General features: G+C 47.2%; 2 protein-coding genes across 2 annotated transcripts; one reads left to right on the plus strand and one right to left on the minus strand.

Annotated features, from left to right (window-relative positions):
- Positions 1–15,690: 15,690 nt before the first annotated feature.
- LOC137815469 (uncharacterized) lies at positions 15,691–76,500 on the plus strand. The gene is made up of 2 exons (XM_068618587.1): positions 15,691–16,340; positions 75,945–76,500. The coding sequence occupies exons 1-2, from the start codon at positions 15,693–15,695 to the stop codon at positions 76,389–76,391; spliced, it is 1,095 nt and encodes a 364-aa protein (XP_068474688.1). The 5' UTR covers positions 15,691–15,692; the 3' UTR covers positions 76,392–76,500.
- Positions 76,501–80,668: 4,168 nt separating this feature from the next.
- On the minus strand, positions 80,669–81,673 carry LOC137815652 (uncharacterized). Its single transcript, XM_068618765.1, has one exon. The coding sequence runs from the start codon at positions 81,671–81,673 to the stop codon at positions 80,669–80,671; it is 1,005 nt and encodes a 334-aa protein (XP_068474866.1).
- Positions 81,674–144,179: the final 62,506 nt, after the last annotated feature.

The following is a 144,179-nucleotide window of genomic DNA, read 5'->3' on the forward strand; positions in this document are numbered from 1 at the left end:
GTGGTTTTCTTCGAAGGTTTGCGGTGTTCTTGAGTTTTCTTGCGCAGTTTCGCGCCGTTTTCTCCGGTTGATCGCTGATTCGATCGTGGTTGAAGTGTTGTTCGCTGCATTCCTGCGATTCGCTGAAGTTAATGAGAAAAATGAGAAGCAATCGTTCCAGTCCCGTGGCGCCTGTCGCTGCTGAAGGCGACGCCGCCATGACCATGGCGCAGATGGCAGAGATGATGCGCTCGTTGCAGGCAACTGTGGAAGCCTCGCGCGTAGAGCAGGCGAGAATACATGAGGACCTGGTCGCCTCTCGCGCCAGAAACGAGGAGCTTAGCAAAGTGACTGAGGAGCTGCGTCGAGCTCTTCAGGAGCAACAAGGACGTTCTTCTGTTGAAGAGGTGGCGCCGTCGACGCCACCTCGTGTTTTCCCAATGCCTTTCGTTCAGGCGATTACCGACACGCCAATTCCCACGAGCGTGGTTCCGGTTAAGGCTGTCTTTACCGGCGTGGAGGATCCAGAGGCTCATCTGACCACGTTCCATACGCAGATGATGCTGTCGGGAGGGTCAGACGCCGTCTACTACAAGATGTTCGTGAGTACGCTCCAGGGAACGGCGATGGAGTGGTTTGTGAGCCTGCCTAACGGCCACATAACCAATTTTCAACAGTTCTCGAAGATCTTTGTCGAGCAGTACATCGTGAATAAGGCACCGCCCAGGGTGTCTTATGATCTGTTTGATATAAGGCAGTACCAGGGAGAGTCCCTCAGAGACTACCTGAATCGCTTTGGGGCGCAGATGGTCAGATCGCCGGCCAGGGATGAAGAGATGCTGGTCTATGCATTCAAGAAGGGCGTGCAGCCAGGACCATTCTACGAAGCCTTGATCAGGGCTCACCCCGCGACATTTGCTGAAGTCAGGCGACTTGCGGTGGCTCACATCGCCGACGAGAGTGAACTCGCCGAGAAAAGAGGCAGCGTGGCTCCCGCCAGGCCACGCGCCCAGACCATGATCCAGCCGCAGAGGGTGCTGGAAACGGCGGCGGCGGCCAGGAAAGACCAAAGGACTCGCCATCCTTACGATAGGAGAAACAAAGGAAGAAGCCAAGCACGCCAGCAACCAGCACGCCGGGAATACAATCGCCCGCCTAAGCACAAATTTGTCATGGGACTAGCGGACCTGATCGCCATTCCTAACATATCTGCTAGGTTGAAGGCGCCTGAGAAGGTGGGCGACAAGGTGCTGGGGTCAAAGCCGGACGCCTGGTGTGAGTTCCACTAGTGTTTTGGCCACACTTTGGACTCGTGTTTGTCTTTAGGATACCAGCTCGACGATCTGGTTAAGAGCGGGTTCCTAAATGACTATCTGCTGGACAGGAGGACGGGGGGAGCGTCGAGTTCCCAGCCAGCAGGTGGAGAAGCCCAGCAACACGAGATGCCTATCCACGGGGAGATCCACACCGTAGCAGGGGGCTTCTCAGGTGGTGGATGCACCGCATCGCAGAGGAAGAAGTACGCGCGATTAGTGATGACAGTGGATATGTTTGAAGATCACTCGCCGGAAGTGGACATTACGTTCACCAAGCAGGATCTTCGGGACGTTGTGCCTCATGACAACGATCCCATAGTTATTTCGTTGGTTACGGCGGGCAGGAAGGTCCACAGAGTTCTGGTGGACCAAGGAAGCTCGGCAGACGTGATGTTCTGGCCGACTTTCACGCAGCTGGAGTTGCCCCTTGACCAGCTAAGGCCCTATGGAGGGTGTCTATATGGGTTCGCTGGCGACCAGGTGGAGGTCAGGGGGTACATTGAGCTGAGAACCACGTTTACAGATGAGGCTGGGTCGAGGACGGAGAAAATCAAGTACCTCATCGCAAACGCCCCTTCAGCGTATAACATCCTGTTGGGAAGGCCCACGCTTAACAGGATAGGCGCCATTCCGTCGACTCGGCACATGAAAGTAAAGTTGCCGTCCATGGAAGGGGTGGTGATCACGATCAAGTCTTATCAGAAAGAAGCGAAAAGGTGCTATGAGAATAGCCTGAAAAACAAAAGATCAGTGAGTTATGTAACAACCACCCCACCTCCCGGTGTGAAGCCCAGATCGACGGTAACAGAGGAGGCCGCCGGAAGAGATGTAGAGATGGTGGACGCTGGGCTAGGGGAGAGGAATGCTGACCTGGAGGAGGAAGAGGCGCGGAATCGCCCTGAGGAAGCAAGGGAGCAGGGAATCGCCAGGGCGGTGATCGCCAGAGAATCCAGGCCTAAACCTGTCGAGCAGTGGCTCGAAAAGGAGATCGGAGGAAAAATCTTCAAGCTGGGAAGATCTCTGGAGGTCGAGCTCCAGGACCAGATCGCCAAGGTGATTGAGCGGCATCTGGACGCGTTTGCATGGTCCGCTTCGGACATGCCCGGGATTGATCCCGATTTCTTGTGCCATCATCTGGCGATGGACAATTTGGTGAGACCGGTGCGACAAAGGAGAAGAAAGTTCAACGAGGAGAGGAGGCAGGCGATCAGGGACAAAACACAGAAACTCCTCGCTGCAGGCCACATCAGGGAAGTCCAGTACCCTGAATGGTTGGCAAATGTCGTGCTGGTGAAGAAGAGTAACGGGAAATGGCGCATGTGCGTCGATTTCACCGACCTGAACAAAGCTTGCCCAAAGGATTCGTATCCTTTACCAAGCATTGATGCCCTGGTTGATAGTGCTGCAGGGTGCAAGTTGCTGTGTTTCCTGGATGCCTTCTCAGGCTATAATCAGATCAAGATGCATCCCATGGATGAAGAGAAGACAGCCTTCATGACGGAGAGATCGTGCTATTGCTATAAGGTGATGCCGTTTGGGCTGAAGAACGCGGGGGCCACGTACCAGAGGCTGATGGATCGAGTACTTGCACCAATGCTGGGAAGGAACGTGCAAGCCTACGTCGATGACATGGTCGTGACCTCGCAGGAAAAAAGCAAGCACGTTGCAGACTTGGAAGAATTGTTCACGACGATCGCCAAGTTCAAGTTAAAGCTCAATCCGGAGAAATGCATTTTCGGCGTGGAGGCTGGAAAGTTTTTGGGTTTCCTCTTGACTGACAGAGAAATAGAAGTCAACCCAGACAAGTGTGCCGCCATCTTGGCGATGAGGAGCCCAGCTACGGTGAAAGAAGTCCAGCAGCTAACAGGTCGGATGGCAGCCCTATCTCGCTTCGTGTCAGCTAGCGGAGAAAAGGGGCATCCCTATTTTCAATGTCTGCGGCGCAATAATAAGTTTGTTTGGACGAAAGAGTGTGAGGAAGCTTTCGTCAAACTGAAGGAGTATCTGGCGAGCCCGCCGGTTTTGTGCAAACCGCTGGTGGGAATCCCTCTCAGGTTGTATTTTGCTGTAACTGAGAGGGCGGTGAGTGCGGTACTCGCCCAGGATCAGGATCAGGCTCAGAAGCCTATTTATTTTGTGAGCAAAGTGTTGCAGGGCCCAGAAACGAGATATCAGGCCCTGGAGAAGGCTGCGTTGGCTGTGGTGTTTTCGGCGAGGAGGTTGCGCCACTACTTCCATAGTTTCACAATACTGGTGATGACTGACCTGCCCATCCAGAAGGTCTTGAAGAAACCCGACGTTGCAGGAAGGATGGTGAAGTGGGCAGTGGAGTTGTCAGAGTTCGATATCAAATATGAGCCTCGAGGCCCGATCAAGGGGCAAATCTTTGCAGATTTCGTGGTCGAGCTCTCATCAGAGGCGACGCGGGTTGAAGGAGACGATTTCTGTTGGGTACTTTCAGTGGATGGATCGTCGAACCAGCAGGGCAGCGGTGCTGGAGTCATATTGGAAGGACCCAACGGCGTGCTGATCGAACAATCTCTGAGGTTTGCCTTCAAGGCCAGTAACAATCAAGCAGAGTATGAGGCGCTGATCGCCGGAATTTTGCTAGCCAAGGAGATGGGAGCTAGGGTGCTGATGGCTAAGAGTGACTCGCTGCTAGTCACGGGGCAAGTAACAGGCGAGTTCCAGGCTAAAGATCCACAAATGGCAGCTTACTTGGCGTATGTGCAGGAATTGAAGAGTTCCTTTGCCTCCTTTGAAGTAGTACATGTGCCCAGGGAGCAGAATGCCCAAGCTGACTTGCTTGCTAAGCTCGCCAGCTCAGGCAAGGGGGGTAGGCAGAGGACGGTGATTCAAGAAACTCTGAAGACGCCAAGGGCATTTGTAGCAGATCACCTGGTCCTTCAGATAAGCAAGTCGACGGAGAGAGCAGCGAGAAGCCATAAGTCCTTGACGCAAGAAACTCTGAGATCGCCGAGAGTTAGAGCATGTCGAGGGGAGAAGGTGAATGTGATGCAGGTCTGCGCCTCCCATGAGCCAGACACTTGGATAACACAGTACAAGCGGTGCTTGGCAGATGGCCTCCTCCCACTGGATCCGACAGAGGCCAGGAAGGTAAAGAAAAATTCCAGCAAGTACACGTTGATTGATGGCGATCTGTACAGGTTTGGGTTCACTCACCCGCTCCTGGAATGCATACACGGCGAGAAGTGCACGAGAATCATGGCAGAGCTCCACGAAGGTATATGTGGAAGCCACGTCGGGGGTCGAGCTCTGGCCGCAAGGACTCTCCGTGCAGGTTACTACTGGCCATCAATGAGAGAAGATTGCAAGAAGTATGCCCAGTGTTGCAAACAATGCCAACAGCACGCCGATTGGCACAAGGCACCTCCCGAGGAGCTGAAGTCGATCTATAGCCCTTGGCCGTTTCACACTTGGGGAATCGACATCCTGGGACCTTTCCCGCTGGCGATCAGGCAGATGAAGTACTTGGTGGTGGCGATTGAGTATTTCACCAAGTGGATTGAAGCAGAACCAGTGGCCCAGATCACCGCACACAAGATCGAAGGTTTTGTATGGAAGAACATCGTGTGCCGGTTTGGAGTGCCTAAACGCCTGGTGTCAGATAATGGGACGCAGTTTGCAAGCCACCTGTTGAAGAAGCTTTGCGAAGGGGTGGGAATTCAACAAGTGTTTGCATCCGTCGAGCACCCTCAGACAAATGGCCAGGTGGAGTCAGCTAATCGGGTGTTGTTGAGAGGTTTGAAGAGAAGGCTTGAGAAAGCCAAGGGAAGTTGGGCTGAGGAGGTGCCCCGTATAGTCTGGGCGTACCACACCACCGAGCAGTCAGGAACCCATGAGACCCCGTTCAGCTTGGCCTATGGGTGTGATGCCATGATTCCGGTGGAGATCCAGGAGAGCTCGCCGAGATTCCAGAACTTCGTAGAGGAAGACTCGAATGAAGAGAGAAGGCTGAACCTGGATCTACTGGATGAGGTCAGGGAAGAGGCGAGGTTGAAGGCTGAAGCTGTGAAGAGAAGGGTTGAACGAAGATACAACTCGAAGGTGATGCCAAGCCAGTTTAGAGAAGGCGATCTGGTGATGAGGAAGGCCCACCAGTACGAGATGGAGAATAAACTGTCACCCAAGTGGACTGGACCGTTCAGAATAACCGAGACACTCGGGAGCGGAGCCTACCGCTTAGAGACGCTGGAAGGAGGGGCGATTCCTCGCACCTGGAACGCTACACACCTGAAGTTGTACTATAGTTAAGAGCTTTGTAAGTAAAGACAAACACAAATGTCATATTACAATGTCTCTGATGAAACAGTTTCAAGGGGGCACTCTTTTTTCCCTAAGGAGGGTTTTTAATGAGGCCACCCAATAAAAGAAGAGTTTTCGAAGTATAAGGCGTTTTCAGATTGCATGTTTGCTATTTTCCAAAAGTTTTGAAGAAAGACCTTGTCACTTGTAAGTGATTTAAGGCGAGAAAAGATATATCGCATGCTTTCAGTTAAAGTTTTTAAGTCCTCATCGTTTTTCGGCGATTGAAGGCATCAGTTAAAGTTTTTTAAGTTCTCATCGTTTTTCGGCGATTGGAGGCATCAGTTAAAGATTTAAAGTCCTCATCGTCTTTCGGCGATCGGAGGCACCAGGTGAAAGACCTCAACGCCCTCGCGCGTTTTGAGGCAAGTTAAAGACCTCCTCGCCGTCAGGCGAGTGCAGGCGAGAAAGAGAAAAAGTCCTCCGTGTTTCTGGGGGCGAGAAGATGTAACCCCTGGGGCAATGTGGAGGCAAGTTAAAGACCTCCTCGCCGTCGGGCGAGTGCAGGCGAGAAAGAGAAAAAGTCCTCCGTGTTTCTGGGGGCAAGAAGATGTAACCCCTGGGGCAATGTGGAGGCAAGTTAAAGACCTCCTCGCCGTCGAGCGAGTGCAGGCAAGAAAGAGAAAAGGTCCTCAGTGCATCCAGGGGGGAGGAGATGTACACCCTGGGCAAGTTGAGGCACCAGTTAAAGTCCTTCTCGCCGTTGAGCGAGTTCAGGCAAGTTAAAGTCCTTCTCGCCGTTGAGCGAGTTCAGGCGAGTTAAAGACCTACTCGCCGATGAGCGAGTTCAGGCAAGTTAAAGACCTTCTCACCGTTGAGCGAGTTCAGGCAAGTTAAAGTCCTTCTCGCCGTTGAGCGAGTTCAGGCGAGTTAAAGACCTTCTCGCTTACATGCGAGCTTAGGCAAGATAAAATCCTTCTCGTCTCGAACGAGTTCAGGTATGGCGCAGAGGGTGGAAGAAGTTTGGAAGGTGGCTAAGGTAGGTTCAGAGAGAACGCCTAGTCAGCCGGTCTTTGTTCTGAAGTCCAGGAGGGTAAAGAGAGATCCCAAAAGGCGTCTCTGCCCCCATGCAAAGAAACAGTTGCCAAAGCATGAGGCTAGGGAAAGCTGATATCACCAAGAGTCCTTGGCGATCAGGAGGAGTTCAAACAGCGCCGAGAAGGTTAAAAGACCTGTTTGATGAAGCAGGTCGGGTGGAGCGTGTTTAAGCCAGCAACTGAGTCACAGTTCGTTGCTTGAAGGGTATTCTTACGATAAGGTTAGTTGCCTTAAGAGTACAAGTTGGTTAAGGCGATTATTGCTTAAGTTTGAAGTGGTTCGAAGCAGTTAAGTCAAAGGTCGTGTTTGCAAGATCGTTAAGTTAAATCCGACAAAGTTAAACATGCAAAGAAGGTTAAAGCGCTTAAAGAAGGCAGGAGAGTGAATACCCAAACTTTTTCATTGAGATAAGTATTTGTTAAAGGCACACATACACGAGTTTTTACAGAATAATACAAGGGAAATCATAAAAAGTAGCAGATGAAGTGGAGTTGATTAGTCTTCAGCAGGAACGACTTTTCCTTCTACTACTTCGTTGTTCAGTGACACCAGGCTGAGATCCAGGTCGGGGAATAGGCAAGCGAATTGTTCCCGCGCAGCTTCGAATCCAGCAGCCAGAATCTGAGCAGAATTTAGCTTGAGTTCTTCAATTTGCCCCTGAAGTTCCTCAATCCGCTTCTTGAGGTCTTCAGTTTGCTCTTTCAGCTCTTTATTCTGCTGTTCCAACTCTTCAACCTGTTTTTTAAGTTGTTCGTTGGTCTCTTGAGCCTGGAGAAGGTCTTCAGTAACCTTCTTGGATTCCGATTGTGCTTGGGCCAACTCAGCAGCCACCTTTCCCTTCTCTTTGTTGGCCTCGACGAGATCAGCCATGGCGTCGTCCCTCGCCTTTTCTACTTGCCCAAGTAGTTTCTCTCGGTCGATCGACCTTTGCTCCAGTTTTTGCACCTTAGCGGCGTTAGCTTTCATGAGAGCCTCCAGGTCGACCGCCTTGGCACGAAGAGGCACAATTTTGCTTTCCAGCTCGACCTTCTCTTGGGCAAGTTGGTGAACTTTGCGGCGAAGGTCAGTAGCCTCCTTGCGCGCCAGCCTGAGCTCGGTATTCATGGCATCCTCCACTCGGGAGTGTTCGACTTCTGCGAGCGTCAGGCTGAAGGACAACTTCTCCACCTCGATCCTCATGGTGCTGTTTTCGGTTTTGAGGTTGAAGAGGTCGTCCTGGAGCCTCCTGGTTGAACCCTCCACAGCCCTGGTTATGATCGCAGGGATGTCCTCTGCTATGGTTTTCAGCTTGGCAGTCAGAGGCTCCCACATCCTTGTGACCTCAAGGGGAAGGTTTGCGGCTTGCAGAGGCACCAGAGGCGCTGTGGGGGCTTGTTGTGGGTTCTCGTCGCCACCTTCCTTAGCAGGTTCTTCAGTAGTTGCTTCTTGGCGTGGCGACGGAATCGGGGATTCGGTGATCAGAATCGGAGAGGTATGAGCAACCTCATCCCCGATTGGAGCATTTTCTGCAGCTGAAGCGTTTGAAGGGGGGCCCCCTCCAGCTGACACATACGGCGTAGAGGCGCTTGGGGGGTCCTCCAGGAAATTTGGCTCTTGGGCCTCAGCTGCAGGTGGCGTAGTGGCCAGTGGAACCGCTTGGACTGGTGAGGAAGGAGCCTGTGGTGTTGGCGATGATGGGGGAGGAGCAGGCGTCGATGGTGGTGTTGAGGATGGAAGAGGGGGTGGAGCAGGTGGTGAAGAAGGCGCCACCCTCTTCCTCTTCGTAACGAGGCCATCCTCGGTGACCTCGTCATCCTCTTCTTCCTCCTCATGGATGACTTGAGGGGCTTTCCTTTTAAGTCTCTTAAGGACCAATTTCTTGCGTTGGGCGGGTTCCTTGGGTGGTGATCGCCCTTGGACAATGGCGGCCTCCACCACCGAGTTGGGCACCGTTTGGGAACCGGTCGCCAACCCGTGGTTTCGGGCGAGCGCCTTTAGTTCGGCGAGCATGTTCCTGGGCAACATGTTGTCTGCATGGGACGAAAATGCATGGGTTAACTCAAGGAAAACAAATAAGTGCATAAGGTAATAAAACAGCAAAGCAGATGATATATGCAGGAAAGGTAAAACCAAAGTCTTGCGCGTAACGCACAAGACGCCCAGAAACAGCTAAACAAGAAGCGATATCAAGACAAGATTTTAACGTCCTAACCTATTCGAATTTCTAGCTGATCTTCGTAGAATTCGAAGCATATCAAGGTGGTGGTAAGGAATGTTATATTGGCGTCCGCCACCTTCTTCCAGAAGAGACAGAGGTCTCTATCCAATGCTCCCATGCTGTCAGGACTTCTGGGCCTCCTGAAGCAGCTCTTGGATTCCTTCTTCCCCTTGTCCACCCAGTACAAGGGGAAGCCATCGAGGAGGGAGGCGTCCTTGTCGTTCGCACGTATTTGGACGAACTTCCCCTTCCAGTCTTTGTACGATTGCTGGAAGATGGTAAAGATGGACCTCCCAGCAATCGCGTTCAAGCTGACCCACAGGCGCTCTCCTGGGTGCTTGGCTTCGAAAAGGAACAAAAACACGTCCACCGACGCGGGCAACCCCAGGTGGGCGCACATTACTTGAAAGGCTCGAACAAACGCCCAGCTGTTGGGGTGAAGCTGGGCGACAGCAATGTTGAGCTCGGTCAGAAGTTCCCTCTCGAATCGAGTGAAGGGGAACCTGAGCTTGACCTTCTTGAACAAAGTCGTATAGACAAAGCAGAAGGGCCCGTCGGCGCTTACTTTGTCATCAGCACACACGGGCAGATCGGCGGGGCAAGGCAACACCATCATCTTCTCGTCGTGCTCCTTGTGAAACGATTGATAGATCTCGTCCCCCTTGGTTAGCCGCAGAACTGCTCCCGCAGTATTCACGGAGGATGTCTCCCTCAGAAGGGTCGAGTTGGCCCAGGGATACAAAGTTTTGAAGTCGGGCAGGGGAACGGGGGCTCCTCCAGCGTTAGGTGGAGTCGCCTGGGCCAGGACAGGTTGGGAAGACACAGGCCTCTCAGCCTGCGAAGATGAAGCGCCACGAACTTGTGTTGAGTCGTGTGCTTGTGAAGGAAGGTTTCATGCTGAAGGAGGAGGGTTCGGGGTAATCTTTGTGCGAGTCATGATAGCAGCTGCAAAGGAAGAAGAAAGGAAAAATTATCAGAGGGTTACAGAGGCTGACTCGATCGTAGAAGGAAGGTGAAAAACGAACGAATGTAGGTTCGTTGCGACGATTGACAAAGCCCTAAGTTACGCAGAAGGAGAAATGGAAAAACAACCCACAGCGTATGCACCAAGCAGTTACAGGATGATGCAAATCGGTGAAAATGCAAGGAAAACCAGCAGATGAAGGAAAGTAGTTACCTTTCGATGATCAGGAAGACGAAGCAGGAAGATGGTGATCTAGAGTGTTGGAGAGCGTTGAGAGTTTTCGCAGAAGGAAGTTAGAGCGTTGCAAGCACGAAGAAAGTGATGGAACAGTGGAGCGAAATGGGTTTAAGGGTTTTTCGAAATGGTTTTAGGAAGCGCAAACGGCAACTGAAGAGAGCCGTTGATGAAGCCACGTGTCGAGCGATGAGTGAGGGGTTTGGTGGAGCGTCAGAGCAGCAGAAGGTACAACCGCTTGGAATTCCGCGTCAGTGCCACATAGATCGGTGTTAACGAAGGCTCTTTCAGTCTTTTCGCTAGACAAGTCTTCGCTTAAGACTGGGGGGCTTGTGTACCGCCCTGGTGGTCGGGTGTGATGACGTGGCATCCTCCTACAGTATAGGCGTGTTGACAAGGCGCCAGGTTGGCAGAAGGGAAGGAAGTCGGGGGGCTCGTGTAGTCGCCAGTTGTTATATTGGCGTGTTCCGATTTCCAGCTTACCAGAATCGGCGATCGCCAGGTTAAAGATGAAGTCGCCAGATGTAGATTCAGGCGACCTAGTCATTGGAGATCGCCAGAGCGAGCACATCGCCGAAGATGAAGGAGAAGCAGATTATGAAGGCGGCCGGCGAGACCACAGGGAAGGTGTATGAAGGCCCCTAACTCGCCAGTTCCAGTAGAGATCGCACTCCCAAGTTAGCTATGCACTGGGCAGTACCATGCATAAGTAACTTAGCCAAAATGAGAGTAGGAGCAGCGCCAAGTCAGGGAGCCTCCAGATGGTGGCACGTGTACAGTTGGATGCGAGCCACGTGTCCAACTCTGTAACTGCCAGGAGAGAGAAAGCTACCAGGTATATAAGAGTTCTTAACAAACTTTATGAGGTACGCACGTTCAGTTCATACACTTTACGCTTGCGAGTTAGAGCTGACTGTGAGAGAGGATTTGCACGGTTCTTGTTCTCTTAGTATTTGGTGATACCGTCACTGACTTGAGCGTTGGAGTGCGATCGGCCGCAGCGGCGCCGCTCTGTTTCTTTGCAGGTTCTTGAGGTAGATCCCGAAGAGGAACGGAGGTGAGAAGCGGTGCGCACGTCGATCCTTTGACGAGGCAGTTTCCAGCGTTCCGGTCAACAGGCAGGATCAATTAGCATAGGAACTTTATTTGTAATTTTTCTTAGAATTAATTTTGGCACCTAAAACACCAACCTAGGTAAACTTAGAGTTTCTAAAAAAACCTCTAAATTTACCAAGGCCGGTCTAGAAAGCCCATGGAGGGGGTGAGCATACAAACTAGACACACCCCTCCCCATGTGCTCATTTAGGCTCCACTTTTGGGAGGCAATTCATCTGAATTTCCCTCCACTTTCTTTTGAATTTCCCTCTAAACACTATAAATTAAGGTGCTTGGCTCTCATTTTGTAAGATTAATTTGAGTAATGAAATGCTGCCAAAATGTGCCATTCTTACTCCCTTGCCTAAAATCTCTTTAGATTTACGTCTCTAATCTTCAAACCTTTCACCTACAAAGAGAGTTGGTCGAACCTCTCTCACTCTCCTACTCTTCATGCACCTCCAAGGCTACCACAACTGTTAGGAGAGCCTTGTTCCACCAACAATCCATTGAAGCTTCCGCAAACCACCACAAAAACCGCAAGGAGAAGAGCTCAATGCCATCACGAAGACTCTGAAGCAAGTGAAAGCAGAGTGCGATATAAAGGTGCGCGATCTGGAGTGGAGGATCGACATTTTGGAAGTGCAGAAGAGCGAAGAGCGGAGCAAGAGAGTTCGCATGGAGGGGGAGATGAGAGAAAAGGTTGGCGAGAAAGAGAAACAGATTGAAACGCTAAAGTAGAGAAAAGGTTCGTGTAGTTGTCGTTTTTTTAGCATGAGTATTCCTTGCACAAGAACTACAACTACCAGATTCTAAAAATGACTTAGCTACACAGGATGCAGTTCTTCATGAAATCACAGGCGTTTGATGCAAATTATCCGATGGGGAGTGATGCTCATGTGGTGGTTGAGGAAAGTGTCATAAAGGATTACCAGAGTATGCTTCAGAGATACTGTCAGGTCTGAAAAACCAATACTTTTTGGAAGCACAACCTCATTATAACCTTTGAACATACTTCAAGATTCATGTTTCTAATATGTTTTTGATATGAAGATGAAATGAAAATCATATGTGATTTGTTATGATTCAGTAAAAATAGAGAGAAACACTTACCTGTGAGCATATGACAAGAAATTTCTTGATGAATTGTCATTTATTTGTTTTGATTTTATCCTAGAAGTTTATTGTATTTATTATTTTCTATATTTGAATTAGGAAGATCATAAGTTTCTAATTTAATTTGTTGTTTAGTGAATTAAGTTGTTTTGATGTTTAAATTCAAATATGTTCATTTACTTTGCTTGAGGTCAAACGAGACTCTAAGTTGGTGAAACTTGATAAGTGCCAAAATTCAGTAATATTTCATATAAAAATATAGGCACTTATGGGTATTAATTTATAAAATAAGCATCAAATGACTCCTAATTTATGAATTTATACCTTTTTATATATTTTGTGATTTTAATTTAAATAAGAACAATTTATTTCCAAATTTGTGTTAATTTCAGTGTTCTAGGGAAGAATGGAGATAATTGGGCAAAAGGAGAATATACAAAGCTAAAAAGGGAAAGTTGGAATGCACCAGCATCACCAAAGCTGCCCCAAACTCGCAAAAAGCCAAGACGCCACCAGTGAATCTCGCTTAAGCGAGATTGCTCCAATAACGTTGGGCCTTTTTACATGAAACTCGCCCAAGCGATAAGTTACTTAAGCCCAAGCAAATTAGGTTAAATATGAGGCTTGAGGCATAACCCCAGACGTGTAAGATTGAGAGGATAACACCATTGAGTGAATTGTAATCCAATTGGGAGAATATGAGGTGTCAGAAACCTTAGAGGAGGCAACTGTCAAGGAGAAACAACCGGAATCTTCTTTTCTTGCTCTCCCTATTTGTAACAACCATCATGTGTTGCTAATTCAACCCTTTGAGATTTCGATTAATCTGTTCAAACTCTTTGGCAAGTTAAAAGAAAATTGACACAAAAATTTTGTACTGCTGTTTTGGTTTTATTCATCTATTCTAGTTCCATTCACTAGGATTCCATTTTGTGTGCTATCTTTTTCTTGTGAACTTTAATTTCTTGATTGTCAATTTCTTGATTGTCAATTTCTTGAACAGTCTTTAATGTCATGTCAAATACCAATTCCATTTGAAGTAGTCCTTAATTTTAAATTTGAGTTTTGTTGCTTTGAAATTGTTTAACCTCTTTTGGTGGAAGTAACCTATTGTGCTTTGGCGAGTTGTGGAGTTGAAAATTTTTGGTATAAGCTACATTACTAAAGAGTTAAAAACAGAATATCTAAAGTTGAATATCGTAAGGAGGCAAAGCAAAGGACAACAACAAACTCACACAAAAATATACACAAATACCAAAAGGAGCTACAAGTGAAGGAATGCATAGAATAGGCCTTTAATTATTTTGTGCATAAAAATTTGTTGACCTAATTTTCTTTGTATTTCTTTGATTTGTAATATGCAAGACTTTGATTAATTATTGGATTAAATTAGTCTTATTCGATGAGTGTGTCTTCAAGGTTCATTGTGCCACGAATCCTCACCTTAGGAAACGCCTAGTTTTAAAGCTTTCTAGCAATTTCTTTCAAGTGTTTTATTTCTTTGCATTGTTTTTCTTGCATAAAAAATTGTTTTCATCTTTGATTGTATTCTAAGTAAATTTCTTAGAGAAAGGTTTGTGAAAGTGTTGTGGGATAGTATCTAGCAAGGAAATGCTTGGTACTTAAGAGATCCTAGTGATCCACCTCCCTTTTCTGGGAAATAACCTACTTCACTTCACCTATCTTTCTCTTTCGTAATTATTTTATCACATAAATCTAAACATGACTAATCATTCTTCAAGTCATAGTGAAAGTGATCGAAAATCCAAAAAATCTCTTTTGAAACAATTGGCTAGAGATTTTCAATCACTATCACTTAGACAATTGCAACATGAGGCTCAAAGTTTGGAAGATAGAAAAGAAAGAGATTCCCATCTTGCAATATTGGAAGAAGAGTTGAAAATTGTTAGAGAAAAAGATGAATACATAAGAAAATTAAAAGAATCTTCACATGCATCTAGTTCTAGGTCGAGTGACTCACATGCTGAGGGGAGTCTTGGAGTTAATTAATATTATCAACCTCCACCTAGAAGAACTAAAAGAGAGCCACAAAGAGACTAGAGTAGACTTACCTCATTTTTATGGAAAGGAAAATATTGAAACTTACCTAGATTGGGAAATGAAAGTAGCCCTAGCCACTTTCAAGATGGGGAGAGGAAGGTACCCCTAGCCACTTTAAGCTTTCAAGGAAATTCTATGTATTGGTGGACAACCCTAGAGAGAGATAGGCGCCTCCACAACCCTTCCATTGAATATTGGAATGACCTTAAGGGAGCCTTGAGATACCAACATATTCCCTCATAGTACAATAGGGAGTTAATGGACAAGCTGCAAAGACTCAAACAAAAGAACATGAGTGTAGAGGAGTATAGGCAAAAGATGGAGCTTTACGTGAAGAGAGCCTCTACTAGGGTGGAAAAACCCACCACCATAGCAAGGTTCTTAGTGGTCTCAATCTTGAGATAAGAGATAAAGTAGAACTATTGCCATACATGGACTTGAATGACTTGATCCAATTTTACATAAAAGTTGAACAACAAATTTTGAAAAAGGGTCAAGTCGCAAGGAGAGTTCTTACTCTAGCTCTTATCCAAAGAAGGTATATAAGAAGGAAAGGGAGGATAGTGTCTCATAAAATAAAACGAAAGAAACTTCCAAAAGTTTAGGAAAATATGTGTCTACCTCACAACCCCGCAGTAGAGACATCCAATGCATTAAGTGTCTTGGAAGAGGTCACATAGCATCCCAATGCCCAAATAGGAGAACCATGATCATAAGAGGATGAGATGAGTATGGCAGCCAAGATGATGAGTGATGAGAATCAAATAAAGGAGGCTTTTATTAATGGAGGAAGAGGACATCCACCTTCACATTTGAAGTTCTTCCTTCTAGTCTTCTCAAAATTAAAAGAAGACATAAAATAAAGATGAGGCCCAAGCCCAAAGCCCAAGCCCAAGCCCAAGAAGGCCAAAGCCCAAAGAGCCCAAGTCCATCCCATGAGGGGCAAGGCCAAGCTTTGAAATACTCTTGTATAGTTTTAGGAGGTGTGGTTATTAAATAAAGGAGTGTGAAAATGTAAAATAAAGTCACATTACCCATGTGACTTAGGAGAGTGGTGTAGATGTAGTTTTTGGGAGGTGCCATAGTAGAAAAAGGTCACACCTCCCATGTGACTTGTTTTTGGTGGGAATTTCAAATGAGTTTATTTGAAATTTCCCACCTATTTTTCAGCACCTTAGGCTATAAATAGAGGTGGACTAAGGTTGACCATTATTTTCATGTGTATAGGGTCCAAGATGACGATAAACATAGGATAGTTTCTTCATCCTTTTTGGGCTATGCCAAAGAATGGTGGCATAAAATTGTAATGGACATTATATATCGCAAGAAACCTCCCGTGGTTTCTTGGAATGCTTTGAAAGTGTGTATGCGCGCGAGGTTTGTTCCTCCTTCTAGGAAGGAACACTTGTTGAAGTTCCAAAGGCTTCCTCAAGGACATAGGATGGTAGAAGAATACATTAAAGATTTTGAAACAACTTTGACTAAAATGAATATGCATGCTAATGAAGAGTCAAAGCTAAAATGGTTTGTAAGTGGTTTGAGAAGAGATATTAGAGAAATTGTAGAATTAAATGAGTACTCTTCTTTAAAGAAAGTGTTTCGCCAAGCCATCAAGGTAGAATCCTATCTTTTGAAAACAACTTTCAAAAATACTCATGATTATAATTTCTACAACTCTTCTAGGAAGGATGCCAACAAAATGTCTACTCAAAATTGTCCTTCCAATTTTTCCAAACAAACCATGTTTCCAAAGAAAGTTTCTACTACAAATCCTTCTAATCCTAAGTCACCTACCCAACCTTCAAATATCAAATGTTTTAAATGTTTAGGTTTTGGGCACATAGCTCTTCATTGTCCACAAAAGCAAATCTTAATGATAAAAAAGGTAAAACAAGACCTACCTCACCCACCTACCACAAGTAAAAAAGAAAAAGACAAAGAAGGCCAAGTTGACATGGATCTAATCCTTTCACCTCCAAGGTGTTTTCCTTCCTTATCTTTTTCCTTACCCAAGGTTCCTGTTTCGTCCGGTTGACCGGGACGTCTTCGTGCGCGACCTCAACCGTCAGCTAAGGACTCCTTCCCACTGATTGCCTGTGAATTCCTGCAAAAAAGAGGACAAAGAGGCGCCCTAGCGGCCGTTTGCACTCCGACGCTCAAGTCAGCCAGCAAGAAACACCAAAAAACTGTCCACCCACGTATCTGAGCACCGCGTGTGGCACTCTGAAGGTGGTAAAAGAACTGTGTATCTGTGTGTGTGTTGTCTCATTTTGACAAAAATATTCTCCAGTCACTTGTACGTAACCTTAACGCACGGGCAAGCAACCAAAGAGTTTCTCGTAAGTTTGCCAAAGGTTCCAACCCTTTTTCCGACATTCTCCGCGCTATTTAAACTGCCCAGCATTTAAAGCGCCTTAAAGCGCTTTTACTCCCTAACGTAACGCACTCTTTAAAGCGCTTAATTACGAAACGTAACGCATTTAAGACGTTTGAAACGCTTGGGAGCTCTAATAGTACCAGAATGCCCGAAAGGGAAACTGTATTGAATATCTTTAATTACCTGGCACCTGACTAGAAGGTGTTTCCATTCTGGCATGGCTGTCGTACACGTGGAGGGCCTCACGACGCCATGACCCCATCTGGGGCGTTTCTGCCCATCCGGGGACGTTTATACGTGTGGGTCCTCCTGCCTGGGAGTGCTACTGCGCTAGGGGTGGCTTTTTGGGTGCCAACTCATGCCCCCAAGTATCTAGCCACTTACTCTGAGAGCGTATCTGCCTTCCTCTCGCACCCTGCACCCGGTTATCCTGGGCGTGACCTTCCTCTTGGGTCGTATCTGTCCCGAAGGCGTCTCTGGGGCGGCAGGGGTACTTCACGAGTCAGGCTGCCCTTCACTGGTACTATCACTATGGCCTTGAAGCCACCTTTTCCTTCTCTTTATCACTTTCCCGAGATATCGGGACCTGAGGCTTTCCCACGACATCGCCCCCTCCATGGTCTTTCCTACCCATGGGTATCGGGGAACCACACCGTGGTTGCCTTGCTTTTACACTGTTTGATCTGGCGACGCCTCCACCCAGGCGACGCCTGGCCTTGGCGACGCCTTGTCTCTATCTTGGCGACGCTTCCTCTTGTCTTCTCTACACCTGGGCGACACCTTGAGTTGACTTTGACTTTCCAGTCGTTGACTTTGACTTAGTCAACGCCCTGATACGGGACGGTACACAAGCCCCCCAGTCTTAAGCCGAAGACTTGTCTTCAGCGCAAAGACTAAAGCCTTGCCCCGTCCATCCACGTGCCTTCCTGACGACGTGTCATTCTCTGCTGACTCAGCAAATTTTCGAATTACTGACGCGACATTTTCTGAACCACAGGGGTATTCTTAATGACCGATTGGACATTCCCTGAAATGGGGATGATTACACCTTTTGGGCTACCCTTGATCGCGCGCCACGTGGCCCATCGCGTGGCCCTCCTTTAGAGACCTTTGCGCTTCCCCTGGGCAATCGACTCTCTGACGCGTGGCCCGATCCTGCGGCCCTTAGTTAGCGCTTCTTGAATCGCGAAATGTAACGTTTAAGTTGCTCCAAACCCCGCGCTCACCCTACTGTTACATTCATTCACTCTGCTACTTTGCCCTGTTCATCGCCCCCAAAACCTCTTCTCTCTGTAATTGCAATTCTTCCCTTCCTGTGCTCTCCTACCGCCTCCATTTCAACAGCAAAGGTATGGTTTCGAGCACTCTCAACTCTTCACTGTTGTCGCATTATAGGAAACTGCCTGGGACTGTTGTTATTCTCGTATTTCTCTGGACATTGTTTGTATGCTTCGTTGTTCCTTTCGCTTCCCTTCGTTCTCTTGCGGGTAGGGCGCTCCTAGGGTTCTTCCATTTTCCCCTTTTCTTCTCTCCAAACCCCTTTTCTCTGAACCCTTTCTTTCTCTTTTGATCTTCAGCATTGGCGTTGATGGCAAAGACCAAGACCACCGCGCCTCCCCCGCTCCCTAAGTCAGAGCTTTTCTGGGATCGCCGGGCGCATCATCCTTACGCTCTTCCAGAATTCGTTCAAAGGCTGGAAGGGGAAATTTTTCAAGGTACGCGCGACCAAGCGCGATCCTACCATTCTAGAGGGCGAACTTGCGAAATTTTCCCCTGTACTGGACAGACAAACCCATAACTATGAAGCCCTTGGCTCTGGACGAACTTGCCCCGCCTGACCGAGATATATGCAAAGCCTTGGCGGGACTGGGGATAGTCTTCGATACCGCCAAGCTCATCGCAAATGAATTCAATGCCCATGGGCTTTCTACATACTTCGGTATCTGCTCTTGGCGATTTATGATGCATTAGTTGTTATGGTTATCTGCATTACCATCTTTCCCTGTACAATGTTACTTGCATTTCGCATCTCTTCCTGTATTGTGAATCCACATAACTGCTCTAGTGCTAATCCTTGTTGTTTGGCCTGTCTTGACGTAGGATCGGTGATGGGCGCTTCCAAAAGAATAATGTTGGCGAAAGCACTGAAGGAGGCTCGTGCCGCCAAGGCAGGCGTCTCCTCCAGCCCTGTTGCCAATCCGATTCTCCCACCGGCTCCGACACCGCCGCCTCCAGTCACTGCTGAAGCTGCTTCTAGCCCATCTCCGACGCCTCCACCTGGCTCTGACTTGCTTCCAACCCCCAACTCTCCTTCGCCTATCGCCGCTGTTCTCCTGGCTGCGGCCTCGTCACCGGCTCCACCCCCCCTTGACAAATGGAAAAGGGTTTTGGAGATTCTGTCACACGATGAGGGATCGGAGGGTGTGGCGCCCTTCAGAAGGAGAAAATCCGCGCGGGTGTGGCGCCCTTCAGAAGGAGAGACGTCGCCACAGGGAGGGAACCCCTTTATGGACAACCCTCCAAGTGCAACCTCACTCCCTCCTATGATTCTCCAAGAGGAAAGGGGCGAAGGTGCTAAATCTGCGCCGCCTCTGCCGCCGCCAGAAACCACCGCTTCCCCGGCTCCCAACGCTGCCGCCCCCGACTTCATTGCCATTCCCCCTCCAATCATGCATCTGATGAGGGGTTTCAGTGGCGGGACTATGCCAGAAGGTACCGACAGGAGGGAAGGTATGCCTTTCTATTTGGGGGCTTTCTTGGCGGTGGCTCTCGAATGGCGCTCCCAAGCCAGAAACGCTGTCTTGCAAACTCAAACTCTCCAGGCCTTGGAAACGAAGGCAACTACCCTGGAGGAGGAGATGAGGATCCTGGGACGCCAGAACGAGGCTTATTGTTCCTCCCTGAAACAAGCACAAGAGTCTAGGGCAGAAACTGAGAGGAAACTGGCAGAGGCCTTGGAGCTCCAGGCTGACTTCTACGCTCGTGAAGTTGCTCTCCAAGTACAGGTGGCGGGTCTTCAGGAAGTGGTCAAAGCGGATGCAGAAACTCACAAAGACCTGAAGGACCGTTGCTGTGAACAGGATGCCAAGGTGGAACGGATGGAGGAGGAAATGGCCACGCAGGCCAAAGCTATGGACCTTCTCCGAGTTGACTACGACAAACTGCAGGTCGAGGTTAGCCGGCTTCGTGTGGAGAAAGAGGCTCTGGAGAAGCAGGTGGCCTCTAGAGATGCCGCCATTGAGGAACTGGAGAAGGAGAAAAAGTCCCTTATCCAGGAGATGGCGGGCACCTTCGAGGAGGGGTTCCAAGAGGCCCTGTCCCAGGCGTTCTGCGAGAATCCTGGCGTCAACCTTTCGAACTGCGACCCCACACACCACGTAGTCGACGGGAAGGTCGTGCCCATGGATTTGAACGACTGAACTGCTGCCCCTCATCCGCCACCTTCCTCTTCAAGCTTAACTCTTCATTCTTTACCTTCGCCTTTTGATTTTATCTGCCAAAACTTGTAATTCTTTGAACTATCCGCACTCTTGTTACTGACTTAGGACATTCGCATGGTTGTCTTCATTTCTTTTTCACATACGATTCTGCCTATGCGATCTCGTTCTCATCTTTCCCTTCATACGCTTGATCTCGTTCTCATCTTTCCCTTCACACGCTTCAATTATTTTATCCGTGTTCTGCCCGTTTCTCACACTTCGTTGGGCGGTTTGGTATGATTGGGTAAGGTCGCCCGCCAACCCTTACGCCCATGGAGAGGCTCACTAAGTGGCGCCGTATCGTCCACGGGACGTCTCTGATACCGAAAGGCTCTTTCTTTGATCTTTTAACTCTCGGCGCCCACGCCTAAGGAGAGGCCTGCTAAAGCAGCACCGTATCGTCCCCGGGTGTCTAAAACGCTGAGTGCTGTGGGGTTTTTGTTCCCTCCATGGTCTTTCCTGCCCATAGGTATCGGGGAAACCCTGCCAGTGACTCGCTGGCGCTCGGCGGTTTCGCCTCCCTCCACAGTCTTTCCTACCTGTGGGTATCGGGGAGGCGACGCCTGTGACTAACTTTGCTTTTCTTTGCTTTCGTCTCCCTCCACAGCCTTTCCTACCTGTGGGTATCAGGGAGGCGACGCCTGTGACTAACTTTGCTTTTCTTTGGTTTCGTCTCCCTCCACAGTCTTTCCTACCTGTGGGTATCGGGGAGGCGACGCCTGTCGGTATTTGGGTTGGCGACGCCCGCGACATCTCGTCTGTCGTCGCCCTTTACGTCCTTCCTGGCAACGCCTCGGGCGTTACCTTTACTTCGTCATTGACCTTAATCCTTGCCTTGGTCAACACCTGATAACAGCGAAGAGCCCAAGGTTTTGCCTGTGCCATCCACGTGGCGCTCCTTGTATTGCTGATGGGACCTTCTGTCATTCGACTTGATCCACGTGGCGCTGCTTACATGGTTGGTGGGGTATCTAGTCATTTCATTTTCTGACTCCTGCTGTACCCCTGGCTCATTTTCGACGGCGGATCGTACCATTGGATATTCTGTTGACGGGACATTTTCTGATTTAAACCAGAGATGCCAGCGTCATCCTTTCATCTTCTGCCACGTGTATCAATCGTGCGGTGCATCCATTCACGTCGTTTGGCGCTCTAACCGCTTTATTTAACTCTTCAAGCTCTGGAACTATCTTCATCGTTTTCTCACTTCTCATAACCTACTTGCGTTCTTTCTTCTTGCACCCTTTCTTCTCTGTCGAAGGGCTGTTCTAACCTTCGCTCCCTCGCTCAACCCTTGCACTTCTAGCCATTCTGATCGTGCTAAAGAATGTCTTCTCACGATGCTTCCCCCAGGGTTCGTCCCAAAGACTTGTACCCTTGGGCCTCGAGCGAACTTCTTGATGAGTGTTCGTGCTTGCTCTCCACCAGGGCCGTACGAGAACACAAAGGGGAGTTGTGTTCTTACGACCACCGGGCCTTCGCGAGGAGGCACGATGACGACATCGCTGTGCTCCCTTGCACTTTGGGGGAGCCAGTGTGTGGAGACGAACGGGCCAACAACGGGGTCCCTTTCTTTTACTTTTACCAGGTGGTGTTCAAGACCATCGGGGTGCGCTTACCCTTCTCCTGGTTCGAGAAGGAACTGCTGACGGAGATCAACGTGGCTCCCGCCCAGTTATACCCCAACAGCTGGGCCTTTGTCAAGGCCTTCGATGTCCTCTTTGGGTTTCTGGGTTGTGCACCCTCGGTTGACCTCTTTCTTCACTTTTTTGAGGTGAAGAGACAGAGACACAACCTCTGGGTAACTCTCAGCAATGTACCCGGAAGAGTTCTCTTCACGCCCTTCCAAAGCTCGTTCACGGGGTGGAAAGGCCGGTTCTTCAAGATCTGCTGTACTGATCTTGTTCCCAACGCCCTCGATGGGTTTCCACTATACTGGGTGAGAGAGGAAAAGGTCCTCAAAGCCAAACCCCTCAAGAATCTGGCTCCAAGTGATCAAATAGCTTGCCGGATTCTTGCTGAGGCGGGAGGCTTTGACTCTGCTACGGTGATCAGCTTGGAGTTCAACGCTAAGACTCTTGAGAAGTACATATGTGAGAACCACCGCCTTGGGCAACTTCGGCCTTTGTTACTTTCTAACTGTGCCTGTCTTCCTTCACGGTGTCGCTAATACATCTATTCCTTTTGTGCAGGTTCGAAAATAGGCCAAGAAAAGAGGACACGACTTACTCGAGCGCTGCGGGCTGGGAAAGGGGCTTCGCCTTCCTCCAGTGATGACTCTGATGAGCGCTGAGAAGTGGCTTGTTTGTGTTTTTGCATTTTGTACCGAACATTGCTTGTAACAACAACTTTTCAATATCATAATTTTTTACAACGCCACTTTACTTTGCATATGCTTCATATACCGCGCGACTTCCTTTCGTCTCGTTCTGCCAACGATGCATGCTTTTCCTTGGGCGGCGCCTTCTTTCTGGGTGACGCCAAGACCTAGGCGACGCCTTCTTCCTTGGCGACACCATGGCCTAGGCGGCGCATCACATTACTTCTAACAAGGAAAAATAAAGGCTGAAAACCAAGGCACTTCTTTTTCTCAACTGGTTTTTCCATTTATTAGGGTGACCTCATTAAAAAACCCCCGAAAGGGAAAAAGAGCGTCCCCTTCAACTAAATTGTTACATGCTGCTTACATAGGTCAACTGAAATAAAATTTTAAGTTGGCTGCATTCCAACTGCGCGGGATAGGGCCTCCATCTAAAGTCTCCAGGTTGTACGAACCGTTGCCCTTAGCCTCAGTAACTCTGAAGGGCCCGGTCCACTTGGGAGACAGCTTATTCTCCAACTTGTACGGGTGAGCTTTCCTCATCACTAGGTCGCCCACCTGAAACTGTCGCGGCTTTACTTTAGAGTTATATTGCCGCTCCACTCTTCTCTTCATCGCTTCAGCTTTTATTCTAGCTTCTTCCCTGGCCTCTTCTAGTAGATCTAGGTTTACCTGTCTCTCCTCGTTAGACTCCTCCACCACAAAGTTTTGAAAACGCGGTGAGCTTTCGTGTATTTCTACTGGAATCATCGCGTCCGACCCGTACACCAAACTGAACGGCGTCTCCATAGTAGAGGATTGGGGCGTGGTGTGGTATGCCCACACAATCCTTGGCACCTCTTTCGCCCACGCCCCTTTGGCCTTCTCTAATCTTCTTTTTAACCCCCTCAGCAGAACTCTGTTTGCTGACTCTACTTGTCCATTGGTCTGGGGTGTTCGACCGACGCGAACACTTGCTTGATTCCCACTTCAGCGCACAGATTTCTCAACTGCTGACTGGCGAACTGGGTCCCGTTGTCAGATATCAGGCGCCTGGGTACGCCAAAGCGACACACGATGTTTCTCCACACAAAATGCTGTACCTTATGCGCAGTGATTTGTGCCACGGGTTCTGCCTCTATCCACTTAGTGAAGTATTCGATGGCGACTATCAGATACTTCATCTGCCTGATTGCTAGTGGGAAAGGGCCCAGGATGTCAATTCCCCATGTGTGGAAAGGCCACGGGCTGTATATGGACCACAACTCTTCTGGCGGCGCCTTGTGCCAGTCAGCGTGCTTTTGGCATTGCTTACACCGCTGGGCGTGTCGTGCGCAATCCTCTTTCACTATTGGCCAGAAGAAACCTGCGCGTATTACCTTGGAGGCTAAGGACCTTCCTCCTACATGGCTTCCGCAGATGCCTTCGTGTAGCTCCGCCATTATCCTGGTGCACTCATCGCCACTGACGCATGTTAGGATAGGGTGAGCGAAACCGTGTCTGAACAGCACCCCATCCACCAAGGTATATCTTGCGACGTTCCTTTTCATTTTCTTACCCTCTTCAGGGTCCACTGGAAGGGCCCCATCCGCCAGGTATCGTTTATAGGGCGTCATCCAGGTGTCTCCCGTGGACAGGACACAAACCTGCATCTGCTCTTCCTCAGACGCACCCGCGTATATACTGATGCGGGGCGCCCTCTGCGTATCTTGGGTTAATGAGGAATGACTCCTCGGCCTTCCCCTTGATGCATAAATCTGGAGGACATCCACCCTGTTGTCTTCCACGAATCGACGCGGAGCTTTGAGGGTCTCCTGGATCACTGTCCTCTGTCTACCCCCCTTGCCTGAGCTGGCCAGCTTTGCGAGCAGGTCAGCTCTGGCATTCTGCTCTCTCGGGACGTGTATCAACTCAAGAGCGTTGAACGCCCCTCTCAACAACTGGACGTATTTTAGATACGCCGCCATCTGGGGGTCCTTCGCCTGGAACTCACCCGACACCTGCCCCGTAATCAACTGGGAGTCGCTCTTCACTAGGAGATTCTGTGCGCCCATCTCCTTGGCCAAGAGCATTCCTGCAATCAGGGCTTCATATTCTGCTTGGTTGTTACTTGCCTTGAAGGCAAAACGCAAGGCCTGCTCGATCAGTATGCCGTCGGGTCCTTCCAGCACTATTCCCACACCACTCCCTTGTTGGTTTGAGGAGCCATCAACCGAGAGCAGCCACTGTGAACTCGCTTCCACCTCTTGCTCACCTCCGGGCGAAAGTTCTGCTACAAAATCCGCATACACCTGCCCTTTGATGGATCCTCTAGGCTCGTACTGTATGTCGAATTCTGACAGTTCCACTGCCCAGCGTACCATTCTTCCTGCCACATCGCGCTTCTGCAGCACCTTCTGTATAGGGAGGTTGGTCATTACCACCACCGTAAAACTGTGGAAGTAATGACGGAGCCTCCTAGCCGAGAACACTACCGCCAGCGCCGCCTTCTCCAGTGCTTGGTACCTTGTCTCAGCTCCCTGTAAGGCCTTGCTTACAAAGTAGATGGGCTTCTGACTCTGGTCCTGCTCTTGGATCAATACAGAACTGATGGCCCTATCTGTTACAGTAAAATACAACCGGAGGGGCACGCCCGTTACCGGTTTGCAGAGAACTGGAGGCGTCGCCAGGTAATCCTTCAGCTTAACGAAAGCCGCTTCGCATTCCTCAGTCCATGCAAAGCGACTGTTTCTCTTGAGGCACTGGAAGTACGGGTGCCCCTTTTCTCCTCCGGCGGAAACAAACCTCGAGAGCGCCGCCATCCGCCCTGTCAACTGTTGAACCTCCTTTACCGATGTCGGACTCCGCATGGCGATAATAGCCGCACATTTGTCGGGGTTCGCCTCTATCCCCCTCTCGGTGAGCAGGAAACCCAAGAATTTACCGGCCTCTACTCCGAAAACACACTTCTCGGGGTTCAACTTGAGGCGGTATTTGGATATTGTGTTGAACAACTCCTCCAAGTCTGCCATGTGTTGCACCCTGTTCTGCGACGCCACCACCATGTCGTCTACATAGGCGTATACGTTCCTCCCAAGCATTGGCGCCAGGACCTTGTCCATTAACCTCTGGTACGTGGCGCCCGCGTTTTTGAGCCTGAAAGGCATCACCTTATAGCAATAACTGCATGTTTCAGTCATGAACGCAGTCTTGCTCTCGTCTCTGGGGTGCATCTTGATTTGGTTATACCCTGAGAAGGCGTCCAGGAAGCTTAACACTTTGCTGCCAGACGCGCTGTCCACTAGGGCGTCGATGTTGGGCAACGGATAGGAATCCTTTGGGCACGCCTTGTTCAGGTCCGTGAAGTCAACGCACATTCTCCACTTTCCGTTCGCCTTTTTCACCAAGACGACGTTGGCGAGCCACTCAGGGTACTGAATCTCCCTAATGTGGCCAGCACTCAGCAGCTTCTGCGTTTCGTCTTTCACCACCTGTTGTCGCTCCTCATTGAACTTCCTCCTTCTCTGACGCACGGGGCGGACCGTGGCGTCCATGCTGAGGTGGTGACACAGGAAATCGGGGTCGATGCCCGGCATATCCGAGGCGGACCATGCGAAGGCATCCAGGTGGCGCAAAATCACTTCTGCCACCCCTTCCTGTTCTTCTGGACTTAGCGAGCTTCCTAACTTGAAAGCTTTGCCGCCAATCTCCCTTTCTAGGGTGTTAGCTGCAGGTTGCTCCCTATTATCATCTTCGGCGGGCGCCGCTTCTTCTACGGGCGCAACTTCTTCGGGGGGCACCGCCTCTTCCACGGGCGCCTCCTCCATTGGCACATCTGCTTCGGGCATCGCCCTTTCTGCTATGGCCTCTTCAAGCGTCAGCCCAGCGGGCGTCGCCTCAATCATCGTTGCGTCCGCGCTCGGCGGACGTTCGTACACCATGAAAACGCCTCTCTTCGTCTTCAGGCTGTTTTCGTAGCATTTCCTCGCCTCCTCCTGGTCTGATCTGATGACTATCACCCGGCCACTGAGGTCCGGTAGCTTCATCTTCATGTGACGGGTGGAGGATATTGCACTCAGGCGGTTTAACGCCGGTCTGCCCAGCAAAATATTGTAGGTAGAATTGGCGTTCACGACGAGGTACCGAATGCTCTCTGTTCGGGAAGCCTCTCCGTCTGTGAACGTAGTCCTCAACTCCAGGTACCCCCGGACCTCTATCTGGTTATCCCCAAACCCATACAAACATCCCGTATAGGGACTCAGCAGATCGGGGGACAACCGCAACTTATTAAAGGTCGACAGAAACATGACGTCTGCCGAGCTTCCCTGATCAACAAGCACTCTGTGGACCTTCCTTCCAGCCGTGACGACCGAGATGACAACGGGATCGTTGTCATGGGGCACTACATCTCGGAGGTCTCTTCTTGTGAACACAATATCTGACTCCCAGGGCTCCCCCGAGAGCCTCTCTTCGATTAAATTCACCCCCCTCGCGTATTTCTTCCGCTGGGAGGCGGTGGGTCCTCCGCCGAAAAAACCTCCAGCAATGGTGTGGACCTCGCCAAGCACAGGCATCTCGTGTGCTGGCTCATCTGCCGGCGGCGACAGGGTGGCGGTCGTGGTGGACTCTGCGACATAATCTTTCAAAAACCCAGTCCTCACCAGCTCATCTAGCTGGCAGCCCAACGACAGGCAATTATCAATTTGGTGCCCGAAAGCCTCGTGAAATTCGCACCAAAAGTCTTTGCGGGGCCCTAACACCTTATCGGTCTTCGCCGGTCGCCTCAGCCTCTTGGCTATGTTGGGTACGGCGATCAAATCCTTCAACTCAACTACGAAGTTGTACCTCGCCGGTCTTGCTCTGGCGGGGCCCCGAGGCTGGGGCTTTCTGGCCTCGTAGGGGCGTCTAGCCTCTGGCTTCTTTCTCCCCGTCGTTGTCTCATTGACTCTGACGGGTTGAACTCGCGTTGGTCCCCTCGGGCGTGAGGGCACGGCGCTGGTGCGCTTCACACATACCTCCCCTTCCGAAGCAATATGCTCTACCGCCCTACGCCGTAATTCAGCGAAAGTCCTAGGGCGATTGCGGATAATAGATTCTCCAAAGGGGCCGGGGCATACGCCTTTCACAAATGCGTACACGATCATAGGCTCCTCTGTTGTACCAACCTTCACGACCTGGGCCCCGAAGCGATTGATATACTCCTTCAGGGTCTCCCCCTGATACTGCTTCACGTCAAACAGGTCGTAAGAGACCGGCGGCGGGGCCTTGTTGGCCAAATACTGTTCTCTGAATAACCGCGACAACTGGCGGAATGATGTGATATGGCCCTCGGGGAGGCTAATGAACCAGTCCATAGCCATCCCGGTCAGGGTGCTCATGAAGAGCTTGCACTTGGCAGCATCAGAACCGCCTATCAGGACCATCTGCGTGTGAAATGCAGCGAGGTGCGTCTCTGGGTCCTCCATCCCAGTGAAGATTACCTTGGGTCCCGCGAACGTGTTCGGGATCGCTGCGCCTAGGATCTCCTGCGAGAAAGGAGTGGAAAACTCCCTCGGCGGGGAATAGTTCTCCGTCTCGTCCTGCCCAGGCCGCCTCCGATCGTTTCTCAGGCCCTGGCGCAACTCCTCATTCACACGGTGGAGCTCTTCGTTGCGCTCATGCGAGGCATCAAGATCTGCCTCCATGCGCTCCTGCTCCATCTTCGAATCCGCCATGTCCTGCTGCAGCCCCCTCATTATTTCCAGGACCTGCTGCATGGATAGGTCTGCTGGGGCTGCGCGCGCTGCTCTTCGTCTGGTGGGGGCCATTGTCACTCCAACCTCCTTCAACGTTACTGTAGCTTGGTAACTTCTCCTCGAACTTGTGATGGGACTGATGTTTTATATCGAGCCCCACGGTGGGCGCCAAATGTTCCGTCCGGTTGACCGGGACGTCTTCGTGCGCGACCTCAACCGTCAGCTAAGGACTCCTTCCCACTGATTGCCTGTGAATTCCTGCAAAAAAGAGGACAAAGAGGCGCCCTAGCGGCCGTTTGCACTCCGACGCTCAAGTCAGCCAGCAAGAAACACCAAAAAATTGTCCACCCACGTATCTGAGCACCGCGTGTGGCACTCTGAAGGTGGTAAAAGAACTGTGAATCTGTGTGTGTGTTGTCTCATTTTGACAAAAATATTCTCCAGTCACTTGTACGTAACCTTAACGCACGGGCAAGCAACCAAAGAGTTTCTCGTAAGTTTGCCAAAGGTTCCAACCCTTTTTCCGACATTCTCCGCGCTATTTGAACTGCCCAGCATTTAAAGCGCCTTAAAGCGCTTTTACTCCCTAACGTAACGCACTCTTTAAAGCGCTTAATTACGAAACGTAACGCATTTAACACGTTTGAAACGCTTGGGAGCTCTAATAGTACCAGAATGCCCGAAAGGGAAACTGTATTGAATATCTTTAATTACCTGGCACCTGACTAGAAGGTGTTTCCATTCTGGCATGGCTGTCGTACACGTGGAGGGCCTCACGACGCCATGACCCCATCTGGGGGCGTTTCTGCCCATCCGGGGACGTTTCTACGTGTGGGTCCTCCTGCCTGGGAGTGCTACTGCGCTAGGGGTGGCTTTTTGGGTGCCAACTCATGCCGCCAAGTATCTAGCCACTTACTCTGAGAGCGTATCTGCCTTCCTCTCGCACCCTGCACCCGGTTATCCTGAGCGTGACCTTCCTCTTGGGTCGTATCTGTCCCGAAGGCGTCTCTGGGGCGGCAGGGGTACTTCACGAGTCAGGCTGCCCTTCACTGGTACTATCACTATGGCCTTGAAGCCACCTTTTCCTTCTCTTTATCACTTTCCCGAGATATCGGGACCTGAGGCTTTCCCACGACATCGCCCCCTCCATGGTCTTTCCTACCCATGGGTATCGGGGAACCACACCGTGGTTGCCTTGCTTTTACACTGTTTGATCTGGCGACGCCCCGGTTGGGCGACGCCTCCACCCAGGCGACGCCTGGCCTTGGCGACGCCTTGTCTTTATCTTGGCGACGCTTCCTCTTGGCGTCTCTACACCTGGGCGACACCTTGAGTTGACTTTGACTTTCCAGTCGTTGACTTTGACTTGGTCAACGCCCTGATACGGGACGGCACAGTTCCTATTTCACCACCATCTTGGTTAAAAACTGTTAGGGATAATTTGTTCATACCTCCTAATGGTTGTCACCATTTAAGAGGTCTTTTTCCAAAACATCACATCATTCCTAAACAAATTTTTCCAACTTGGTCGATTTATAGAACCTCCTTTTCTGAAATCCCATTATTTACAAATGCTAAGTCATGTTTACATTTTTCTTCCACTTTTAATTGTAAAACTAAACTGACTTTGTTATATGCAGGGATTCAGAATTCGTGGACGAATTCTCTCCAACTCGAGGAGTATGATGAGAATCAAATAAAGGAGGCTTTTATTAATGGAGGAAGAGGACATCCACCCTCACATTTGAAGTTCTTCCTTCTAGTCTTCTCAAAATTAAAAGAAGACATAAAATAAAGATGAGGCCCAAGCCCAAAGCCCAAGCCCAAGCCCAAGAAGGCCAAAGCCCAAAGAGCCCAAGTCCATCCCATGAGGGGCAAGGCCAAGCTTTGAAATACTCTTGTATAGTTTTAGGAGGTGTGGTTATTAAATAAAGGAGTGTGAAAATGTAAAATAAAGTCACATTACCCATGTGACTTAGGAGAGTGGTGTAGATGTAGTTTTTGGGAGGTGTCATAGTAGAAAAAGGTCACACCTCCCATGTGACTTGTTTTTGGTGGGAATTTCAAATGAGTTTATTTGAAATTTCCCACCTATTTTTCAGCACCTTAGGCTATAAATAGAGGTGCTTCCTTTGTAAAATTCAGATTGGAATTAATCTAAGAAAACTCTACTCAAATTTTAAGTGAACTTTGGAGAGCTTTGAGCCTTCTTCTCTAGTCTTATCTTGATGGATCATTGGAGTCCTCAAGTGGCGACATCACTCTCATCTAGGAGCATTCCACACTTCTAGTGGCGAGATCATCCAACATTCTTCCATCTTCATGAGCACTCTCTTCTCCTTCCTTTCTTCTCTTTCTATTGTTTTTGTTAGCTTGTGTTCTTGAGTTTTGGTTTGGTGTTCTTACTGTTTTTTTTATGAGTTTTGGTTCGGCAGTTTTATATTTCAGTCCATTCATCTTGTTCCTTTGCTTTTCTTACTCTTTTGTTCGGTTCAATTTGACTAAAATTGGTTCATCCAAATGAGTTTGGGATTTGGTACTAGTTTTTGGTGACTTCTTGTCTTAGAACAATGATCCAACTCTAAGAAAAGTGCCTCTATAATGTCCAACTCAAGGTGATGTGATTCCAATAGCCACATAGAACAAGATTCTTGACATTTTTAGGAATCACCTTGAGCTGGAAAATATAGAGGCACTTTTCTTAGAGTTGGATCATTGTTCTAAGACAAGAACTCACCAATAACTAGTACCAAATCCCAAACTCATTTGGATGAACCAAATATTGTCAAATTGAATCAACAAAGAGATTAAAACTGGAATTGACCGAACAGAATTGAACAAATGATCAAATGAACCGAACCAAAACAGAAATTAAAAACAGAAACAGAACATAGTGCTTGAAAAAATAGAAAAACCGAAACTGAAAAATTCAAGAACACAAAGCAACATGAACAATTGAAGAAGAAGAAAGGAAGGAGAAGAGAATGCTCATGAAGATGGAAGGAGGATGGATGATCTCGCCACTAGAAGTGTGGAATGCTCCTAGATGAGAGTGATGCCGCCACTTGAGGACTCCATTGATCCATCAAGATAAGACTAGAGAAGAAGGCTCCAAAAGCTCTCCAAAGGTTACTAAAAATTTGAGTAGAGTTTTCTTAGATTAATTCCAATCTGAAAAATACAAAGAGAGCACCTCTATTTATAGCCTAAGGTGCTGAAATATAAGCTACACAAATTCAAAAAAACTCCCTCCCAAAAAGCTTCTAGAATTTGCGCCTAAAACAAAGCATGAGGAAGGTGTGACCTCTTCCTTCACTTTGGCACCTCCTTTTCTACTCCTACACCTATCTACTAACACACCCCCCCTAAGACTCCTAACTAAAGACTAAAAGATGCTAAAACAAAAGAGGTTTCTAATGTTTCCCTCTAAGCACCTTCAACTAAAGAAATTACAAAAAGAGAAAATAAATGTCCTCTAGCTCCCAAAGCTTTGAACATGCTTCTTGTAATCCTTTGAGGTGGACTTTGACCTCCATGGGCGTCTTCTATTTGTGCCTCCACCTCCTCTTGATCTTGTTGATTGGCCTCCATGTCCTCTTGGGCTTGATCTCCATCATACTCCCCGAGTTGGAGAGAATTCGACCACGAATTCTGGAGACCTACAGAAAAAGGAGTTAGATCGTTGACATTAAAAGTATGACTACCTAAGAATGTATCAGGCATATCTAACTCATAAGCATTGTCATTAATCCTCTTGAGGACTTGGAAAGGTCCATCCCCTCGAGGCATTAGTTTGGACTTCCTTTGAGTAGGAAAACGATCCTTCCTCAAGTGAAGCCAAACCCAATCGCCCTCATCAAACAACAATGCTTTTCTCCTTTTATTGGCAAGTTCAGCATACTTGCCAACCTTCTTCTCAATTCTCTTCTTGATGTCTTTATGCAAAGTTTTCACAAAAGAAGCCTTTTCATCCCCATCTTTGCACAAGACATCTCCAAGAAGGGGAATAGGAAGAAGATCAAGAGGTGTTAGGGGATTAAACCCATAGACCACCTCAAAAGGAGAATGGGAGGTGGTAGAATTTACTACTCGGTTATATGCAAACTCAACATGGGGTAGTAAATTCTCCCACACTCTAGGATTCCCCGAAATAAAGCATCTCAATAGTTGTCCCAAAGTTCTATTCACCACCTCGGTTTGACCATCAGTTTGTGGGTGACAAGTGGTAGAAAATAAAAGCTTAGTTCCAAGCTTGCCCCACAAGGTCTTCCAAAAGTGACTCAAGAACTTAGGATCTCTATCGGACACTATACACCTAGGAATCCCATGCAAGCGAACCACTTCTTGAAAGAAGAGGTTTGCAATGTGGCATGCATCATCCACTTTGTGGCAAGGAATAAAGTGAGCCATCTTTGAAAAACGATCCACTACCACAAAAATGGAGTCCTTTCCCTTTGATGTCTTGGGTAAGCCTAAGATGAAATCCATAGATATATCTACCCAAGGCATTGAAGGGATAGGAAGAGGAGTATAAAGACCATGGGGATGCATTTTAGACTTAGCTTTGCGGCAAGCTATGCATTTATCACACAAACTATGAACATGTTTATGCATATGTGGCCAAAAGAAATGTTCATGCAACACATCCAAAGTTTTAGCAACCCCAAAATGTCCCATTAAACCCCCCTCATGAGCTTCTCTAACAAGAGATAATCTAATAGAGCTTTGGGGAACACAAAGACGTTTTCCTTTAAAAAGAAAGCCATCTTGAATAAAAAAATCTTTGTGTCCTCCTTTAAGACACTCTTGATAGATGGGAGAAAAATCAAGGTCATCATGATAAAGTTCCTTAATGTGATCAAAACCAAGATATTGAGAGGTTAAAAGATTTAGCAAGGTGTATCTTCTAGAAAGAGCATCCGCCACAATATTTATTTTGCCTTGCTTGTGTTTGATCACATAAGGAAATTGCTCAATGAATTCCACCCACTTAGCATGCCTCTTGTTAAGTTTGTTTTGGCTTTTCAAATATTTAAGAGATTCATGATCACTATGTATCACAAACTCTTTGGGAAAAAGATAGTGTTGCCAAGTAAACAAAGCCCTAACAAGTGCATATAATTCCTTATCATAGGTGGAATAGTTGAGATGACTTCCCTTCAATTTCTCACTAAAATAGGCTATGGGGTGGCCCTCTTGAAGGAGAACAACCCCAATACCTATGCTTGAAGCATCACACTCAATCTCAAATGTCTTAGTGAAATTAGGAAGGGCCAAGATGGGAGCATTAGTCAATTTTTCTTTCAAAGTATCAAAAGCATTTTGTTGTGCTTCTCCCCAATGAAAGACCACATCCTTTTTCACTATGTCATTGAGTGGTGCGGCAATGGTACCAAAGTTTGGGACAAATCTTCTATAGAAAGAAGCAAGCCCATGAAAACTTCGGACCTCATTCAAAGATTTCGGTGTAGGCCAATTTTGAATGGCCACCACCTTTGTTTTGTCCACATGGACCCCTTTACAACTCACAACAAACCCTAGGAATTCTATATGATTAAGAGCAAACATACATTTAGCAAGGTTAGCATACAAATGTTCCTTCCTAAGGGTTTCTAAAAGTTTCCTAACATGCAACCTATGGTCATTCAAAGATAAGCTATAAATGAGAATGTCATCAAAGTAAACCACAACAAATTTACCAATGAAAGGTCTAAGAACATGATGCATGAGGCGCATGAAGGTACTTGGTGCATTAGTTAAACCAAAAGGCATAACTAACAACTCATATAAACCAAAGTTGGTCTTAAAAGTCGTCTTCCATTCATCACCCGGTTTGATACGGATTTGATTGTAGCCGCTTTTAAGATCAATCTTTGAAAAGATTTTAGAACCATGTAATTCATCCAACAAATCATCTAGTCTAGGTATGGGATGCCTATACTTAATGGTTATGTTATTTATGGCCCTACAATCCGAACACATTTGCCATGTGCCATCCTTTTTTGGCACTAAGATGATAGGCATAGCACAAGGACTCATGCTATCTTGCACCCACCCTTTCTCAATCAAAGCCTCAACTTGTTGGCGAATTTCCTTGGTTTCACTTGGATTGGTCCTATATGCTGGACGATTTGGTAAAGAAGAGCCCGGTATCAAATCAATTTGGTGCTCAATCCCTCTCAAAGGTGGAAGTCCATTTGGAGGATCTTGAAACATATCTTTGAACTCTTCTACCAAATTTTCCAAGCAATGAGGACTATCAACAAGTGATTCTACTCTAAGAGTTCTAGGGATGGCTAAGAAAAGAGGATGATGAGCCACTATTTCCCTTTCAATGTCACGTCTAGACACAAGGAGTGTAGGCTTAGAACTCTTATCTTTTTTATCTTTTTTATCTTTTTCACTCTCCCTCTTTTTCTTCATGATAACTTGGTCCTCATGGACTTCTCTTGGAGAGAGATATTTTAAAGTAACCTTATGACCATGGAATTCAAAAGATAGTTTGTTGGTAAAGCCATCATGTAAAACTTTTCTATCAAATTGCCAAGGCCTTCCCAAAAGAACATGAGTGGCTTCCATGGGCACAACATCACATAATACCTCATCTTTGTATTTTCCAATGGAGAAATGGATGAGGACTTGTTTATTAACAATTATTTCTCCTACTTCACTAAGCCATTGTAACTTGTAGGGCTTTGTATGAGAGATAGTAGGCAATCCAAGCTTATCTACTACTCTTGTACTAGCCACATTTGCACAACTACCCCCATCCACTATCAAGGAACAAATGTTGTTTTGAATAAGACATCTTGTATGGAAAATATTTTCCCTTTGACTTTCATCAAAAGGTTGTGAAACTTGTCCAAGAAGTCTTCTCACAACTAACAAGTCCCCTTCAAGTGGACATTCGCTCTCTTCCTCACTAGATGCATGAGAATGCAATGAATGCTTTGGAGAATCCGAATCATGCTCACTAACTACAATGCCCTCATGCATGTACATACTTCGTTTGGAAGGACAATTTGCAGCAATATGACCATAACCCATACATTTAAAGCATTTAGTGTTAGATGTTCTAGTGGGAGACTTAGGTCTAGAAGTAGATGGCTTAGATTCCTTGGGTTTGAGAGAAGAATCTTTGGAAGAATGTTTAGAAAAAGAAGTTTTGTTTCTCCAAGACTTGGAGTAGTATCCATCATTGGAAGCATTTTTAAAAGAGTTTTTCTTAGCAAGTTGGGCTTCCACCTTCATTGCAAGATGAACTAAAGAGCCCAATGATGAATACTCTTGTAACTCAACAATGTCTTGAATATCCTTCCTAAGACCACTCACAAACCTAGCAACCATGGCTTCTTCACTTTCTTCTAATTCAATTTTAAGCACAAGCGTCTCAAGCTCCTTATAATATTCATCCACATTTAGCGTGCCTTGTTGAAACCGTTGGAGTCTCAACATGAGGTCTTTCCTAAAATGTGGGGGCACAAACCTAGCGCGCATATGATCCTTTAAAGAGTTCCAAGAGTCCACGGGAGGACCCTTGTGATAGATAATGTCCTTTACAATTCCATGCCACCATTTCATGGCATAATCACTAAACTCTAGGGTGGCTAGCTTGAGCTTATGCTCATCTTGGATCTCATGGATCTCAAAAATTTGTTCACACTTAGCCTCCCAATCTAAATACACATTTGGATCACTAGAACCATTAAAACAAGGTAGCTTGACCGAAGGAAGCTTGGACTTTGCATCATGGTAGAAGCCATTGCCGTAGTGAATTCTTTCCCCTTGGTGATGATGTCTTTGTCCATGGACTTGGGGTGGAGGTCTCCTTCTCCTATGCTCATCTTCACGGCCAACATCATTTGAAGAAGCTCTTGAAGATGGTCTATGAGAATGATATCCATCATGGATAGAAGGAGATGGTCTAGTTTGTTGGACCTCCATCTTTTGCATTTTCTCCTCCAAGCGTCTAATTGTTCTTTAAGCTTCATGTAATTCACCAAGAATTGAAGCTTTGGAAGGAGAATTCTGCTTGTAGGATGCATCACTTGAAAAGCCAGCCATATGTAATTAAAAACAGCAAACACACAAAAACAGCAAACAAGTTAAAAATTAGCAAAAACAGTGAGCTTTTGGCAATGAAACTGCCGAAGTGAACTAAGGCTGAAAAAGATATCACTCTCAAAGAAATAATGTTCTTGCACCAATCTGATCTTGAAGCCTTGGAATCCTCAAATGAAATATGTCAAAGCAAGCACACCAATCTTAAGAGCAAACCACCACAAAACCAAAGAAACAATAAAGACAAACAAGAAAAGGTATAAGCAAGGAAAGGTAATTGCAAAAGGAATACTATATGTAAGACAAACTCAAAGAGTAAGAATGAAAGACAATCAAGAAAATAAAGAACTCAATGAGAAAAGTAGGCACACAAAAGAATACCTAAGGAAAAGCACTAGAGTAGATGAAGAAAACAAAAATATTAGCTACTGGAAATTTTTTTTTTTTTATGCAAACTGTGCTTGATATTCACTGATTTAACTGGAACGTTGTAGAGCGAACTGGATTATGAAATTTATACCACAGAAACTTCAAGATGTTAACTCAATAATGGCACTGGAATCAATTAAAAACAGTAAGCCAATTGAGAGAAATAAAATTTTTAAAATCGCTGCCAGATTACCGTATTTTTTTCGGCAGGAATGTACACTTTTTTTATTTTATTTATCATTTTTTGTGTACTTCATATTTTTGAATGATTCTTTTTTCTATTCTTTTCTAACACTTTGAATATTTCAAATCCAGAATTTCAGAATTTTACAGTACGTAAATCAATTGCAATAAGGAAAAACAGTAAGCACTTTTTTCAGAAACAGAGGAATCCTAATAGGAATAAAAAACAGGATGATGAACTAGCAAAGACATAATAGAAAATGATGTATTGGAACTTGTATAGGTCTAGAATACAAGTATTGATCCTGCCTGTTGACCGGAGCGCTGGAGAATGCCTCGTCAAAGGATCGACGTGCGCACCGCTTATCACCTTCGTTCCTCCCCTGGATCTACTTCAAGAACTTGCAAAGAAACGACACGGCGCCGCTGCGGCCGATCGCACTCCGACGCTCAAGTCAGTGACGGTATCACCAAAACCTGATAGAACTAGAACCGTGCAAATTCTCTCTCACAAACAGCTCTGTCACTCGCAAGCGTAAAGTGTATGAACTGAACGTGCGTACCTCAGAAAATCTGTTAAGAACTCTTATATACCTGGTGGTTTTCTCTCTCCTGGCAGTTACAGACTTGGACACGTGGCTCGCATCCAACTGTACACGTGCCATCATCTGGAGGCTCCCTGACTTGGCGCTGCTTCTACTCTCATTTTGGCTAAGTTACCTATGCATGGTACTGCCCAGTGCATAGCTAACTTAGGAGTGCGATCTATACTGGAACTGGCGAGCTAGGGCCTTCATACACCTTCCTTGTGGTCTCGCCGGCCGCCTTCATAATCTGCTTCTCCTTCATCTTCGGCGATGTGCTGGTTCTGGCGATCTCCGACTGCTTGGTCGCCTGGGTCTACATCTGGCGACTTCATCTTCAACCTGGCGATCGCCCATTCTGGTAAGCTGGAAATTGGAACACGCCAGCTTAACGACTGGCGACTACGCGTGCCCTCCGACTTCCTTCCCTTCTTGCCAACCTGGCGCCTTGTCAACACGCCTTCACTGTAGCAGGATGCCACGTCATCATACCCGACCATCAGGGCGGTACACAAGCCCCCCAGTCTTAAGCGAAGACTTGTCTAGCGAAAAGACTGAAAGAGCCTTCGTTAACACCGATCTACGTGGCACTGACGCAGAATTCCAAGCGATAGTACTTTCTGCTGCTCTGACGCTCCACCAACCCCTTCACTCATCGTTCGACACGTGGCTTTCATCAACGGCTATCTTCATCTGTCGTTAGCGCTTCCCAAAACCATTTCGAAAACCCTTAAACCCATTACGTTCCACTGTTTCATCACTTTCCTTCGCACTTGCAAACGCTCTAACTTCCCTCTGCGAAAACTCTCAACGCTCTTCAACGCTCCAGATCACCATCTTCCTCCATCGTCTTCCTGATCATCGAAAGGTAATTACTTTCCTTCGTCTGCTGGGTTTCCTTGCATTTTCACCGATTTGCATCATCCTGTAACTGCCTGGTGCATACGCTGTGGGTTGTTTTTCCATTTCTCCTTCTGCGTAACTTAGGGCTTTGTCGATCGTCGCAACGAACTCACATTCGTTCGTCTTTCACCTTCCTTCTATGATCGAGTCAGCCTTCGTAACCCTCCTGATCATTTTTCCTCTCTTCTTCCTTTGCAGCTGCCATCATGACTCGCACCAAGATTACCCCGAACCCCCCTCCATCAGCACGAAACCCTCCTTCACAAGCACACGACTCAACGCAAGTTCGTGGCGCTTCTTCCTCGCAGGCTGAGAGGCCTGCATCTTCCCAAACTGCTCTGGCCCAGGCGACTCCACCTAACGCTCGAGGAGCCCCCGTCCCTCTGCCAGACTTCAAAACATTATATCCTTGGGCCACCCCAACCCTTCTGAAGGAGACCTCGTCGGTGAACACTGCGGGAGCAGTTTTGCGGTTGACAAAGGGGGACGAGGACTATCAATCGTTTCACAAGGAGCACGACGAGAGGATGATGGTGCTGCCTTGCCCCGCCGCTCTGCCAGTGTGTGCTGACGACAAAGTGAGCGCCGACGGGCCCTTCTGTTTCGTTTACACAACTTTCTTCAAGAAGGTCAAGCTCAGGTTTCCCCTCACCCGATTCGAGAGGGAACTTTTGACCGAGCTCAATATTGCTGCCGCCCAGCTTCACCCCAACAGCTGGGCATTTGTTCGAGCCTTTCAAATAACATGCGACCACCTGGGGTTGCCCGCGTCGGTGGACGTGTTTTTGTTTCTTTCTGAGGCCAAGCACCCAGGAGACCGCCTATGGGTCAGCCTGAACGCAATTGCTGGGAGATCCATTTTTACCATCTTCCAGCAATCGTACAAGGACTGGAAGGGGAAGTTCATCCAAGTACGCGCAAACGATAAAGACACCTCCCTTCTTGATGGCTTCCCCTTGTACTGGGTGGACAAGGGGAAAAAGGAGTCCAAGAGCTGCTTCAGGAGGCCCAGAAGTCCTGATAGCATGGGAGCTTTGGACAGAGACCTCTGTCTATTCTGGAAGAGGGTGTCGGATGCCAACATAACATTCCTGACCCCCACCTTGATCTCCTTCGAATTCTTTGAGGACCAGCTAGAATTCCAAATAGGTTAGGACATCCAAACTGTTGCTTTGATACTGCTTCTGATATTGCTTCTGGGCGTCTTGTGCGATACGCACAAGACTTTGGTTTTACCTTTTCTGCATGTACTACCTGTTTTGCTGTTTTATTACCTCATACACTTGTTGTTTTCTTCTCTGAGCTAACTCATGCATTTTCGTTTCATGCAGACAATATGTTGGGTAAAAACATGCTCGCCGACTTAAAGGCGCTCGCCCGAAACCACGGGTTGGCGACCGGTTCCCAAACGGTGCCCAACTCGGAGGTCGAGAAGGCCATTGTTCATGGGCGATCACCGCCCAAGGAACCCACCCAGCGCAAGAAACTGGTCCTTAAGAGGCCTAAGCGAAAAGCCCCCCAAGTCATCCAAGAGGAGGAGGAAGAGGACGACGAGGTCACTGAGGATGACCTCGTTACAAAGAGGAAAAGGGTGGCACCACCTTCACCACCTGCCCCACCCCCTCTTCCAGCTTCAACACCACCATCAACACCTGCTCCTCCTCCCTCATCGCCAACACCACAAGCCCCTTCACCACCAGTCCAGGCGACTCCACTGGCCACTGCGCCACCAGCAGCTGAGGCTCAAGAGCCAAATTTTCTGGAGGACCCCCCAAGTGCCTCTACGCCACACATCTCAGCTGGAGGGGGCCCCCCTTCAAACACTTCAGCTGCAGAAAATGTTCCAATCGGGGATGAGGTTGCTCACACCTCTCCAATCCTGATCACCGAATCCCCGATTGCGTCGCCACGCCAGGAAGCAAACACTGAAAATCCTGCTAAGGAAGGTGGCGGCGAGAACCCTCAACAAGCCCCCCTGGCGCCTCTCCAAGCAGCGAACCTTTCCCTCGAAGTCACAAGGATGTGGGAACCTCTGACTGCCAAACTCAAAACCATAGCAGAGGATATCCCATCGATCATAACGAGGGCTGTGGAGAGCTCCACCAGGAGGCTTCAAGACGATCTTTACCACCTCAAGACTGAAAACAGAACTATGAAGGTCGAGGTGGAGAAGATGTCATTCAGCCTGACGCTCGCAGAACTTGATCACACCCGAGTGGAGGATGCCCTCAATACCGAGCTCAGGCTGGCGCGCAAGGAAGCTGCTGACCTTCGCCGCAAAGTCCATGATCTTGCCCAAGAGAAAGTTGAGCTAGAAAGCAAAATCGTGCCTCTGCGCACCAAGGCGAGCGACCTCGAGGCTCACATTCAAGCTGACGCCGCCAGGGTGCAAAAACTGGAGCAGAGGTCGATTGACCGCGAAAAGCTACTTGGGCAAGTAGAAAAAGCGAGGGACGACGCCATGGCTGATCTCGCCGAGGCAAACAAGGAGAAAGGGAAGATGGCTGCTGAGTTGGCCCAAGCTCAAACAGAATCCAAGAAGGTTGCTGACGACCTTCTTCATGCTCAAGAGACCAACGAACAACTCCGAAAACAGGTTGAAGAGCAGGAGCAGCAGAACAAAGAGCTCAAGAAACAGGTTGAAGAACTTCAAGGGCAATTTGAAGAACTTAAACTAAACTCCGCTCAGATTCTGACTGCTGGATTCGAAGCCGCTCGGGAGCAATTCGCATGCCTATTCCCCGATCTCGACCTCAGCATGGTGTCGTTGAACAACGAAGTAGTAGATGGAAAGGTCGTTCCTGCTGAAGACTAATCCACTCCACCTCATCTGCTACTTCATAATTTCCCTCGTATTACTCTGTAAAAACTCTTGCATATGTGTTTTGAACAAATGCTTATTTTAATCACAAAACTTGGATATTTTCTCCCCTGACTCCTTTTAAGCGCTTTAGCCTTCTTTGCATGTTTAACCTTGTCGGATTTAACTTAGTGATTTTGCAAACGCGACTTTTGACGTAACCGCCTCGAGCCAATTCAAACTTAAGCAAAAATCACTTTAAACAACTTGTACTCTTAAGGCAACTAACCTCATTACAAGAATACCCTTCAAGCCACGAACTGTAACTTAATCATTGGCTCGAACAACGTCCCACTCGACCTGCTTTATCAAACAAGTCTTTCAACCTTCTCGCCGTCGTTTGAACTTTTCCCGATCGCCAAGACCCCTTGGTGACATCAGCTTTTTCTAGCCTCATGCTTTGGCAATCGTTTCTTTATCTGGGGTAGAAACGCCCTTTGGGAACTTCCTTTGCCCTCCTGAACTTCAGAGCAAAAGACCGGGTGACTAGGCGTTCTCTTCGAACCTACCTTAGCCACCTTTCAAGCTTCTTCCACCCTCTTCGCCATACCTGAACTCGTTCGAGACGAGAAGGATTTTATCTTGCCTATGCTCGCACGTAAGCGAGAAGGTCTTTTAACTCGCCTGAACTCGCTCATCAGCGAGAAGGACTTTTACTCGCCTGAACTCGCTCATCGGCGAGAAGGACTTTAAATGGCCTTAACTCGCTCGACGGCGAGAAGGACTTTGTCTGGTGCCTCAACTTGCCCAGGGTGTACATCTCCTCCCCCCTGGATGCACTGAGGACCTTTTCTTTCTCTCGCCTGCACCCGCTCGACGGCGAGGAGGTCTTTAACTGGCCTTAGCTCGCACAACGGCGATAAGGACTTTATATGGTGCCTCAACTTGCCCAGGGCGTACATCTCCTCCCCCCTGGATGCACTGAGGACCTTTCTCTTTCTCGCCTGCGCTCGCTCAACGGCGAGGAGGTCTTTTAACTTGCCTCGACATTGCCCCAGGAGTTACATCTTCTCGCTCCCAGAAACACGGAGGACGTTTTCTCTTTCTCGCCTGCACTCGCTCAACGGCGAGGAGGTCTTTTACTTGCCTCAGGACGCGCGAGAGCGTTGAGGTCTTTCATCTGGTGCCTCCGATCGCCGAAGGACGATGAGGACTTTGAAAACTTAACTGGTGCCTCCAATCGCCGAAAAACGATGAGGACTTAGAACTTAACTGGTGCCTCCAATCGCCGAAAAACGATGAGGACTTAAAACTTTTTTAGAAAGCACGCGATATATCTTTTCTTGCCTTAAATCATGTACAAATGACAAGGTCTTTCTCCAAAACTTTTGAAAATATCACACATGCAATCTGAAAACACCTTATACTTCGAAAACTCTTCTTTATTGGGTGGCCTCATTAAAAACCCTCCTTAGGGAAAAAAGAGTGCCCCCTTGAAACTGTTTTAACAGAGACATTGTAATATAACATTTGTGTTTGTCTTTACTTACAAAGCTCTTAACTATAGTACAACTTCAGGTGTGTGGCGTTCCAGGTACGAGGGATCACCCCTCCTTCCAGCGTTTCTAAGCGGTAGGCCCCGTTCCCGAGCGCCTCGGTTATTCTGAACGGTCCAGTCCACTTGGGTGACAATTTATTCTCCATCTCGTACTGGTGAGCCTTCCTCATCACTAGATCGGCCTCTCTAAACTGCCTTGGCATCACCTTAGAGTTGTATCTTCGCTCGATCCTCCTCTTCACCGCCTCAGCCTTCAGCCTCGCCTCCTCCCTGACCTCATCCAGCAGATCCAGGTTCAGCCTTCTCTCTTCATTCGAGTCTTCCTCTACGAAGTTCTGGAATCTCGGCGAGCTCTCCTGGATCTCCACTGGAATCATGGCGTCACACCCATAGACCAAGCTAAACGGGGTCTCATGGGTTCCTGACTGCTCGGTGGTGTGGTACGCCCAGACTATACGGGGCACCTCCTCAGCCCAACTTCCCTTGGCTTTCTCAAGCCTTCTCTTCAAACCTCTCAACAACACCCGATTAGCTGATTCCACCTGGCCATTCGTCTGAGGGTGCTCGACGGATGCAAACACTTGTTGAATTCCAACCCCTTCACAAAGCTTCTTCAACAGGTGGCTCGCAAACTGAGTCCCATTATCCGACACCAGGCGCTTAGGCACTCCAAACCGGCACACGATGTTCTTCCATACAAAACCTTCGATCTTGTGTGCGGTGATCTGGGCCACTGGTTCTGCTTCGATCCACTTGGTGAAATACTCAATCGCCACCACCAAGTACTTCATCTGCCTGATCGCCAGTGGGAAAGGTCCCAGGATGTCGATTCCCCAAGTATGAAACGGCCAAGGGCTATAGATCGACTTCAACTCCTCGGGAGGTGCCTTGTGCCAATCGGCGTGCTGCTGGCATTGTTTGCAGCGCTGGGCATACTTCTTGCAATCTTCTCTCATAGATGGCCAATAGTAGCCTGCACGGAGAGTCCTCGCGGCCAGAGCTCGACCCCCGACGTGACTTCCACATATTCCTTCGTGGAGCTCTGCCATAATTCTCGTGCACTTCTCGCCGTGTATGCATTTCAGGAGCGGGTGAGTGAACCCAAACCTGTACAGATCGCCATCAATCAACGTGTATTTGCTAGAATTTTTCTTTACCTTCCTAGCTTCTGTTGGATCCAGCGGGAGGAGGCCATCTGCCAAACACCGCTTATATTGCGTTATCCAAGTGTCTGGCTCATGGGTGGCGCAGACCTGCATCACGTCCACCTTCTCTCCTCGACATGCTCTAACTCTCGGCGATCTCAGAGTTTCTTTCGTCAAGGACTTATGGCTTCTCGCTGCTCTCTCCGTCGACCTGCTTATCTGAAGGACCAGGTGATCCGCTACAAATGCTCTTGGCGTCTTTAGAGTTTCTTGAATCACCGTCCTCTGCCTACCCCCCTTGCCTGAGCTGGCGAGCTTAGCAAGCAAGTCAGCTCGGGCATTCTGCTCTCGGGGCACATGTATTACTTCAAAAGAGGCAAAGGAACTCTTCAATTCCTGCACATATGCCAAGTAAGCCGCCATTTGTGGATCTTTAGCCTGGAACTCGCCTGTTACTTGCCCTGTGACTAGCAGCGAGTCACTCTTAGCCATCAGCACCCTAGCCCCCATTTCCTTGGCCAACAGAATCCCGGCGATCAGCGCCTCATACTCTGCTTGATTGTTGCTGGCCTTGAAGGCAAACCTCAAAGACTGTTCAATCAGCACGCCGTTGGGTCCTTCCAAAATGACTCCAGCACCGCTGCCCTGCTGGTTCGACGATCCATCCACCGAAAGCACCCAACGAAAACCATCTCCTTCAACCCGCGTCGCCTCTGATGAGAGCTCGACCACAAAATCTGCAAAGATTTGCCCCTTGATCGGGCCTCGGGGCTCATATTTAATGTCAAATTCTGACAACTCCACTGCCCACTTCACCATTCTTCCCGCAACGTCAGGTTTCTTCAAGACCTTCTGGATGGGCAGGTTAGTCATCACCAGTATTGTGAAGCTGTGGAAGTAGTGGCGCAACCTCCTCGCCGAAAACACCACAGCCAGCGCAGCCTTCTCCAGGGCCTGATATCTCGTTTCTGGGCCCTGCAACACCTTGCTCACAAAATAAATAGGCTTCTGAGCCTGATCCTGATCCTGGGCGAGCACCGCACTCACCGCCCTCTCAGTCACAGCGAAATACAACCTGAGAGGGATTCCCGCCAGCGGTTTGCACAGAACCGGCGGGCTCGCCAGATACTCCTTCAGCTTGACGAAAGCTTCCTCGCACTCTTTCGTCCAAGCGAACTTGTTATTGCGCCGCAGACATTGAAAATAGGGATGCCCCTTTTCTCCGCTAGCTGACACGAAGCGAGATAGGGCTGCCATCCGACCTGTTAGCTGCTGGACTTCTTTCACCGTAGCCGGGCTTCTCATCGCCAAGATGGCGGCACACTTGTCCGGGTTAGCTTCTATTCCTCTTTCAGTCAAGAGAAAACCCAAAAATTTTCCAGCCTCCACGCCGAAAATGCATTTCTCCGGGTTGAGCTTCAACTTGAACTTGGCGATCGTCGTGAACAACTCTTCCAAGTCTACAACGTGCTTTCCTTTCTCCTGCGAGGTCACGACCATGTCATCGACGTAGGCTTGCACGTTCCTTCCCAGCATTGGTGCAAGTACTCGATCCATCAACCTCTGGTACGTGGCCCCCGCGTTCTTCAGCCCAAACGGCATCACCTTATAGCAGTAGCACGACCTCTCCGTCATGAAGGTTGTTTTCTCTTCGTCCATGGGATGCATCTTGATCTGATTATAGCTCGAGAAGGCATCCAGGAAACTCAGCAGCTTGCACCCTGCAGCACTATCAACCAGGGCATCAATGCTTGGTAAAGGATACGAATCCTTTGGGCAAGCTTTATTCAGATCGGTGAAATCGACGCACATGCGCCATTTCCCGTTGCTCTTCTTCACCAGTACGACATTCGCCAACCATTCAGGGTACTGGACTTCCCTGATGTGGCCTGCAGCGAGGAGTTTCTGGGTTTCGTCCCTGATTGCCTGCCTCCTCTCCTCGTTGAATTTCCTTCTCCTTTGTCGCACTGGTCTCACCATGTTGTCCATCGCCAGATGATAGCACAGAAAGTTGGGATCAATCCCGGGCATGTCCGAGGCGGACCATGCAAACGCGTCCAGATGCCGCTCAATCACCTTGGCGATCTGGTCCTGGAGATCGACTTCTAGAGATCTTCCCAGCTTGAAGATTTTCCCTCCGATCTCCTTTTCGAGCCACTGCTCGACAGGTTTGGGCCTGGATTCTCTGGCGATCACCGCCCTGGCAATTCCCTGTTCCCTTGCTTCCTCAGGGCGATTCCGTGCCTCTTCTTCCTCCAGGCCAGCATTCCTCTCCCCAGCTCGACATCCACCATCTCTACATCCCTTCCGGCGGCCTCCTCTGTTACCGGCGGTTTGGGCTTCACACCAGGAGGCGGGGTGGTTGTTACATAGCTCACTGATCTTTTATTTTTCAGGCTATTCTCATAGCACCTTTTCGCTTCTTTCTGATCAGACTTTATCGTGATCACCACCCCTTCCATTGACGGCAACTTCACCTTCATGTGCCGAGTCGACGGAATGGCACCTATCCTGTTAAGAGTGGGCCTTCCCAACAGGATGTTATACGCTGAGGGGGCGTTTACGATGAGGTACTTGATTTTCTCCGTCCTAGACCCAGCCTCATCTGTAAACGTGGTTCTCAGCTCAATGTACCCCCTGACCTCCACCTGGTCGCCAGCGAACCCATACAAGCATCCTCCATAGGGCCTTAGCTGGTCAAGGGGCAATTCCAGCTGCGTGAAAGTCGGCCAGAACATTACGTCTGCCGAGCTTCCTTGGTCCACCAGAACTCTGTGGACCTTCCTTCCCGCCGTGATCAACGAAATAACAATGGGATCGTTGTCATGAGGCACAACGTCCCGAAGATCCTGCTTTGTGAACGTGATGTCCACTTCCGGCGAGTGATCTTCAAACATGTCCACTGCCATCACCGATCGCGCGTACTTTTTCCTCTGCGATGCGGTGCATCCACCACCTGAGAAACCCCCTGCAATGGTGTGGATCTCCCCATGGATAGGCATCTCGTGTTGCTGGGCTTCTCCACCTGCTGGCTGGGAACTCGATGCTCCCCCCGTCCTTCTATCCAGTAGATAGTCATTTAGGAACCCGCTCTTAACCAGATCGTCGAGCTGGTATCCTAAAGACAAACACGAGTCCAGGTTGTGGCCAAAACTCTGGTGGAACTCGCACCAGGCGTCCGGTTTTGACCCCAGCACCTTGTCGCCCACCTTCTCGGGCGCCTTCAACCTAGCAGATATGTTAGGGATAGCGATCAGGTCCGCTAGTCCCATGACGAATTTGTGCTTAGGCGGGCGATTGTATTCCCGGCGTGCTGGTGGTTGGCGTGCTGGTTGTTGGCGCGCTTGGCTTCTTTCCTTATTTCTCCTATCGTAAGGATAGCGAGTCCTTTGGTCTTTTCTGGCCGCCGCCGCCGTTTCCAGCACCCTCTGCGGTTGGATCCACGCTGCCTCTCTTCTCGGCGACTTCGCTCTCGTTGGCGATGTGGGCCACCGCAAGCCGCCTAACTTCAGCAAACGTCGCTGGATGAGCCCTGATCAAGGCCTCGCAGAATGGCCCTGGCTGCACGCCCTTCTTGAAGGCATAGACCAGCATCTCTTCATCCTTGGCTGGCGATCTGACCATCTGCGCTCCGAAGCGATTGAGGTAGTCTCTGAGGGACTCCCCATGGTACTGCCTTATATCAAACAGATCATAGGACACCCTGGGCGGTGCCTTATTCACAATGTACTGCTCGACAAAGATTTTCGAGAATTGTTGAAAATTGGTTATGTGGCCATTAGGCAGGCTCACAAACCACTCCATCGCCGTTCCCTGGAGCGTGCTCACGAACATCTTGCAGTAGACGGCGTCTGACCCTCCCGACAGCATCATCTGCGTGTGGAACGTGGTCAGATGAGCCTCTGGATCCTCCACGCCGGTAAAAACAGCTTTAACCGGAACCACGCTCGTGGGAATTGGCGTGTCGGTAATCGCCTGAACAAAAGGCATTGGGAAAACACGAGGTGGCGTCGACGGCGCCACCTCTTCAGCGGAAGAACGTCCCTGCTGCTCCTGAAGAGCTCGACGCAGCTCCTCAGTTACCTTGCTGAGCTCCTCGTTCCTGGCGCGAGAGGCGACCAGGTCCTCATGTATCCTTGCCTGCTCTACGCGCGAGGCTTCCACGGTTGCCTGCAACGAGCGCATCATTTCTGCCATCTGCGCCATGGTCATGGCGGCGTCGCCTTCAGCAGCGACAGGCGCCACGGGACTGGAACGATTGCTTCTCATTTTTCTCATTAACTTCAGCGAACCACAGGAATACAGCAAACAACACTTCAACCACAATCGGACCAGCGATCAATCGGAGAAAACTCAAGAAACTGCGCATGAACTCAAGAACACTGCAAACCTTCGCAGAAAACCACAAAAGAACTCGAACTTCCACCAAACAGATTGCGCGCAAGCAACAAAAGACCTCACTCCACCGATTGAAAGCCAAACAAACGATACAAAGCGCAAACTCACCGAACGAAACTCAAAGAAACCGCGAACGACGGTTGCACCAGCACACAACTGCGCAGAAAACCTCGAAAACTTCCACGAACTCACGCTGTGGATGGGAGCAAGTTTTACACGGCCCTACGGTGGGCGCCTGATGATCCTGCCTGTTGACCGGAGCGCTGGAGAATGCCTCGTCAAAGGATCGACGTGCGCACCGCTTATCACCTTCGTTCCTCCCCTGGATCTACTTCAAGAACCTGCAAAGAAACGACACGGCGCCGCTGCGGCCGATCGCACTCCGACGCTCAAGTCAGTGACGGTATCACCAAAAACTGATAGAACTAGAACCGTGCAAATTCTCTCTCACAAACAGCTCTGTCACTCGCAAGCGTAAAGTGTATGAACTGAACGTGCGTACCTCAGAAAATCTGTTAAGAACTCTTATATACCTGGTGGTTTTCTCTCTCCTGGCAGTTACAGACTTGGACACGTGGCTCGCATCCAACTGTACACGTGCCATCATCTGGAGGCTCCCTGACTTGGCGCTGCTTCTACTCTCATTTTGGCTAAGTTACCTATGCATGGTACTGCCCAGTGCATAGCTAACTTAGGAGTGCGATCTATACTGGAACTGGCGAGCTAGGGCCTTCATACACCTTCCCTGTGGTCTCGCCGGCCGCCTTCATAATCTGCTTCTCCTTCATCTTCGGCGATGTGCTTGTTCTGGCGATCTCCGACTGCTTGGTCGCTTGGGTCTACATCTGGCGACTTCATCTTCAACCTGGCGATCGCCCATTCTGGTAAGCTGGAAATCGGAACACGCCAGCTTAACGACTGGCGACTACGCGTGCCCTCCGACTTCCTTCCCTTCTTGCCAACCTGGCGCCTTGTCAACACGCCTTCACTGTAGCAGGATGCCACGTCATCATACCCGACCATCAGGCGGTACAAGTATGAACTCAATTCTAAAAAGAAAATGCACAAAGGATCAACATCAATTCAGAAAATTATATGACACCAAAGCAAGAAACAATCAAAACAATAAAAGTACTACTAGAAGTAATGACATATATGGAATAACATGACTAAGACAAAACTTGACATGATTCAAAAATTAAAAGACATATCACAAATTGTAACAAGTGAAAGGAAGCTTAAGGTAAACTCTAGGAAGGATAATGCCATTCCAAAAGAGCAACCATACTCATAAGAATTATGAGTGCCATAAACCTTTCCACAAACACTTGGTGTAAAAGAAAAACAATAAGAATACTCAAGTAAAATTCTAAAACAGAAACTTAAATTGCAAGAAATTAAAAAGAGCTTTGAAATAAAGTGCACACAACTCAACAATTAAACAAGAATGAACCTAAGACTCATGATACCACATGATGTGATTCCAATAGCCACATAGAACAAGATTCTTGACATTCTTAGGAATCACCTTGAGCTGGAAAATATAGACGCACTTTTCTTAGAGTTGGATTATTGTTCTAAGACAAGAACTCACCAATAACTAGTACCAAATCCCAAACTCATTTGGATGAACCAAATATTGTCAAATTGAATCAACAAAGAGATTAAAACTGGAATTGACCGAACAGAATTGAACAAATGATCAAATGAACCGAACCAAAACAGAAATTAAAAGCAGAAACAGAACATAGTGCTGGAAAAAATAGAAAAACCGAAACTGAAAAATTCAAGAACACAAAGCAACATGAACAATTGAAGAAGAAGAAAGGAAGGAGAAGAGAATGCTCATGAAGATGGAAGGAGGATGGATGATCTCGCCACTAGAAGTGTGGAATGCTCCTAGATGAGAGTGATGCCGCCACTTGAGGACTCCATTGATCCATCAAGATAAGACTAGAGAAGAAGGCTCCAAAAGCTCTCCAAAGGTCGCTCAAAATTTGAGTAGAGTTTTCTTAGATTAATTCCAATCTGAAAAATACAAAGAGAGCACCTCTATTTATAGCCTAAGGTGCTGAAATATAAGCTACACAAATTCAAAAAAACTCCCTCCCAAAAAGCTTCTAGAATTTGCGCCTAAAACAAAGCATGAGGAAGGTGTGACCTCTTCCTTCACTCTGGCACCTCCTTTTCTACTCCTACACCTATCTACTAACACACCCCCCCTAAGACTCCTAACTAAAGACTAAAAGATGCTAAAACAAAAGAGGTTTCTAATGTTTCCCTCTAAGCACCTTCAACTAAAGAAATTACAAAAAGAGAAAATAAATGTCCTCTAGCTCCCAAAGCTTTGAACATGCTTCTTGTAATCCTTTGAGGTGGACTTTGACCTCCATGGGCGTCTTCTATTTGTGCCTCCACCTCCTCTTGATCTTGTTGATTGGCCTCCATGTCCTCTTGGGCTTGATCTCCATCACAAGGTGATTCCTAAGAAGGTCAAGAACCTTTCTCTATATGGCTATTGGAATCACATCAATGAGTCTAGTGTGAGAGAAGAAAAAGAAAAGGTGAGAGGGCATATCCTTATGAGGGGGAATTAATGATGATTAGAAGAACCCTCAACAATCAACCTAGTCTGAACCATGAAACACAAAGAGATAACAACTTTCATACATGATGTAAACTTTTAAAACATTTGTTCTCTCATTTTGGATAATGGATTTAACCAACCAACTTGTAATATACTACTTTTGAGTAGAATAATGCAAGTGATACAATAACTTGGATGTACCGTAGGACTCACGTCCATGCCTTCCAATGTGAGTAAACCGGCTCCTCCGTAAATCGACTTATGATGCCAACACTTAATGAAAGATCTGGCATTATGCATGTGAGATAATGAAGGCTTCCTACCAAAGTTCGATATCTACTCGCATGGACACGTTCTCCTCCATCAAACTTAGAGAGTTTTGCACCTGGTTCCATTGGTATTGATACTGGGCTACAATTTGCCATCTTGTACTTCTTTAAAATCTCTTTTGCATATGTCTCTTGTGATACAAAAATACCCGTCTCTTTTTGTCTAACCTCTAAACCAAGGAAAAACTTTATCAATCCCAAATCAGTCATCTCAAATTCTCTTGTCATTGTGCCCTTAAAATCTTCTATCACATCATCATTGTTGCCCACTGTACCGTACGGTCCTTGGGCATTGACCACTAGAAAGTACTGCAAGGCAGGAAGGAGTTTCTTTAAGGTCCACGGCCTCGGGCGTTGACCGGCCTCGGGCGTCGCCCAGGCTCAGCATAATAAAGGGGCCCGAGAAGTTTAAGTATGGCCGTCCAGGGAGGTGTCCCCTCCTGATACCCACGGGTAGGGATACCCGTGGAGGAGGCGGCACAGTAGGGGCGTGGAGGCCTCGGGCCTCGGCACCCCAAACCGTAATAACAGATAAAGAAAGGTGGTTTTCAAGCCACACCCCTAGTACCAGAAGGGAGAGACCTAACTCACGAGGGATCCGTGCATGAGGTGTAGGGACGCGGTAGTACGCACCACCGCTGGAAAGCCACTGGGACAGACACGACCCATGAGAGGGTCATGTCCCAGAAGGTGATCTGCATGCATGGCACGTGAGGAAGGCAAGGAACTCCAAGGGTGGATGACTTAGAGAATGGGCGAATGAGTTAGCACCCATGCAGTCACCCCCGCACGAGTTGCACTTTGACAAGGCAACCTTACACACTGAGAAAGCCCTAAGACTGGGAACAGTGTTGCTAAGGAGCGCCCACAGAATGCGCAAGTCTCGGGCTGAGACGTGGACAGAAACACCGAAAAGGTATATAAGGTTTTACGATAAACAGAATAAGGTAGGTTTTACACATTCTAAGACATTTGAGCAGAAGCTAGCATTTTCAGTTACGATTCAGTTACGCATTTCTCTGAACATTGACCTTACAGTGTTCTGCGACGAGAAGTGTTTGGTGTTTCCTGTCCAATAGCTGACTTGACCGTCGGAGTGCAAACGGCCGCGTGGGCGCCATTTGTCTCTATGTTTCAGGTGTTCACGGCAGAGGAAGGAGAGCATTGGAACAGAAGCGAAAGGGGTTCTTGAAGCGCAGTTCGTAGAGACGCACGAAGGTGTTTGAGTCAATCAGCGGGAACATTAGGCGCCCACCGTGGGGCTCGATCTAAAACATCTATCCCACCGCAGGAAGTTGAAGATTCAGTTAGAGTAGTGGAAATTCGTCAAAGTGTTTCAAGATTCATGAAAGGTTCGTTAAGAATCCTCAAGGTTTGCTCAGATTCACCAAAGAAAGTTCAAGATTCATCAAGAAAGTTCGAGATTCACCGAAGAAAGTTCCAAGATTCGATAAAAAAATTTAAGATTCACCAAGAAACATCCAAGAATGAGGAATACTAGGAAGAGTTCTACGACGCATTTGGGAGGTGAGAGTTTGACCTTACAACAGGTCATGGAAATGATGTAGGGCCTCCAGGAGGCGATGGCGGCATCGAAGGCGGAGCAAGAGCGTATTCAGCTGAACCTTGCGGCGTCGCAAGCAAGAAATGAGGAGTTGCACCGCACCAATGAAGAATTGTGTTGCATGTTACGAAACCAACCTGGGAGTCGCGAAACAGAGGAGCAAGAGTGCACAACGCCTCCCAGGGAGTTTCCTATGCCTTTCTCATAGGCAATCATGGATGTTGCGATCCCTGCTACGTTCTTGGGCCCGAAAGCCACGTTCCCCGGGATGGAGGATCCGGAGACGCACCTCACAGCATTCCATACTCAAATGATGCTGATTGGCGGTTCTGACGCCGTCAGACGTAAGTTGTTCATGAGTACATTGGTGGGAACGACGATGGAGTGGTTCATCAGCCTTCCAGATGGCCACGTGACTTCATTCGCGTAGCTGTCGAAGTTTTTCATGCAGCAGTACATAGCGAATCGTGCTCCCCCACCAAACTCCTATGATCTCTTCGACGTAAGGCAGTATCATGGGGAAACGTTGAAAGAGTTTGTTAATCACTTTGGGGCACAAGTGGTGAGGGTCAACACCACGGATGAGTCGATGATAGTCCATGCGTTCAGGAAGGGAATATGTCCTTGACCTTTCAGCGAGTCACTCATCAGAATTCGCCCCAACACTTTCGCTGAGATCAGGCGTCGTGCGATGGCACACATTGCAGCGGAAGGTGAAGTAAACGAGAAGCGCGTGAGCGTAGTTCCCGCGCGTCCACGAGTGCCGTCACACACAACCCATGAGGGTGAACGAGGCCGTAACGGGGAAGAGGGGTCAAGGAGGAAAGCGGCCCTACGAGCCAAAGAAGCCCCAGGTTAAGGGGCGTTCAGGGGAGAACAAGCCGGTGAGGCACAACTTTGTAGTGGAGTTGATAGACCTGATCGTTATGCCTAACATAGCGAACAGGTTGAAGATGTCGGTGAAGACTGATAAGGTGTTGGGACCGCACAAGGAAACATGGTGCTAGTTCCACCAAGGGTTTGGTCATCTGATAAACAGCTGCTTGGCGTTGGGGCATCAGCTAGATGAGCTTGTGAAGAGCGGTTTCCTGAATGACTGCCTGGCGGGGTCATCAGGGGCCGAGGGCTTGACGACATCAGCAGAGGACCAAGTCCACAAGATGCCCATCCACGGGGAAATCCACACATCTCAGGTGGATTCTCGGGTGGAGGGTGCATTGCCCCTCAGTGCAAGAGGTACGCATGTTCGGTAATGTCAGTAGCGTAGCAAGTGGTGGACGACTCGCTCGATGTCGATCTCACGTTCACAAAGGCTAATCTTCGCGACGTTGTTCCACATGATAACGACCCCGTGGTGATTTCGGTTGTAACCGCGGGGAGGAAAGTACACTGAGTGTTGCTAGACCAAGGCAGCTCAACAGATGTGATGTTCTGGCCTACGTTTAACAAGTTGCAGTTGTCTCCTGATCAGCTTAGGCTATACACGGGGTGTTTGTATGGTGTTGTGGGAGATCAAGTGAAGGTGCCTGGTTATTTGGAGCCGAGGACGACTTTTAAAGATGGCACTGCATCTCGCATAGAAAACATAAGATACCTAGTGGTAAACGCCCACTCGGCGTACAATATCTTGTTGGGAAGGTCGACCCTGAATTGGCTGAGGGGGGTGTCGTCTACACGCCATATAAAGTTGAAGCTGCCCGATCATAGTGGGAAGGTGATCCTGATCAAATCCGATCAGCAAGAGGCCAAGAAGTACTATGAGAATAGCCTCAAAACGAAGAGGGGCGTGTTCATGATGGTGGAGCGCCCACCCATGGAGGAGGCACCCATGGAGGAACCATCCATGGTGGAGGACCGTGTAGGCGTATCACGCGCAGAGAACGCTTGGGAGAGGCGACCTGAGCCAGCTGAGAACGTTGTGGAGAGGCAGATTGGTGGTAAGACGTTCAAGTTGGGTAAATCGTTGGCCAAGAGGAACAAAACCAGATGGCAGAGGTGATATCGCGTCATCTAGACGCCTTCGCATGGTCCGCCTCGGACATGCCAGGCATTGACCCAAATTTTCTATGCCACCGCCTCACCATGGACCCCAAAGTCCGACCCGTGCACCAGAGAAGAAGAAAGTTTAACGAAGAAAGGCGGCTGGTCGTACAAGAAGAGACGAGGAAGCTGTTGAAGGTCGGCCACATCAGGGAGATTCAATACCCTGAGTGGTTGGCCAATGTGGTCTTGGTGAAGAAGGTCAATGGGAAATGGAGGATGTGAATAGACTTCATTGACCTCAACAAGGCGTGCCCAAAGGATTCGTACCCTTTGCCAAGCATCGATGCGTTGGTAGACAACGTCTCGGGCTGCAAGATGCTTAGAAATACAAGCTTGAAACTCTGGAGGGAGGCGCCATCCCTCGTACTTGGAACACAACAAATCTTAAGCTTTATTTTAGTTAAAAACAAAGCATTGTATACAGTTTAAAGGGACACTCTTTTTCCCTCTCGAGGGTTTTTTTAATGAGGTCACCCAATAAAGTTACATTTCGAGCATATGTGCCCTCAAGTTTTCTTTACAATGCAGGGAGAAGCGCTCATACGTTGGTGTTTAGACACCTTGGGCGGGGTGGTAGCTTTCTTTAGGACGCCTCCCCAAGCGTGGGCACCGAACGAGGATAACATGGTTTAGTAAGAAACAAACCCGTGGCCTTGATGTTTAGACACCTCGAAAAGAAGTGGCAGGGGACGCCTCCTTCAAGCGTGGGCATCAAGTGCGAAAGGTAAGTTCAAATCAGTGATGAACTTGACGCCTTGGTGTTTGTACACCCCAAGCAGGAGTGGCGGTATCCTTCAGGACACCCCCTCCTAGGCCGTGAGCACCACGTGCCCTGGTCATCTTGGTGTTTAGACACCTCGAGAGAGAGCGGCGGGGGGTGCCTCCTTGGAGCGTGGGCACCAAGTGCGCTGATCGCCTTGATGTTTAGACACACCGGGGACGAGCGACACTGCTTTTGGCACAACTCTCCACGGGCGTGGGCATCAAGCGCGTATAGTAAGGTCTGATCGGTGGTGAACTGGTTGCTCTGGTGTTTAGACACCCCGAGGGAGGGTAGAGGCGCCCTCTGGGCCACCTCCTCCCCCGGCGTGGGCACCAAGTACACCGGTCGACTTGGTGTTTAGACACCTCGAGGAGGGTGGCAGCTCCCTATGGGACGCCTCCTCCCCGGGCGTGGGCACCAAGCCTATCGATTGACCTGGTGTTTAGAAGTTATGCATTTCTCTGAACATTGACCTTACGGTGTTTTGCGACGAGAAGTGTTTGGTGTTTCCTGTCCAATAGCTGACTTGATCGTCGGAGTGCAAACAGCCGCGAGGGCGCCATTTGTCTCTCTGTTTTAGGTGTTCACGGCGGAGGAAGGAGAGCATTGGAACAGAAGCGAAAGGGGTTCTTGAAGTGCAATTCGTAGAGACACACGAAGGTGTTCGAGTCAACCGGCGGGAACACCCACATAAAGAGCAACACATATCATGTTACCTCTACTATTCTTTGGTCATAAAGAGCATGCTCGTAAGGAAAATGCTTGAACCCGTTCTCCTTGAATTATGTATCGATACGAGTATTGCATGCCCGTGTTGCTTGCTACAACCCGTAAAGTGCCTTCTTCAATTTTAGCACCTTCTTCTCTTCTCTGATTTTCATGTTCCTTGATGGTTGTTCGGTGTAGACTTATTCTTCAACCACACCATTCAAGAATGCCATTTAAATTCAGTCGCTTGGGATATAAGCAATCCAATTATAATGGGAGCAAGCACCTCATCGTAATCAATTCCCTCGTTTTGTTTGTATCCCTTCAAAACAAATCGTGCCTTGTACCTCTATATCTCGCCTTTAGCATTCCTTTTTTCTTAAATACCCACTTCACACCAATGGGTTGACTTCCCTCTAGCAATTCCGTTAGCTCACGTGTGTTGCGCGGTCAATCGATTTAATCTCCTCATCCATGGTAGTTTGCCACTTCTTGATATGATTCCAATAGCAAGATATAGATGATTCTTTGACATTTTATGGAATCAACTTGAGTTGGAGATTGAATAAGTACTTTTATAGAAATGGATCAATGTTCTATGTTTCAAGAACTCACCAAAACTTGCGCCAAACACCAAAAAGCTCACATGGAAAACCCATTTCTTGCCAATTGAACCGATTAAATGAGGTAAGAAAGCAAATGAACCGTTTAAATTGCTTAGAAATTGAAATGCACCGAACAAAACATGAACTAAAGCTAAAGCACCAAATGAAATTGCAAGAAAAGAACCTAAGACATGTTTAGGAGTTCATATGAGCGCGAAAATGGAAGGAGAAGATGGAGAAGAAAGAAGACTTATGCGGTTGAAGTTCTTGGTTGATGAACACGCCACTTGAAGTGTGAATGCTCCAAGATAAGTGTGAATTGCTGCCACTTGAGGGAAACAAGGCTCTCAAGATGAGACTAGGAAGAGGAGAAGGCAAGTTCTCACTACACTCAATCACCAATTTGGGAGAGTTTTGATACTACAAATTCCAATTCTGAATTATGAAGGACCCAAGCCCTCCTTTTATAGGAGCAAGGGCCGATCATTAGATTTACAAAGCTTGTATCCTAAGCTACTCAAGAGTCTCCTAAGCTAACGCCTCTCCTAAGCTAACGCCTAAGCTTCTAGAATTTTCTAAGCTAAAGCCTAAAGATGCTTTAACAAAAGAGGTGTCTAATGTTTCCCTCTAAGCACCTTCCTAAAGACTATCTATTTAAACATTCTACTTTTTATACAAGAGACACTATAAAAAGAGAAAACAATCTACCACTACTTCCTAATTCCTTAAACTTGCTCCTTGTAAGCCTTTGAGGTAAGGTAGTGTCTCCTTGAGCTTCTTCAACTTCGGCCTCTACCTCCTTTTGTACTTGATCTTCGACCTCTATTTCCTTCTGAGCTTGATCTCCATCATACTCCCCGAGTTGGAGAGAATTCGACCACGAATTCTAGAGACCTACAAAAAAAGGAGTTAGATCACTTATATTAAATGTATGACTACCAAGGTATGTATCAGGCATATCTAACTCATAAGCATTGTCATTAATCCTCTTTAGGACTTGAAAAGGTCCATCACCACGAGGCATTAGTTTGGACTTCCTTTGAGTAGGAAAACGATATTTGCTCAAGTAAAGCCAAATCCAATCACCTTCATCAAATAACAATGTTTTTCTCCTTTTATTGGCAAGTTCAGCCTACTTGCCAACCTTCTTCTCAATTCTCAACTTGATGTCTTTATGCAAATTTTTCATAAAAGAAGCCTTTTCATCCCCATCTTTGCATAAGACATCATCAAGTATGGGAATAGGAAGAAGATCAAGAGGTGTTAAGGGATTAAACCCATAGACAACCTCAAAAGGAGAATGTGAGGTAGTAGAATTTACTACACGATTATAAGCAAATTCAACATGGGGTAGTAAATTCTCCCACACTCTAGGATTCCCAAAAATAAAGCATCGCAACATTTGTCCCAAAGTTCTATTTACCCCTTCGGTTTGACCATCGGTTTGTGGGTGACAAGTGATAGAAAATAAAATTTTAGTACCAAGCTTACCCCACAAGGTCTTCCAAAAGTGACTAAAGAACTTGGAATCCCTATCGGACACAATAGTTCTAGGAATACCATGCAAAAGAACCACTTCTTGAAAGAAGAGGTTTGCAATATGACATGCATCATCCACTTTGTGGCAAGGAATAAAGTGGAGCCATCTTTGAAAAACGATCCACTACCACAAAAATGGAATCCTTTCCCTTTGATGTCTTGGGTAATCCTAAGATGAAATCCATAGAAATGTCAACCCAAGGCATTGAAGGGATAGGAAGAGGAGTATATAAACCATGGGGATGCAATCTAGATTTAGCTTTACGGCAAGCTATGCATTTTTCACACAAACTATGAACATGTTTATCCATATGAGGCCAAAAGAAATGTTCATGCAACACATCCAAAGTTTTTGCAACCCCAAAGTGACCCATTAAGCCTCCCTCATGTGCTTCTCTAACAAGAGATAATCTAATGGAGCATTGAGGAGCACAAAAACGTTTTCCTTTAAAAAGAAAGCCATCTTGAATAAAAAAATCTTTGTGTCCTCCTTTGATACACTCTTGATAGATAAGAGAAAAATCAAAGTCATCATGATAAAGATCCTTAATGTGATCAAAGCCAAGAAATTGAGAACCCAAAAGATTTAGCAAGGCATAGCGTCTAGAAAGTGCATCCGCGACAACATTATTTTTGCCTTGCTTATGCTTGATCACATAAGGAAATTGCTCAAGGAATTTCACCCACTTAACATGCCTCTTGTTAAGTTTGTTTTGGCTTTTCAAATATTTAAGAGATTCATGATCACTATGAATCACAAACTCTTTAGGAAAAAGATAATGTTGCCAAGTAAATAAAGCTCTAACAAGTGCATACAATTCCTTTTCATAAGTGGAATAGTTGAGATGACTTGCTTTCAATTTCTCACTAAAATAAGCTATGGGGTGGCCCTCTTGAAGGAGAACAACCCCAATGCCTATACTTGAAGCATCACACTCAATCTCAAATGTTTTAGCGAAATTAGGAAGGGCTAAGATGGGAGCATTAGTCAATTTTTCTTTCAAAACATCAAAAGCATTTTGTTGTGTTTCTCCCCATTTAAAAACCACATCCTTTTTCACTATATCATTGAGAGGTGCAGCTATGGTACCGAAGTTGGGTACAAATCTTCTATAAAAAGAAGCAAGACCATGAAAACTTTGGACCTCATTCACATTTGTAGGCATAGGCCAATTTTGAATGGCCACAACCTTAGCTTGATCCACATGGACCCCTTTTGATGCGAATCAAATAAAGAAGGCTTTTAATAATGAAGGACAAGATCATTCGCCCTCACATTTAAAGTTCTTCTTATTATTCTTTGCAAAAGATGAGGCCCAAAGCCCAAGCCCAAGCCCAAGAAGGCCAAAGCCCAAAAAGCCCAAGTTCATCTCATGAAGGGCAAGGCCAAGTATTAAATAATAAAGAATATTGTTGAAGGTGCTTAGAGGGAAACATTAGAAACCTCTATTGTTAAAGCATCTTTTAGTCTTTAGTTAGGAGTTTTAGGGGGGGTGTATTAGTAGATAGGTGTAGGTGTAGTTTTTGGGAGGTGTCATAGTAGAAAAAGGTCACACCTCCCATGTGACTTGTTTTTGGTGGGAATTTCAAATGAGTTTATTTGAAATTTCCCACCTATTTTTCAGCACCTTAGGCTATAAATAGAGGTGCTTCCTTTGTAAAATTCAGATTGGAATTAATCTAAGAAAACTCTACTCAAATTTTGAGTGACCTTTGGAGAGCTTTTGGAGCCTTCTTCTCTAGTCTTATCTTGATGGATCAATGGAGTCCTCAAGTGGCGGCATCACTCTCATCTAGGAGCTTTCCACACTTCTAGTGGCGAGATCATCCATCCTCCTTCCATCTTCATGAGCATTCTCTTCTCCTTCCTTTCTTCTTCTTCAATTGTTCATGTTGCTTTGTGTTCTTGAGTTTTCCAGTTTCGGTTTTTCTATTTTCCAGCACTATGTTCTGTTTTGTTTTTAATTCTGTTCGGTTCTTATGTTTAGTTGTTTAATTTTGTTCGGTCATTCCAGCTTTCATTCTCTTTGTTGATTCAATTTGACAATATTTGGTTCATCCAAATGAGTTTGGGATTTGATACTAGTTTTTGGTGAGTTCTTGTCTTAGAACAATGATCCAACTCTGAGAAAAGTGCCTCTATATTTTCCAGCTCAAGGTGATTCCTAAGAATGTCAAGAATCTTGTTCTATGTGGCTAGTGGAATCACATCATGTGGTATCATGGGTCTTAGGTTCATTCTTGTTTAATTTTTGAGTTGTGTAGAACTTTATTTCAAGAGCTCTTTTAATTTCTTGCAATTTAAGTTTCTGTTTTAGAATTTTATTTGAGTATTCTTGCTGTTTTTCTTTTACACCAAGTGTTTGTGAAAAGGTTTATGGCACTCATAATTCTTATGAGTATGGTTGCTCTTTTGGAATGGCATTATCCTTCCTAGAGTTTACCTTAAGCTTCCTTTCACTTGTTACAATTTGTGATGTGTCTTTTAATTTTTGAATCATGTCAAGTTTTGTCTTAGTCATGTTATTCCATATATGTCATTACTTCTAGTAGTACTTTTATTGTTTTGATTGTTTCTTGCTTTGGTGTCATATAATTTTCTGAATTGATGTTGATCCTTTGTGCATTTTCTTTTTAGATTTGAGTTCATACTTGTATTCTAGACCTATACAAGTTCCAATACATCATTTTCTATTATGTCTTTGCTAGTTTATCATCCTGTTTTTTTATTCCTATTAGGATTCCTCTGTTTCTGAAAAAAGTGCTTACTGTTTTTCCTTATTGCAACTTATTTACGTACTGTAAAATTCTGAAATTCTGGATTTGAGATATTCAAAGTGTTAGAAAAGAATAGAAAAAAGAATCATTCAAAAATACGAAGTACACAAAAAATGATAAATAAAATAAAAAAAAGTGTACATTCCTGCCAAAAAAAAATACGGTAATCTGGCAGCGATTTTAAAAAATTTATTTCTCTCAATTGGCTTACTGTTTTTAATTGATTCCAGTGCCATTTTTGAGTTAACATCTTGAAGTTTCTGTGGTATAAATTTCATAATCCAGTTCTGTACCACCTTGGTGGTCGGGTATGATGACGTGGCACCCTGCTACAGTATAGGCGTGTTGACAAGGCGCCAGGTTGGCAGTTAGGAAGGAAGTCGGGAGGCACGTGTAGTCGCCGATTGTTAAGTTGGCGTGTTCCGATCTCCAGCTTATCAGAATAGGCGATCGCCAGGCTGAGGATGAAGTCGCCAGATGCAGACTCAGGCGACCAAGCAGTCGGAGATCGCCAGAACCAGCACATCGCCGAAGATGAAGGAGAAGCAGATTATGAAGGCGGCCGGCGAGACCACAGGGAAGGTGTATGAAGGCCCTAACTCGCCAGTTTCAGTAAAGATTGCACTCTTAAGTTTGCTATGCACTGGGCAGTACCATGCATACGTAACTTAGTCAAAATGAGAGTAGAAGCAGCGCTAAGTCAGGGAGCCTCCAGATGATGGCACGTGTGCAGTTGGATACGAGCCACGTGTCCAAATCTGTAACTACCAGGAGAGAGAAAATCACCAGGTATATAAGAGCTCTTAACGGACTTTCTGAGGTACGCACGTTCAGTTCATACACTTTACGCTTGCGAGAGACAGAGCTGTTGTGAGAGAGAGTTTTTGCACGGTTCTAGCTCTTAGTATTTGGTGATACCGTCACTGACTTGAGCGTCGGAGTGCGATCGGCCGCAGCGGCGCCGTGTCGTTTCTTTGCAGGTTCTTGAAGTAGATCCAGAGGAGGAACGAAGGTGATAAGCGGTGCGCACGTCGATCCTTTGACGAGGCATTCTCCAGCGCTCCGGTCAACAGGCAGGATCATCAGGCGCCCACCGTGGGGCCGTGTAAAACGTGCTCCCATCCACAGCGTGAGCTCGTGGAAGTTTTCGAGGTTTTCTGCGCGGTTGTGTGCTGGTGCAACCGTCGGGTGCAGTTTCTTTGAGTTTCGTTCGGTGAGTTCGTGTTTTGTACCGTTTGTTTGGCTTTCAATCGGTGGAGTGAGGTCTTTTGTTGCTTTCGCGGAATCTGTCTGGTGGAAGTTCGAGTTCTTTTGTGGTTTTCTGCGAAGGTTTGCGGCGTTCTTGGGTTCTTGCGCAGTTTCTTGAGTTTTCTCCGATTGATCGCTGTTTCGATCGTGTGAAAGTGTTGTTTGCTGTATTCTTGTGGTTCGCCGAAGTTAATGAGAAAGATGAGAAGCAATCGTTCCAGTCTCGTGGCTCCTGTCGCTGCTGAAGGCGACGCCGCCATGACCATGGCGCAGATGGCAGAAATGATGCGCTCGTTGCAGGCGACTGTGGAAGCCTCGCGCGTGGAGCAGGCAAGGATACATGAGGACCTGGTCGCCTCTCACGCCAGGAATGAGGAGCTCAGCAAGGTAGCTGAGGAGCTGCGTCGAGCTCTTCAGGAGCAGCAGGGACGTTCTTCTGCTGAAGAGGTGGCACCGTCGACGCCACCTCGTGTGTTCCCAATGCCTTTCGTTCAGGCGATTACCGACACGCCAATTCGCACGAGCGTGGTTCCGGTTAAAGCTGTTTTTACCGGCGTGGAGGATCCAGAGGCTCATCTGACCACGTTCCACACACAGATGATGCTGTCGGGAGGGTCGGACGCCGTGTACTGTAAGATGTTTGTGAGCACGCTCCAGGGAACGGCGATGGAGTGGTTTGTGAGCCTGCCTAATGGCCACATAACTAATTTTCAACAATTCTCGAAAATCTTTGTCGAGCAGTATATTGTGAATAAGGCACCACCCAGGGTGTCCTATGATCTGTTTGATATAAGGCAGTACCATGGGGAGTCCCTCAGAGACTACCTCAATCGTTTCGGAGCGCAGATGGTCAGATCGCCAGCCAAGGATGAAGAAATGTTGGTTTATGCCTTCAAGAAGGGCGTGCAGCCAGGGCCATTCTGTGAGGCCTTGATCAGGGCTCATCCAGCGACGTTTGCTGAATTCAGGCGACTTGCGGTGGCCCACATCGCCGACGAGAGTGAAGTCGCCGAGAAGAGAGGCAGCGTGGCTCCCGCTAGGCCACGCGCCCAGACCAGGATCCAGCCACAGAGGGTGCTGGAAACGGCCGCAGCGGCCAGAAAAGACCAAAGGACTCGTTATCCTTACGATAGGAGAAATAAGGGAAGAAGCCAAGCGCGCCAACCGCCAGCACGCCAACAACCAGCACGCCGAGAGTACAATCGCCCGCCTAAGCACAAATTCGTCATGGGACTAGCGGACCTGATCGCTATCCCTAACATATCTGCTAGGTTGAAGGCGCCCGAGAAGGTGGGCGACAAGGCGCTGGGGTCAAAGCCGGACGTTTGGTGCGAGTTCCACTAGTGCTTTGGCCACAACCTGGACTCGTGTTTATCTTTAGGATACCAGCTCGACGATCTGGTTAAGAGCGGGTTCCTAAACGACTATCTTCTAGACAGGAGGACTGGAGGAGCGTCGAGTTCCCAGCCAGCAGCTGGAGAAGCCCAACAACACGAGATGCCTATCCATGGGGAAATCCACACCATTGCAGGGGGTTTCTCAGGTGGTGGATGCACCGCATCGCAGAGGAAGAAGTATGCGCGATCGGTGATGTCAGTAGACATGTTTGAAGATCACTCGCCGGAAGTGGACATTACGTTCACCAAGCAGGATCTTCGGGACGTTGTGCCTCATGACAACGATCCCATTGTTATTTCGTTGATCACGGCGGGGAGGAAGGTCCACAGAGTTCTGGTGGACCAAGGAAGCTCGGCAGACGTGATGTTCTGGCCGACTTTCACGCAGCTGGAACTGCCCCTTGACCAGCTAAGGCCCTATGGAGGATGCCTGTATGGGTTCGCTGGCGACCAGGTGGAGGTCAGGGGGTACATTGAGCTCAGAACCACGTTTACAGATGAGGCTGGGTCGAGGACGGAGAAAATCAAGTACCTCATCATAAACGCCCCCTCAGCGTATAATATCCTGTTGGGAAGGCCCACTCTTAACAGGATAGGCGCCATTCCATCGACTAGGCACATGAAGGTGAAGCTGCCGTCAATGGAAGGGGTGGTGATCACGATAAAGTCCGATCAGAAAGAAGCGAAAAGGTGCTATGAGAATAGCCTGAAAAATAAAAGATCAGTGAGCTATGTTACAACCACCCCACCTCCCGGTGTGAAGCCCAGACCGCCGGTAACAGAGGAGGCCGCCGGAAGGGATGTAGAGATGGTGGACGCAGAGCTGGGAGAGAGGAATGCTGGCCCGGAGGAGGAAGAGGCGCGAAATCGCCCCGAGGAAGAGAGAGAACTGGGAATCGCCAAGGCGGTTATCGCCAGAGAATCCAGGCCCAAACCCGTCGAGCAGTGGCTCGAAAAGGAGATCGGAGGGAAAATCTTCAAGCTGGGAAGATCTCTGGAAGTCGATCTTCAAGACCAGATCGCCAAGGTGATTGAGCGGCATCTGGACGCGTTCGCATGGTCCGCCTCGGACATGCCCGGGATTGATCCCGACTTTCTGTGCCATCATCTGGCGATGGACAACATGGTGAGGCCAGTGCGACAAAGGAGAAGGAAATTCAACGAGGAGAGGAGGCAGGCGATCAGGGACGAGACCCAGAAACTCCTCGCTGCAGGCCACATCAGGGAAGTCCAGTACCCCGAATGGTTGGCGAATGTCGTGCTGGTGAAGAAGAGCAACGGGAAATGGCGCATGTGCGTTGATTTCACCGATCTGAATAAAGCTTGCCCAAAGGATTCATATCCTTTAACAAGCATTGACGCCCTGGTTGATAGCGCTGCAGGGTGCAAGCTGCTGAGCTTTCTGGATGCCTTCTCGGGCTATAATCAGATCAAGATGCATCCCATGGATGAAGAGAAAACAGCCTTCATGACGGAGAGGTCGTGCTACTGCTATAAGGTGATGCCGTTTGGGCTGAAGAACGCGGGGGCCACGTACCAGCGGTTGATGGATCGAGTACTTGCACCGATGCTGGGAAGGAACGTGCAAGCTTACGTCGATGACATGGTCGTGACCTCGCAGGAGAAAAGCAAGCACGTCGCAGACTTGGAAGAATTGTTCACGACAATCGCCAAGTTCAAGTTGAAGCTCAACCCGGAGAAATACATTTTCGGCGTGGAGGCTGGAAAATTTTTGGGCTTTCTATTGACCGAAAGAGGAATAGAAGCTAACCCGGACAAGTGTGCCGCCATCTTGGCGATGAGAAGCCCGGCTACGGTCAAAGAAGTCCAGCAGCTAACAGGTCGGATGGCGGCCCTATCTCGCTTCGTGTCAGCTAGCGGAGAGAAGGGGCATCCCTATTTTCAATGTCTGCGGCGCAATAACAAGTTCGCTTGGACGAAAGAATGCGAGGAAGCTTTCGTCAAGCTGAAGGAATACCTGGTGAGCCCGCCGGTTCTGTGCAAACCACTGGCGGGAATCCCTCTCAGGTTGTACTTCGCTGTGACTGAGAGGGCGGTGAGTGCGGTGCTCGCCCAGGATCAAGATCAGGCTCAGAAGCCTACTTATTTTGTGAGCAAGGTGCTGCAGGGCCCAGAAACGAGATATCAGGCCCTGGAAAAGGCTGCGCTGGCTGTGGTGTTTTCGGCGAGGAGGCTGCGCCACTACTTCCACAGCTTCACAATACTCGTGATGACTGACCTGCCCATCCAGAAGGTCTTGAAGAAACCTGACGTTGCGGGAAGAATGGTGAAGTGGACAGTGGAGTTGTCAGAATTTGACATTAAATATGAACCCCGAGGCCCGATCAAGGGGCAAATCTTTGCGGATTTTGTAGTCGAGCTCTCATCAGAGGCGACGCGGGTTGAAGGAGATGACTTCCGTTGGGTACTCTCGGTGGATGGATCGTCGAACCAGCAGGGTAGCGGTGCTGGAGTCATATTAGAAGGACCCAACGGCGTGCTGATCGAACAATCGTTGAGATTTGCCTTCAAAGCCAGCAACAATCAAGCAGAGTATGAGGCGCTGATCGCCGGGATTTTGCTGGCCAAGGAGATGGGAGCTAGGGTGCTAATGGCTAAGAGTGACTCGCTGCTAGTCACAGGGCAAGTAACGGGCGAGTTCCAGGCTAAAGATCCACAAATGGCGGCTTACTTGGCGTATGTGCAGGAATTGAAGAGTTCCTTTGCCTCTTTTGAAGTGGTACATGTGCACCGAGAACAGAATGCCCGAGCTGACTTGCTTGCTAAGCTCGCCAGCTCAGGCAAGGGGGGTAGGCAGAGGACGGTGATTCAAGAAACTCTGAAGACGCCGAGGGCGTTTGTAGCAGATCACCTGGTCCTTCAGATAAGCAAGTCGACGGAGAGAGCAGCGAGAAGCCATAAGTCTTTGACGCAGGAAACTCTGAGATCGCCGAGAATCAGAGCATGCCGAGGGGAGAAGGTGGATGTGATGCAGGTCTGCGCCACCCATGAGCCAGACACTTGGATAACGCAATACAAGCGGTGCTTGGCGGATGGTCTCCTCCCGCTGGATCCAACAGAAGCCAGGAAGGTAAAGAAAAATTCTAGCAAATACGCGTTGATTGATGGCGATTTGTACAGGTTTGGGTTCACTCACCCACTCCTGGAATGTATACACGGCGAGAAGTGCACGAGAATTATGGCAGAGCTCCACGAAGGAATATGTGGAAGTCACGTCGAGGGTCGAGCTCTGGCCGCGAGGACTCTCCGTGCAGGCTACTATTGGCCATCCATGAGAGAAGATTGCAAGAGGTATGCTCAGTGCTGTAAACAATGCCAGCAGCACGCCGATTGGCACAAGGCACCTCCCGAGGAGTTGAAGTCGATCTATAGCCCTTGGCCGTTTCATACTTGGGGAATCGACATCCTGGGACCTTTCCCACTGGCGATCAGGCAAATGAAGTACTTGGTGGTGGCGATTGAGTATTTCACTAAGTGGATCGAAGCAGAACCAGTGGCCCAGATCACCGCGCACAAGATCGAAGGGTTTGTGTGGAAGAACATTGTGTGCCGGTTTGGAGTGCCTAAGCGCCTGGTGTCAGATAATGGGACGCAGTTTGCAAGCCACCTGTTGAAGAAGCTTTGTGAAGGGGTTGGAATTCAGCAAGTGTTTGCATCCGTCGAGCACCCTCAGACGAATGGCCAGGTGGAGTCAGCTAATCGGGTGTTGTTGAGAGGTTTGAAGAGAAGGCTTGAGAAAGCCAAGGGAAGTTGGGCTGAGGAGGTGCCCCGTATAGTCTGGGCGTACCACACCACCGAGCAGTCAGGAACCCATGAGACCCCGTTTAGCTTGGTCTATGGGTGCGACGCCATGATTCCGGTGGAGATCCAGGAGAGCTCGCCGAGATTCCAGAACTTCGTAGAGGAAGACTCGAATGAAGAGAGCAGGCTGAACCTGGATCTGCTAGATGAGGTCAGGGAGGAGGCGAGGCTGAAGGCTGAGGCGGTGAAGAGAAGGGTCGAGCGAAGGTACAACTCAAAGGTGATGCCAAGGCAGTTTAGAGAAGGCGATCTGGTGATGAGGAAGGCCCACCAGTACGAGATGGAGAATAAACTGTCACCCAAGTGGACTGGACCGTTCAGAATAACCGAGGCGCTCGGGAACGGGGCCTACCGCTTAGAGACGCTGGAAGGAGGAGCGATCCCTCGTACCTGGAACGCCACACATCTGAAGTTGTACTATAGTTGAGAGCTTTGTAAGTAAAGACAAACACAAATGTTATATTACAATGTCTCTGTTAAAACAGTTTCAAGGGGGCACTCTTTTTTCCCTAAGGAGGGTTTTTAACGAGGCCACCCAATAAAAGAAGAGTTTTCGAAGTATAAGGTGTTTCCAGATTGCATATGTGCTATTTTCGAAAGTTTCGAAGAAAGACCTTGTCATTCGTACATGACTTAAGGCAAGAAAAGATATATCGCGTGCTTTCTAAAAAGTTTAAAGTCCTCATCGTCTTTCGGCGATTGGAGGCACCAGTTAAGTTCTAAAGTCCTCATCGTCTTTCGGCGATCGGAGGCACCAGATGAAAGACCTCAACGCCCTCGCGCGTTTTGAGGCAAGATGAAGTCCTCCTCGCCGTTGAGCGAGCGCAGGCGAGAAAGAGGAAAAGTCCTCCGTGTTTCTGGGAGCGAGAAGATGTAACTCCTGGGGCAATGTCGAGGCAAGTTAAAAGACCTCCTCGCCGTTGAGCGAGCGCAGGCGAGAAAGAGGAAAAGTCCTCCGTGTTTCTGGGAGCGAGAAGATGTAACTCCTGGGGCAATGTCGAGGCAAGTTAAAAGACCTCCTCGCCGTTGAGCGAGCGCAGGCGAGAAAGAGAAAGGTCCTCAGTGCATCCAGGGGGGAGGAGATGTACGCCCTGGGCAAGTTGAGGCACCATATAAAGTCCTTATCGCCGTTGTGCGAACTAAGGCCCATTAAAGACCTCCTCGCCGTTGAGCGAGTGCAGGCGAGAGAAAGAAAAGGTCCTCAGTGCATCCAGGGGGGGGGAGATGTACACCCTGGGCAAGTTGAGGCACCAGACAAAGTCCTTCTCGCCATTGAGCGAGTTAAGGCCATTTAAAGTCCTTCTCGCCGATGAGCAAGTTCAGGCGAGTGAAAGTCCTTCTCGCCGATGAGCGAGTTCAGGCGAGTTAAAAGACCTTCTCGCTTACGTGCGAGCATAGGCAAGGTAAAATACTTCTCGTCTCGAACGAGTTCAGGTATAGCGAAGAGGATGGAAGAAACTTGAAAGGTGGCTAAGGTAGGTTCGAGGAGAACGCCTAGCCAGCCGGTCTTTTGCTTTGAAGTCCAGGAAGGCAAGGGGAGATTCCAAAGGGCGTTTCTACCCTAGATAAAGAAACGATTGCCAAAGCAGGAAGCTAGAAAAAGCTGATGTCACCAAGGGGTCTTGGCGATCGGGAAAAGTTCAAACGACGGCGAGAAGGTTGAAAGACTTGTCTGATAAAGCAGGTCGAGTGGAACGTCGTTCGAGCCAATGATTAAGTTACAGTTCGTTGCTTGAAGGGTATTTCTGTAACGAGGTTAGTTGCCTTAAGGGTACAAGTTGCTTAAGGTGATTTTTGCTTAAGTTTGAATTGGCTCGAGGCGGTTACGTCAAAGGTCGCGTTTGCAAAATCGCTAAGTTAAATCCGACAAAGGTAAGCATACAAAGAAGGCTAAAGCGCTTAAAAGAAGTCAAGTGAGAGAATATCCGAGTTCAGCGATTGAAATAAATAACTGTTCAAAACACATATGCAAAAGTTTTTACAAGGCAAGTACAAGTGAATTTATAAAGAAGCAGATGGGGTGGAGTTGGTTGAGTCTTCGGCAGGAACGACCTTTCCATCCACTACTTCGTTGTTTAACGACACCATGCTAAGGTCGAGATCAGGGAATAGGCATGCGAATTGCTCCCGAGCGGCTTCGAATCCAGCAGTCAGAATCTGAGCAGAATTTAGCTTAAGTTCTTCAAACTGCCCTTGAAGTCCTTCAACCTGCTCCTTGAGCTCCTTGTTCTGCTGCCCCTGCTCTTCAACCTGTTTTTGGAGTTGTTTGTTGGTCTCTTGAGCATGAAGGAGGTCGTCAGTAACCTTCTTGGATTCTGTTTGAGCTTGGGCCAACTCGGCAGCCATCTTCCCTTTCTCCTTGTTTGCCTCGGCGAGATCAGCCATGGCGTCGTCCCTCGCTTTTTCAACTTGCCCAAGTAGCTTCTCGCGGTCAATCGACCTCTGTTCCAGCTTTTGCACCCTGGCGGCGTCAGCTTGAATGTGAGCCTCCAGGTCGCTCGCCTTGGTGCGCAGAGGCACGATCTTGCTTTCTAGTTCAACTTTCTCTTGGACAAGTTCGTGGACTTTGCGGCGAAGGTCGGCAGCTTCCTTGCGCGCCAGCCTAAGCTCGGTACTTAGGGCATCCTCTACTCGGGAGTGTTCCATTTCCGCGAGCGTTAGGCTGAATGACACCTTCTCCACCTCAACCTTCATAGTGCTATGTTCAGTCTTGAGGTGGTAGAGGTCGTCTTGAAGCCTCCTGGTGGAGCTCTCCACAGCCCTTGTTATGATTGATGGGATATCCTCTGCTATGGTTTTGAGTTTGGCAGTCAGAGGTTCCCACATCCTTGTAACTTCAAGGGAAAGGTTTGAAGCGTGGAGAGGCTCCAGGGGGGCTTGTTGAGGGTTCTCGCCGCCACCTTCCTTAGCAGGATTTTCAATGTTTGCTTCCTGGCGTGGCGACGCAACCGGGGATTCGGTAATTAGAATTGGAGAGGTGTGAGCAACCTCATCCCCGGTTGGAACGTTCTCTGCAGCGGAAGCGTTTGAAGGGGGGCCCCCTCCAGCTGAGATGTGAGGCGTAGAGGCACTTGGGGGGTCCTCCAGAAAGTTTGGCTCTTGAGCCTCAGCTGCTGGTGGCGCAGTGGCCAGCGGAGTTGCTTGGACTGGTGGTGAAGGGGCTGGTGGTGTTGGCGATGAGGGAGGAGGAGCAGGTGTTGATGGTGGTGTTGAAGCTGGAAGAGGGGGTGGGGCAGGTGGTGAAGGTGGTGCCACCCTTTTCCTCTTTGTAACGAGGCCATCCTCAGTGACCTCGTCGTCCTCTTCCTCCTCCTCTTGGACGACTTGGGGGGCTTTTCATTTTGGCCTCTTAAGGACCAGTTTCTTTCGCTGGGTGGGTTCCTTGGGCGGTGATCGCCCATGAACGATAGCCTTCTCGACCGCCGAGTTGGGAACCGTCTGAGAACCGGTCGCCAACCCGTGGTTTCGGGCGAGCGCCTTCAAGTCGGCGAGCATGTTTTTACCCAGCATATTACCTGCATGAAACGAAAATGCATGGGTTAGCTCAGAGAAGAAAAAGATAAGTGCATGAGGCAATGAAACAGCAAAACAGGTATATGCAGAAAAGGCAAAACCAAAGTCTTGCGCGTATCGCACAAGACGCCCAGAAACAGTGTCAGAAGCAATATCAAAACAAGAGTGTAGCGCCCTAACCTATTTGGAATTCTAGCTGGTCCTCGAAGAATTCGAAGGAGATCAGGGTGGGGGTCAGGAATGTTATGTTGGCATCCGACACCCTCTTCCAGAATAGGCAGAGGTCTCGGTCCAAAGCTCCCATGCTGTCAGGACTTCTGGGCCTCCTGAAGCAGCTCTTGGACTCCTTTTTCCCCTTGTCCACCCAGTACAAGGGGAAACCGTCGAGGAGGGAAGTGTCTTTATCGTTTGCGCGAACCTGGATGAACTTCCCCTTCCAATCTTTGTATGATTGCTGGAAGATGGTAAAAATGGATCTCCCAGCAATGGCATTCAGGCTGACCCACAGGCGGTCTCCTGGGTGCTTGGCCTCAAAAAGAAACAGAAATACGTCCACCGACGCAGGCAGCCCCAGGTGGTCGCACGTTATTTGAAAGGCTCGAACAAACGCCCAGCTGTTGGGGTGAAGCTGGGCGGCAGCAATGTTGAGCTCGGTCAAGAGTTCCCTCTCGAATCGGGTGAGGGGAAATCTGAGTTTGACTTTCTTGAAGAAAGTTGTGTAAACGAAGCAAAAGGGCCCGTCGGCGCTCACTTTGTCATCAGCGCACACTGGCAAAGCGGCGGGGCAAGGCAGCACCATCATCCTCTCGTCGTGCTCCTTGTGAAACGATTGATAGGCCTCGTCCCCCTTTGTCAACCGCAGAACTGCTCCCGCAGTGTTCACCGACGAGGTCTCCTTTAGAAGGGTTGGGGTGGCCCAAGGATATAGTAGCTTGAAGTCTGGCAGAGGCACGGGGGCTCCTCCAGCGTTTGGTGGAGTCGCCTGGGCCAGAGCAGTTTGGGAAGATGCAGGCCTCTCAGCCTGCGAAGAGGAAGCGCCACGAACTTGGGTTGGGTCGTGCGCTTGTGAAGAAGGGTTTCGTGCTGATGGAGGGGGGTTCGGGGTGATCTTTGTGCGAGTCATGATAGCAACTGCAAAGGTAGAAGAAAGGAAAAACAATCAGGGGGTTACAGAGGCTGACGCGGTCATGGAAGGAAGGTGAAACGACGAACGAATGTGAGTTCGTTGCGACGATCGACAAAGCCCTAAGTTACGCAGAAGAGAAATGGAGAAACGACCCACAGCGTATGCACCAGGCAGTTACAGGATGATGCAAATCGGTGAAAATGCAAGAAAACCCAGCAGATGAAGGAAAGTAATTACCTTTCAGTGATCAGGAAGACGAGGAAGGAAGATGGTGATCTGGAACTTTGAAGAGCGTCGAGAGTTTCGCAGAGGGAAGTTAGAGCGTTTTGCAAGCAAGAAGAGAGTGATGGAACAGTGGAACGTAATGGGTTTAAGGGTTTTCGAAATGTTTTTGGGAAGCGCTAACGGCAGATGAAGATAGCCGTTGATGAAAGCCACGTGTCGAACGATGCGCGAAGGGTTTGGTGGAGCGTCAGAGCAGCAGAAAGTACTATCGCTTGGAATTCTGCGTTAATGCCACGTATACCGGTGTTAACGAAGGCTTTTTCAGTCTTTTCGCTAGACAAGTCTTCGCTTAAAGACTGGGGGGCTTGTGTACCACCCTGGTGGTCGGGTATGATGACGTGGCACCCTGCTACAGTATAGGCGTGTTGACAAGGCGCCAGGTTGGCAGTTAGGAAGGAAGTCGGGAGGCACGTGTAGTCGCCGATTGTTAAGTTGGCGTGTTTCGATCTCCAGCTTATCAGAATAGGCGATCGCCAGGCTGAGGATGAAGTCGCCAGATGCAGACTCAGGCGACCAAGCAGTCGGAGATCGCCAGAACCAGCACATCGCCGAAGATGAAGGAGAAGCAGATTATGAAGGCGGCCGGCGAGACCACAGGGAAGGTGTATGAAGGCCATAACTCGCCAGTTTCAGTAAAGATTGCACTCTTAAGTTTGCTATGCACTGGGCAGTACCATGCATACGTAACTTAGTCAAAATGAGAGTAGAAGCAGCGCCAAGTCAGGGAGCCTTCAGATGATGGCACGTGTGCAGTTGGATACGAGCCACGTGTCCAAATCTGTAACTGCCAGGAGAGAGAAAATCACCAGGTATATAAGAGCTCTTAACGGACTTTCTGAGGTACGCACGTTCAGTTCATACACTTTACGCTTGCGAGAGACAGAGCTGTTGTGAGAGAGAGTTTTTGCACGGTTCTAGCTCTTAGTATTTGGTGATACCGTCACTGACTTGAGCGTCGGAATGCGATCGGCCGCAGCGGCGCCGTGTCGTTTCTTTGCAGGTTCTTGAAGTAGATCCAGAGGAGGAACGAAGGTGATAAGCGGTGCGCACGTCGATCCTTTGACGAGGCATTCTCCAGCGCTCCGGTCAACAGGCAGGATCAAGTTCGCTCTACAAAGTTCCAGTTAAATCAGTGAATATCAAGCACAGTTTGCATTTAAATTTTTTTTTTTCCAGTAGCTAATTTTTTTTGTTTTCTTCATCTACTCTAGTGCTTTTCCTTAGGTATTCTTTTGTGTGCCTACTTTTCTCATTGAGTTCTTTATTTTCTTGATTGTCTTTCATTCTTACTCTTTGAGTTTGTCTTACATATAGTTTTCCTTTTGCAATTACCTTTCCTTGCTTATACCTTTTCTTGTTTGTCTTTATTGTTTCTTTGGTTTTGTGGTGGATTGCTCTTAAGATTGGTGTGCTTGCTTTGACATATTTCATTTGAGGATTCCAAGGCCTCAAGATCAGATTGGTGCAAGAACATTATTTCTTTGAGAGTGATCTCTTTTTCTGCCTCAATTCACTTCGGCATTTTGCTTAAAACACTCACTGTTTTTCCTAATTTTGTTTCTTAACTTGTTTGCTGTTTTTAATTACAAATGGCTGGATTTTTAAGTGATGCATCATACAAGCAGAATTCTCCTTCCAAAGCTTCAATCCTTGGTGAATTACATGAAGCACAAAGAACTATTAGACGCTTGGAAGAGAAAATGCAAAAGATGGAGGTCCAAGAAGCTAGACCATCTCCTTCTATCCATGATGGGCATCATTCACATAGACCTTCAACAAGAGGTTTTTCCAATGACATAGGCCGTGATGAGGACCATAGGAGAAGGAGAACTCCACCCCAATTCCTTGGACATAGACATCACAACCAAGGGGAGAGACCTCACTATGGCAATGGCTACTACCAAGATGCAAAGGCTAGGCTACCTTCGGTCAAGCTTCCTTGTTTCAATGGCTCAAGTGATCCTAATGTATATTTAGATTGGGAGGCTAAGTGTGAACAAATATTTGAGATCCATGAGATCCAAGATGAGCATAAGCTTAAGCTAGCCACCCTAGAGTTTAGTGATTATGCCATGAAATGGTGGCATGGAATTGTAAAGGACATTATCTATCACAAGGGTCCTCCCGTGGACTCTTGGAACTCTTTAAAGGATCAAATGTGCGCTAGATTTGTGCCCCCACATTTTAGGAAAGACCTCATGTTGAGACTCCAACGGTTTCAACAAGGCACGCTAAATGTGGATGAATATTATAAAGAGCTAGAAACGCTTGTGCTTAAAATTGAATTAGAGGAAAGTGAGGAAGCTATGATTGCTAGGTTTGTGAGTGGTCTTAGGAAGGATATTCAAGACTTTGTTGAGTTACAAGAGTATTCATCATTGGGCTCTTTAGTTCATCTTGCAATGAAGGTGGAAGCCCAACTTGCTAAGAAAAACTCTTTCAAAAATGCTTCCAATGATGGATACTAGTCCAAGTCTTGGAGAAACAAAAATTCTTTTTCTAAACATCCTTCCAATGATTCTTCTTTCAAACCCAAGGATCCTACGCCATCTACTTCTAGGCCTAAATCCCCAATTAAATCGTCTAGTCAAAAGTGTTTTAAATGTTTGGGATATGGTCACATTGCTACTAATTGCCCTTCTAAACGAAGTATGTACATGCATGAAGGCATTGTAGTTAGTGAGCATGATTCCACTTCACCTAGGCATTCTTCACCTTCAAGACCATCAAGTGAAAATGAGAGTGAAAGTCCTTGTGAGGTGACTTATTGATGGTAAGACGTATGTGGGCACAATTCCAAAATCTTTGAATGATACTCAAAGAGAAAATATTTTTCACACCCGATGTCTTATCAACAACAAGTTATGTTCCTTGATTATTGATGGGGGAAGTTGGACTAATGTGGCTAGTACAAGAGTTGTGGAGAAGTTAGCCTTACCCACTATCTCTCATACCAAGCCCTACAAATTACAATGGCTTAGTGAAGTAGGTGAAATCATGGTGAATAAACAAGTCCTCATTAACTTTGCAATAGGAAAGTATAAAGATGAGGTTTTATGTGATGTTGTGCCCATGGAAGCATCTCATCTTCTTTTTGGAAGGCCTTGGCAATATGATAGACATGTTTTACATGATGGCCTATCCAATACAATGTCTTTTTCCTTCCTAGGGCGCAAGGTTATATTAAAACCCCTCTCTCCCAAAGAGGTTCATGAGGACCAAATAAAAATGAAAACTAAAAGAGAAAATGAGAAAGAAAAAGAAGTAAGTACTACACCGAGTCACACCATTTTCTCCTCTAAATCCATCATGTTGACTCGTGCTATGCCTCAAATGGACCCTCCAAGGTCTTCTTCTTCTTTATCTTTTTCATTACCCAAGGTTCCTATTTCAACACCAACTTGGTTAAAATATGTTAGGGATGATTTTTTCATACCTCCTAATGGGTTTCACCATTTAAGAGGTCTTTTTCCAAAAAACATCATCATTCCCAATCAAATTTTTCCAACTTGGTCGATTTATAGGACCTCCTTTTCTGCAATCCCTTTGGTTCCATCCGCTAAGTCATGTATTCCTTTTTCTTACACTTTTGATTGTAAAAGTAAACTGACTTTGTTATATGCAGGGATTCAGAATTCGTGGGCGAATTCTCTCCAACTCGGGGAGTATGATGCGAATCAAATAAAGAAGGCTTTTAATAATGAAGGACAAGATCATTCGCCCTCACATTTAAAGTTCTTCTTATTATTCTTTGCAAAAGATGAGGCCCAAAGCCCAAGCCCAAGCCCAAGAAGGCCAAAGCCCAAAAAGCCCAAGTTCATCTCATGAAGGGCAAGGCCAAGTATTAAATAATAAAGAATATTGTTGAAGGTGCTTAGAGGGAAACATTAGAAACCTCTATTGTTAAAGCATCTTTTAGTCTTTAGTTAGGAGTTTTAGGGGGAGTGTATTAGTAGATAGGTGTAGGTTTAGTTTTTGGGAGGTGTCATAGTAGAAAAAGGTCACACCTCCCATGTGACTTGTTTTTGGTGGGAATTTCAAATGAGTTTATTTGAAATTTCCCACCTATTTTTCAGCACCTTAGGCTATAAATAGAGGTGCTTCCTTTTTAAAATTCAGATTGGAATTAATCTAAGAAAACTCTACTCAAATTTTGAGTGACCTTTGGAGAGCTTTTGGAGCCTTCTTCTCTAGTCTTATCTTGATGGATCAATGGAGTCCTCAAGTGGCGGCATCACTCTCATCTAGGAGCTTTCCACACTTCTAGTGGCGAGATCATCCATCCTCCTTCCATCTTCATGAGCATTCTCTTCTCCTTCCTTTCTTCTTCTTCAATTGTTCATGTTGCTTTGTGTTCTTGAGTTTTTCAGTTTCGGTTTTTCTATTTTCCAGCACTATGTTCTGTTTTGTTTTTAATTCTGTTCGGTTCTTATGTTTAGTTGTTTAATTCTGTTCGGTCATTCCAGTTTTCATTCTCTTTGTTGATTCAATTTGACAATATTTGGTTCATCCAAATGAGTTTGGGATTTGGTACTAGTTTTTGGTGAGTTCTTGTCTTAGAACAATGATCCAACTCTAAGAAAAGTGCCTCTATATTTTCCAGCTCAAGGTGATTCCTAAGAATGTCAAGAATCTTGTTCTATGTGGCTAGTGGAATCACATCACCTTTACCACTCACAACAAACCATAGGAATTCTATATGATCAAGTGCAAACATACATTTAGCAAGGTTAGCATACAAATGTTCCTTCCTAAGGGTTTCCAAGACTTGAATAACATGCATCCTATGGTCATACAAAGACAAGCTATAAATGAGTATATCATCAAAATAAACAACAACAAACTTGCCAATGAATGGTCTTAAAACATGATGCATGAGGCGCATGAAAGTACTAGGAGCATTAGTTAAGCCAAAGGGCATAACCAACCACTCATATAAACCAAAGTTGGTATTAAAAGCCGTCTTCCATTCATCACTCGGTTTTATACGGATTTGATTGTAGCCACTTTTAAGATCAATCTTTGTAAAAAAATTTGAACCATGCAATTCATCCTACAAATCATCAAGCCTAGTTATGGGATGCCTATACTTAATTGTGATGTTATTTATAGCCCTACAATCCGAACACATCCTCCATGTGGCATCTTTCTTAGGGACAAGGATAATAGGCATAGCACAAGGACTCTTTTCTTTTTCACTCTCCCTCTTTTTCTTCATAAGAATTTGGTCCTCGTGGACTTCTCTTGGAGAGAGAGATTTTAAAATAACCTTGTGACCATGGAAATCAAAAGAGAGTTTATTGGTAAAGCCATCATGAAAAACTTTTCTATCATATTGCCAAGGCCTTCCCAAAAGAACATTTGTTGCTTCCATGGGCACAACATCACATAATACCTCATCCTTGTATTTTCCAATAGAGAAATGAATGAGGACTTGCTTATTCACAATGATTTCGCCTACTTCACTAAGCCATTGCAATTTGTAGGGCTTTGTATGAGAGATAGTAGGCAATCCAAGCTTATCTACTACTCTTGTACTAGCCACATTAGTACAACTACCCCCATCCACTATTAAAGAACAAATGTTGTTTTGAATAAGACATCTTGTATGAAAAATATTTTCCCTTTGACTTTCATCAAAAGGTTGTGAAACTTGTCCAAGAAGTCTTCTCACAACCAACAAATCTCCTTCAAGTGGACTCTCACTCTCATGCTCACTAGATGATCTAGAATGTGAAGAATGCCTAGGTGAATCCGAATCATGCTCACTCATCACAATGCCATTATGCACAAACATATTCCTTTTAGAAGGACAATTAGTCGCAATGTGACCATAACCCATACACTTAAATCATTTCTTACTAGACGATTTAATTGGAGATTTAGGAGTAGAAGTAGAAGGCTTAGATTCCTTAGGTTTGAAAGAAGAATCTTTAGAAGGAAATTTTGAAAAAGACTTTTTATTTTTCCAAGAATTGTTGTAGTAACCATCATTGGGAGCATTTTTAAAAGCATTTTTCTTTGCAAGTTGGGCTTCCACCTTCATTGCAAGATGAACCAAAGAACTCAATGATGAATACTCTTGAAGCTCAACAATATCTTGCATATCCTTCCTTAGACCACTCAAAAACCTAGCTATCATAGCTTCCTCACTCTCATGCATATCTACCTTAAGCAAAAGCATTTCTAATTCTTTGAAATAAGCATCCACACTTAGCGTGCCTTGTTGAAACCGTTGGAGCTTCAACATGAGGCCTTTCCTAAAGTGTGGTGGCACAAATCTAAGGCGCATGCGTTGCTTTAAAGTGTTCCAAGAGTCCACGGGACGACCCTTGTTATAGATAATGTCCTTTACAACACTATGCCACCATTTCATGGCATAATCAATGAATTCTAAGGAGGCTATCTTAACTTTGTGGTCTTCATAGACCTCATGGACATCAAAGATTTGTTCACATTTAGCCTCCCACTCTAGGTACACATTAGGATCACTATCTCCACTAAAACTAGGGACTTTTACAAAACAAATTTTAGCCTTGGCCTCTTGGTGATATCCATCTTCACGATAATGTCTATCTCCATGAGCGTGAGGTCTATATCGCGGATGGGGCATTAACCACTAGGTACTTGATCTTTTCAGTGTGAGCCACGGTCCCATCCGTAAACGTGGTCCTCAGCTCTATGTAGCCTCGCACCTCCACCTAGTCCCCTACGAAGCCATACAAGCACCCTACGTACGGCCTCAGCTGATCAAGGGACAGCTGCAGTTTGTTGAATGTCGGCCAGAACATCACGTCCGCCGAGCTTCCCTGGTCCACGAGGACCCTGTGCACCTTTCTCCCTGCCGTGACAAGGGAGATGACTATAGGATCGTTGTCGTGAGGCACAACGTCTCGGAGATCCGCCTTTGTGAATGTAATGTCAGCATCGGGGGTATGATCTTCTTCCACCGAGTCGACAGCCATCACCGAACGAGCGTACCTCTTCCTCTGAGAGGCTATACACCCCCTTCCAGAGAAGCCCCCCGCGATCGTGTGCACCTCTACGTGCACAGGTACCTCGTGTTGCGGATCTTCTGCTGGTGGCCCCGACTGATGGAGATCAAGCTCAAGTGGACATGGAGGCCAATCATCAAGAGCAAGAAGAGGTTGAGGCTCAAGTGGAGGACGCCCATGGAGGTCAAAGCCCACCTCAAAGGCTTACAAGAAGCATGTTCAAAGCTTTAGGAGCTAGGGAACGTTTATTTTCTCTTTTTGTAATTTCTTTGGTTGAAGGTGCTTAGAGGGAAACATTAGAAACCTCTATTGTTAAAGCATCTTTTAGTCTTTAGTTAGGAGTCTTAGGAAGGGGGGTGCGTTAGTAGATAGGTGTAGGAGTAAATAAGGAGGTGCCAAAGTGAGAGAAGAGATCACTCCTTCCTCATGACTTGTTTTAGGCGCCGGTTGCATTTGATTTTAGGAGGGAATTTTGAATTCTCTTAGCTTGCATTTCTGCACCTCTAGGTTATAAATAAAGGTGCTGCCCTTGTACATTTCAGATTTGAATTGAGACTAAAGAAACTATACTCATTTTTTGAGAGAGCATTGGAGAGCTTTGTGCCTTCTTCACTAGTCTTATCTTGATGGTTCCATGGTTACCTCAAGTGGCGGCTTGCACACTTATCTTGGAGTCTCCATCCTCCTAGTGGCGTGATCATCCAACCATACATCCTTCTCCGTGAGCTTTCTCTTCTCCTTCCTTCTTCCTCTTTAATTGTTCATGTCTTAGTTTGCTTCTTTGAAATTTTTGTTCGGTGTTCTTGCTGTTTTGCTATTTTTGGTTCGGTCCTTTGATGTTTCTGTCCATTCATCTTGTTCCTTTGTTTTTCTAGCTCATGTGTTCGGTTCATTTCAATTCTTAAGTATTATGTTCGGTGCATTTGCCTTTTCTTAAACTTTAATCGGTTCAATTTGACAATAATTGGAACTTCCATATGAGTTTGTGTTTTGGCACTAGTTTTGGTGAGTTTTTGTTCATAGAACCTTGATCCAATTCTATGATAAAGTGCTTATCTCATAACCAACTCAAGATGATTCCTAAGAATTTCAAGAATCATTCTAATTGTGCTAGTGGATCACCGACGCCTGATCACCTTGCGCCTCCCGCAAGTAATCGCTCAAAAAGCCACTTTTTACCAACTCCGCGAGTTGGTGTTCCAACGCGAAACAAGAGTGGAGTGAGTGGCCATAAGCCTGGTGAAACTCACACCACACATTCTTTTTCCTTCCTTGCACCTTGTCAGTCTTCTCTGGTGCTCGCAACCGTGCCGCTATGGCTGGAATGGCGATCAGCTCCGCCAATTCCACCACGAAATCAAACCTGGGGGGCGCGTTACTCTCCCTCGCGCACCCCCTGCCCTGGTCCTTCCTAGGATCGTAAGGGTGATGCTTCCCCTGAGCCTTCTTTCCTTCTTTGGCCTCATGCACCCTCATCGGCTGCTGAGACCTGCTCGATCCTCCGCGCGACTTGGTCGGGGTCGCGCTTCCCCTCTTCACAGAAACCTCCGTCTCTGCTACGATGTGCGCCACAGCATGACGCCTAATCTCCGCAAAGGTGCTGGGGTGATTTCTTATCAACGATTCACTGAAAGGGCCCGATAGAACCCCTTTCTTAAACGCATGCACCAGCATATCTTCATCTTTGCTGGGCAGCCTCACCACCTGAGCTCCAAAACGAATAAGGTAGTCCCTGAGGGACTCACCTTGGTTTTGTCGCACGTCGAACAAATCATACGACACCACTGGGGGTGCCCTGTTCACAGTATACTGCTCCATGAACAACTTAGAGAACTGTTGAAATGAGGTGATGTGGCCATCTTGTAGTCTCACGAACCAATCCAAAGCAATTCCACTCAGGGTGCTCATGAACAGCTTGCAATACACCGCATCCGATCCCCCAGAGAGCATCATCTGGGTGTGAAACGTTGTCAGATACGTCTCTGGGTCCTCCACCCCGGTAAACAAGGCTTTCACCCCCACCAAGTTTCCGCGCTCATAATCTCTGATGAGAAAGGCATGGGGAAAGTCTTGGGGGGAGACGGCGGCGGCGCCACCCTTTCCTCCGTCGCGCATTCCTTCTGCGCTTGCAGCGCCTTGCGCAACTCTCCATTAACTCTGTCTAACTCCTCGTTTCTGCTCTATGATGCAGCCAAATCCGCTTGCATCCTTTCTTGTTCCACTCTCGAGCTGCCACATTGTCCTGCAGTGTTCGCATCATTTCCAAGACCTGGGCCATCGTCACAGCTCCTTCTTCAGCTGATGGCGAGGGTGAAGTTTGCCTTGTCCTTCTCATTTTCTTCAGCAAAGAACCTCAAGAACAAACGAAATCTGACAGCAAAGTGTGGATGGGATCACAAATTCACACGGGCCCCACGGTGGGAGCCAAATGATCTTGTAGGGGATTTGAACGTCAAAGGATTCGCCACATCAAACTCTATCTTCCACCTCCTCAACAGCGACAAGTGCAAGAACGCTCCAGGAACTCCACAAGAACTCCAAGCAAACCTGCGAAACACACCAAACGGTGCCTCTAGCGGTTGATTGCACTCCGACGCTCAAGTCAACCTTACAAAACCACCAAAGAACTAAGAATCTCTGCGAGACTCATGTGCACTCTGTGTGTGTGTAAACTAGTAACTTGCAAGAATGAATCTTACCTTTCTTTGCATGAGCGCGGAATGCCCTTTATATACTTTGTTGCACGCCTAAGTTATCCGTGCATGAAGTAACTTAGCGCGTTTCTTCCACTAGGTGGCTCGTGCAACCTCAGTGTGAATACCAAGTGTGGCTTGGCTAAGCGCACGGACCAGGCATTACCTACTATGTGAACGATCACCCCTGCTTTGCACCATGCACGTTATGGGTTAAGAGAGCAGCAATCACCGACTGGCTTACTAGCTCTCTTGAGACACTCTCGTGCACGGCACTACAAAAGCACGTAACTTCTCCTTTCTCTGATATTCTGTCACGCCAAGATCACATGCAACGCTCTCGCTGGGAAACGTCCTTCGTTTCCAGCTTAACTGCGTGCAACACGAAAACCCGATGACCATCACTCACACCAGATGACCGATAGGTGCACCATAGCGCCACGCCTTCTGCTTCCAGGCGCTTATCTAGGTGCTGATCGCGCATCCTCTCTGACCACCGCCCCCTAATCACCGATCACCACCCTAGGTGACTCTCTCAATGACACATCTGCTTCCCTGGCCCACGTGTTCCACTAAGAACGGTCCACGTGGCTATCCTTTGCTGATGTCACCGACTACAGATGACCGACCGAATCACTATAGCAACTAATTATTTTTTGTCTTTAAAATTGGTTTCTCTTTCATGTTTTTCTTGTAGTGGGAAAATTTAATGTTTGTATGAAAAAATTTTATTGGTGTCTTTTATTTTATAATTATAAACATTGAAAATTATTAAATTAAAATTATTTATTCTTTATTTCAGGCATCAGATGTTGGAAGTGGTGCTCGATCACCTAATCAAGTATGATCAAGTGCTGGAAGCAAAACTTATTAGGGATGAACATGTTGTAATAGTTTGTTTTAATTTTCAATTATGTATCAACTTTTGAACAATTTTGTGTGTTTTCATTTTAAATAATGTATCAACTTTTGAACAATTATGTGTGTTTTAATTTTCAATTTTGTAGCAAAAACGTAATGATGAAGAACGTAAATGGAAGAATCTTGAATTGTGATAAAAGTAAATGGCAGGAATTGTAAATTTCAAATTGCGAGGAAAGTATATTACTAGAAAAATCAATTGCAAGAAATTAAATTGCAAAATTGTAAATTGAAAAGAATGTAAATTTCTGAAACATAAAACAGGGCATCACAGAAAATGTAAATGACATTGAATTAAAATATAATTAAAACGGAAAGAACTTGTAAACTAGAGATGTAAAGCACAAAACTACAAAGGAACAATAATTAAAACGAATTGAAAACGAGAAAAACGAAGTTCAAATTTAGAATGAGAAATAGGGAAAAAAACCCACGGTTTAGTAATCTTCTTCTTCAAGTCGCAAGAGACCCAAATCTAGAATTATTACAAAAGAAAACATAAATAATTGGTTTGTATGTTCATAGAGAAAAACTACATTCACTCGAAAATAGAGTTTCGTAAAAGATTTTGCAAAAGAAAAATACGAATAGAGAGCATCGTCTTATATGATTTTCGTTTCACGGTTACCCATTTCCAAAACAAATTCAACTACGAACAATGACTACAAAACATAAAACGTAAAGAGAAGAAGAAACAATGGAGAAAAGCGTCGAAGAAAATGAAGAAATTTGTATTCGAACTGTAACGTCAAAAATAGAAAACGAATAATAGAAAACTAAACTAATATACTTCACTTCTTGATGTGAAGAGGATGCACCAAATTGAAGAGAAGGTGCTAGGGTTCCTGAGATTAAAGGTGTAATGAAAGGCAAAGAGGTTTCGCCAACCTTTCCTAGGTTCACTAGGCCTAATAGGCTCACTAGCAAGAGAGATTTGGAAGAGAATGATTGTTCAAATTCAGAACTATTCATTCAATAATTACAAATCTAAGTAGATGATAGTGATTTGGAGTATTTATAGAGATGAAGGTAGTTTGCTCCTTAAGCTACCATAACTCTAGTTAAGTAGACTTAACTATGGTGAGTGTGGTGGCTTAAGGAGGTCGTGTGTACTCTTCTAAGGTGCTCTAGAAGCCCTTACTTGTGTGAAAAGTTAGGGTTTCTTGAGTATCTTTGTTTCATCTATAAACTATTCTATAGAAATTTAAAATAAAAATCCTATATAGATTTATTCTATTATTGATACATATAGTTCATCTATCTTTTATTCTTGTGTATGGTGGCTTGGATGGTCCTCTATCATTATTTTTGCAGTTTTCAGCATTTTAGCTCTAATTTTCCAAGTCTCCCTTCTTCAACAACTTCTTCCATGTTTCTTAGGTCAATTTTATCTCCAAAACAACCATTCAAAAGGTCAAAACATTGCGTTAGACGATTGTGGCAAAATATAAGTTCCAGGAAGTCATTTTGTTGGAAACTCTTTTATTTCACATAAAGTACAAATCTAATCTAAAAACAGTAAATAACATCAAAACAAATCCCAAGGAAATGCAATTAGCCTAAAGAAATACAACAACATTGAGAGTTAGCAGTGTCTAATAGAGAAATCTCTATATCTAGGAATGTTGCTTTTTATGGACATTTTCCCTTATTGATTTAAATCATATAAAAAAATTGAATCTTATTCATAAGAAAAATACTTTAGTTTTCTCCTTAAACCTCTATAGCAATGCAGTAGCATTGGCACACAACACTCTCATATTACCATAAATTGAGAAAATCTACTAGAATACGTAGAGCTCCCAGTTTTTAAAGATATTTTCGTCATCAGATTATCAAAATTGTACAACCCAACAACGATGCAAACTCAAGTACTATTGACTTTCCCATATCTTCTCAAGGTATCCAATATCTATAATGGATATCAGCTATATGAAAAATGGACTTAATGCTTTACAAAATAACAAGTGGGTATACAAGATCAAATACAAAGATGATGGAAGTATGTGACAACATACAACTCGTATGGTTTCAAAGGGATACACCTAGCTTGAATAAGTTGATTACCTTGATACTTTCTCTCTAGTAAGTTTACAATTGTGCATCTTTTTCTTTCCCTTGTTGCATTCAAAATTGTCATCTTCAACAACTATACATCAAACAATGTCTTTTTACATAGAGATTTAAATGAAGAAGTCTACATGGCATTGCTCCCTAAAATCAACACAAAACTTGATAGCATGAGCTCTTCATCTTGCAGTTTTTATGGTGCAATTTGCGGAAGCTTCAATGGATTGTTGGTGGAACAAGGCTCTCCTAAGAGTTGTGGTAGCCTTGGAGGTGCATGAGAAGTAGGAGAGTGAGAGAGGTTCGGCCAACTCTCTTTGTAGGTGAAAGGTTTGAAGATTAAAGACCTAAATCCTAAGAGAGTTTAGGCAAAGGAGTATGAATGGCACATTTTGGCAGCATTTCATTACTCAAATTAATCTTGTGAAAACATGAGGTAGGCTCCTCCTTATATAGCCTTGGAGGACCGGAAATGAAAAGGTAATGACCATGGAATGCTAGCCAAATGAAATGTAAATGTGGCACCTAGGAAGTCACATGGCAAGCGTGAACCAAGAGTGACTTTTGGTGCTTCTAAGCCTAGAAATGACCGGCCTAAGTAGCTTAGTAGTTTCTAGAAACCGTAAGCTAACTTAGGTTGGTTTTTAGAAACTAACTTTCTTCCTAATTACAATTAAAACAATTTTACAAAAGAGAAATCCTATGCTACTTTGACTAGAAAGTAAAAAGCTATTACACACTAGAGTTTATGACATGTAGAATGTGTCCTTTTGACCTCTCTTTGACTATGACTCTAGTGGTTGCCTCAATGTAGCATTTTGGTGGCCTCTCCAAGGGTTGGTGTTGGGGCCTCTTCCATCATCCCCTCCCTCTTCAAAAGGATTTGTCCTCAAATCCATTGCTTCTTCTTCTTCATGGTTAGGGGGGATGGATGTGGCTGGATGGTGTCCATCATCTCCTCCTTCTTGAGAAGATCTATCCTCAGATCTACAGATTTGATCTCGAATAGCAGCCTCTTGCTTCTTCAACTAGGCTTGCCCTCCCGGATCAAACATCCACCTATGGGAATCATCAAATAAAGCAAAGGTGTTAGTTTAAAAATCAATTTTACTATGTTGCCATTTCTCTTGTTTTTATTTTGTGTTTGGCAACTTTTCTCAAAAATTTAAAAAGGAGTACAAAATTTTTCTAGATGCTTCCTCTTTTGTTCTAAATTTTCGTGATTAACTTCTTTAACAAAATTTGAAGGTTGTTCAACAAGAATCATATTTTCAAGTCTTGATAAGGTAGAAGTTCAACCGTATCTTTTATCTCAAGATTGAGCCCACTTAAGAATCTAGCTATGGTGGTGGTCTCATCCTCCCTAATGGAGGCTCTCATCATATAAAGTTCCATCTTTTGCCTATACTCCTCAACACTCATATTTCTATGTTGGAGTCTTTGGAGCTTGTGCATTAACTCTGTATTGTAGTAGGAGGGTATATGGCGGCGTCTTAGGGCTCCCCTAAGGTCATTCCAAAATTCTATGGGAGGTTCCCTATGAAGACGCCTATCTCTTTCTAAAGATGTCCACCAATACATAGCGTTTCCTTGAAAACTAAGAGTGGCTAGGGGCACTTTTCTTTCTTCACTCACTCTATGGCAAGCAAAAAGTTGTTCTACCTTCATTTCCCAATCTAGGTATACTTCTACATCTTCTTTTCCATGGAAATGAGGTAGGTCTACCCTAACCTCTATTGGGCTCTCTTGTTCTCTTCTATCTCTTCTATGTCTCCTAGGGGGTGTTTGATAATACTCATTTATCCTAAGGCTTCCCTCCCCAAAAGAATCATGATCTTTAGAGATAGATGCATGAAAATGTTTTTTTTTTTTTTTTTTTAGAATTCTCATCCTTTGCTTTAGTCAATTCGTTAATTTTGGCCTCATTATCCAATTGTCTATATGAAAGTGTTTGAAAGTCCTTGGCAAAGTTGTTTTAAAAGAGATTTAATGGACTTTACATCACTTTCATTAGATTTAGAGGAGTGAGAAGACATGACTAAAGCTTTGTGTTTAAAAGTGTTTTACTTCAAGAAAGAAGAGGAAAGTTAGTGAATGTAGCTTTCCAGGTAAGAGAGGTGAGTCACTAAGGACTTCTTAAGTACCAAGTCTTGCCTTAGCCAAAAACTATCCCTAAAAAACTTCACACAATTCGTTTTCTAAGTAAATTACTTAGAACACAATGAGGAATGAAAAATCAAGTTTTATGCAAGGAAAACAATGTAAAGCTATTTAACAAACAAAACAATTAATCAAAGCTTAAGCAAGAAATTAACATAAGCAATTGAAACATAGCTAAACAAGAATTAACGTAAGCAATTTTAAGCAAAACTAAGCAAGGATTACCGTAAAACAAACTAGCTAACACAATTAAAATTGCTAATCTACACAGCTTTAAACTAGGCATTCCCTAGGTGAAGCTTCTTAGACACTTTGGCCTTTGAAGACACACTCACCGTCTAATCGTGATTAATCCACTAATTAACAAAAGTGAAATGTAATTACAACTCAAGAAATGCAAAGAAATTGAATTGCACAAATTTAATTTCAGCTTTGCTAAGCTATGCACTCCTTTGGCTTGTTTTTGCTCTTCTTTGTTGTGCCCTTCAAAGTGTATGGTGTGTTTTTGGTATTTGTATTTGCTGCTGCTCCTTGCCTTGAACCTCTTATGATTTACGCAATTAAATTCTCCAAAACAGTACCTACTAAATAGAGCTAGACTCTCCTCAATTCAATTTTCACTCAACAACCACCAATTGATATTTATCCACCAACAATATAGACGTCAAGAAAAGAAAGCAAGAAATAATTAAATTTTAAAAATAGCACCACAGCAATTGGATTTAATGATATGACACAAGTAGAAAGGGTTCAGAATGATATTGGACAAACAAATAAAAATACGCACTCAACAAAGGATAGCACACAAAAGGAACCTAAAGAATAGCACTAGAATTGATTTGAAAAACCAAAACAGCACTACTGGAAAATTATGGTTCAGAAAACGTGACTTCAAATATTTATGTTAAGCTGGCTATTTTGAATTTGCTTTTGAAAATTTAAACACAAACGATTCAGAATCTTAGCAAACTTTTGGTGCTGGAATTACACCAAAAACATGTACCAATTAATTATGATAAATTTTTCAAAATCAATGTCCAATTACCGCCAGTTTTAGCGCCATAATGCACACTTTTTTTTGTGTGATTTATCTTTTTTTTCTATTTTTCCTTTTGAAATAATTCTTTTTTTGTTCTTTTTCTAACACATCAAACCACTGAAATCCAGAATCTCATAATTTTCTTTCAACGTATTTAATTTTCATAACACAAAACAGTCAGAACAAAATTTGTAAAAACAGAGGATTCTTAATTCTGGAATTAAAAACGAAATGAGAAACTACAAAAACACAATGGAATGAATGTTATAGGAATTTGTATGTGATTCTGTCGTCAACTCAAGTGATGGAGATCAAGCCCAAGAGGACATGGAGGCCAATCAACAAGATCAAGAGGAGGTGGAGGCACAAATAGAAGACGCCCATGGAGGTCAAAGTCCACCTCAAAGGATTACAAGAAGCATGTTCAAAGCTTTGGGAGCTAGAGGACATTTATTTTCTCTTTTTGTAATTTCTTTAGTTGAAGGTGCTTAGAGGGAAACATTAGAAACCTCTTTTGTTTTAGCATCTTTTAGGCTTTAGTTAGGAGCTTTAGGGGGGTGTATTAGTAGATAGGTGTAGGAGTAGAATAGGAGGTGCCAAAGTGAAGGAAAGAGTCACACCTTCCTCATGCATGGAATAGGCGCCGGTTTTGAATAGTTTTTAGGAGGGAATTTTGAATTCTCTTAGCTTTATTTTTCTGCACCTTAGGCTATAAATAGAGGTGCTCTCCTTGTAAAATTCAGATTGGAATTAATCTAAGAAAACTCTACTCAAATTTTGAGTGAACTTTGGAGAGCTTTAAGCCTTCTTCTCTAGTCTTATCTTGATGGATCATTGGAGTCCTCAAGTGGCGGCATCACTCTCATCTAGGAGCATTCCACACTTCTAGTGGCGAGATCATCCAACATTCTTCCATCTTCATGAGCATTCTCTTCTCCTTCCTTTCTTCTTCTTCAATTGTTCATGTGCCTTTGTGTTCTTGAGTTTTTTTAGTTTCGGTTTTTCTATTTTCCAGCACTATGTTCTGTTTTGTTTTTAATTCTGTTCGGTTCATATGATTAGTTGCTTAATTCTGTTCGGTCATTCCAGCTTTCATTCTCTTTGTTGATTCAATTTGACAATATTTGGTTCATCCAAATGAGTTTGGGATTTGGTACTAGTTTTTGGTGAGTTCTTGTCTTAGAACAATGATCCAACTCTAAGAAAAGTGCCTCTATATTTTCCAGCTCAAGGTGATTCCTAAGAATGTCAAGAATCTTGTTCTATGTGGCTATTGGAATCACATCATGTGGTATCATGAGTCTTAGGTTCATTCTTGTTTAATTGTTGAGTTGTGTGCACTTTATTTCAAGAGCTCTTTTTAATTTCTTGCAATTTAAGTTTTTGTTTCAGAATTTTACTTGAGTATTCTTGCTGTTTTTCTTTTACACCAAGTGTTTGTGAAAAGGTTTATGGCACTCATTCTTCTTATGAGTATGGTTGCTCTTTTGGAATGGCATTATCCTTCCTAGAGTTTACCTTAAGCTTCCTTTCACTTGTTACAATTTGTGATGTGTCTTTTAATTTTTGAATCATGTCAAGTTTTGTCTTAGTCATGTTATTCCATATATGTCATTACTTCTAGTAGTACTTTTATTGTTTTGATTGTTTCTTGCTTTGGTGTCATATAATTTTCTGAATTGATGTTGATCCTTTGTGCATTTTCTTTTTAGATTTGAGTTCATACTTGTATTCTAGACCTATACAAGTTCCAATACATCATTTTCTATTATGTCTTTGCTAGTTCATCATTCTGTTTTTTATTCCTATTAGGATTCCTCTGTTCCTGAAAAAAGTGCTTACTGTTTTTCCTTATTGCAATTGATTTACGTACTGTAAAATTCTGAAATTCTGGATTTTAGATATTCAAAGTGTTAGAAAAGAATAGAAAAAAGAATCATTCAAAAATATGAAGTACAAAAAAAATGATAAATAAAATAAAAAAAGTGTACATTCCTGCCGAAAAAAAAATACGGTAATCTGGCAGCGATTTTAAAAAATTTATTTCTCTCAATTGGCTTTCTGTTTTTAATTGATTCCAGTGCCATTATTGAGTTAACATCTTGAAGTTTCTGTGGTATAAATTTCATAATCCAGTTCGCTCTACAACGTTCCAGTTAAATCAGTGAATATCAAGCACAGTTTGCATTTTTAAAAAAAAAAAAATTTCCAGTAGCTAAATTTTTTGTTTTCTTCATCTACTCTAGTGTTTTTCCTTAGGTATTCTTTTGTGTGCCTACTTTTCTCATTGAGTTCTTTATTTTCTTGATTGTCTTTCATTTTTACTCTTTGAGTTTGTCTTACATATAGTATTCCTTTTGCAATTACCTTTCCTTGCTTATACCTTTTCTTGTTTGTCTTTATTGTTTCTTTGGTTTTGTGGTGGTTTGCTCTTAAGATTGGTGTGCTTGCTTTGACATATTTCATTTGAGGATTCCAAGGCCTCAAGATCAGATTGGTGCAAGAACATTATTTCTTTGAGAGTGATATCTTTTTCAGCCTTAGTTCACTTCGGCAGTTTCATTGCCAAAAGCTCACTGTTTTTGCTAATTTTTAACTTGTTTGCTGTTTTTGTGTGTTTGCTGTTTTTAATTACAAATGGCTGGATTTTCAAGTGATGCATCCTACAAGCAGAATTCTCCTTCCAAAGCTTCAATTCTTGGTGAATTACATGAAGCTCAAAGAACAATTAGACGGTTGGAGGAGAAAATGCAAAAGATGGAGGTCCAACAAGCTAGACCATCTCCTTCTATCTATGATGGACATCATTCTCATAGACCATCTTCAAGAGCTTCTTCAAATGATGTTGGCCGTGAAGATGAGCATAGGAGAAGGAGACCTCCACCCCAAGTCCATGGACAAAGACATCATCACCAAGGGGAAAGAATTCACTACGGCAATGGCTTCTACCATGATGCAAAGTCCAAGCTTCCTTCGGTCAAGCTACCTTGTTTTAATGGTTCTAGTGATCCAAATGTATATTTAGATTGGGAGGCTAAGTGTGAACAAATTTTTGAGATCCATGAGATCCAAGATGAGCATAAGCTCAAGCTAGCCACCCTAGAGTTTAGTGATTATGCCATGAAATGGTGGCATGGAATTGTAAAGGACATTATCTATCACAAGGGTCCTCCCGTGGACTCTTGGAACTCTTTAAAGGATCATATGCGCGCTAGGTTTGTGCCCCCACATTTTACGAAAGACCTTATGTTGAGACTCCAACGGTTTCAACAAGGCACGCTAAATGTGGATGAATATTATAAGGAGCTTGAGACGCTTGTGCTTAAAATTGAATTAGAAGAAAGTGAAGAAGCCATGGTTGCTAGGTTTGTGAGTGGTCTTAGGAAGCATATTCAAGACATTGTTGAGTTACAAGAGTATTCATCATTGGGCTCTTTAGTTCATCTTGCAATGAAGGTGGAAGCCCAACTTGCTAAGAAAAACTCTTTTAAAAATGCTTCCAATGATGGATACTACTCCAAGTCTTGGAGGAACAAAACTTCTTTTTCTAAACATCCTTCCAAAGATTCTTCTTTCAAACCCAAGGAATCTAAGCCATCTACTTCTAGACCTAAGTCTCCCACTAGAACATCTAACACTAAATGTTTTAAATGTATGGGTTATGGTCATATTGCTGCAAATTGTCCTTCCAAACGAAGTATGTACATGCATGAGGGCATTGTAGTTAGTGAGCATGATTCGGATTCTCCAAAGCATTCATTGCATTCTCATGCATCTAGTGAGGAAGAGAGCGAATGTCCACTTGAAGGGGACTTGTTAGTTGTGAGAAGACTTCTTGGACAAGTTTCACAACCTTTTGATGAAAGTCAAAGGGAAAATATTTTCCATACAAGATGTCTTATTCAAAACAACATTTGTTCCTTGATAGTGGATGGGGGTAGTTGTGCAAATGTGGCTAGTACAAGAGTAGTAGATAAGCTTGGATTGCCTACTATCTCTCATACAAAGCCCTACAAATTACAATGGCTTAGTGAAGTAGGAGAAATAATTGTTAATAAACAAGTCCTCATCCATTTCTCCATTGGAAAATACAAAGATTAGGTATTATGTGATGTTGTGCCCATGGAAGCCACTCATGTTCTTTTGGGAAGGCCTTGGCAATTTGATAGAAAAGTTTTACATGATGGCTTTACCAACAAACTATCTTTTGAATTCCATGGTCACAAGGTTACTTTAAAATCTCTCTCTCCAAGAGAAGTCCATGAGGACCAAGTTATCATGAAGAAAAAGAGGGAGAGTGAAAAAGATAAAAAAGATAAAAAAGATAAGAGTTCTAAGCCTACACTCCTTGTGTCTAGACGTGACATTGAAAGGGAAATAGTGGCTCATCATCCTCTTTTCTTAGCCATCCCTAGAACTCTTAGAGTAGAATCACTTGTTGATAGTCCTCATTGCTTGGAAAATTTGGTAGAAGAGTTCAAAGATGTGTTTCAAGATCCTCCAAATGGACTTCCACCTTTGAGAGGGATTGAGCACCAAATTGATTTGATACCGGGCTCTTCTTTACCAAATCGTCCAGCATATAGGACCAATCCAAGTGAAACCAAGGAAATTCACCAACAAGTTGAGGCTTTGATTGAGAAAGGGTGGGTGCAAGATAGCATGAGTCCTTGTGCTATGCCTATCATCTTAGTGCCAAAAAAGGATGGCACATGGCGAATGTGTTCGGATTGTAGGGCCATAAATAACATAACCATTAAGTATAGGCATCCCATACCTAGACTAGATGATTTGTTGGATGAATTACATGGTTCTAAAATCTTTTCAAAGATTGATCTTAAAAGCGGCTACAATCAAATCCGTATCAAACCGGGTGATGAATGGAAGACGGCTTTTAAGACCAACTTTGGTTTATATGAGTTGTTAGTTATGCCTTTTGGTTTAACTAATGCACCAAGTACCTTCATGCGCCTCATGCATCATGTTCTTAGACCTTTCATTGGTAAATTTGTTGTGGTTTACTTTGATGACATTCTCATTTATAGCTTATCTTTGAATGACCATAGGTTGCATGTTAGGAAAGTTTTAGAAACCCTTAGGAAGGAACATTTGTATGCTAACCTTGCTAAATGTATGTTTGCTCTTGATCATATAGAATTCCTAGGGTTTGTTGTGAGTTGTAAAGGGGTCCATGTGGACAAAACAAAGGTGGTGGCCATTCAAAATTGGCCTACACCGAAATCTTTGAATGAGGTCCGAAGTTTTCATGGACTAGCTTCTTTCTATAGAAGATTTGTCCCAAACTTCGGTACCATTGCCGCACCACTCAATGACATAGTGAAAAAGGATGTGGTCTTTCATTGGGGAGAAGCACAACAAAATGCTTTTGATACTTTGAAAGAAAAATTGACTAATGCTCCCATCTTGGCCCTTCCTAATTTCACTAACACATTTGAGATTGAGTGTGATGCTTCAAGTATAGGTATTGGGGCTGTTCTCCTTCAAAAGGGCCACCCCATAGCCTATTTTAGTGAGAAATTGAAGGGAAGTCATCTCAACTATTCCACCTATGATAAGGAATTATATGCACTTGTTAGGGCTTTGTTTACTTGGCAACACTATCTTTTTCCCAAAGAGTTTGTGATACATAGTGATCATGAATCTCTTAAATATTTGAAAAGCCAAAACAAACTTAACAAGAGGCATGCTAAGTGGGTGGAATTCATTGAGCAATTTCCTTATGTGATCAAACACAAGCAAGGCAAAATAAATATTGTGGCGGATGCTCTTTCTAGAAGATACACCTTGCTAAATCTTTTAACCTCTCAATATCTTGGTTTTGATCACATTAAGGAACTCTATCATGATGACCTTGATTTTTCTTTCATCTATCAAGAGTGTCTTAAAGGAGGACACAAAGACTTTTTTATTCAAGATGGCTTTCTTTTTAAAGGAAAACGTCTTTGTGTTCCCCAATGCTCTATTAGATTATCTCTTGTTAGAGAAGCTCATGAGGGGGGTTTAATGGGACATTTTGGGGTTGCTAAAACTTTGGATGTGTTGCATGAACATTTCTTTTGGCCTCATATGCATAAACATGTTCATAGTTTGTGTGATAAATGCATAGCTTGCCGCAAAGCTAAGTCTAAAATGCATCCCCATGGTCTTTATACTCCTCTTCCTATCCCTTCAATGCCTTGGGTAGATATATCTATGGATTTCATCTTAGGCTTACCCAAGACATCAAAGGGAAAGGACTCCATTTTTGTGGTAGTGGATCGTTTTTCAAAGATGGCTCACTTAATTCCTTGCCACAAAGTGGATGATGCATGCCACATTGCAAACCTCTTCTTCCAAGAAGTGGTTCGCTTGCATGGGATTCCTAGGTCTATAGTGTCTGATAGAGATCCTAAGTTCTTGAGTCACTTTTGGAAGACCTTGTGGGGCAAGCTTGGAACTAAGCTTTTATTTTCTACATTGAACAAAATTCAAATTGTGCCAAGACTGCTCTGAAGAATCAATCTGTTTCATGTAAAAACAATTTGTTCTTTTTGCCTCTGGAATACTGAAAAAATTGTGTGTTCTTGCGAAAATTTTATAAGCTCAATTCACCCCTCCCCTCTTGAACTTAGACACCAATAGACCCAACAATTGGTATCAAGAGCTAGGGCTTGTATTTTGCTCAAGTGTGTGTATGATGTCTGAGTTTAAAATGCCTTTTGCTGAAGGTGCGTCTATTAATAGACCTTCTATGTTTGGTGGTGTTAACTATGCTTTCTGGAAAATCAGGATGAAGATCTTTATGGAATCTATTGACATGGGAATCTGGGATGCAGTGGTCAGTGGACCTTTTATACCTATGCAGGTTGTCAAAGATGAAACAATAAAGAAGCCTTGGTCTGAATGGAGTGAAAATGAGAAGAAGAAGGCCCAATATGATTCTTTAGCCAAGAATATCATCACCTCTGCACTGAATATGGATGAGTTCTTTAGAGTCTCTCAATGTAACTCAGCAAAGGAGATGTGGGATGTACTAGAGGTGACTCATGAAGGAACTGATGATGTGAAATGGGCAAGGAAGCACTCACTAATTCAGGAGTACGAGCTGTTCAGAATGCAATCTGAAGAAAGTATTGCAGATGTGCAGAAACGATTTACACACATTGTAAATTATCTCACTGGCCTTGGTAAAGTCTTTGACAAGGAAGAGCTTAACATTAAGGTATTAAAATGTCTTGATAGGAGCTGGCAACCTAAGGTAACAGCAATCTCAGAATCCAGAGATTTATCCAAGATGTCCACTACTGCACTTTTTGGAAAGCTGATAGAACATGAAATTGAGCTGAAAAGATTGAAAGAACAAGAAACAGTGGAAAAGAAGGTGATGTGATTCCAATAGCCACATAGAACAAGATTCTTGACATTCTTAGGAATCACCTTGAGCTGGAAAATATAGAGGCACTTTTCTTAGAGTTGGATCATTGTTCTAAGCCAAGAACTCACCAAAAACTAGTACCAAATCCCAAACTCATTTGGATGAACCAAATATTGTCAAATTGAATCAACAAAGAGAATGAAAGCTGGAATGACCGAACAGAATTAAGCAACTAATCATATGAACCGAACAGAATTAAAAACAAAATAGAACATAGTGCTCGAAAATAGAAAAACCGAAACTAAAAAAACTCAAGAACACAAAGGCACATGAACAATTGAAGAAGAAGAAAGGAAGGAGAAGAGAATGCTCATGAAGATGGAAGAATGTTGGATGATCTCGCCACTAGAAGTGTGGAATGCTCCTAGATGAGAGTGATGCCGCCACTTGAGGACTCCAATGATCCATCAAGATAAGACTAGAGAAGAAGGCTCAAAGCTCTCCAAAGTTCACTCAAAATTTGAGTAGAGTTTTCTTAGATTAATTCCAATCTGAATTTTACAAGGAGAGCACCTCTATTTATAGCCTAAGGTGCTGAAAAATAAAGCTAAGAGAATTCAAAATTCCCTCCTAAAAACTATTCAAAATCGGCGCCTATTCCATGCATGAGGAAGGTGTGACTCTTTCCTTCACTTTGGCACCTCCTATTCTACTCCTACACCTATCTACTAATACACCCCCCTAAAGCTCCTAACTAAAGCCTAAAAGATGCTAAAACAAAAGAGGTTTCTAATGTTTCCCTCTAAGCACCTTCAACTAAAGAAATTACAAAAAGAGAAAATAGATGTCCTCTAGCTCCCAAAGCTTTGAACATGCTTCTTGTAATCCTTTGAGGTGGACTTTGACCTCCATGGGCGTCTTCTATTTGTGCCTCCACCTCCTCTTGATCTTGTTGATTGGCCTCCATGTCCTCTTGGGCTTGATCTCCATCAGAAGGCCAAAGGAATTGCTCTGAAAACTACCATGGAACATGATACAAGTGAGGAAGAAGGTGATCCAAAACATGATGAGACTGTGAGTCTGCTCACCAAAAAATTCAGCAGATTTCTTAGAAAGCAAAACCGTGACAGAACTCAGCAAAGAAAGCGGTATTCCAAACAATCTATTGATTCAAATTCTTCCAATTACACGTGCTTTGGATGTGGTAAACCAGGTCATATCAAAGCTGATTGTCCAAACAATCAAAATAAAGAAAAATCAGCAAGCAAGAGGAGTGACAAAGGCAAAGGTAGAAGAGCATATATCTCATGGGAAGAAAATGATGTATCCTCATCTAGTAATTCCTCAACTGAAAGTGAAAAAGCAAATCTTTGCTTCATGGTGAATGATGAGGGATCCAACTTTGACTCAGTAAGTAATTTCTCCACTGATTCTGAAAACTATGATCAGCTGCTACTAGCCTTTAAGGAAACACATGATGAAGCAAACAGGTTGGTTATAATGTGCAACAGATTGAATAGAGTAAATAGGGTACTTGAACCAAAGGTTAAAGTTCTTGAAGAAGAACTGCACAAAGCTAAAACTGAATTAATTAGTCTTGAATTGACATGTTTGCATGCATCAATTAAAACTTGTGATAATTGCAAAAAGCTGGAAAAACAGGTTGAGTATTTGTTAAAAACACTTTCAAATTTCACTAAGGGAAGAGAAAATCTTGAAACCTTATTAGGTTCACAGAATGCTGTTTTCAATAAAAATGATTTAGGATATAATCCTGGAATGAAAGGTAATGTGAAAAAGCTGTCCAGTTTCTTTGTTCCTTCCAAAACAGGTTTTTCCTCTTTTAATAATTCAAAAACAATGCATACTGCAACATGTTTTTATTGTATGAAATCTGGTCATGTATCTAGAACATGTAAGGCTAGGAGATATCTTGTTCCTAAAGGATTGGCAAAATGGCTTCCTAAGGAAAGGTGTTAATCATGCTGGACCCTAGACTAAAGGGGTACCATATGTGCTAAATCTGTTTTGTTGCAGAAAAACAACAGGAGAAACCAGTGGTACCTAGACAGTGGCTGCTCAAAGCACATGACTGGTGATGTGACTCAGTTCATAAATCTGAAACTCAAAGCTGAAGGGCATGTCACATATGGAGATAACAATAGAGGAAAAATTCTTGGAAGAGGAGATGTTGGTACTAAAGACTCAACTACTATTGAGAATGTCCTATATGTTGAAGGGCTAAAACATAGTCTTCTAAGCATTAGCCAGCTGTGTGACAAGGGATACAAGGTCAATTTCGAAGCAAATACTTGTACAATTTCAAATGAAAATTCTGGTAAGGTGCTGTTCACTGGAAAAAGGGTAAATAACATTTATCTCCTAGACATTATAAAGAGCTGTTCTGAAAATGAGTGTTTGCTATCTAAAAATGATGAGTCTTGGCTGTGGCATAGGAGACTAGCTCACATTCACACAAATCACTTGAATAAGCTAAAATCTAAGGAACTTGTTTCTGGTTTACCAAACATAAAGTTTCAAAATAACAGATTGTGTGATGCCTGTGTAAAGGGAAAACAGATTAGAACTTCTTTTAAATCAAAAGATATGGTTTCTTCAAATAAAGCTTTGGATGTTTTGCATATGGACTTGTTTGGACCATCTAGGACTGCTAGCTTAGCTGGAAATTACTATGCTTTGGTGATTGTTGATGACTTTTCAAGATATACATGGACTTTGTTTCTTGCTTCTAAAAATGATGCATATAAAGCCTTTAAGAAACTTGCTAAGGTTCTGCATAATGAGAATGAAAATAGGATAAAACAGATTCGTAGTGATCATGGGGGAGTATTTCAAAATGCAAAGTTTGATAAATATTGTGAAAAACATGGGATCATACATAGTTATTCTGCTCCTAGGACACCCCAACAAAATGGTGTTGTTGAAAGAAAGAATAGATCACTAGAAGAGTTAGCTAGGACTATGCTAAATGAATCTGGTTTATCTAAATATTTTTGGGCTGATGCTGTATATACTGCATCTTATGTGCTTAACAGAACATTGATTAGACCAATTCTTAAGAAAACTCCCTATGAATTGTATAAAGGTAGGAAGCCTAGCATTAGTCATCTTAGGGTATTTGGCTGCAAATGCTTTGTTTTAAATAATGGTAAAGATAATCTGGGGAAGTTTGATCCTAAATCAGATGAAGGAATACATATTGGTTATGCTATAAATGGTCATGCTTATAGAGTGTATAACAAAAGATTGCTTGCTGTTGAAGAATCTATACATGTTGTGTTTGATGAAACAGATTTTTCTGTGCCCAAATCTGTTATGGATGAACCTGGTATGGATGATTTAAGAACAATTATGCAACAGAATCAGTCTAGTGAACTTGATGCTACTAATCCAAATTCTGTAAAAGAATCTACTGTGAATGCAGGACTGCCTAAAGAATGGAAGACTCCAAGGGATCTCACTCTTGACAATGTAATTGGTAAAATTGAGAAAGGAGTCTCAACAAGGAATTCACTCAACAATTTCTGCAGAACAGTAGCTTTTGTGTCACAGATTGAGCCTAAAAGACTGGAAGAAGCACTACAAGACAACAATTGGATAACAGCAATGCAGGAAGAGCTGAACCAGTTTGAATACAATGAAGTATGGACTTTGGTTCCAAGAAAGCATGAGATGAATATCATAGGAACCAAGTGGGTGTACAGGAACAAGATGGATGAACATGGAGCTATCACTAGAAATAAAGCAAGACTGGTTGCTAAAGGGTATAACCAAGAAGAAGGTATTGATTTTGGTGAAACCTATGCACCAGTAGCACGTCTTGAAGCTGTCAGACTTCTTCTAGCATTTTCCAGCATACAAGGTTTCAAGCTGTTTCAAATGGATGTCAAGAGTGCATTTCTAAATGGCTACATAAATGAAGAGGTGTTTGTATCTCAGCCTCCAGGGTTTGAAGATCACAAAAATCCAGAACATGTGTACATGCTTAAGAAGGCCTTATGAAGCAAGCACCTAGGCAATGGTATGAAAGGCTAAGTGAATTTCTGCTGTCTCAAGGTTATAGCCGTGGCAATTCAGATAAAACTCTCTTTCTAAAGAAGAAAAGTGTTCCGTCCGGTTGACCAGGACGTCTTTGTGCGTGACCTCAACCGTCAGCTAGGGACTCCTTCCCACTGATTGCCTGTGGATTCCTGCAAAAAAGAGGCCAAAGAGGCGCCCTAGCGGCCGTTTGCACTCCGACGCTCAAGTCAGCCAGCAAGAAACACCAAAACTATTCACCTCCGTCTCTGAGCACCGCGTATGGCACTCTGAAGGTGATAAGAAATAACTGTGTACTGGGTATCTGTGTTCTCTCTTTCGGGCAAAAATATTCCCCAGTCCCTTGTTCGTAACTAATGAAGCACGAGCAAGCAACTAGACAGCTCTGGTAAATTTGCAGAAAGTTCGAACCCTTTTTCCAACATTCTCCGCGCTATTTAAACTACCCAAACATTTAAAGCGTCTTAAAGCGCTTTTAATCACAAACGTAACGCACTCATTAAAGCGCTTAATTAGAAAACGTAGCGCATTTAAGACGTTGAAACGCTCGGGAGCCATTATAGTACCTGAATGCTCGAAAGGGAAACTGTATTGAATGACTTTTAATTACCTGGCACCTGACTAAAGGGTGTTTCTATTCTGGCATGGCTGTCGTACACGTGGAGGGCCTCACGACGTCATGACCCCATCTGGGGGCGTTTCTGCCCATCTGGGGACGTCTCTACGTCTGAGTCCTCCTGCTTGGGAGTGCTACTGCGCTAGGGGTGACTTTTTGGGTGCCAACTCATGCCCCCAATTATTTAGTCACTTACTTTGAGAGCGTATCTGCCTTCCTCTTGTACCCTGCACCCGGTTGCCCTGGGCGTGACTTCCCTCTTGAGTCGTATCTGTCCCACAGGCGTCTCTGGGGCGGCAGGAGCACTTCACGAGTCGGGCTGCCCTACACTGGTACTATTACTATGGCCTTGAAGCCACCTTTTCCTTCTCTTTATCACTGCCCCGGGTTATCGAGACCTGAGGCCTCCCCACGGCGTCGCTCCCTCCATGGTCTTTCCTACCCATGGGTATCGGGGAACCACACCGTGATTGCCTTGCTTTAGCACTGTTTGATCTGGCGACGCCCTGGTTGGGCGACGCCATCACCTAGGCGACGCCTTGTCCTGGCGACACTTCCTCTTGGCGATGCTGGCACTTGGCGTTTTTCCACCTAGGCGACGCCTTACGTTGACTTTGACTCTCCAGTCGTTGACTTTGACCTTGACTTAGTCAACGCCCGGATACGGGACGGTACACAAGCCCCCCAGTCTTAAGCTGAAGACTTGTCTTCAGCGTAAAGACTAAAGCCTCGCCCACGCCGTCCACGTGCTCTCCCGATGACGTGTCATTCCCTGCTGACTCAACAATTCTCGAATTGTTGACGTGACGCTCTCTGTACCCTAAGAACGCTCTTACTGATTGATTTGACCTCCTCTGAAACGAGGATGATAACACCTTTTGGGCTACCCTTGATCGCGCGCCACATGGCCCATCGCGCGGCCATCCTCCAGAGACCTTTGCGTTTCCCTTGGGAAATCGATCCTCTGACGCGTGGCACAATTCCACGGCCCTCAGCTAGCACCTCTTGAGTTGCGAAATGTAACGTTTAAGTTACTCCAAACCCCGCGTTCACCCTACTGTTACATTCATTCGCTCTGCAACTTCGCACTGTTCATCGCCTTCAAAACCCTTTTCCTCTGCAATCGCGATTCTCTCCTTCCTGCGCTCTTCTACTGCCTCCATTCCAATAACAAAGGTACGATTTCGAGTACTCACGACTCTTCCCTTTCGTCGCATTATAGGATTTATTGAACTGCTTGGGACTGTTGTTATTCACATATTACTGCATCTCTCCACTTCTTCTTCCTCCTCTGATTTTTCTCGCGTGGGTGACGCTTCCTAGGGCTCTTTCCCCTTCTTGCCATGGCTACACTTGCTAAACCCTTTTTCCTCTCTTCTTTCTCCAGCTATCTATTTTCACCATGACGCGCGCGAACGCGGAGCCTGATTCTTCCCCCACGACCCCCAAGTCCAACTACAAAGCCTTCTACCCCTGGGCCCCCGACGAGCTCCTGAGTGAATGCACAGCCTGACTTCCTTCCAGGACCTGGAAGCTCACTGGGGGGATCCCCATTTGTACAACTTTAACGCCTTCTGCCGCACACACGACGCCCACATATCCGTCCGTCCCGGTAGGCCTGGGGAACCTGTTTGTTTGGACGACAGACCTAGAAAGGGGAAACCCTTCTTCTTCATGTACCAGACCGTGTTCAAGCGCTAGGAGTGCGTCTCCCGTTCACTCCCTTCGAACGGGAGCTTCTCACTGAAATCAACACTGCCCCCGCCCAGCTTCATCCCAACAGCTGGGCATTCGTGAGGGGCTTTCAAATTCTTTGTGGACACCTGGGCATCCCCCCTTCTGTAGATGTCTTCCTGCATTTCTTTGAGGTGAAGAAGCAGGGGAAGAGCTTCTGGGTAAGCTTTTCCGGGATCGCAAGCAGGATTCTCCTCTCCCTCTTCCAGAATTCTTATAAGAACTGGAAAGGGAAGTTCTTCAGGGTGTGCAGCGCCAAGCACGATCCCACAGCTTTGGATGGCTTCCCCCTTTACTGGACGGAGCGCCCTAAAGTGCTCAGGGCCAAAACCCTGGAAGAGCTATCTCCCGCCGATAGGGAGGTAAGCAAAGCCTTGGCCGGGTTGGGGATCGTTTTTGATACCTTGAAGCTGGTCGCTAGCGAGTACAATGCTCACGCCCTGACCACCTACTTTGGTAAGGGGCTCTCCCCTCATCTTTTTTGTTGTGAACAGCCTGCTATCGAACGTTGGTTCCCCCGGACTCTTATACTCATTTTATATTGTGCTATGTTACTTGCATTTCACGCCTCCATGTGTGTTGTAATTTTGCATAGCTGCTTTGGTCTTAATTCTTGCTGTTTGGTCTGTCTTGATGTAGGATCGGTGATGGGCGCTTCCAAGAGAATGATGCTGGCGAAGGCAATGAAGGAGGCACGTGCCGCCACCAAGGCGGGCGCCTCCTCCACCCTTGCTGCTGATCCGGTTCCCCCACCGACTCTGTCGCCGCCTCCTCCGATCACCGCCGAGGCTACCTTGAGTTCACCTTCGTCGTCTCCTCACAGCCTTGCAGCACTTCAGACTCCTCGCTCTCCTCTACCCATCGCCGTTGTTCCCCTAGCCGCGGCCTCGTCACCGGCTCCAACCCCCCTTGACAAAGGGAAACGGGTTTTGGAGATTCTATCAGATGATGAGGACTCAGAAAGAGTGGCTCCCTTCAGAAGAAGAAAATCTGCGCGGGTTCCTCTTTCGGTAGAGGCGTCGCCCCAGGGAGAGAACCCCTTCATGGATAACCCCCCGAGCGCGACCTCACTCCCTCCTATGACACTCCAAGAGGAAAGGGGCGAAGGCGCCGAATCTGCCCCGCCTCCGCCGCCGGCAGAAACCATTGCTTCCCCTGCTTCCGTCGCTGCCGCCCCTGACTTCATCGCCATCCCTCCTCCGATTATGCATCTAATGAGGGGCTTCAGCGGCGGGACTCTGCCGGAGGGCACCGACAGGAAGGAAGGCATGCCCTTCTACTTGGGGGCCTTCCTGGCGGTGGCCCTTGAATGGCGCGCCCAGGCCAGAAACGCGGTTATGCCAGCTCAAATTCTCCAAGCCTTGGAAACAAAGGAGACTACTTTGGAGGAGGAAATGAGGACCCTGGGGCGCCAGAACGAAACTTACCAAACCTCTCTGAAGCAAGCGCAAGAGTCGAAAGCAGAAACTGAGAGGCAACTGGCAGAGGCATTGGAGCTTCAGGCTGGCTTTTTTACTCGTGAAGTCGCCCTCCAAGTCCAGGTAACGGGCCTTCAGGAATTGCTCAAAGCTGAAGCAGAAATTCAAAAGGACCTGAAGGACCGTTGCCGTGAGCAGGCTGACAAGACGGAGCGGATGGAGGGGGAAATGGCCACCCAGGCCAAAGCTATGGACATTCTCCGGGCTGACTACGACAAACTACAGGTCGAGGTCAGTCGACTTCGCGTTGAGAAAGAGGCTCTGGAGAAGCAGGTGACCTCTGGGGACGCCGCCGTTGAGGAGCTGGAGAAGGAGAAAAAGTCCCTTATCCAGGAGATGGCGGGTACTTTTGAGGAGGGGTTCCAGGAGGCTCTGACCCAGGCGTCCTGTGAGAACCCTGGCATCAATATTTCGAACTGCGACCCCATGCACCATGTCGTCGACGGGAAGGTCGTGCCCATGGACGTGGATGACTGAACCGCTGCCTCTCAACCGCCACCTTCACTTTCAAGCTTAATTCCTTTATTCTTTACGCTTGCTTTTGACTTTCTCTGTTCAAACTTGTAATTCTTTGAACTATCCGTACTCTTGCTACAAATTTGGGTGTTCGTATGATTGCTTTTGTGTCTTTGCCATATACGATTCTGCTTGTGCGATCTTATTCTCATCTTTTGTCTTTTTGTGCTTCGGTTGTTCTGTTTGTATCATATTCGCTTCTTTGCTTCGTCGGGCGGCCTTGTGTGACCGGGAAAGATCGCGTGCCAACCCTCACGCCCATGGAGAGGCTCACCTTGTGACGCCGTATCGTCCACGGGGTGTCTCTAACACCGAAATGGTTCTCTCCCTGATTCTTAGCCTCCGGCGCCCACGCCTAAGGAGAGGCCTGCTACAGCAGTGTCGTATCGTCCCCGGGTGTCTAAAACGTCGAGTGCTTTGGGGGGGGTCGTTCCCTCTATGGTCTTTCCTTCCCATAGGTATCGGGGAACACCTTGCCAGCAATTCGCTGGCGTTTGGCGATCTTATCTCCCTCCACAGTCTTTCCTACCCGTGGGTATCGGGGAGATAACGCCAGCAACTAACTCTGCCTCCTTCACTTTCGTCTCCCTCCACAGTCTTTCCTACCTGTGGGTATCGGGGAGGCGACCCTGCTGATATTTGGGTTGGCGACGCCCGCGACGTCTCATGCCGGCGTCGTCCTTTACGTCATTCCAGGCGACGCCTCGGGCGTCTCACGCTAGTGTCGCCTCGGGCGTCGTCCCTAACTTGACATTGACTTTGACCTTGGGCTTGGTCGATGCCTGGGGGCGGCGAAGAGCTTCTAGGCCCTTCCCGTATCTTCCATGAGGCGCTCCCTGTATAGCTGATGAGACGTTCAGTCATTCAACTTGATCCACGCGGCGCTTTCTGTATGGCTGATGGGACATTCAGTCATTTCACTGAGTTCTGACTCCTGCTGTGCCCCTGATCCACTTTCGACGGCGCATCGTACCCCTGGATACTCTATTGGTACGACGCGCTCAGATCTTCACCAGTGGTGCCAGGGTCATCTTTTCATCTTGTGCCACGTGGATCAATCGTGCGGTGCATCCATTCGCGTCGTTTGGCGCTCTAACCGCTTTATTTAACTCTTCAAACTCTGAAACTATCCTCATCATTTTCCCACTCTTCATAACCTACTTACGTTCTTTCTTCTTGCACCCTTCCTCCTTGCACCCTTTCTTTCTCACGAAGGGTTGTTCCAGCAATCGCTCGCCTCGCTCGACTCTTGCATTTCCGGCAGTCCCCACACCCTTGAAACCCCTGATCTTGTTAAAGAATGTCTTCTCATGCTGCTTCGTCCAGAGTCAGTCCCAAGGATTTGTACCCCTGGGCTTCGAGTGAACTTTTTGATGAGTGTTCATGCTTACTCTCTACCAGGGCCATACGGGAGCACAAAGGGGAGTCGTGTTCTTATGACCACTGGGCCTTCGCAAGGAGGCACGATGACGATATCGCTGTGCTCCCTTGCACTCTAGGGGAGCCAGTGTGTGGAGACGAACGGGCCAACGACGGGGTCCCTTTCTTTTACTTTTACCAGGTGGTGTTCAAGACCATCGGAGTGCGCCTACCCTTCTCCTGGTTCGAGAAGGAACTGCTGTCTGAGATCAACGTTGCTCCGGCCCAGTTATACCCCAACAGCTGGGCCTTTATCAAAGCCTTCGACATTCTCTTCGGGTTTCTGGGTTGTGTACCCTCGGTTGACCTCTTTCTTCACTTCTTCGAGGTGAAGAGGCAGAGACACAACCTCTGGGTAACTCTCAGTAATGTTCCCGGGAGAGTTCTCTTTACACCCTTCCAAAGCTCGTTCTCCGGGTGGAAAGGCCGGTTCTTCAAGATTTGCCGTACTGACCTGGTTCCCGATGCTCTGGATGGGTTTCCGCTGTACTGGGTGAGAGAGACGAGGTAACTCAAAACCAAGCCCTTCAAGAAGCTGGCTCCAAGTGGTCAAATAGCTTGCCAGATTCTTGCTGAGGCGAAAGGTTTTGACTCTGCCACTTTGATCAGCCTGGAGTCCAACGCTGGGACTCTCGAAAAGTACATAGGTAAGAGTCGCTGCCCTAGAAACTCCAGCCCTTGTTGTTCTCTGTACGTGCATGTCTTGCCTCATGGCGTCTCTGACACATTTATCTTCCTTGGCGCAGGTTCGAAAATAAACCGAGAAAGGAGGACACGACTTACTCGAGCTCTGCGGGCTGGGAAAGGGGCTTCGCCTTCCTCCAGTGCTGATTCTGATGACCACTGACAAGTGGCTCTTTTGTGATTTGCACGATTTGTAATATTCGCCCCATTTGGGCTACTTCAATTGTATTCATCACTGCTTGTAGCACCAACTTTTTCCATATCAATTGATTTTTTGCAACGTCACTTTACTCTGCATACATTTCACATATTGCGCGCTTTCCTTCGCCCTGCTCATCAGCGGCGCCCGCCTCCATCCAGGCGACGCCCTCTTTCTTGACGACGCCTTGACCTAGGCGGCACCTTCTTTCTTGGCGACGCCCTCTTTCTTGACGACGCCTTCTTTCTTGGCGACGCTTTCTTTCTTGGCGACGCCTTTCCTTACTTCAAACGGGGAAAGATACAGGCTAAAAACCAAGGCACTTCTTTTTCTCAAATTGGTTTTACCTTTATTAGGGTGACCTCATTAAAAAACCCCCGAGAGGGAAAAAGAGCGTCCCCTTCAACTAAAATGTTACATTGTACGAACCGTTGCCCTTAGCCTCAGTAACTCTGAAGGGTCCGGTCCACTTGGGAGACAGCTTATTCTCCAACTCGTACGGGTGAGCTTTCCTCATCACTAGGTCGCCGACCTGAAACTGTCGCGGCTTCACCTTAGAGCTATATTGCCGCTTTACTCTTCTCTTCGTCGCTTCAGCCTTTATTCTAGCTTCTTCCCTGGCCTCGTCTAGCAGATCTAGGTTTACCCGCCTCTCTTCATTGGATTCCTCCCCCACAATGTTTTGAAAACGTGGCGAGCTCTCATGTATTTCTACCGGGATCATCGCGTCCGACCCGTAAACCAAACTAAAAGGCGTCTCCATAGTAGAGGATTGGGGCGTGGTGTGATAGGCCCATACGATCCTTGGTACCTCTTCCGCCCACGCCCCTTTGGCTTTCTCCAACCTTCTTTTTAACCCCCTCAGCAGAACTCTGTTTGCCGATTCTACCTGCCCATTAGTCTGGGGGTGCTCAACTGATGCAAACACCTGTTTAATGCCTACCTCCGCACATAGGTTTCTCAACTGTTGACTGGCGAATTGGGTTCCGTTGTCGGATATCAGCCGCCTAGGTACGCCAAAACGGCACACGATGTTCTTCCACACAAAGTGTTGTACTTTGTGCGCTGTGATTTGTGCCACGGGCTCCGCCTCTATCCATTTGGTGAAGTATTCGATGGCAACGATCAAATACTTCATCTGCCTGATCGCCAGTGGGAAGGGGCCCAGGATGTCGATTCCCCATGTATGGAAAGGCCACGGGCTGTATATGGACCGCAACTCTTCTGGCGGCGCCTTGTGCCAGTCGGCGTGCTTTTGACATTTCCTACACCACTGGGCGTGTCGTGCGCAGTCCTCTTTCACTGTTGTCCAGAAGAAACCTGCGCGTATTACCTTGGAGGCTAAGGATCTTCCCCCTACGTGGCTCCCGCAGATGCCTTCGTGTAGTTCCGCCATTATCCTGGTGCACTCGTCGCCACTGACGCATGTTAGGATAGGGTGAGTGAAACCGTGCCTGAACAGCACCCCATCCACCAAAGTATATCTTGCGGCATTTCTTTTGACTTTCTTACCCTCTTCAGGCTCCACTGGGAGAGCCCCATTCGCCAGGTATCGCTTGTAGGGTGCCATCCAGGTGTCTCCCCTGGCCAGAACGCATACCTGCATCTGCTCTTCCTCAGGCACACTCGCGTACATGCTGATGCGGGGCGCCCTCTGCGTATCCTGGGTCAAAGAGCAATGACTCCTTGGCCTTCCCTTGGATGTATGAATATGGAGGACGCCCACCCTGTTGTCTTCCACGAATCTACGCGGGGTTTTGAGAGTCTCCTGGATCACTGTCCTCTGTCTACCCTACCCCCCTTGCCTGAGCTGGCCAGCTTTGCAAGCAGGTCAGCTCTGGCATTCTACTCCCTCGGGACATGTATCAGCTCAAGAGCGTTGAATGCTCCCTTCAACAACTGGACGTATTTCAGATACGCCGCCATCTGTGGGTCCTTCGTCTGGAACCTGCCCCGTAATCAGCTGGGAGTCACTCTTCACCAAGAGGTTATGTGCACCCATCTCCTTGGCCAGGAGCATACCTGCTATCAGGGCTTCATATTCTGCCTGATTGTTGCTTGCCTTGAAAGCAAAGCGCAGGGCCTGCTCGATCAGTATGTCGTCGGGTCCCTCCAAGACTATTCCCGCACCGCTCCCTTGTTGGTTTGAAGAGCCATCAACCGAGAGCAGCCACTGCGAACTCGCTTCCACCTCTTGCTCACCTCCGGGCGAAAGTTCCGCTACGAAATATGCGTACACCTGCCCTTTGATGGATCCTCTAGGCTCGTACTGGATGTCGAATTCTGACAGTTCCACCGCCCAGCGTACCATTCTTCCTGCCACATCAGGTTTCTGCAGAACTTTCTGTATAGGGAGGTTGGTCATCACCACCACCGTAAAGCTGTGGAAGTAATGACGGAGCCTCCTAGCAGAGAACACTACCGCCAGCGCCGCCTTCTCTAGTGCTTGGTACCTCGTCTCAGCCCCCTGTAAGGCCTTGCTTACGAAGTAGATGGGCTTCTGACTCTGGTCCTGCTCTTGGACCAGCACGGAACTGATGGCCCGCTCCGTTACAGTAAAATATAACCGGAGGGGCACGCCCGCTACCGGCTTGCAGAGGACCGGTGGCATCGCCAGGCACTCCTTCAGCTTAATGAAAGCCGCTTCGCATTCATCAGTCCATGCAAAGCGACTGTTTCTCTTGAGGCACTGGAAGTACGGGTGCCCCTTCTCTCCTCCGGCGGAAACAAACCTCGAGAGCGCCGCCATCCGCCCTGTCAGCTGTTGCACCTCCTTCACCGACGTCGGGCTCCGCATGGCGATAATAGCCGCACATTTGTCGGGGTTCGCCTCTATCCCCATCTCGGTGAGCAGAAAGCCCAAGAACTTACCGGCCTCTACCCCGAAAACACACTTCTCGGGGTTCAACTTGAGGCGGTACTTGGATATTGTGTTGAACAACTCCTCCAGGTCTGCCATGTGCTGCACCCTATTCTGCGACGCCACCACCATGTCGTCTACATAGGCGTACACATTCCTCCCAAGCATTGGTGCCAGGACCTTGTCCATTAGCCTCTGGTATGTGGCGCCCGCATTTTTCAGCCCGAAGGGCATCACCTTATAGCAGTAACTGCATGTCTCAGTCATGAATGCAGTCTTGCTCTCGTCTCTTGGGTGCATCTTGATTTGGTTGTACCCTGAAAAGGCATCCAGGAAAGTTAGCACCTTGCTGCCGGACGCACTGTCTACCAAGGCGTCGATGCTGGGCAGCGGATACGAGTCCTTTGGGCATGCCTTGTTCAGGTTCGTGAAGTCAACACACATTCTCCACTTTCCGTTCGCCTTTTTCACCAAGACGACGTTGGCGAGCCACTCAGGGTACTGAATCTCCCTGATGTGGCCAGCACTCAGCAGCTTCTGCGTTTCGTCTTTCACCACCTGTTGTCGTTCCTCATTGAACTTTCTCCTTCTCTGACGCACGGGGCGGATCGTGGCGTCCATGCTGAGGTGGTGACACAGGAAATCGGGGTCGATGCCTGGCATATCCGAGGCGGACCATGCGAAGGCATCCAGGTGGCGTGAAATCACTTCTGCCACCCCTTCCTGTTCTTCTGGGCTTAGCGAACTTCCTAACTTGAAAGTCTTGCCGCCAATCTCCCTTTCTACGGCGTTAGCCGCAGGCTGCTCCCTGCTATCATCTTCGACGGGAACCGCCTCTTCCACCGGCGCCGCCTCTTCCTCGGGCGCCGCCTCTTCCCCGGGCGCCGCGTCGTCAGGGCCTTCCTCCATTGGCACATCTGCTTCGGGCATTGCCCTCTCCGCTATGGCCTCTTCAGGCGTCACCCCAGCGGGCGTCGCCTCAATCATCGTTGCGTCCGCGCTCGGCGGACGTTCATACACCATGAATACGCTTCTCTTCGTTTTCAGGCTGTTTTCATAGCATTTCCTCGCCTCCTCCTGGTCTGACCTGATGACTATCACCTGGGCATTGAGGTCCGGCAGCTTCATCTTCATGTGGCGTGTGGAGGACACCGCGTTCAGACGGTTTAACGCCGGTCTGCCCAGCAAAATATTGTAGGCGGAGTTGGCGTTCACGACCAGGTACCGGATGCTTTCGGTACAAGAGGCCTCTCCGTCTGTGAACGTAGTCCTCAACTCCAGGTACCCCCGGACTTCCACCTGGTTATCCCCGAACCCATACAGGCACCCCGTATAGGGACTCAACAGATCGGGGGACAGCCGTAACTTGTTAAAGGTCGACAGAAACATGACGTCTGCCGAACTTCCTTGGTCGACAAGCACTATGTGCACCTTCCTTCCGGCTGTGACGATTGAGATGACAACGGGGTCGTTGTCGTGGGGTACCACATCTCGGAGGTCTCTTCTCGTGAACACGATATCCGACTCCCACGGCTCCCCTGAGAGCCTCTCTTCAATCGAATTCACCCCCCTCGCGTATTTCTTCCGCTGGGAGGCGGTGGGTCCCCCGCCGAAAAAACCTCCGGCAATGGTGTGGACCTCGCCAAGCACAGGCATCTCGTGTGCTGGTTCTTCCGCCGACGGCGGCAAGGTGGCGGTCGTTGTGGGATCTGCGACATAGTCCTTCAAAAACCCAGTCCTCACCAGCTCATCTAGCTGGTAGCCCTACGACAGGCAATTATCAATTTGGTGCCCGAAAGCCTCGTGGAATTCGCACCAAGAGTCTTTACGGGGCCCTAACACCTTGTCGGTCTTCGCCGGTCGCCTCAGCCTCTCAGCTATGTTAGGCACGGCGATTAAATCCTTCAACTCAACCACGAAGTTGTACCTCGCCGGTCTTGCTCTTTCTCTGGCGGGGCGTTCGCCTCCTGCTGGACCCCGGGGCTGGGGCTTTCTGGCCTCGTAGGGGCGTCTCGCCTCTGGCTTCTTTCTCCCCGTCGTGGTCTCATTGACCCTGACGGGTTGAACTCGCGCCGGTCCCCTCGGGCGTGAGGGCACGGCGCTGGTGCGCTTCACACATACCTCCCCTTCAGAAGCAATATGCTCTACCACCCTACGCCGTAGTTCAGCGAAAGTCCTAAGGCGGTTGCGGATAATGGATTCTCCAAAGGGGCCGGGGCATACGCCTTTCACAAATGCGTACACGATCATAGGCTCCTCTGTTGTACCAACCTTCACGACCTGGGCCCCGAAGCGATTGATATACTCCTTCAGGGTCTCCCCCTGATACTGCTTCACATCAAACAGATCGTAGGAGACCGGCGGCGGGGCCTTGTTGGCTAAGTACTGTTCCCGAAACAATCGCGACAATTGGCGGAAAGATGTGATATGACCCTCTGGGAGGCTAATGAACCAATCCATAGCCATCTCGGTCAGGGTGCTCATGAAGAGCTTGCACTTGGCAGCATCAGAACCGCCTATCAGGACCATCTGCGTGTGAAATGCAGCAAGGTGCGTCTCTGGGTCCTCCATCCCGGTGAAGATCACCTTGGGTCCCACGAACGTGTTCGAGATTGCTGCGTCTAGGATCTCCTGTGAGAAAGGAGTAGAAAACTCCCTTGGTGGGGAATGGTTCTCCATCTCGTCATGCCCAGGCCGCCTCCGATCGTTTCTCAGGCCCTGGCGCAACTCCTCATTCACACGGTGGAGCTCTTCGTTCCGCTCATGCGAGGCATCAAGGTCTGCCTGCATGCGTTCCTGCTCCATTTTTGAATCCGCCATGTCCTGCTGCAACCCCCTCATTATTTCCAGGACCTGCTGCATGGATAGTTCTGCTGGGGCTGCGCGTGCTGTGCTTCGTCTGGTGGGGGCCATTGTCACTCCAACCTCCTTCAACGTTACTGTAACTTGGTAGATTTCCTCGAACTTGTGATGGGACTGATGTTTTATATCGGCCCTACAGTGGGCGCCAAATGTTCCGTCCGGTTGACCGGGACGTCTTCGTGCGCGACCTCAACCGTCAGCTAGGGACTCCTTCCCACTGATTGCCTGTGGATTCCTGCAAAAAAGAGGCCAAAGAGGCGCCCTAGCGGCCGTTTGTACTCCGACGCTCAAGTCAGCCAGCAAGAAACACCAAAACTATTCACCTCCGTCTCTGAGCACCGCATATGGCACTCTGAAGGTGATAAGAAATAACTGTGTACTGGGTATCTGTGTTCTCTCTTTCGGGCAAAAATATTTCCCAGTCCCTTGTTCGTAACTAATGAAGCACGAGCAAGCAACTAGACAGCTCTGGTAAATTTGCAGAAAGTTCGAACCCTTTTTCCAACATTCTCCGCGCTATTTAAACTACCCAAGCATTTAAAGCGTCTTAAAGCGCTTTTAATCACAAACGTAATGCACTCATTAAAGCGCTTAACTAGAAAACGTAGCGCATTTAAGACGTTGAAACGCTCGGGAGCCATTATATTACCTGAATGCTCGAAAGGGAAACTGTATTGAATGACTTTTAATTACCTGGCACCTGACTAAAGGGTGTTTCTATTCTGGCATGGCTGTCGTACACGTGGAGGGCCTCACGACGTCATGACCCCATCTGGGGGCGTTTCTGCCCATCTGGGGATGTCTCTAGGTGTGAGACCTCCTGCTTGGGAGTGCTACTGCGCTAGGGGTGACTTTTTGGGTGCCAACTCATGCCCCCAATTATCTAGTCACTTACTTTGAGAGCGTATCTGCCTTCCTCTTGTACCCTGCACCCGGTTGCCCTGGGCGTGACTTCCCTCTTGAGTCGTATCTGTCCCACAGGCGTCTCTGGGGCGGCAGGAGCACTTCACGAGTCGGGCTGCCCTACACTGGTACTATTACTATGGCCTTGAAGCCACCTTTTCCTTCTCTTTATCACTGCCCCGGGTTATCGGGACCTGAGGCCTCCCCACGGCGTCGCTCCCTCCATGGTCTTTCCTACCCATGGGTATCGGGGAACCACACCGTGATTGCCTTGCTTTAGCACTGTTTGATCTGGCGACGCCCTGGTTGGGCGACGCCATCACCTAGGCGACGCCTTGTCCTGGCGACGCCATCACCTTACGTTGACTTTGACTCTCCAGTCGTTGACTTTGACCTTGACTTAGTCAACGCCCGGATACGGGACGGTACAAAAAGTGAAGATATCATACTTGTGCAAGTCTATGTAGATGATATTATCTTTGGATCCACAAATGAAGAGATGTGTGAAGACTTTGTGAAAACCATGAAAAGTGAGTTTGAGATGTCAATGTTAGGAGAAATGAATTTCTTCCTTGGTCTACAAGTTAAGCAACTCAAGGATGGGATTTTCATAAGCCAAGAAAAATACTGCAAGGAACTGCTCAAGAAGTTTGATATGAATCAATGCAAAGCAATCAGCACTCCTATTTCAACAAGTTGTCAGCTGGATCAAGATTCTGCAGGAAAATCAGTGGATCAAACGAAATATAGGGGTTTAATTGGTTCCTTATTATATCTAACTGCCAGCAGGCCTGACATTATATTTGTTGTATGTCTATGTGCTAGATATCAATCTGATCCAAAGGAATCACACTACAATGCAGCAAAGAAAATTCTGAAATATTTGCAAGGATCTAAGGATGTTGGATTGTAGTATCCTAACAAGGTATCTTTGAATTTGATTGGTTTTTCATATTCTGATTTTGCAGGCTGCAAAGTTGATAGGAAGAGCACAAGTGGGACTTGTCACATGCTTGGATCAAGTCTAATCTCTTGGCATTGCAAGAAGCAAGCTTGTGTTGCTCTCTCCACTGCAGAAGCAGAATACATAGCTGCTGGAAGTTGTCGTGCTCAAACCTTATGGCTAAGGCAGCAGCTAAGTGATTTTGGTATTCTGTTAAATAACATACCTATAAATTGTGATAATACAAGTGCCATAAATCTGTCTAAGAATCCTGTCATGCACTCAAGGACTAAGCACATTGAAATTAGACATCACTTTCTAAGAGAACATATAGCTAATGGAACATGTGATATACAATTCATTGGTACTGAATTTCAACTAGCTGATCTATTCACTAAACCACTTGCTAAAGACAGGTTTCACTTTCTTTTAAATGAATTGGGTATTATTAGCTTGAATTGTCCTCTGCAGTGAAAATTTCAATCTGTTGTTTTATGTTTTAACATGTTTCGTTCCCTGTTTCAGAAATCACAACTGTGACTAGGAAAGAGAAAGATTTATTTTTCTCTCTCTCACTTTATTGTTGACTGCTTTTACGGTTATTGACCAGCAGATCCATGCAAATCAATGTGTGGGTATCCTAACTAATTGGATTTTATGTAGATGCAACAGATTTGATGTACCAAAATCAGGTTCCAAGATATTCTTACGTGAATCCACACCTGAACCTACTGCACCATTGGAATAAAATCTGTAGCATATCTGTGGGATTTGATTTTTCTTCAAAATTCATTATTTCCAAAATCTGATTACATAATCCTGAATTAAAATTTTGTGCTTTTCAATTTTGGTTTAATAATCCTATATAAACCTAGCACAATTTAGCTCGTGCCTCACACCATCTCACTTGCACTATAAGCTGTCCAGGTGAACATTGCTTCACCACAGGTTTTGTTTCTGCTTTTGAATAATAATCTGTAATGTCTTTCTTCTAGAATTGTATGGTAATATATTGATGCAGGGAAAAACAGATTAAGCATGGCATCCTCCTCACATAGAAAGAAGAAATCCAAGGAGCAATCTCAAAGCAGCCAAGGTATCCTGGAAAACTAGTTTGCTGGAGATTCAGAGGCAATGACAAGGTTCATACATGAGACTGGCAGGAAGCAAATCAATGTACCCAAGCTGCTTGAGTTCTCATGGCTGAGAAAGGAGAATTTGATAGAAGCCAAAGACTTGCACAAACATCAAAAGCTGAAAGGATTTTTGGAGATGAATGGAAATGTCTATCCAGATCTTGTGAAGGTGTTTTACTGCAACCTTGAACAAGATGGTAAAAATTTGGTTTCCCATGTAAAAGGAGTGAAGCTGAAGATCACTAGGGAAATCTGGAGCAGTGTGGGTGGAATCAAATATTCAGGACTGAAAGTGAGCAAAGGAAACACTGCTGGAATTCAAGGATTCAACAAATTGCAATTTTATAGAAGTTGTGTGAGGAATCCCACTGAACCAGTAGCTAGGTATCATGCAGGTAGCCTAACTCTAATTCTTAGACTCTTAGCTCATATAATTGCTTGGCAGCTTACCCCTAGAGGAAGTAATCATGCTGTACTTCATGAGGAAGACTTGATACTGCTGTATTGCATCATGAACCAGCTTAAGGTAAATTGGGTAAGTACTATGGTTGAACATATGCTGGAATCTGCAAGACTACCTGATTATCGTCTTCCCTATGCAATATTTGTGTCAAAACTAATTGATCACTTTAAAGTGGACACTACCAATGAAAGGAATGACTCTATTAAGGCTGCAAGTGAAATAGATAACTCCACACTCATGAAAATGGGATTCTATAAGGATGAAGATGGCTGGGTTTTTAGAAGAAATGCTGGACAAAGGGCTGAGCAAGAAGCTGCTCCTCAAGGAAATGAAGAAGAAGAAAATGTTGATGGTGTGCAACACATGGACGAATCACCAGTACATTCTGCTGAACATGAAGATGTTGCTGCCACGAGTCAGAATGCAATAGTTGCATATGAGGCACCTGAGTACAGAGGCGAACCTCTGTCTATGTTTGAAAGACAGGTGCTAAGCAGGCTGGACATACTCACAGATGAGCAGAAGGCACATTATGAAATGACTTACGCCAGGTTTCAACACTTGGATGATCAACTTGAAGGAGTTCAAGTGCAACTAGCTGAGCTCTATTACAACAACAAGTGATCCTATTTCTAAGTCTTTATCTTTTATATGTTGTTGAACAATTTGGGATTAATCTGTATTGTTTTTTATTCTGCACTGGTTTTTAGTTGTTTTGTGGTTTGTAATGAACCTCTATGTTGGTTTTATTTGAACTGTTATGTATGGCTATTATTTTTATTTGGTATTTTGTGCTCCCATTCTGTTTGATGAATCCAAAGGGGGAGAAGAATAGCCTAGTACAGAAAAGCCTAAGAATAGCCTGGTACAGGTTCTGCAGATGATATTCACAGTGGTTGTTGATATGATTCAGATGTTAAATCTGCAGGTATATCATTTCTAAATCTGTTTGTTCTGCTTTAACACCTGTTTTCTTTGTATATAGTTATGTACAGATTTGGTCATGATCTTTCTTCAAAGCTGTGCAAAGCAAAGGGAATTTGTCTCCATCAAACAGGGGGAGATTGTTAAAGCTGGAGGAAGCTTCTTCCCTACCAAGGCTTGATGTGTGTTTGATGAAGAAAATGGCTTGAGTGCTTTGAAGATTGTAATAGGTTTTTAGATTCATTTGTAATTAGGCTTGTAAGTGTGTATGGTTGCCTTTTGCTGTATAACCTATCCTAGATGCCTAACCAAGTCCAGATCAAGCACATGATGTGGTTAAATGGTTTTTGAAAAGCTTTTTAAAATGTTTTTAACAGTTTTAAAACAGTACACAAATAAATCTGTTTTATGGAGAAAGAATCTGTTTATTTCTTCTCTGTTAAAAGGCTTTTCTAAAATTCTGTTAGGGCACCAAGGGACAGCTCAGTTCGTTATTTCAGTTAAGTTGAGTTGGCCTGTTTGTTACACTTTAATCTGTTTCACTATGAAAGAACAGGTTTATTCTTTGGTCTGCTGAAAGGTTTTTCACAAGTTAGTTAGGGGACCAAAGGTACAACTTAGACAGTTATTTCTGTTAGCTGAGTTGGCAGTTTTCACAAAATAAATCTGTTAAGTTCAAAAATGAATCTGTTGTTTTCTTAACTGCTTTTCAACTGTTTTTTTGAAAAGAAGTTAGAAACTATTTTCTATATAAAGAAAAGTCTCTCTCACATGAATAAAGGCTGAGGAATTACGCTTTTGACTGAGATCAAACAATTTCCATGTGAGAAGAAGGATTGAAAGAGTTTTCGAAAGGTTTTCCAAAGAGATTTTCAAGTGTGCTTGTTCTAGGAAACCTTTGATCTTGGTGAAGGTGCTGGTGCAGTTCTGCAGCAACTTGAACTACTGGTTTTGAGTTCTTGCATCTTCTTTTCAGGTGTAATCTTTCCTTTATTCTGTTTTGTAAAGGTATAAGTGTTAGTCACTCCTTGATAGGGTTTCTTGGAGTGCAAGGTGTGCTGAAATAGGGTTTTTCAGCATTGTGTGTGTTGTTCTTGTAGTGTTCAAGAACTGCTGGTTTTGTAAGTGATTGGTACTGTTTTTAGTGAATTCCACCTTGGGGTAAGGTGAGACTGGATGTAGCTCTGTATGAGTGAACCAGTATAAAAACGTTTGTATCTTGTATTCTCATCCCTGCACTCATTTCTGGTTTTTGCTTAATTCTGTCAAGAACGAAATCTGTTCTTTTGAAATTGAATCTGTTAATTCTGGGTTAAGTGAAAACTGTTCTTCCTGATTTGTTAAAGTTTTCTGATCATAAACAAGGTTACTGCATATAATGGTTTAAGTGAATTGTAAACAAACTGACCATTCATTAAAACCTTAGAAAGGATCATTCTTCTTGAAATCTTGTGTTGTGTAATTTTGGTTGATTTCTAAGCATAGGTGTATCCCTCATCCTCACAATATTAAGCTGATCTGGTTCTGTTATAATTCTCTGTTGATCACAATCTTACATTGAACAAAATTCAAATTGTGCCAAGACTGCTCTGAAGAATCAATCTGTTTCATGTAAAAACAATTTGTTCTTTTTGCCTCTGGAATACTGAAAAGATTGTGTGTTCTTGCGAAAATTTTATAAGCTCAATTCACCCCTCCCCTCTTGAACTTAGACACTAATAGACCCAACATGCTTTTCTTCTTCTCAACCCGCACTAGGGTTTTTTGAGTTTCTCACTTCACTCTATACTTCTCCCTCTTCCTCTTCTTCGCCTGGACCTTTCTTTCTTCTTCCCTTCCTCTGTTTTTCACCGAACCATTCATCATTCCCTCTTCTTCCGTTCATCTGACTTTTTGCTTTCCTCCATTGCAGTTATCTCGCAATGGCTCGGTTGAAGCAAACTGCTCGCATCGTCGCCTCATCCTCTTGTGCACAGCCTTCAGCAAGTGCACCAACGTCACCTCCACTTGATGCAACTTCCTATCAGGACAACGCTAGGGTCCATGACTGGGCTCCCCTAGCATTGCTGGCCGAAACTTCCACTCAACTACCGAAAGGCCACCTCAAAACCCTTCTAAGCAACGACCCTGATGAGCCCTCCTGCGCCATCGACAGGGAGAATGATTTCAACGTTCGTATACGCATTCCTCCTCGAGGGATGCCAATCTGCGCGGACGATAGGGCTACCAATGGGGTGCCCTTCACCTTCATATACTCCGCCATCTTCAAAAGGTTGAAGCTGCGCTTGCCCTTCACCTTCTTTGAGAAGGAGCTGATGATGGAGTTGAACGTCGCCCCTTGCCAACTCCATCCGAATGCCTGGGCTTTTATACGGGCATTCGAGATCCTCTACAACTACTTTGGGCATAACGCCTCTGTAGACGTCTTCCTACATTTCTTCGAGGCGAAGAATCCTGGGGATAGGTCCTGGGTCAGCCTGAATGGAGTTGCTAGACGAGTGATCTTGGGCCTGTACCAGCAATCGTTTAAAGATTGGAAGGGCAGGTTCTACATGATATCTGCCACCCAGCAAAGCCCAACGCTGCTCGAGGGGTTTCCCCTTTATTGGGTTCCTGGAGTCGAGTTTAAGAAGCCCCGGGGCCTTGAAGCCATGAGCTCCCTACGAGCGCGAGCTGTGTAGGTTGCTCCTAGGGGCAAAATATAACTCGGCCCTTCTCATCAAACACGAGTTTGATGTGGTGTCTCTGAAAAAGTACATAGGTAGGCTCTTCTTCTTGTACCTCTTAGAATACATGCACACTCTCATGCATACTTGCATAACATTTTATCCACTTGCATAATTATGCCATCTAACTCTTCTTTTTACCCTTGATGTAGACATGACTTCAGGGAAAGATAGGAGGAGGGCACTACTCGAGCTTGCCCGGACCAGGGGTGCCAAGGAGACTGGTTCTTCCTCCTCTACCACCGAGCCCATCGCGGCTCCACCTCTCTCGGTCGCGCCAGCTGAAGGCCCCGAGCCAGAGAAGAAGAGAAGAAGGCTAGCAAAGGCCTTTCCCGCAACTGTTGCGGCCGCTGCTGCTCCTACCCCCTCAACCAAAGAGGATAGTTCTGGCTCTCCTCTTATACATCGCAAGAGGAAACACCAAGAGGTTGGGGGGGCTTCATCCCTTAGGCCTGGGGAAATCAAAGTGGTGCAGATCGAGGAGGGTTCACCCCCACCTCCTCCTACTCAACCTGCCCCAGCACCAACTTCCTCCCCCTCCCCTCAGCGCCTACCATCTCCAACGCCCCAACTTCCGTCTCCAGCATCACTTCCACCCCCACCCCCAACGGGCCAAGCTATTGGTCAACCCACTCCACCTGCTGGGAGTGGTTCTGCCCATTCGGGGGGTTTCCCAATACTTCCTGCATCACCACCACCGCCAACCTCTGCTGCTACTGTTGAAGGTGGTGAGGCCAGCTCGCAGCCAAGCAGCTCTGGTGCTAGCAATGAAAACTTCAGTCAAGTCATTGCCTTGGTTCGACATTTCATACGCAGCCGGGAGCTTCTCTAATGGAGTGGGCAAGAGGCAGACATGCACTTGCCCAAGCAGATAGTGCTTTCCCTAGAGTTTTCCACCCAGCACCGCAAGCAACTGGTCCTGGAGAAGAGGGTCAAGGAGCTTGAGCACGACAAGGAGTCACTGCAGAGTGACTTTGAGGCTGCCCAAGGGTCCATAGCCCTGATGAGGAATACGGTGGAAAAATCCAGGAAAAAATACCTATCGCAGGTCCAGGAGACCATCAAGACTGAGATCTTGATGGGGCAAGCTGTCAATACTCTGGACAGCGAAGTGGTGGAGTTGAGGAGCAAGATAATCAACCTGGAGGCTGAGACTTCCTCCCTACGCCAACTGAACTCACAACTAGCGGGGGATCTCAAGTCTACAGATCCTGCCGACAACTCGAACGTGGAGGAATCGCTTTGTAGCACTCTCTATCCCGTCTACGCGACTGTGTTCTCTGCAAAGTCACCCTCAGAACCTTCTCTTGGATCTCCAAACGCGACTTGCAAAACACACAGACAGCGCCTCTAGCGGCCGTTTGCACTCCGACGATCAAGTTAGACCACAGAACCACCAAATGAGAAAAACTAGTAGTGTGTGTGAAAAAACTCTTGCTCTCTCTGTTCTATCTCTCCTGACTCTCACCCTGATTCTCTCTTTTATGTCTCTGCCTGTATCTGGGCCTAACAGAATTCTGTTATGCCTCTCTGACATGTGCTAGAACCCTGTTATGCTTTTCTGCGACAACGTACCTCTAGAATCAGTAGAGTGAGAGCGTGAGAGTCTGTGCGTGTCTGCGAGTCTCTGCGCTTGGCTGCGCCTGTCTGTACCCTTAGTGGTACGGAGTGCACCTTTATCTGGACCGCACCCCTCTCAGATGATGACACATGGAGGCATGCAACTCACATCTAACCACACACGTGTCACTTACTGGAAGGGCTCTAGCGCTTCTCTTTGTGTGCCTAAATTACGCCCTTGCGGAGTAACTTAGGATATTTCTTCCATCTGGGTAAATCGCATACTCTTAGGAGAACGCCAGGTGTGGCTGGTCTAGGCACACTCACCAAACGTTGCTCTCTGTGTAAACGGATTACCCTTCACGGTGTCACGCACGTAATGGGTTGAGGGAATCACCAATCACTGACTGGTTTACTAGCTCCCTCAGGCCACTCTCGTGCATGATTCCCTGAGATGTGCTCATGCGAGGTCCATGCGTAACGCTCTCGCTGGGAACCTCGGTCCCAGTTTAACTGCGTGTAACACGAGACCCTGATGACCATGCACCCGATGACTGATCGGTGTTCTATTGCTTCTCGCGTTCTGCCCCCAGGCGTTCATCGGGGAAACTGGTCTGTTGGTGGCCACTTGGTTACTGACCACCGATCACCATTCTGGTGATCTGTTCCCTGACTTCTCTGCCGCCTGACCTGTCGGTGGTCACTTGGTTAGTGACGACCGATCACGTTCACCCCAATCTATCTGTCACCTGGTCCGCGTGTCACCTCGCGAGCGGTCCACGTGGTTCTCTGCTGCTGACGTCATCGACTACCGATGACCGATCGGATCACAAGCCCCCCAGTCTCGAGTCGTGAACTCGTTCTCGGCGAAGAGACTAAGTGGTCGTGCCCTCAGTCCACGTGGCAAGTGGGACCGCATCACGTGCCACCTCACGTGCTGCTTCTTTAACGTTTGGACTTCCTTTTTTAATCTCGCGACACGTGGCCCCATCAACGGCCAGCGTGGTGTGTCGCTAGCGCTTCTTTTATTCAAATAGGCGCGCGCCTTCACTGTTCCTTCATCTTCTTCAATCAACTCTGAGACTTCCTGCGAACTCTTTCTCTGCGCACCCATCCTCCTTCAAGTTTTCTGTTTCCAAATCTCTCACAATCACCCAAAGGTATGGTTTTTCTTCTTCCTGGGTCTATTTAGGTTATCTTTACCGATTGCATTTATCTTTCTCGTTATCATGCATTCCTCTTCCCTGTTTTCCCTCTCTCGACCCGCGCTAGGGTTTTTCGCGTTCTTGCTCTGATTTCTGCTTCTCCTTCTTCCTCTTTTCACCTGGGCATCTCTTTCTCCTTCCCCTTCTATGTTTTCACCGAACCATTCATCATTCCCTCTTCTTCCATTCATTCTGACTTTTTGTTTTTCCTCCATTGCAGCTATCTCGCGATGGCTCGCTTGAAACAAACCGCTCGCATTATTGCCTCGTCTTCTGGTGCACAGCCTTCCGCAAGTGCGCCAGCTCCACCTCCACCCGTTGTAACCTCCTACCATGACAATGCCAGGGTCTACGACTGGGCCCCCCTGGCGTTGCTGGCCGAAACATCCACCCTACTACCGCAGGGTCATCTCACCTCCCTTCTGAGCCATGACCCGGATGAACCTTCGTGCGCCATAGACAGGGAAAACGATTTCAACATCCAAGTCCGCATTCCTCCTCGAGGGATGCCCATCTGCGCGGACGATAGGGCAACAAATGGGGTGCCCTTCGTCTTCATCTACTCCGCCATCTTTAAAAGGTTGAAGCTACGCCTGCCATTCACCTTTTTTTAGAAGGAGCTGATGATGGAGTTGAACGTCGTGCCCTGCCAACTCCATCCAAATGCCTGGGCTTTCATCCGGGCATTCCAGATTCTCTTTAACTACTTCGGGCACAACGCCTCCGTGGATGTGTTCCTCTATTTCTTCGAGGCGAAGAATCCTGGGGACAGGTCCTGGGTTAGCCTGAACGGGGTTGCTGGACGGGTGCTCCTGGGCCTGTACCAGCAATCCTTCAAAGACTGGAAAGGCAGGTTCTACATGATATCTGCCACCCCACAAAGTCCAACCCTGCTCGAGGGGTACCCCCTCTACTGGGTTCCTGGGGTTGAGTTCAAGAAACCCTGGGACCTCGAAGCCATGGCCCCCTACGAGCGCGAGCTATGTGGGCTCTTCCTGGGGGCCAAGTACAACTCTGCTCGCCTTATCAAAGACGAGTTCGATGTGTTGTCCCTGAAAAAGTATATAGGTAGCTCTTCTTCTTCCACCTCTTAGGATACTTGCACATTCTCATGCATGCTTGCATACATTTTTACTTACTTGCGTAACTAGACCATCTAACTTTTCTTTTTCCCATCGATGTAGATTCAATGTCAGGGAAAGACAGGAGGAAAGCTTTGCTGGAGCTTGCCAAGCTTCGGGGGGCCAAAGGAACTGGCTCCTCTTCTTCCACCACCGAGCCCATTGCAGCCCCTCCTCTCTCGGTCGCGCCAGCTGAAGGCCCCGAGCAGGGAAGGAAGAGAAAAAGATTGGTGAAGGCCTCCACTTCACTTGCCGCTGCTGCTGCTGCTCCCTCAACCGAAGAGGAAAGCTCTGGCTCTCCTTTTATACACCGCAAGAGGAAACTGCCAGCGGTTGAGGGGGCCTCATCTCTTCAGCCTAGGGAGATCGAGGTGGTGGAGGTAGAGGAAGGTTCACCCCCTCCTTCCCCTACTCAGCCTGCCCCAGAGCCCACGTGCCTTCCCTCTCCCTGCCAACAGCCGCCTCCAGCTTCTCAACCGTCATCTCCCCCCCAGCAGGCCAATCACTTGGTCCATCTGCTCCTCCTGCTGAGGGCGCTTCTGCTCATCCTGGGGGTCTCCCACCACCACTGCCAACCTCCACTGCTGCTGCTGAATGTGGTGGGTCCAGCTCGCGACCAAGCGTCTCGGGGGCTAGCCACGAGAACTTCAGCCGAGTCATCACCTTGGTTCGACAGCTCATCAGCAACCGAGAGCTCGTCGAATGGAACGGTGATGAGGTGGACATGCACCTGGCTAGGCAGATGGTGCTCTCTTTGGAGTTTTCCACCCAGCACCGCAAGCAAATAGCCCTGGAGAAGAAGGTAAAGGAGCTTGAGCATGACAAGGAGTCACTGCGAAGTGACTTCGAAGCTGCCCAAGGGTCCGTAGATCTGATGCGGGGCATGGTGGAAAAAGCTAGGAGGGAGTACCTATCGCAGGTCCAAGAGACCATCAAGACTGAGATCTTGATGGGGCAAACCGTTAGCTCTTTGGACTGCGAGGTGGTGCAGCTACGGGCCGAGACCTCCTCCCTACGCCAGCTAAACTCTCAACTAGTGGGGGAGCTCGAGTCCACCAAGGAAGCGGCCGCTGCTGGAGAGAAGAAGCTTGAGGAGGTGGTGGGCAAACTATCTGAAGCCAAGGGCTAATTGGAAGAAGCTGCTTCTTCCCTTGCTGCCCTTACCACCGAGAAAAATGCTACGGAGGCCTCAAGGCAAAAACTGGAGGCGGAGAAAGCTGATCTGATGAACGTGGGTGCTGACGCCCTTACTGACGGATTCGAGCTGGCACTCGAGCAAATCCGATGCGTTCTCCTAGACTTGGACCTCTCGTAATTCAGCATTTACCACGAAGTGGTAGGTGGAAAGCTCACCCCTCCTCCTCCTTGATCTCTTCTCTTTCTTGTAAATATTTACTTCTGCACAACTCTTTAGTACTTGGGATTTGTATAAGACTTGGTGTGAATACATACTTTCAATTTGTATAAGCTTCTTCTCTTGTATTTTTCTTGAGCTTCACCTTTCTTTATGCACACGACTAACTGTTAGCTAGCTTAGGTTCAGCGCGATCTTGTACTTTTCGATCTTGGCCTCTACTTCGATCGCGACTAACGACTTCCTTAGCTTTGTCTTTAACAGCCCTTGTGCGCTGTTTTGTGCCACTAACCAATCACTGACGACTCATCGGTGATCGTTCTTCGATCTTGACTTAGCTTCTCTGTCGCTCTAGCGCTAAGTGCATAGAGGACTTTGGCATCGATCGCTCGAGGTGATGTCTCGTTTTGGGGAAAGAAAAGTGTTTCTCGCTAACTCCTCTTACCTTCCCCAAGGTCATCACCCTTAGGCGGATTGGGTCGTTCGTTCCCTGCCTCACTCCTGGGGTGAGAAGGGTTTCGAACTAAGAGCCTTACTGGGCCAATATTGGTGTATGCCAAGTGGGTAAGGACATTTGTCAAAATCTTTCCTTTCCCTCTCCTGGTCTTACTAGCACCCCTGGCTTTTCAAACCCTAGTCGCCTGCACTCACACCTGGGGTGAGGAAGACCTAGATCAGTGCCAGTACTCGCGCCTAGGGCGAGTATGGCCTAACCGATCACCTGCACTTGCGCCTGGGGCAAGGAGGATTTTAACTTTAATACTTGCGTACACTTGATATGCTGGAAATTTTTTCATTGGGTGGCCTCGTCAAAAACCCTCCTTAGGGAAAAGAGTGCCCCCTTGTCTGTTCAACTGTTTCCACTACATACAAAGCATGTATCTTTAGCGCGAGAACGCAACTACTTTACAACTTAACTGAAGTAAAATTTTAAGTGGGTGGCGTTCCACGTTCTGGGGATTGCCCCTCCCTCCAGAGTTTCTAGCCGATAGGCTCCGTTCTCCAACGTCTCAACCACTCTGTACGGGCCTGTCCACTTTGGAGACAACTTGTTCTCCATCTCATTCTGATGCGCCTTTCTCATCACCAGATCACCTTCCTGGAAGCACCTGGGCCTCACCTTAGAGTTGTGCCTCCGTTCTACTCTTCTCTTTACGGCTTCAGCACTGACTCTGTCTTCTTCTCGCACTTCGTCCAGTAGGTCGAGATTCACCTTCCGCTCTTCATTGGACTCTTCAGCAATGAAATTCAAGAATCTGGGGGAGCTCTCATGTATCTCCACGGGAATCATGGCGTCGGTCCCGTAGACAAGGCTGAAGGGTGTCTCATGGGTGATGGACTGTGGGGTGGTATGATAAGACCATACGATTCTGGGGACCTCCTCCGCCCAGCCTCCTTTAGCCTTGTCTAGTCTTCGCTTCAGCCCCCTCAGCAGTACTCGGTTGGCCGACTCCACTTGCCCATTGGTTTGCGGGTGTTCTACTGAAGCGAAAACCTGCTGTATCTTTAGCTCTTCACACATCTTCCTCAGCTGATGACTCGTGAACTGGGTGCCATTGTCGGAGACCAACCTCTTGGGTATTCCGAAACGACAGACGATGTTCTTCCAGATGAAGTGCTCGACTTTCTGCGCGGTGATGTGTGCGACTGGTTCTACCTCCACCCACTTGGTGAAGTATTCGATGGCCACGATGAGAAACTTCATCTGCCTTATCGCCAGGGGAAAAGGTCCTAGGATGTCGATCCCCCATGTGTGGAATGGCCACGGGCTATGGATGGACCTCAACTCCTCAGGAAGTGCCTTGTGCCAGTCCGCGTGAAGTTGACACTGTTTGCAACGCTGAGCAAACCTCACGCAGTCTTCCTTTAGCTTTGGCCAGTAGTACCCCGCGCGGAGTATCCTACTTGCCAAAGCGCGACCACCTACGTGGCTTCCGCACACCCCCTCGTGCAGCTCAGACATGAGTCTGGTGCATTGCTCGCCGTGCACGCAGATCTGCACAGGGTGAGAAAATCCAAATCTAAAGAGGTTTCCATCAATTAGAGTAAACTTACTTGAGCTCCTCTTTATCCTTTTTGCCTCCGCCACATCAAGTGGGAGTACTCCATCTTCTAAATATAATTGGTATGGCGTTATCCAGGTGTCGGGTTCCTTCACCGCGCGGACCTCCATCGACTCATCGATCTTCGACGGTCGCGCTCTCACCCTCGGTGCTTTCAACGTTTCTTGAGTCAACGACCGATGACCGATCATCAGGCGCTCTATTGATTTGTACACATGAAGTACCTAGTTATCTAACACGAACGCACGCGGTACCTTCAGGGTCTCCTGAATGACGGTCCTCTGCTTCCCCCCTTTGCCTGAGCTGGCCAGCTTGGCAAGCAGGTCTGCTCTGGCATTTTGCTCTCTTGGCACGTGCACCAATTCAAACTCGGTGAAGGACGTCTTCAGGAGCTGTACATACTCCAGGTAGGCTGCCATCTGGGGATCCTTTGCCTGGAACTCCCCTGTAACCTGCCCGGTGACTAGCAAAGAGTCGCTTTTGGCCAGCAGGTTTCTTGCTCCCATTTCTCTCGCTAGCAACATTCCTGCGATCAGGGCTTCATACTCCGCCTGATTGTTGCTAGCCTTGAAGGCAAAGCGGAGGGACTGCTCGATCAGTACCCCGTTTGGGCCTTCTAAAATGACTCCAGCGCCGCTCCCCTGCTGATTAGAGGAGCCATCCACCGATAACACCCATCGGAAATCTAGACCTTCTGCAGGTGTCGCGATCGACAACAGCTCGACTACAAAGTCCGCGAACACCTGCCCCTTGATCGGTCCTCGGGGCTCGTACTGAATGTCAAATTCTGACAACTCCACCGCCCACTTGACCATCCTTCCTGCTACGTCAGGTTTCTTCAGCACGTTTTGGATGGGCAGATCTGTCATTACCACCACTGTGAAGCTGTGGAAGTAATGCCTGAGTCTCCTTTCCTGAAGACAATATCTACTTCAGGGTAATGGCTCTCATTTACCGCGTCTACCGCCATAACCGACCGAGCGTACCTCCTTCTCTGTGACGCTGTGCATCCCCCACCAGAGAAGCCTCCCGCGATTGTTTGCACTTCCCCGTGCACAGGGACTTCATGCTACTGTTCTCCAGCCTGGGATCTCGACGCGCGATCACCCTGCGGCTCACGCAGGTAATCTGCTAGGAACCCAGACTTCACCAACTCTGCCAGTTGGTGTCCCAACGCCAAACCGGAGTGAAGTGTGTGGCCAAAGGCCTGGTGAAACTCACACCACTCATTCTTCTTTCTACCAAGTACCTTATCAGTCTTCTCCGGTACGCGTAGTCTTGCTGCTACAACAGGAAGGGCGATGAGATCCGCCAATCCCACCATGAAATTGTATCTTGGGGGTGCATTGTTCTCCCTTGCACGCCCTCTGCCCTGGTCCTTGCCTGGTGCGTAGGGACGAGGTTTTTCCCGCACCTTTTTCCCCTCCTTGGCCTCATGCACCCTTGCTTGATGCGGTTTCCCTTGCCCTCCACGCGGTCTTGGTGGTGCAGCACTCCCTCTTTTCTCATAAACCTCTGTTTCTGCCACTATGTGCGCCACCGCGCGACGCCGGATCTCTGCAAAGGTGCTGGGATGGCTCCTGATGAGGGACTCGCTGAAGAGGCCAGGCAGCACCCCCTTCTTAAACGCGTGCACCAGCATATCTTCATCCTTGCTGGGCAGTCTAACCACTTGTGCTCCAAAGCGGTTGAGGTAGTCCTTCAGCGACTCGCCTTGGTACTGTCGCACGTCGAACAAATCGTATGACACCACTGCAGGTGCTTTGTTGACGATGTACTGCTCAGTGAAAAGCTTTGAAAACTGAGAGAAAGACGTGATGTGCCCTTCTGGTAAGCTCACGAACCACTCCATGGCGATTCCGCTTAGCGTGCTCATGAACATTTTGCAGTACACAGCGTCTGAGCCCCCAGACAACATCATCTGGGTGTGGAACACCGTCAGATGCGCCTCCGGGTCTTCTACCCCTGTGAACGACGCCTTCACCCCCACCAGGTTGGGGGCACCATGGTTCCCATGACTTCAGGGGAGAATGGCATGGGGAACGCTCTTGGAGGCGACGGTTGCCTCGACACCCTTTCGTCAACCGCGCGTTCCCTCTGTGCCTGCAACGTCCTCCTCAGCTCTTCATTGACGCGATTCAGCTCGTCGTTCCTACTCTGCGACGCAGCCAACTCCGTCTGCATCCTTTCTTGTTCAACTTTCGACGCTGCGGCGTTATCCTGCAGCGTGCGCACCATCTCCAAGACCTGCGCCATTGTCACAGCTCCTTCGTCAGCAGATGGCGCAGGTGATGGTTGTCTGTTTCTTGGCATCTTTCCCTAGCAAAGAACTTGGTAAAACCTTGGTAAGCTTCAAAAACTGTGGTGTATATGGGACCACGATTCACTCGTGCCCCACGGTGGGCGCCAAATGATCCTGCCGACAACTCGAACGTGGAGGAATCGCTTTGTAGCACTCTCTGTCCCGTCTACGCGACTGTGTTCTCTGCAAAGTCACCCTCAGAACCTTCTCTTGGATCTCCAAACGCGACCTGCAAAACACACAGACGGCGCCTCTAGCGGCCGTTTGCACTCCGACGATCAAGTTAGACCATAGAACCACCAAATGAGAAAAACTAGTAGTGTGTGTGAAAAAACTCTTGCTCTCTCTGTTCTATCTCTCCTGACTCTCACCCTGATTCTCTCTTTTATGTCTCTGCCTGTATCTGGGCCTAACAGAATTCTGTTATGCCTCTCTGACATGTGCTAGAACCCTGTTATGCTTTTCTGCGACAACGTACCTCTAGAATCAGTAGAGTGAGAGCGTGAGAGTCTGTGCGTGTCTGCGAGTCTCTGCGCTTGGCTGCGCCTGTCTGTACCCTTAGTGGTACGGAGTGCACCTTTATCTGGACCGCACCCCTCTCAGATGATGACACGTGGAGGCATGCAACTCACATCTAACCACACACGTGTCACTTACTGGAAGGGCTCTAGCGCTTCTCTTTGTGTGCCTAAATTACGCCCTTGCGGAGTAACTTAGGATATTTCTTCCATCTGGGTAAATCGCATACTCTTAGGAGAACGCCAGGTGTGGCTGGTCTAGGCACACTCACCAAACGTTGCTCTCTGTGTAAACGGCTTATCCTTCACGGTGTCACGCACGTAATGGGTTGAGGGAATCACCAATCACTGACTGGTTTACTAGCTCCCTCAGGCCACTCTCGTGCATGATTCCCTGAGATGTGCTCATGCGAGGTCCATGCGTAACGCTCTCGCTGGGAACCTCAGACCCAGTTTAACTGCGTGTAACACGAGACCCCGATGACCATGCACCCGATGACTGATCGGTGTTCTATTGCTTCTCGCGTTCTGCCCCCAGGCGTTCATCGGGGAAACTGGTCTGTTGGTGGCCACTTGGTTACTGACCACCGATCACCATTCTGGTGATCTGTTCCCTGACTTCTCTACCACCTGACCTGTCGGTGGTCACTTGGTTAGTGACGACCGATCACGTTCACCCCGATCTATCTGTCACCTGGTCCGCGTGTCACCTCGCGAGCGGTCCACGTGGTTCTCTGCTACTGACGTCATCGACTACCGATGACCGATCGGATCATCTACCAAGGAGGAGGCCACTGATGGGGGGAAGAAACTTGAGAAGGCAGTGAGCGAGCTCTCTGCAGTGGAGGTCGAGCTTGCCGAAGCAAAGGGCAAATTGGAAGAAGCTGCCTCTTCCATTGCTTCCCTCACCACTGAGAAGAACGCCTTGGAGACTTCAAAGCAAGAGCTCGAAGCTGAGAACGCCGAACTTATGAACGTGGGTGCTGACGCCCTTGCTGATGGGTTCAAGCTGGCATTCGAGCAGATTCGTTGCGTTCTTCCAGATTTGGACCTTACGTAGTTCAGCATCTACCACAAAGTGGTGGATGGCAAGCTCATTCCTCCTTCTTGAGTTTTCTTCTCGTAATTTCATATTTCTGCACAATTCTTGTACTTGAAACTTGTATAGACCTTGGTGTGAATATATACTTGCTTCAGCTATATGTTTCTTCTCTCGTATCTTCTTAAGCTTCATCTTTCTTTTTGCACACAACTAACTGTTAACTAGCTTAGGTTTAGCGCGATCTGTACTCTTTGATCTTGGCCTCTACCTTGATCACGACTAACAACTCCCTTAGCTTTGTCTTTAACAGTTCTTATGCACAGCTTCGTACTAGATGACTGACTAGGCATAGTCTGTCTGCTTCGGCTTGTTGTGTAAGAACTTGTTTGGAAAAGCTTCCTCTGACAAGGCACTACCCACTAGCATATCCACCAATAACTCATCAGTCATCGTTCTTCGGTCTCCACCTTGCTTCTCTGTCGCTCTAGCGCTAAGTGCATAGAGGACTTTGACATCAATCGTCAGAGGTGATGCCTTGTTTTGGGGGAAGAAGAGTGTTTCTCGATAGCCCCTCTTACCTTCCCCAAGGTCATCAACCTTGGGCGGATCGGGTCGTTCTTTCCCTGCCTCACTCTTGGGGTGAGAAGGGTTTAAACTAAGAGCTTTACTGGGCCAACATTGGTATATGCCAAGTGGGTAAGGATGTTTGTCGAAATCCTTCCTTTCCCTCTCTTAGTCTTACTAGCACCCCTGGCTTTTCAAACCCTAGTCGCCTGCACTCACGCCTGGGGTGAGGAGGACTTAGATTAGCGCCCATACTCGCGCCTAGGGCGAATAAGGCCTAACCGATCACCTGCACTCGCACCTGGGGCAAGGAGAATTTTAACTTGAAAACTCTCGCACACTTGATATACTGATAATCTTTTCATTGGGTGGCCTCGTTAAAAACCCTCCTTAAGGAAAAGAGTGCCCCCTTATCTGTTCAATTGTTTTCAGTATATACACTGAGTGTGTCTTTAGCGCGAGAATGCAACTACTTTACAACTTAACTGAAATAAAATTTCAAGTGGGTGGCGTTCCACGTTCTAGGGATTACTCCTCCATCCAGATTTTCCAGCCGATAAGCTCCATTCTCCGATGCCTCAACCACTCTGTATCGACCTGTCCACTTTGGAGACAACTTGTTTTCCATCTCATTCTGATGCACCTTTCTCATCACCAGATCACCTTCCTGGAAACGCCTGAGCCTCACCTTGGAGTTGTGCCTCCGTTCTACTCTTCTCTTGACGGCTTCAGCACTAACTCTGGCTTCTTCTCGCACTTCGTCCAGTAGGTCGAGATTCACCTTTCGTTCTTCGTTGGATTCTTCGGCAATGAAATTCAAAAACCTGGGGGAGCTCTCCTGTATCTCCACGGGAATCATGGCATCTGTCCCGTAGACAAGGCTAAAGGGTGTCTCATGGGTGCTGGACTGTGGAGTGGTATGGTAGGACCATACGATTCTGGGGACCTCCTCTGCCCAGTTTCCTTTAGCTTTCTCTAGTCTTCGCTTCAGCCCCCTAAGCAGTACTCGGTTGGCTGACTCCACCTGCCCATTGGTTTGTGGGTGTTCCACCGAGGCGAAAACCTGCTGTATCTTTAACTCCTCGCACATCTTCCTTAGCTGATGACTTGTGAACTGGGTGCCATTGTCGGAGACCAGCCTCTTGGGTACTCCGAAACGACAGACAATGTTCTTCCATACAAAGTGCTCGACTTTCTGTGCGGTGATGTGCGCGACTGGTTCTGCCTCCACCCACTTGGTGAAATACTCGATGGCCACGATGAGGAACTTCATCTGCCTTATCGCCAGGGGAAAAGGTCCTAGGATGTCGATTCCCCATGTGTGAAATGGCCACAGGCTATGGATGGACTTTAACTCCTCGGGAGGTGCCTTATGCCAGTCTGCGTGAAGTTGACACTGTTTGCAATGCTGAGCATACCTCACGCAGTCTTCCTTCAGTGTTGGCCAGTAGTACCCCGCGCGGAGGATCCTACTTGCCAAAGCGCGACCACCTACATGACTTCCGCATACCCCCTCGTGTAGCTCTAACATAAGTCTAGTGCATTGCTCGCCATACACGCAGATCTGCACAGGATGAGAAAACCCAAATCTAAACAGGTTCCCATCAATCAAAGTAAACTTACTCGAGCTCCTCTTTATTCTTTTTGCCTCTGTCGGGTCAAGTGGGAGTACACCATCTTCTAAGTACAACTGGTACGGTGTTATCCACGTGTCGGGCTCCCTAACAGCGCAGACTTCCATCGCCTCATCAGTCTTTGCCGATCGCGCTCTAACCCTCGGCGCTTTCAACGTCTCTTGAGTCAGTGAACGATGACCGATCGTCAGATGCTCCATTGATTTGTACACTTGAAGTACCTGGTTGTCTGACACGAACACTCGCGATACCTTCAAGGTCTCCTGAATGACGGTCCTCTGTTTTCCCCCTTGCCTGAGCTGGCCAGCTTGGCAAGCAGGTCTGCTCTGGCATTTTGCTCTCTCGGCACATGAACTAGTTCAAACTCGGTGAAGGACGTCTTCAGGAGCTGTACGTATTCCAGGTAAGCTGCCATCTGGGGATCTTTCGCCTGGAACTCCCCTGTAACTTGCCCGGTGACTAGCAAAGACTCACTCTTAGCAACCAGACTTCTTGCTCCCATTTCTCTTGCTAGCAACATTCCTGCGATCAGGGCTTCATACTCCGCCTGATTGTTGCTAGCCTTGAAGGCAAAGCGGAGGGACTGCTCGATCAGCACTCTGTTTGGGCCTTCCAAAATGACCCCAGCGCCGCTCCCCTACTGATTGGAGGAGCCATCCACTAATAATACCCATCGGAAGTCTAAACCTTCTGAAGGTGTCGCGACCGACGACAGCTCGACCACAAAGTCGGCGAACACCTGCCCCTTTAGCGGTCCTCGGGGCTCGTACTGAATGTCGAACTCTGACAATTCCACCGCCCATGATCCTGCCTGTTGACCAGAACGTTGGAACCTGCCTCGTCAAAGGATCGACTTGTACACCGCTTTAGAACCTCCGTCCTTCTTCAAGATCTACCTCAAGAACCTGCAAAAGAACAGAGCGGCGCCACTGCGGCCGATCGCACTCCAACGCCCAAGTCAGTGACCGAACCACCAAATACTAAGAGCAAGAACACTCAAGAAATCTCAAGGAACCGTGCAATGTTCTCTCTCACAGTAAGCTCTAGAACTCGCAAGCGTAAAGAGTATAATCTGAACGTGCGTACCTCAGAAAGTTCGTTGAGAACTCTTATATACCTGGTTACTTTCTCTCTCCTGGCAGTTACAGGCCTGGACACGTGGCTCACATCCAGTCGTACACGTGCCATCATCCGGAGCCTCCTTGACTTGGGCGCTGCTTCTGACTCTCTTTTTGGCTAAGTTATTTATGCATGGTACTACCCAGTGCATAGCTAACTTGGGAGTGCAATCTCTACTGGAACTGGCGAGTTAGGGTGCTCTCGTACACCTTCCCTGTGGTCTCGCCGGCCGCCTTCATAATCTGCACCACCTTCATCTCTGGCGATGTGCTTGCTCTGGCCATCTCGAATCACTTGGTCACCTGGGTTTATATCTGGCGACTTAATAACTGGCGATTACACGAACCCCCCGACTTCCTTCACTTCTGCGAACCTGGCGCCTTGTCAACACACCTATACTGTAGCTGGATGCCACGTCATCACTTCCGACTACCAGGGCGGTACACAAGCCCCCCAGTCTTAAGCGAAGACTTGTCCAGCGAAAAGACTGAAAGGGTCACGTCAACACCGATCTACGTGGCACTGACGCAGAATTCCAAGCGGTTTGTACTTTCTGCTTCTCTGACGCTCCACCAAACCCCTCACCCATCGCTCGACACGTGGCTTCATCAACGGTTACCTTCAGTTACCGTTTGTGCTTCCCAAACCCATTTCGAAAAACCCTTAAACCCATTTTCACTCCACTGTTCCATCACTTTTCTTCGTATTCGCGAACGCTCCAACCTTCTTCTGCAAAAAAGCTCTCGACGCTCTTCAACTTCCCGAATCACCAACATTCTTCATCGCCTTTCTGATCATAAAAAGGTACTTCCTTTCCTTCTTCTGCTGGTTTTTCCTGCATTTTAACCGATTCGCATCATCCTGTAACTGTCTGGTGCATACGTTGTGGGTTGCTTTTTCCATTTCTCCTTCTACTTAACTTAGGGCTTCGTCAATCGTTGTAGCGAACCTATGTTCCTTCGTTTTTCACCCTTCTCCCATGATCGAGTCAAACTCTGCGAGCCCTGATCATTTTTTCCTTTTCTTCTTCCTTTGCAGCTTCCATCATGGCTCGCTCCAAGATTACCCCGAATCCTCCTCCTTCATCGCGAAACCCTCCTTCTCAAGCACTCAACCCACCGCGAGCACGCGGTGCTTCATCTTCCCAGGCTGAGAGGCCTGCACCTTCCTGCCCCAACCTGGCCTAGGCTACTCCGCCTGTCACCGGAGGAGCCTCCGTCCCCCCACCAGACTTCAAAAAACTGTATCCCTGGGCCAACTCGACCCTGTTGAGGGAAACGTCTTCTGTGAACACTTCTAGAGCAGTTCTGCGGTTGACGAAGGGGGATGAACCTCACCAATCATTCCACAAGGAGCACGATGAGAAGATGACAGTGCTGCCTTGCCCCTCCGATTTGCCAGTTTGCGCCGACGACAAGGCGAGCAACGATGGGCCCTTCTGCTTTGTCTACACAACTCTATTCAAGAAGGTGAAACTCAGGTTTCCCTTCACCCGCTTTGAGAGGGAGCTTCTTACTGAGCTCAACATTGCCGCCGCCCAGCTTCATCCCAACAGCTGGGCGTTCGTGCGAGCGTTCCAAGTGATGTGCGACCATCTGGGGTTGCCAGCATCTGTAGATGTATTTTTGTTTCTCTTCGAAGCCAAGCACCCAGGAGACCGCCTGTGGGTAAGCTTGAATGGGATTGCTGGGAGATCAATCCTCTCCATCTTCCAGCAATCCTATAAAGACTGGAAGGGAAAGTTCGTCCAAGTGCGCCCTAACAACAAGGACACTTCCCTACTCGACGGCTTCCCCTTGTACTGGGTGAACAAGGGGAGCAAAGAGTCCAAGAGCTGCTTCAGGAGACCTAGAAGTCCTGATAGCATGGGTGCATTGGATCGAGATCTCTGCTTCTTTTGGAAGAGTGTGGTGGATGCCAACATCACCTTTCTCACCACCACACTCATATGCTTCGAGTTCTTCGAGGACCAGCTCGAAATTCGAATAGGTTAGAACATTCAAGTTCTTCTTCTAACACTGCTTCTGTTAACTGTTTATGGGCGTCTTGTGCGTTGCGCGCAAGACTTTGGTTTTATTTTTCTGCACTATTTGTCTGCTTTGTCGCATACTGTCTTATGCATTTATCTTCTTTCTTGGCTAACCCATGCATTTTGGCTCTATGCAGATAACATGTTGGGCCAGGGCAAACTTGCTGAATTAAGGACGCTCGCCCGACTACACGGGTTGGCAGCGGGTTCCCAAATAGTGCCAAATTCTGTGGTGGAGATCGCCGTCGCACAGGGCCGATCGCCACCCAAGGGCCCAGCTCCTTCCGATGTCCAACCTGCCGCCCAACGCAAAAAACTTGTCCTCAAAAGGCCCAAGAGGAAAGCCCCCCAGGTGATTCACGAGGAGGAAGAGGAGGACGACGAGGCCACTGAAGATGGCCTTGTCACGAAGAGGAAGAGGGTGGCACCTTCTTCACCACCTGCACCACCCCCTCTTCCCACATCAACGCCGCCATCTACGCCTGCTCCACCTCCATCATCGCCACCCCCACAAGCTCCTGTTTCGCCAGTCCAAGCCATTCCATTGGCAACTGCACCACCTGCGGTTGAGGCCGCCGAAACCAATTTCTTGGAGGACCCCCCGAGCGCCTCCACACCGTATGTATCAGCTGGAGGGGGTCCTCCTTCAAATACCTCAGCCGCAGACATCGCTCCAATCGGGGATGAGGTTGCCCATACTTCTCCAATCTTGATTACCGAATCCCCGACGTCGCCACCACGCCCAAAAGTGCCCACTGAAGAGCCAACTAAAGAAGGTGGCGACGAAAACCAACAACAGGCCCACCCAGCGCCTCTACAAGCAGCAAACCTCCCTCTTGAGGTCACGAGGATGTGGGAGCCTTTATCTGCCAAGCTGAAGACAATAGCAGAAGACATCCCCGCCATCATAACTAGGGCTGTGGAGAGCTCCACCAGGAAGCTCCAGGACGACCTCTTCAATCTTAAAACTGAGAACAGCACCATGAGGGTTGAGGTGGAGAAGTTGTCCTTCAATCTGACACTCGCGGAGATTGAGCACTCCCGAGTAGAAGATGCGATGAGCACCGAGCTCCGGTTGGCGCGCAAGGAGGCCACTGAACTCCGCCATAAGGTGCAGCAACTGGCTCAAGAAAAGATCGAACTAGAGAGCAAGATTGTGCCTTATCGCGTTAAGGTGGCTGACCTAGAAGCCTTGATAAAAACTGACGCCGCCAAAGTGAAGAAACTGGAGCAGAGGTCCGCTGATCGGGAGATCTTCCTTGGTAAGGTGGAGAAGGCGAGGGATGACGCCATGGCTGAGCTTGACGAGGCCAACAAAGAGAAGGGGAAGATCGCTGTTGAATTGGGCCAAGTGCAAGCGGAATCCAAGAAGGTTGCTGAAGACCTTCTCCAGGCTCAAAAGATCAACGAAAAACTCAAAAAGCAAGTTGAAGAGCTGGAGCAGCAGAATAAGGGGCTGAAGGAACAAACTGAAGGACTCCAGAAACAGATTGAAGATCTTAACATGAGTTCTGCCCAAATTCTGGCTGCTGGATTCGCGGCTGCACAGGAACAATTTGCATGCTTGTTCCCCGATCTGGATCTCAGCATGGTGTCCCTAAACAACGAGGTGGTGGATGGGAAGGTGGTTCCCGTCGAAGACTGATCAATTTCCCCTCATCCACCACCTTTATGCTTCTTCTTTGCATTTTGTAATAAACCTCATATTTTCCTGTACATGCTCTTTGAACTATCATTTATTTTAATGAAATTGCCTCTGTATTTCTTTCTGTAACTTCCTTGCCTGCTTCAACTTCCTTTGCGCGATTTACTTCAGAGAAATAACTTAGTAATTTCGTAGGCACGATTTCGTACTTAACTGTTTCGAACCATTTCAATTTCGAATAATAATCACATTAACAACTTGTAATCTTAAGGTAATTAACCTTAGCACGAAATCACTCTTCAAGCAACGAACTCTAACTCAACCCCAAGCTTAAAACATTTCTTCACCCGATCTGCTTCACCAAAACGGGTCTTTAACTTTCTCGCCACTGTTTGAACTTTTCCTGGTCGCCAAAGACTCTTGGCGATATCAGCTTCTTTCTGGCTTCACGCCTTGGCCATTGTTCTTTTCTCTGGGGGTAGAGGCGTCTCTCGGATCTTTCTCTACCTTCTTGAACTTCAGAACAAAAGACAGGGTGGCTAGGCGTTCTCTTCGAACCTACCTTAGCCACCTTCCAAACTTCGTCCACCCTTAACACCATACCTGAACTCGTTCGAGACGAGAAGGATTTTACCTTTCCTGAACTCACTCACAGGCGAGAAGGTCTTTTACTTGCCTGAACTCGCTCATAGGCGAGAAGGTCTTTTACTTGCCTCTACATTTCCCCGGGTTACATCTTCTCGCCCCCAGAAACACTGAGGACTTTTCACTGGTGCCTCTACATTGCCCCAGGGGTTACATCTCCTCGCCCCCAGAAACACTGAGGACTTTTCCCTCTTCCTCGCCTGCACTCGCTCGACGGCGAGGAGGTCTTTAACTCGCCTCAGGACGCGCGAGGGCGTTGAGGTCTTTTAGCTGGTGCCTCCGATCGCCGAAAGACGATGAGGACTTTAACTTTAACTTGTGCCTCCAATCGCAAAAAAAAAAACGATGAGGACTTAAAACTTTAACTGGTGCCTCCGATCGCCGAAAGACGATGAGGACTTAAAACTTTTTAGAAAGCATGCAATATATCTTTAACTTGCCTTAAGCCACATACAAGTGACAAGGTCTTTCTTCAAAAATTTCTGAAAACAACAGGCACGCAATCTAAAACAACTTGTACTTCGAAAACTTCTCTTTATTGGATGGCCTCATTAAAAACCCTCCTTAGGGAAAAAAGAGTGCCCCCTTTAAATTGTTTTAACAGAGACATTGTAATATAACTTCGTGTTTGTCTTTACTTACAAGGCTTCTTAACTGTAATACAGCTTCAGGTGCGTGGCGTTCCAAGTGCGAGGAATCGCCCCTCCTTCCAATGTCTCCAAGCGGTAGGCGCCGTTCCCGAGCGCCTCGGTTATTCTGAACGGCCCTGTCCACTTGGGCGACAGTTTATTCTCCATCTCGTACTGGTGGGCTTTCCTCATCACCAGGTCGCCTTCTTTAAACTGTCTTGGCATCACCTTCGAGTTGTATCTTCGTTCAATCCTTCTCTTCACCGCCTCAACCTTCAGTCTCGCCTTTTCCCTGACCTCATCCAGTAGATCCAGGTTCAGCCTTCTCTCTTCATTCGAGTCTTCCTCTACAAAGTTCTGGAATCTCGGCGAGCTCTCCTGGATTTCTACTGGAATCATTGCATCACACCCGTAGACCAAGCTGAACGGGGTCTCATGGGTTCCTGACTGCTCAGTGGTGTGGTACGCCCAGACTATACGGGGTACCTTCTCAGCCCAGCTTCCTTTGGCTTTCTCTAGACTTCTCTTCAAACCTCTCAGCAACACCCGATTAGCCGACTCCACCTGGCCATTCGTCTGAGGGTGCTCGACGGATGCAAACACTTGTTGAATTCCCACCCCCTCGCACAGCTTCTTCAACAAGTGGCTTGCAAACTGAGTCCCATTGTCTGACACTAGGCGCTTGGGCACTCCAAACCGGCACACAATATTCTTCCACACGAAACCTTCGATCTTGTGTGTGGTGATCTGGGCCACTGGCTCTGCTTCGATCCACTTGGTGAAATACTCAATTGCTACCACCAAGTACTTCATCTGCCTGATCGCCAGCGGGAAAGGTCCCAGGATGTCGATTCCCCAAGTATGAAACGGCCAAGGGCTGTAGGTCGACTTCAACTCCTCGGGAGGCGCCTTGTGCCAATCGGCGTGCTGTTGGCATTGTTTGCAACATTGGGCATACTTCTTGCAATCTTCTCTCATCGATGGCCAGTAGTACCCTGCACGGAGAGTCCTTGCGGCCAGAGCTCGACCCCCGACGTGGCTTCCGCGTATACCTTCGTGGAGCTCTGCCATGATTCTCGTGCACTTCTCGCCGTGTACGCATTCCAGGAGTGGGTGAGTGAACCCAAACCTGTACAGATCGCCATCAATCAATGTGTACTTGCTAGAATTTTTCTTTACCTTTCTAGCCTCTGTCGGATCTAGTGGGAGAAGGCCATCTGCCAGGCACCGCTTGACTGTGTTATCCAGGTGTCTGGCTCGTGGATAGCGCAGACCTGCGTCATGTTCACCTTCTCTCCTCGATATGCTCTAATTCTCGGCGATCTCAAAGTCTCTTGCGTCAGGGACTTATGACTTCTCGCTGCTTTCTCCGTCGACTTGCTTATCTGAAGAACCAGGTGATCTGCCACAAATGCTCTCGGCGTCTTCAGAGTTTCTTGAATCACCGTCCTCTGCCTACCCCCCTTGCCTGAACTGGCGAGCTTAGCTAGCAAGTCAGCTCGGGCATTCTGCTCCCTGGCCACATGCACCACTTCAAAGGAGGCAAAGGAACTCTTCAGTTCCTGCCATACTCCAAGTAAGCCGCCATTTGTGGATCTTTAGCCTGGAACTCACCTGTTACTTGCCCTGTGACTAGCAGCGAGTCACTCTTAGCCATTAACACCTTGGCTCCCATCTCTTTGGCTAGCAAAATCCCGGCGATCAGCGCCTCATATTCTGCTTGATTGTTACTGGCTTTGAAGGCAAATCTCAAAGATTGTTCGATCAGCACGCCGTTGGGCCCTTCCAGAATGACTCCAGCACCGCTACCCTGCTGGTTCGACGATCCATCCACCGAGAGTACCCAACGGAAGTCGTCCCCTTCAACTCGTGTCGCCTCAGATGAGAGCTCGACCACGAAATCCGCGAAGATTTGCCCCTTGATCGGGCCTCGGGGTTCATACTTAATATCAAACTCTGACAATTCTACTGCCCACTTCACCATCCTTCCTGCAACGTCAGGCTTCTTCAAGACCTTCTGGATGGGCAGGTCAGTCATCACCAGGATGGTGAAGCTATGGAAATAGTGGCGCAACCTCCTCGCCGAAAATACCACAGCCAGCGCAGCCTTTTCCAGGGCCTGATATCTCATTCCGGGGCCCTGCAACACCTTACTCACAAAATAAATAGGCTTCTGGGCCTGATCTTGATCCTGGGCGAGCACCGCACTCACCGCCCTCTCAGTTACAGCAAAATACAACCTGAGAGGGGTTCCCACCAGCGGTTTACACAAAACCGGCGGGCTCGCCAGATATTCCTTCAGCTTGACGAAGGCTTCCTCGCACTCCTTCGTCCAAGCAAACTTGTTATTGCGCCTCAAGCACTGAAAATAAGGATGGCCCTTTTCTCCGCTAGCTGACACAAAGCGAGACAGGGCTGCCATCCGACCTGTTAGCTGTTGAACTTCCTTCACCGTAGCTGGGCTCCTCATCGCCAAGATGGCGGCACACTTATCAGGGTTGGCATCTATGCCTCTTTCAGTTAAGAGGAAACCCAAAAACTTTCCAGCCTCCACGCCGAAAATGCATTTCTCTGGATTAAGCTTTAATCTGAACTTGGCGATCGTCGTGAACAATTCTTCAAAGTCTGCAACGTGCTTGCTCTTTTCTGGCGAGGTCACGACCATGTCATCGACGTACGCTTGCACGTTCCTTCCCAGCATCGGTGCAAGTACTCGATCCATCAGCCTCTGGTACGTGGCCCCCGCGTTCTTCAGCCCAAACGGCATCACCTTATAGCAATAGCACAATCTCTCCGTCATGAAGGCTGTCTTCTCTTCATCCATGGGATGCATCTTGATCTGATTATACCCCGAGAAGGCATCCAGGAAGCTCAGCAACTTACACCCTGCAGCGCTATCTACCAGGGCGTCTATGCTTGGTAAAGGATACGAATCCTTTGGGCAAGCTTTGTTCAGGTCAGTGAAATCGACGCACATGCGCCATTTCCCGTTACTCTTCTTCACCAGCACGACATTTGCCAACCATTCAGGGTACTGAACTTCCCTGATGTGGCCTGCAGCGAGGAGTTTTTGTGTTTCGTCCCTGATCGCCTGCCTCCTCTCTTCGTTGAACTTTCTTCTTCTTTGTCGCACTGGTCTCACCAAGTTGTCCATCGCCAGATGATGGCACAAGAAGTCGGGGTCGATCTCGGGCATGTCCGAAGCGGACCATGCGAACGCGTCCAGATGCCGCTCAATCACCTTGGCGATCTGGTCCTGGAGCTCAACCTCCAGGGATCTTCCCAGCTTGAAGATCTTTCCCCCGATTTCTCTCTCGAGCCACTGCTCGACGGGTTTTGGTCTGGTTTCCCTGGCGATCACCGCCCTGGCGATTCCCAGCTCTCTCGCTTCCTCAGGGCGATTCCTTGCCTCTTCCTCCTCCAGACCCGCGTTCCCCTCCCCCAGCTCAGCGTCCACCATCTCCACGTCCCTTCCGGCGATCTCTTCTGTTACCGTCGATCTGGGTTTCACACCTGGAGGCGGGGTGGTTGTTACGTAACTCACCGATCTCTTGTTTTTCAGACTATTCTCATAGCACTTCTTTGCTTCCTTCTGATCGGACTTGATGGTGATAACCACCCCCTCCATGGACGGCAACTTCACCTTCATGTGCCGGGTCGATGGTATGGCACCTATCCTGTTGAGCGTGGGTCTTCCCAACAGGATGTTGTACGCTGAAGGAGCGTTTACAACCAGATATTTGACTTTCTCCGTTCTTGAACCCGCCACGTCTGTAAACGTTTTCCTCAATTCTATGTACCCCCTGACCTCCACCTGGTCACCAGCGAAACCATACAAACACCCCCCATAGGGCCTCAGCTGGTCAAGGGGCAACTCCAACTGCGTGAAAGTCGGCCAAAACATCACATCTGTCGAGCTTCCTTGGTCCACCAGCACCCTGTGGACCTTTCTTCCTGCTGTTATCAACGAAATTACTATGGGATCGTTGTCATGAGGCACAACATCCCGGAGATCTTGCTTGGTGAACGTAATATCCACTTCTGGCGAGTGGTCTTCAAACATATCCACCGTCATCACAGACCTTGCGTACTTCTTCCTCTGTGATGCGGTGCATCCACCTCCTGAGAAACCCCCTGCAATGGTGTGGATTTCTCCGTGCGTAGGCATCTCGTGCTGCTGAGCCTCAGCACCTGCTGGTTGGGAGCTCGACGCGCCCCCCGTCCTTCTGTCCAGCAAATAGTCATTTAGGAACCCGCTCTTTACCAGATCGTCGAGCTGGTATCCTAATGCTAAGCACGAGTCCACCGTATGGCCAAAGCCCTGGTGAAACTCACACCAGGCGTCTGGCTTTGGTCCCAGCACCTTGTCGCCCACCTTTTCTGGCGCCTTCAACCTAGCGGATATGTTGGGAATGGCGATCAGATCCGCCAATCCCATAACAAACTTGTGCTTAGGCGGGCGATTGTATTCCCGGCGTGCTGGTTGCTGGCGTCCTTGGCCCCTGCCCTTGTTCTTCCTTGGATCATAAGGATGGCGAGTCCTCTGATCCCTCCTGGCCGCCGCTGTCTCCAGCACCCTCTGTGGCTGGATCCTGGTCTGGGCGCGTGGCCTAGCGGGAGCCACGCTTCCTCTCTTCTCGGCGACTTCGCTCTCGTCGGCGATGTGGGCCACCGCAAGTCGCCTAACCTCAGCAAACGTGGCGGGGTGTGCCCTGATCAACGCCTCGCAGAATGGTCCCGGCAACACGCCCTTCTTGAATGCATAGACCAGCATTTCTTCATCTTTGGCCGGCGATCTGACCATCTGCGCCCCAAAGCGATTCAGGTAGTCTCTGAGGGACTCTCCCTGATACTGCCTTATATCAAACAAATCATAAGACACCCTGGGCGGTGCCTTATTCACAATGTACTGCTCGACGAAAATCTTCGAGAACTGTTGGAAACTGGTTATGTGACCGTTAGGCAGGCTCACAAACCATTCCAGCGCCGTTCCCTGGAGCGTGCTCACGAACATCTTGCAATACACGGCGTCTGATCCCCCTGACAGCATCATCTGTGTATGGAATGTGGTGAGATGAGCCTCAGGATCCTCCACGCCGGTGAAAACAGCCTTAACAGGAACCACACTCGTGGGAATAGGCGTGTCAGTAATTGCCTGAACAAAAGGCATAGGAAAAACGCGAGGTGGCGACGACGGCACAACCTCTTCAGCAGTAGAACGCCCTTGCTGCTCCTGAAGGGCTTGACGCAGCTCCTCAGTCACCTTGCTAAGCTCATCATTCCTGGCGCGAGAGGCGACCAGGTCCTCATGCATTCTCGCTTGTTCTATGCGCGAGGCTTCCACAGTTGCCTGCAACGAACGCATCATCGGTGCCATCTGCGCCATGGTCATGGCAGCGGCGCCTTCAGCAGCG

Source organism: Phaseolus vulgaris, chromosome 1 (assembly GCF_000499845.2).
Source record: "Phaseolus vulgaris cultivar G19833 chromosome 1, P. vulgaris v2.0, whole genome shotgun sequence".
In the NCBI taxonomy this organism is placed as follows: Eukaryota; Viridiplantae; Streptophyta; class Magnoliopsida; order Fabales; family Fabaceae; genus Phaseolus; species Phaseolus vulgaris.

Coding starts and splice junctions, on each gene's coding strand:
- LOC137815469 (XM_068618587.1), top strand. CDS start 15,693: ATGCGCGCGAGGTTTGTTCCTCCTTCTAGGAAGGAACACTTGTTGAAG. Junction 16,341..75,944: donor TATCTTTTTCCTTACCCAAG/GTTCCTGTTTCG, acceptor TCATTACCCAAG/GTTCCTATTTCAACACCAAC.
- LOC137815652 (XM_068618765.1), bottom strand. CDS start 81,673: ATGCGCGACGGAGGAAAGGGTGGCGCCGCCGCCGTCTCCCCCCAAGAC.